Source organism: Hypanus sabinus, chromosome 1, assembly GCF_030144855.1.
Source record: "Hypanus sabinus isolate sHypSab1 chromosome 1, sHypSab1.hap1, whole genome shotgun sequence".
Classification (NCBI taxonomy): domain Eukaryota; kingdom Metazoa; phylum Chordata; class Chondrichthyes; order Myliobatiformes; family Dasyatidae; genus Hypanus; species Hypanus sabinus.
The window spans coordinates 25,588,971-25,733,149 of NC_082706.1; the positions used below are offsets into that span (position 1 = coordinate 25,588,971).

The following is a 144,179-nucleotide window of genomic DNA, read 5'->3' on the forward strand; positions in this document are numbered from 1 at the left end:
CCAACAGCAGACAACTTGGTGTTTGGGATTATCCGAAGAACACGTTGTAGAAAGTTAAAGCTGTTTAATTATTATTTGGAACAGCCGCACAGTCAAATAGGCACATCACTTTTTTTTAAAACTTTTAAGGCAGAAATTGGGACGAAACCAAATGCAGAACTGGGGGGAATGCCTGACTGCAGAGGACTGTTTGGCCTGCGCTTGTAAAGTCTCTTTTTTTCTGGATAGATTCTTTCGGTGCAGGAACGGAGAAATTGTCCTTTTAACTGAGAAAGCCTCTTGCTCACTCCCGGAGCCAATCAGTGCGGCGTTTCTGCGGGACTGAATGTGTAATGAGAAGGGGTGGGGAAGTAGCTGGGCAGTGGTGAACCTGTCGGGCAGCCCGTGTGTCTGCGCAGGGCTGGCTTGTGTCCCCAGGAGATGGAAATCTCAGAGAGCAGGGAGCGAGGCAGACAGAGCGTCGGCAAACGCAGTTCAAGTGAGACGGGTAAAAGAACAACTTTACCTCACTGTGACAAGATGTTCACCAAAAGTAACAATGGAAGATGACGCGAGAGGTCTAATTCTGAACAAGGTGCGACAGGGTGAAGGGATCCGTGTGGTGCATTGGAAGAATTCGGCAAATTTTACACTTGGAGAAGGGGTTAACTACTAGGGGGCTGTGGAAAAAAAGGTAGGACAATCTACGCTAAGTGTTGCTGTCGCGCTCTGCACGCCCAGAGGTGCTGGGATAGAATATCCAAATCCTTATCTCAGCTGCACAAGGAATGCGCTGAGAATTTTGCAAGTGGGTGTATTCTTGGTGAAAAAGTTGAGAATTATGTTTATGTCTGTGAACAGCAGGGAAGAAAATGTGAGTGATAGCTTCGGAACCCGCTGCCTATTGGTGCGGGAGAAAGGATGGCTTTCTAAAGGGGAGGCAAGGGAAATCGAGACCAGCAGTGAAACGGCACAGTGGTCCAGTATGGATTCGCTGGGTAGAATGGACTCCTGCGCTGTAACAAAAGTTTGTGATTTTATTCTTTAATGCACAGCTGAACAGCTTTTCTCCCCTCTGCTTGGTTTGACACTATCGTGTTATTCTTGTTGTGTGCTGTTACAGCGGGGCTGGTGTGTTTGTGTCGGGTGCCTGCTCCGGCTTTTGCACCCGTCACTCATTCACTTTGTTTGACTTTGGATCAGTATACTTTTAGTGGTTTAACTAGAGCTCTCTGTTGCAAAACTTGGTAAATAGCACGTAGCTTTAAAATGTCAATTCATTCCCAAACATTGACAGATAACTTTTGTTTTTAAGCTTATTTGCTAGTAAAATATCTTAAATTTAAGTGCCTAATGGAAAGGTGAGAATGAATGAAATACACTAAGTTAGTATTTAGTTTCATTCGAACCAAACTGCAATCAGCCAGAAAATGAAGATCAGATAGAATATGATGACATATATCTACTTGGATAATAAATCTACTTTGAACTTTGAAAATTATAGTGGTGACGCATTTGCAAAAGCAGTTCTTTGCTCTCTATACCTGGTTTGGGATTTCTTTGCCCTTCTATGGAGAGATTTTAGTCAGATTTTACAATTGCATACAGCTTCCCTATAACAGAGGGCATTTCAAATTTGTTCATGTACTCCTGATATGTCAGTTGTGGGTCAGATGCATTGCGAGAAATCTATTCCAATTCAGCATTGCCCAGACAAAGGAGTACCTGCATGCAGCCTTTTCATTTTCAGCTGCCGAAGTGGTTCACACTACCATGCAGGAGCAGGCTTGAGAAGAATCTGAATTTAGGTGGATAATACAGGCCTGGCTGAAGTCAAGTCAAAGGCAGTTGTTGGAATCTTGCCCTATCTAACTCTTCCCTTTTCAAATAGCGCTTGCTGTAATCTCAGAATTCAAGGAACCAAAAAGAAACCTATGGTACAGGTAAATGTGCTACATTCAAAATATCATTGACTGTGTTGTTCATGTATCAGCTGGAGAGGGACCTTTGAATAAATGAGACTCGTGCTGTGTTCCATGTGAGTGCATCAGTTTGTATACTCCCAGGTACTGTGTTTGCAGCAAAGAAATTATGGGAGAGTTCATTTCCCCTTGAATGCAGATGAAAAGAATCTTGTCTCTCAGAAGTCCCCTAACTGTCGAGGTCAGAGAGAACAGGTTCCGGAGCTGGAAGCCACCGTGTCCCTATTGAGCATCCTTCCTTATCAATACCAACCCCATTTATCAGCACTTGGTCTGCAGTCTTTTGTCTTGTTAATTCAAGCTCTCAGCCACTATCCAGCAGGCACCCAATTCCACAGTCCACTCAGGCAGTGCGTGCCAGATTCTAAACACTCAGGGAAACGTTACTTCACATTCCCTCTGAACCTTTTGTCCCAAACTGATGTAAGTTTACTACTTACCTCCCCCACCTCCCAACCCCATGCCTTTTTTTGCATGCATCTCTTCGAGCAGGTGTTCCCAACCTGGGATCCATATACCCCTCTGTTAATGGTGAGGCTCCATGGCATTAAAAATGTTGGGAACCCCTGTGTGCTTCCTGCCTTCTATGCACCTCAGTTTTGTACTCTTCCATCAGTCTGCCCCTTTGCCTCTTCCAAACACAGTCTCTCCTCAAGCAAAATGCTCCATTTCAGGCAACTAGTTGGTGAATCTCCTCTGTACACTCTCTAGTGGAGTCCTGTCCTTTCTATAGCATGGTGACCAGAACTGCATACAATAATACACTTCTGGCTATAACTATCATTCTATAAAAGGATAGTCTCCTTGCTCTTACATTATTGTCTGACTAATGAAGTCGACCAGCCCAAACACCACCTTCACTACCTGATGGCCACCTTCAAGGTTCCTTGGAATTCCCAGTTCCTCAGTGCACCTTAGGGCCTACCATTCATTGTGTGGAATCCATTCAAATTACTTGGGAACCGAAGGTATGCCTGGAGAATGGCAACTTAGGCAAACTGTCATTTTTGGAATGTCCATGGTTACAACATCATTGAAGCTTTGCAGTTCTTATGCAAAAGGAATTCAATGTTCTTTAAAGTAAATAAAATGGGACTAGAGAGGAAAGGCAAAATAAAATCAGAACGTATTCGGCACGGACTAGGAGGGCCGAGATGGTCTGTTTCCGTGCTGTGATTGTTATATGGTTGTTATATGGTCATATTGTTGGCAATAGGGTCAGATACATAATTAATTGCAAAACTAATTTTTTGCTCCATAAACATTTGATGTCTCAATTAACATTAATGGAAAGATTGCACAACCATTTCAGCCCAGTGTCAGCCAGAGGTTGTAGGTTTAGAACCTGTAACCAGAGGTCAGAAGAAAACATTGGCCAATATATCGTTCCTAAAGAGAGGTGCAGCATTGTAACATCAATGTGCTCTTGGATCATGGACTGTAGGAAAGTTTGAGCATAGAGCAGCTGATCAATACATTCTGTCTGAATAACTAGATATGTAGAATCCAATGATAATGCAAGCAAAGAAGAATTTTCAAGAATACCAAAGACTTGTAGCTGGCATAGCATGTGTTGATAAGGTCAATGGACAAATGGTAGGACATAAGGCAGAAGGTCCAACAGTGAACAACATTGGTTGTTAAAGCTGTCACTATGATGGGAATCAAGTGTCAGTCCAGGACAGTTAAAATGCACTCATTGTAACAAGGTCAGTTTGTGAGTTTGAAGTGAAGATTGTAAACCAGAGTAGAGTCAGTCAAGCAGTTTCTCTAGTAAAAACTCAAAAAGGGAAGTTTGTATAATAAAATGTTTGAGGAATACAAGGATCACAGTAAAATTGCACCCGTCTAGCCAATGTGGCATGAGTAGAATGTTTAAGGTAATGCTAACAACCAAGTTGATGTTGTGACTACTTATTGACACAGTGCAATTGCAAATGTGTTTTGGATGAATTTTTAAGACATTAAGACTAAGGGAATGAGTTGTCTTCCACATTAAGTGGTGGCCAAGCTATCAATTGTAGTAACTGATTGCATAAGCAAACAAACTTTTGCTCAGAAGGGATTTGCAGATAGATTAGGGGAAAAAAAATCTGTAGAAACACTTTAGAAGAGATTAGATGCTTTGGGATTTGCATGCCGATAGTGAGGGGCACAGAACCTCATGTACATCAAAGTGAATAAACGGAAACCTAGAGCAGAAAGTGGGTGAAGCTACAGGTGGACAAAAGCCAAAAGAAATCATAAGTTGCTGGGAAAAGCATAAAAATTGATTGGGTGACACTTTCTCTGATGCCCACAGAAGACAGAGCAGTACAACCTTATGGACATTACATTGGCTTCATCTGGGCTGTGGACGATATGTACCCTGATCCTCGAGCTACTTTATCATGTGGGGTCAAAATGTTAAATGCAGCAGTGGCTCATTCACATACAGCAAGCGTAGGTAAAGATAGCCAAAGCTAACAATGATCAACTACCATGCTGGTTTGTATTGTGGCCCAGACTATCTTATGGTGTAGCCATCAGCAGAAATATTACAGGCAACTGTGGTAAGAGTCCAGCATGATGCCTGTACTTGGGCTGATTTTCCGATTGCAGAGAAATAAATTCTTTGCAACTTAAGAGTAGCCTAATCTAAGGCAAAGCAAAACATGGCTGATATTCAAAATGCAAAATAAAACCCTACCGGAAATAATCAGCAAACACGAAGAAACCTGCAGATGCTGGAAATTCAAACAAAATACACAAAATGCTGGTGGAACACAGCAGGCCAGGCAGCATCTATAGGAAGAAGCGCTGGCGACATTTTGGGCCGAGACCCTTCGTCAGGACTAACCGAAAGGAAAGATACTCAGAGATTTGAAAGTAGTGGGGGGAGGGGAAATGCGAAATGATAGGAGAAGACCAGAGGTGGTGGGATGAAGCTAAGAGCTGGAAAGGTGATTGGCGAAAGTGATACAGAGCTGGAGAAGGGAAAGGATCATGGGATGGGAGGCCTCAGGAGAAAGAAAGGAGGGAGGGGGAACACCAGAGGGAGATGGAGAACAGGCAAACAACTAAATATGTCAGGGATGGGGTAAGGGGAGGAGGGGCATTAACGGAAGTTGGTGAAGTCAATGTTCATGCCATCAGGTTGGAGGCTACCCAGCCGGTATATAAGGTGTTGTTCCTCCAACCTGAGTTTGGATCCATTTTGAAGTAGAGGAGGCCATGGATAGACATATCAGAATGGGAATGGGACGTGGAATTAAAATGTGTGGCCACTGGGAGATCGAGTGTAGGTGTTCAGTGAAACGGTCTCCCAGTCTGCGTCGGGTCTCACCAATATTTAAAAGGCCACACCGGGAGCACCAGACGCAGTATACCACACCAGCCGACTCACAGGTGAAGTGTCGCCTCACCTGGAAGGACTGTCTGGGGCCCTGAATGGTGGTGAGGGAGGAAGTGTAAGGGCAGGTGTAGCACTTGTTCCGCTTACAAGGATAAGTGGCAGGAGGGAGATCGGTGGGAAGGGATGGGGGTGACGAGTGGACAAGGGAGTCGCATAGGGAGCGACATAATCAGATTAGGCAGCATCTGTGTACAGGTCAGTGCTTTCATGCTTTTGGTCAAATGTCCTTGCATCAGAAGTAGGATAAATTCAAAATCTATCATTAAGATAAAGAAAATTGGGAGGAGAGGAGAGATCAATGGGAACATTATAAGTGGTAGTGCTGCCTTCTGAGGGAGGTCATTGGTACTGGTTGGCATGCTGAAGGAGAGAGATGCAAACAGAAAGATGCGAAGAACAAAAAAAAAACCAAGTCTGATTTCACAGCTGTAGACTCACTTCTGGGGACTCTGCATGCAGCTCATGTTCTATGTATCATATATTTACATTTTTAAAAAACTATTTACACAATTTGTCCTCTTTTGCACATTAGATGTTTGTCAGTCTTTCTGTGTGGCTTTTCATGGACTCAATTGCGTTTCTTTGCTTTAAATCTAATATGGTATATATATCATATATAAGTATATATGAAAATATATTTAGTTGAAAATAAATTTGAACTTTGAACATTAGAATATTAAAAATTCAGACAGCATTTGTGGAGATAAACTGAGTTAATGTTTCATGGCTTTTGTCAGAAATTTGTTTTGATCCAAAATATTAGATGCTCCCCTCTTCACAGATGCTGCCCGACCTGCTGTGCACTTCCAGCACCTTTCACTTTGGAAATGCGAAGTTTTTGTTCAGTAAAAGTGATCTACTTGAACTTGAAAGTCAATTTGCATCATCTGCAGTCAGTTATGAGCAAAGTCAGAAAATAGGAAAATACTCTGGAGCCTTGATTTGTTCCAGGAAAGATCTGGTCCAAGTGAGGTTTTTTTTGCTGGAGGTCATGATGGTATCAATATCACTTCAATTCTGAAAGGATGGGCTACAGCAAAGGAGGATAACCAGCGAACAGGGCAAGGGAAAAATGTGCAATTGTTGGGAAATTCCAACACCAATTGTATGCTATAACTGACCTTCAACAGTGGAGCTGCAGCTATGAAATGTCATGGACATTGAGAAGCCCACTGCTTGGGCATATCACGCAAACCACAGGTGAATGGATACTGAAGTCAGTGGCTATATTTGGAGTTGTAAAGTTTCACTGGTTCCTGTTAGGGTGGCCATTCAAAAGTCCACGATCAGTTACAGTTGGCCACTCTTGGGCTTGGCAATCTCAGGAACGTGGAGATGAGCAATCAGTATGATTGCAATGAATATAATAAACACAAGGTAAACACCACAGGGGATGCTTTTCCAATCTGCTTTTGCAGAAAGCTCAGTGGGGAAGGCGAAAGGTCAAAGTGCACAGCAAAAGACAGCTCAAGAAACAAGTTAGTAAAGAACAAGTGTTGACATGAAATACTTGGAGCATTTGAGCTACAAAACACTCAGATGGAATTGCTGATATACAGAAGATTTTAGTGTGTTGGGTTCAGTCCAACGGGAGGCACAGGTGCAAGAGAGGCTGTTGACACAAACTCAGGGTTACGATGTGCCATAAAATCGGTTTAGAACATAGAATAGTACAGCACAGTACAGGCCCTTCGGCCCACAATGTTGTACTGACCCTTAAACCCTGCCTCACATATAACCCCCCACCTTAAATTCCTCCATATATCTGTCTGGTAGTCTCTTAAATTTCACTAGTGTATCTGCCTCCACCACTGACTCAGGCAGTGCATTCCATGCACAAACCACTCTCTGACTGAAAATCCTTCTTCTAATATCCCCCTTGAACTTCCCACCCCTTACCTTAAAGCCATGTCCTCTTGTGTTGAGCAGTGTTGCCCTGGGGAAGAAATGCTAGCTGTCCACTCTATCTATTCCTCTTAATATCTTCTATACCTCTATCATGTCTCCTCTCATCCTCTTTCTCTCCAAAGAGTAAAGCCCTATCTCCCTTAATCTCTGATCATAATCCATACTCTCTAAACCAGGCAGCATCCTGGTAAGTCTCCTCTGTACCCTTTCCAATGCTTCCACATCCTTCCTATAGTGAGGCAACCAGAACTGGACACAGTACTCCAAGTGTGGCCTAACCAGAGATTTATAGTGCTGCATCATTACCTCATGACTCTGTCCCTCGACTTATGAAAGCTAACACCCCATAAGCTTTCTTAACTTCCCTATCTACCTGTGAGACAACTTTCAGGGATCTGTGGTCATGTGCCCCCAGATCCTTCTGCTCCTCCACACTACCAAGAATTCTGCCATTCACTTTGTACTCTGCCTTGGAATTTGTCCTTCCAAAGTGTACCACCTCACACTTCTCTGGGTTAAACTCCATCTGCCACTTCTCAGCCCACTTCTGCATCCTATCAATATCTCTCTGCAATCTTCGACAATCCTCTACACTATCCACCAACCTTTGTGTCGTCTGCAAACTTAATAACCCACCCTTCTACCCCCACATCCAGGTTGTTAATAAAAATCAGGAAAAGTAGAGGTCCCAGAACCGATCCTTGTGGGACACCATTAGTCACAACCCTCCAATCCAAATGTACTCCCTCAACCAAGACCCTCTGCTTTCTGGAGGCAAGCCGATTCTGAATCCACCTGTCCAAACTTCCCTGAATCCCATGCCTTCTGACTTTCTGAATAAGCCTACCATGTGGAACCGTGTGGTTTCATCAAGAAGTTTCTGTACAAAGACCTCCATGCAGATCGGAGATCAGAAAGTTGGATATTGAAGCAATTGTGGACATCAGGATTTAGCAAACAGAAAAATTGGCAAAGATTCAAATAGGCTCATGTAGTTTCCTAGATCCCAGCACAAGATGCCCAAAGCAAAGAAGAGAATGTTGCTCTTGCAATTATTATGTCCAAAGGACAAAGAAGAGCCAGGGCAACATGAGTCTAAAGAAGTCACAATTCTGGCAATTTCCCTCAAAGTTCAGTTCAGTAAAGGTTGTCAGTGCAGTTAGAATGGTGGATGCTTTGATAAAACTTATACAATCTGTATCAGTTTTTGTATCAAATTCCTCCAGTATTTTGTGTTTTCCTTTAGGCTCCCATCATCTGCAGAACCTCATGTTTAAAACTTGTCAATTTTTTTCCTTCTTTTACAAGGCACAGGCACTACATGGCCACGAGAAGCTATTATATCACCTATGTATTTTGCATGTAAATACATACTTAGAAAACTCTTTCAGATAACCTCAGTCACCCCATCACTGAACTGTTCCCGCATCCTGTGGACTTGCTTTCAAGGACTATTTATATTCTTAATATTTATCGCTTTTTGTTTGGATTTGTATCATTTGTTGTCTTTTGCACATTTTTGCCCAATTGGGGGTGGTCTTAAATTGATTCCATTATGTTTCTTGTACTTACTGTGAATGCCTGCAAGAAAATGAATCTCAGGGTAGTACATGATTACATGCACGTACTTTGATAGTAAATTTACTTTGAAAGCAACAGGTTTGAGCTGTTGGCCCCTCAGTCTGCACACAACACTGTACAGCACTACAATAGAAACAGTTGGAGGACAAGCCTTATCTTCTATTTGTATCATTCCTTTCATAACTAGGACCACAACACAATGCACATCTGAAGTGAAGTCTCTGTTACACAAACAAAATTGATCAGCAGTTAAGATAAAACTGGGTAGATAAAAAGGAGAACAAGTCATAAGGAGAGATTGGAAATACCGGTTCTGTTTTTGTCCTGGAGTGAAAGAGATATACAAAGGTAGATCATCAGATTTGTTTTCCTGTGGTAAAGACATCAAAAACAAGAGGGCATGCTGTAGGTTTAACAGGAGATAAACAAGTTTTGAAAGATAAATATATAATTAAAAGGTGGTTTTCTGAAATGTCCTGCCAGAGCTGGTGGTAGAATCAAATCCAATCACTATGTTTAAAATATGTTTAGATAGATGATTAAGTAAGCAAGGTGCAGGAGGATACAGACCTGATGCAGTGTTCAAAAAGATCTGCACTGATGTGATGTGCTTTAAGGCCCATTTTCATGTTGTGTAACTCCATAACGACTTGTGCTGAGGCAAAAAGCTCAGTCCCTTGTAAAGTGTCAGGCCTGATGCATGACTCAATTCCAGAAACCCCAAGGTTTGGGTATAGTCAGGATTACTCTAGGCTTGGAGTGGATTTGTTACTTGCCTCACTGGCATTGTTGGTGCTTTGGCCTCTGATGAATTCACTGCCTGTGGTTCACCACAGCTTTGGGTCAAGTTCCTACTGGAAACATTCCCGCTTTATGCAGTTGTTCAAGCTGAACTCGAGCTGTCTGAAGTCAACAACCCTTGTACTGCCCGGGTCCCACATTAAGGGTGAACCACTGCTCATGTTGGCGAGCTCTGAGCCTTGTGGTAGCCCAGGATGAAGATCTCACTGCTAGGTGGAAGTGATGTCCAATGTCACCTTTCCACCTGTAATGTTTGTGGGACGGCAGATCTCACATGTAGATTCTCAGTACCCGACCATCACAAGTGTAGCCAAACTCTTGATACATGTGACAATAATAAACCAATACCAAATACAGTGAAAAGCTGGTCCTGGATACTGTTCATACTCTTGGCACCTGTTAAAGCATCAGCGTTACTACTGAATAACCCTGGTAATTTTCTACCCCAGAGGGTTGTGGAGGCAACATTGCTACAGGCAAGCACATTTTTGGATTTTAGGGTCATTGGGAATTGCAGAATCTACTCCTAGGGTAGATTAGCCGTGACCATAATTGAATGCAAGTGGAAGTTCTGAGTAGTTAGTCCTGTTTTTAAATAAACATCAGGGTGAATCCAGCCTTGAGAAACACAGCTACTTACAAGGACCTCTACAGTGAGAAACCCATGGCCATTTTACTCTGGATGCAGCTCAGCATCAGAAATGTGTACAGTTTAGGACATCGTCCAAGCTCCACCCAACCTCCGTCATCCACTCGAGTTGTGCCATTACCCTGAACATGAGAAAGAAGACATACAAAGAAAGCAGGTACTCTGGCCAAAGGTACAGACGACTCTACATAACTTATTAGTCAGTTCTCAAACAAAGGAACTATCAAAGTTCAAAGCTCAAATTACGTTTATTATCAAAGTATGCACATGTCATCATATACGATTCTGTGATTAATTTTTGCAGGCATTCACAGTAGAACAGAATGAATGAAGAGAAATACAAACACTGAACAATGATCAATGTGCAAAAGTCTAACCGTACAAATATAAATAATATTGAAAGTGAGTCTATAGGTTGTGAGGTGTTGTGGTGAGTGAAGTTATCCAGACTGGTTCAAGAGCCTGATGGTTGAAGAGTAATTACCGTTCCTGAACCTGTACATGTCTAGCTGAAATCTCGAACATATCCTCGTGCTCTCCACAGGTCCTGCATAACCTGATGAGTGTACAAGTACTCTCTAATTTTAACTAGTTGGACCTTCTGCTGGTTCAGACAAGACAAGCAGGAGTTCTACTTGAACTTTATTAGATCAAACTTCATTGATTTACATGGCTACATGGGAGTGAGAGAAAAGAACATTGCTTCACACATTAGATACTCAGTTCAAAGGGCGGAGGTAGCTGGTAAGTTTGACTGAGTTGCAAAAAAAATCTGACTGAGCCAGCCAGAGTTACAGCTGGGCTGTCCACTTGACGTTTATTTCAGGACATCAGAAAAAAAAAGAGAATTGGTTCCAGCTTGTGTTTCAGTGTTTCAGCAGCTGCCTGCAGAAGTCAGCGATGATACCCAACACCACAGGGTGTTGGCTATGGGTCACATAGTCCCAGACAGATTCTGGGCAGAAACTGTTTGAAATTCCGTGGGCCAGCAATGTGTTAATGGTGCAGTGAGCAGTGGGTGAGGTGGGGTGGGGTGGGGGAATATTTGTTCCAGTCCCATTGCTGTAGGATCCGACAGCGTGGGAGGACCAAGGAGATGTATTCTACTGAACAAGCTGGTCTGCAAAGCTCAAGGAGGGAAATAGCCAAGTCATGGGTGTGGTAGTCAGTGGGTAAGGGGCCAGGACATCAGCTGGAGTCCAAGGAGTGTGGGGCAGGTAAGAAAATAGAAATGGGAGGAGGAGTAGGCTTGCAGTGAGTGGGAGGGATGTGGTGGGGCATGTGCAGGTTATCCTAAAGAACAGTAAAGGAGATGTACTACCTTCAGATCGTGGGGTGACTGATGGAGGAAGGGTTGTTATGGCAGGCTGTTTACAAGGACTAAATATTTCCCTGAGAACATTCCTTCATGTTCAAATTCTATCGGACAGCACAAGGACAGTCTCCTTCAAGTGGCAGTGAAACCCATGAGCTCTGCAAAGGGTCCTTTCTCCAGGAATACAACTCAGTCAGCTGCAAGACCTTTTACTATTTCTGGAGAGTGAAAAGAAAAAAGTCATCTCATTTTTCTATTCAAATATACAAATGTACAAACCAACAAAAACATAAAAATGCAATTGTGACTCTTAAGTCATTTGGAGTAACACAGAAAATACTGGAGGAACTCAGCAGATCAGGCAGCGTCTATGGGAATGAATATATAGTCAATGTTTCAGGCTAAAACCATTCTTCAAGACTTAGAAAGAAGGGGGAAGATGCCAGAATAAAAAGGGTGTGTGTGTGTGTGTGTGTGTGTGTGTGTGTGAGAGAGAGAGAGAGAGAGAGAGAGAGAGTGGACCATAGGAGAATGGGAAGGAGGAGGGGACACAAAGGGTAGGCAAGTGAGAAGAAGTAAAAGGTCAGAGTGGGGAATAGAGCGGGGGACTTGTTTAATCATTGGTTCAGATTTTATTCAGGATTTTCAGGAATACAAGAAAAATCCTTAAATTTTCCCAATTGGTGGTTGGAATTTGACGATTACCTTGAGGAAGAGCAGCATGTGAACTTTTGAGGGTCTCTCCCACACTTTCCAGAAGCAACTCACTGAGATAGCTTACACCAGACTCAAAATAACTCTGGAGTGTAACACGACAGTCCAGAATCAAGGTTAAAGTTTACAACATTCAAGAGCCACAATAGAAGACTGAAATAGCTCAACCACATGGCAGGAGCAGAGCCAAATATCACTTCTGTTACAAATATGTTGGCAATCCACCGGCAAGTTATTCAGTGTACAGGCAACGTTAACCAACAGGTCAGAGAGTACACTCTTCATAACGTTTGATTTCAAAGTATTCCATTGGACCAACTTATTCCATATTCCTTTTGAAGATGGTGATGGAATTCAAAGTGAATGGACTTCAAAGGTTAGACTCAGTCACAAAGAGAAGGGAGTTCTTGAGGGGCACTGATATATGTCCATCAATGACAATAACTTTAACGTGGTAAAATGTTCAAAATCTTATCTGGAAATTACAGAATATTTCAAAGCAAATAATCCCAGAACTTCAGCCAACGAGGAAGATTTCAAGGAAGGGGAGGGGACAGGGTTCACAACCACTGATGGTAGAGGGATTAAAATCCAGGGATGTGCAAAAGAACCAAACTGGAACGTGGGGATCTCAGGCTCTAGGGCTGAAGTAGTGGGAGGGGGCCTTGAACTTGGACTTGAGATCACCAGACCCCTTAGTGTGGTGGAGAGCAGCTCCACTGGCTGCTAGCAGTGCAAGACATTCACAGGTAACAGTGAACTTAAACCTCCATGGAGACCTTCAGCCAAAGGCTTGATGTTCCAACAGTATAAAATATCAGTAAACGGAGATGACCGACACCACCTTGATACATGTCAGATGAAGATTTGCCAATGAAAGATGTCCAAGAATATGATAAATTCTGAACTCACTTCACTCTGACATCAATTGAAGAAATAAAAATGATCACTTTGGGGGTAAACTAGTCAGTGGGAGTTAGAAAAACCAGAATTTAACAGATTGCAGAAGGGCTGAAGAGCAGTGAAGGATTTTAACTTTCCCAATATTGACTGGTGTGGCTTTAGTGTAAGGAGCTTAGGATGGGTGGAATTTGTAAAATGCATACTGTGGTTTTTTGTAAAAGCAGCACATAGCAAGCCCTTCAAGGGAGGGGTCTGCACATGACATTATCTTAGTGAATGAGAGTGGGCAAGTGTTAGAAATGACTGTGCAGAACCCATGTGGGAACAGTGACAATAATTTAGTCAGCTTTGAGGTATTCATGGGAAAAAGACATGGTGGTCCCTTCAGATGGGGCTCTAACTGGGGGGGGGGGGGAATGTGAATTTCAATAGTACAAAATGGACCTGGAAGTAGATTGGGAGCAGATGATAGAGGGAAAAATACACCCCCCCCCCCCCCGAAAAAATAAATAAGGAGGCAGTCAAGGATAGATTGCATGATTTTGGAGTTAACATGTTGCTGTAAGGGAGCAAAGGTGATAAGACTTGACAACTTTGATTAACAAAGGATAGCAAAAGTTCGATCAGAGAAATGTACATGTCAGCTAATGAAATGGGTATTGAATGAGTCCTTTGAGCTTTTCGAGGTTACAAGAGATAGCTGAAAATTAGGGCAAAAAAGTGACCTTCCTCAAAGCAGTAATCAGGCAATATGCCAAGAACCAATGTCATGAACATTGAATTCAGACAATCCAGACCCCGAGTTCCTTTCTTCCTCCTCTTGATCCACCCAGGTTCTCCAACACAAACATCTCCTCTTTACATACCAGACCCCATTTGTTTCTAAGCCACTCCCTTCCCTATCTGGTCTGGCTATCACCTGTGCATTCTACCCACTCACCCATCCATCCACTTTGCCTGCCCCCCCCCCCCCGCAGTTCCCTTTCCAACCACTCCTCCCTAATTTGATTCCACAACACCTTCCTTACCAGACTCCATAATCTGCAGCCCTGTCTCCACACATCAGCTCCATCCTGCCCTGCCCCACTCTTCCATCTACCCTTCAACTCCCTCCTCACCGGGATTACCTGTCACTTGCCAGCTCCTGCCTCACCTCTTTGCACTGGGTATCTTCCTCTTTAAACTCTGTCCTGATGCAGGGTTTTAACCTGGAACATTGACCATCCCTCTGTATCTACAGGTGCGCTGAGTTCCTCCAGCAGATTATTTCTGTCAGCATCTTGGTGAATATCTTCAGCACCCTCTTTACACCTTCCTGTAATACAGTGGCCTGAATTGCACCTAGATGGGTCAAACTAAAATTTTAAACAGCTACAGCACCATTTTCCCACATTTTTCCCCATATGATGCCCTGAATTGTATGTTTTTACAACTTGAGTTGCTACTATCATGGAGCTAAGGACTTAAACCACAAGATCCCTCTGTACGTTAATGTCTTCAATTATTGTTTGACCACTACCATTTACTGTACACCAGCTCGGCAATAATAGGTGCACAGAGGGGTGGGGGGACTGAATTCAAACAGCCCTCCATTATACACAATGTCCCTTCAGTACCTAGGCAGAGTAGGCTTATAGCGTTCCACTGCTGCCTTCTCTACATCTTGGCTGTACAGCAGGATGAAATAATGTGCAAATAGACTGTATAAAGATAGACAATTGGATGCCAGCCAACAGATCCAGTTCTTTGGAAAGTGGGAGGGAGGCAGATGAGTCTGTGTTGGCAAATCCCAACTTCAGTTCCATGGTAGCTTAGTGGTTAGCACATGCCTTTACAGTGCAGGCAACCCGGGTTCAGTTCCCATCGCTGCCTGTAATGAGTGTGCACGTTTTCCCTGTGACTGCATGGGTTTCCTCCAAGTGCTTCAGTTTCCTCCCACAGTACGAAGACCTGTTGGTTGGTAGGTTAATTGGTCATTGTGAATTGTCCTGTGATTAGGCTAGAATTAAACTGGGGGGTGCTGGGCTGTGTGTCTCGGAGGGCCTATTCCATGCTGTATCTCCATAAATAAATAACCCTTCCTTGCCTATGCCCTGACCCAGCTGTGGATTCATCTACCCAACCAACACAACACATAAAATGCTGGAGGAACTCAGCAGGCCAGGCAACATCGATGGAAAAATTGTACAGTTGACGTTTCAGGCTGAGTCCTGCTGAAGGGTCGTGGTCTGAAACGTAGACTGTACTTGTTTCCAAAGATGCTGCCTGGCCTGCTGAGATCCCCCAGCATTTTGTGTGTTGCAAAAAAAAAGTCATTTTTGGTGAAGGCACTCAGCCTGAAGTGTCAACTGTTTACCCCTCTTCATAGATACTGCCTGAGTTCATCTCGGATTTTGTGATTGCTGCTCTGGATTTCCAGCCCTTGCCTTTAAATGTAATCAAGCACTTTACTAGTCAGTATTTGTGGGAGAAACTTTTCAAGTTTTCACTTCCTGCTTTGCATTTCTGGAGTCACTCGCAAACAGCTCGTCTCACAACTTAGCCTGCCAATCCGAGCCATTCTATTTACTGTCCAATAACAGGCAGCTGCTCAGACCATTATACTTGAGAAGAGCTCATTGAATGAGTTATCCTTTTGGAATTAAAGCTCTTTGGGAGGTGTTAAAGGCTCTGGAACAAGTGTGTCCCTCGTTTACCGGGAATAGACGCCTATTGCATTCAGCCTGTCTTCAACAGCCTATGACATCAAACATTCCATCGGAAACAAGTTTGCTTCCAACTTCCACCCACACGCTTGGAACGTGGTCTGATTTGGTGCCCTCATTGTATTTTTTTTATTCACAAGACCAAAAGGTAGGATGTTCACATGAAGAAGTGAAGAAGAGGCTTGGTTCTACTATATACAAAAACTTCCAAGAAAAGAATACAATCTGTGTGGGAGTAATTCAAATACCACCTACAGTATATAATTTACATTCAGCCTGTTTTTCTTATGTGGATTTCAACACAATTTCAGAGAGGAGATAATCCTGGGGCCCATTTAAAACAATGCGGTGTTGGGAACAGTTTATGCTTTTCATGAATTCTGCCTTTCAATAATTGATCAAAACATGTGTCCACTTGAAAAACTATTTACGAGACAGATCAGAGGAAGTGTGTTTACCTGAAAAGCAAAGTTTAAAATCACCAACAATGTTGCCTCATGGACAAAAATCTTTTGGCAGGTGACAGACAGAATTCCATCGTGGACGTTCACAAGGGACTAGCTTTCGTCCATTGCAATTCAAGCCAGACTTTCAACCTATGTATCTTTTGACTGGTCCACTGCTTTCGAGTCTGGCAACAGTCCTTCATCAGGACTGCTGCTAAGACCAAAACTTCATAAGTGATGCAACATTTAATTAGCAAATCCTGTCTGCTTTTACCCTTGTTAAATTCAGTGCCATCGGTAGGACAGAGCTAATGGGCTAAGTGACTCTTGGAAGTAATTGGATTGAGTTAGACTTGTCTGAAAGATATTGGCCAATTAATTCAGCTCGGACAGCTGTGCCTCTAATAGCTGAAGACATGACAGTTCCAAAGATTTCTGGCTGCTCTCCCTCCCTTCACTTTCTTTATTATGAGCTCATTCAGACCTCCCCTACGCATGCCCAAACATGCAATTGTTCATTCGCTCATCCACCAATTATGCCCAATGCTCCACGCTCATTCCTGATTTAGCAAAGCCTCATCTCAAACTGCTCATCCTTGTAATTAAATCCCTCCATGGCTACTCCCTTCTCAATCCCCACATCCTCCTCCTTTCATGGAACCCCTGAAGTCTCTTTGTTGATCCAGTATTCATCCTCTGATCATCACTGAATTTAATTGCTCCATTATTGGCGGCCATGCCTTCAGTTGAACAAACACTGAAACTCCTCCCCTGAACCTCCTCAACTCCCTTTCCTCCTTCAGGTCCATCACTTCAAGCAAGGGTTGTCACCCTAATGTCTCATTATTTGTTCACCACCCCCTTTCTCCCATTGGTCCACTGTCCTCTCCTACTCTCCAATCACATTCTGTCTTCTTCACCCCCTTACCTCTTCCACCTATCACCACCAAGCTTCTCACTTCATAAATATAGAAGACCAACAGCTGATGTGCAGGAGAAAGGCACAAACAATTGAAGTGATTGTCAACAATCTGAACCCTGGAGTAGGCTGCAAGCCTTGGTTATCAATTCATATTAGCAGGCCTGGAACACAGCAGCTGGGGTAGTCTTATAGCCTTAGCACCATAGAGAGAGGAATATCCATCGTGGAGAGTGAGTGAAATTGGTTCTCGCCTTGGATCCTGACATCCTGTCTTTTCAGTCTGTTTGGGCCTCCCTCTCACCTAATTTCACCTATCACCTCTAGCTTTGTGCTGCCTACCTGCTTCTTACTCTGGATTCTTCCCCCTGCCTTTCTAGTCCTGGTGATGCGCCTTGGCCCGAAATGTTGACTGTTTATTCCTCTTCATAGATGCTGCCTGACCTGCTGAGTTCCTCCAGCATTTTGAGAGTGTTGCCTCTTTATCTGGCCTGGGGTCAAGTTCTTCCTAAAGATGGTATGTGCCATGCTAGCCTTTATCAGTCAGGTTGTTGAGCGCAGGAACTGGGATGTTATATTACGACTGTATCCGATGTTGTTAAGGCCGCATTTGAAGTACAGCATACAGTTCTGTTCACCTTCCTATAGAAAGTGTTCTGTTTTGTAACTTCAAAACATTGAACTAATTCAAAAGAAAACAAAAGAGGTGAGTAGTGGTTCATGTTTACTTTAAGTGAGCCCCATGATGTACGCATTCATGTATTTTTGTTTATAACGCAGTGGATTATTTAAATGAGCAAGAATATGGAATCAAACAATATATTTACAATATTACTGAAATATTAAATATACAACAGGAAGGAGGTAATTAAACTGGAGGTATAAAACAGATTTATGAGGATGTTATCAGGACTAGAATGTTTAGGTTATAAAGAGGGGCTGTTTAGGATAAGGCTTTTTTCCCCTGAAGCATAGGAGGTCATAGAGTTTATAAAAGTGTGAGGGGTATAGATAAAGTGAATGATTACAGTCCTTTTTCTCTCCCTGCCTCCCCCCCCCCCCCCCCGGGTAGGGGTGTCTAAAACTAACATGATAGGTTTCAAGTAAGAGGGGAGAATTTTAAAAAGGTACTTGAGAGACAATATTTTCAGACAGAGAGTTGTATATAGAGGTGGGTACAATTCCAGCATTTGTGTAGTTACATAGATAAACAGATGTGACCCAGATGCCAGGAAAGGGGACGAGTTCAGCTAGACAACTTGGATGGGTTGGGCTGAAGGGCTTATTTCTCTGCTGCATAGCTCCTAAGCATGGGTCATTTTTCCACATTGGGCATGGTGCATGAATGGACTGGGTCAGTGGGAAGATAGGATTACTATGGGGTCAGAGCAGAGAATGACCCCGGTTGCCAAAGCAGTGAGCAGAGGGAAGCGTGTGGCAGGGTTATTCTGATGATGCGAGATGACCATCAAGAGTCACGGAAACTTGTTCTTCAGCCTCTTGAGTCTGCAGCAGTCACCAAGCATCTGTTTTATTTTCTCCTCATTCCTATCAATTCCTCGCAGATTCTACCACGATCACGACTGAGGAATACTTTTATTTGACAAGTGATCAGGGTTGTGCTACCTGGAAGGATGGTAAAAGAGAATTCTATAGGAGTTACCAAAGGAGAGCAGGATAAGCACTTTAAGGTTGAGGAACTATTGAGTATAGATTGGAGGGGGTTTGTTGAAAGAGCTAGCACAGCATTCTGGGCTGAATGGCCACCTTCTGTCATGTTAAAACTCTGAAAGCCATGTTCCAGCTGCCAGGAGGGCAGCCCAGTTCTCGGATGACTTACAGGGGACCATGTGCCCAGCAACCCCGAGAGGCTCAGCCCTTCTAAGCCGCCTTTCTATGGGCCAAGTCCTCAGTTTCTGCCCACCGTTCCCTTTCAGGAGTAAATGCAAATGAGTATAATGAGGGATAAGAGAAAATCTGCAGATGCTAGAAATCTGAGCAACACTCACAAAATGCTGGAGGAACTCAGCAGGCCAGGCAGCATCTATGGAAGAGAGTACAGACAGTGTTTCGAACCGAAACCCTTCAGCAAAAAAAAAAGATGAGGAGTATATTTTAAAGGTGGGGGAGGGGAGGGAGAAATATGCCCCGCTCTTTCTCTTCACCATTCCTCATCCTCTTTTCCCCCTCTCATCTTATCGCCTCCCTCTGGCGCTCCCCCTTCATTTATTTTTCTTCCATGGCCTCCTGACCTCTTCTATCAGACTGTACCTTCTCCACTTCTCTAGCCCTGTATCTCTTTCACCAATCAACTTCCCAGCTCCCCCTCCTGGTTTCACCTATCACCTGTTGTTTCTCTCTCACCTCCCCCAACCTTTTAAATCTACTCCTCATCATTTTTTCCTCCGGTCCTGCTGAAGGGTCTCCGCCCGAAACGTCGACTGTACTCTTTTCCATCGATGCTGCCTGGCCTGCTGAGTTCCTCCAGCTTTTTGTGTGTGTTGGGTAGCAATGAGGGCCTGCCTTCCCCATTGGAGAATTAGTAGGAATGGACTTGGCAGTAAAACAAAAACCCTTGCAAATGCAGCCAAAGCAATCTTCCTGTTTTGCAACAGAAATAAAGATGCACCCCCTGTGCCAGGGGTTCCCAACTTTTATTATGCAATGGACTGCTAGTATTAGAGGAGATTTACAAGGCTGTTGCCTGGATTGGAGAGCATGCTTTATGAGAATGGCCTTTTCTACTTAGAGTGACAGAGGATGAGATGTGACCTGATAGAGGTGTATAAGATGATGAGGGGCATTGATCATGTGGATAGCCAGGGGCTTTTTCCCAAGGCTGAAATGGCTAACATTAGGGGGCATAGTTTAAAGGTGCTTGGAAATAGGTACCAAGGGGATGTCAGGGGTAAGTTTTTCACACAGTGGTGGGTGCATTGAATGCACTGCCAGCGAAGTGGTGGAGGCAGATACAATAGGGTCTTTTAAGAGACTCTTAGATAGGGACATGGAGCTTAGAAAAATAGAGGGCTATGCGATTGGGAAATTCTAGGCAGTTTCCAGAGGAGGTTACACGGTTGGCACAACATAGTAGGCCAAAGGGCCTGTAATGCGCTGTATGTCTATGTTATTAACCGATGTAACCATGGACCTCAGGTTGGGAACCTCTACTCTAGTTGGTGCACAGCAAAACCCAAAATTTCAGATGAACTGAGACTTTTGATTACTTGTTTGTGATGTGGCCTGTGAGATGTTTTGCCCGTTCCTGTTTGGAAGGTGAAGCTTGAACCACCGCAGCCCTCGTGAATGTGCTTCTGTGTTACTGCTGGCAGAGCCTGCCAGGCCAGTGAAATACTTCCAAGTCAGAATGGTGTGAGGCTTAGATGAAACAGTCTGTTTTCTCTGCCTGTTCAAGGTGCAACACCTCTCTGCTTCATTCCGTCTGTGCAATGAAATCTTCCATTAAGATCTTTACTCTCATCTGAAAGATGGGACCTTTGAAAAGGTAGCATTGGTTGTCTGTCATATCCAACGATAAGAGGAGACCTGTGCGGGAGAGTTTTAAAGTGGAAAGTTTTAAGTTGCAGTGGGGCAATGCATTTCTCTCGACCTCAGAAGTCTGGGCCCTATGGCATGGTTGGTCGTCACAAACTGGGGTCCTCCTTGGTTGCAGTGGAGGACCATGACATCTTCTGTGCCTTGTCGTGCCCTTCGCCGTCCACGAAACACTGCAGAACCGTCTTCCAGCCCATTGGATCTCATTGCAGATCTCATCTGCCCAGTCCACCAGAGTTGACTTTGCGTTCTAGGGCAGGCACGTCCCTATCTGACTGGGGTACGAGGCCTGTCAGCTACCCTCACTCTGGGACTTCCCATACACCTTTGAAATGATAGTAATCGCTCAGAATTCTGCACTTATCCTGTGGTGGGACATTTTGTCTTGCATGAGGAAGAATTGCTGACAATTATCTGATTTATGGTAGTCCACATTTGTCCTTACAGCACTGAGAAAAGAATAGCTGGTCATTTTCGCCTTGCTGTTGTGGATTCTGACTTGTCACTGAGTTCTCTGTTCATCTGGAGGATTTGCTGCCAGCTACTGAATGGGCAGCGATTTACCAGAATTGGCTGAAGGACTAGGGGCAGTGATCTGGAACAGGGTGGTGAAAGAAGCTTTAGCCACATCTTTCAAAGGGGTGAGCTAAACGTAAACACAAATTGGCTGTAGAATATGAGCAGAGGTGTGGATCTGGTTGGAGGGTTCTCAAAAAAACTGACATCAGCCTGTTTTGCCAAATCACTCATTCGGTACTCGATCATTCTCTCTGAATGCATCAGGTGTGTGCCTTTACCCTTCCTGTTTCTGCAGGGCAGCGAAACTCCTGGCTGAACATTCTCAGCTTTTCTTGCTGGAGGTTCACGTCCCCACATCCTGTAGTGCTGAGACAAATCGCTGCTGTATGAATCTAATGGGGCATGGTAGTCAAATTTCAACACATACTGTGATTCTCAGCACAGTGTGCGTTATGTTTGTTCTTGATGAAAGACAAACTTAGTATGGGTAGAACTAACACGTTTTTTTACAGAAATGGCTTCAGCTTGACACGAGCGTGTGCAACCAGCTCACCAACATCACTTCCCGTTTCCCCTGGACTGCCCCATTACACACTGGGAACTGAAGTTCTTTATTATGTATGCACGTAACAACACATCACATGTGTATGTCTAGTAATTCAGTGTCTTTTCAATCAAACTACTGTACATCTTGAATAGGGATTATACTCAAAGGGCTCCCACAGTTTTCAATGTAATTATTTTATTTAGGTAACCAAATTGTTTGTGTACTGTTGCCATAACAACAGTGGGACCTGTAAAAGTGTTGGGAGATTTGCAGCTTACACATACAATCAACTGGATAGCTGAGCAGTGGATATTTGTGACATTATTGTGCACAAAAATTCTGCTGTGTACCAACATATCTACATATTTTTGTTGTACTGTTTCACTGGTGAAATTGCTCCCACAGTGCTATTCTGGAGCAAGTTAGATCTAACAACAATATAGGCAGTAACTATGAACTCTCCAAATTCCATTATTAGGTCATGCCAGGTTGTTTTATTCCACACCCCGCCCCACCCTGCTTTATGCAGGGATCTGTGATTCCCTTGTCCATTTGTCCCTCCACACTGATCTCCCTCCCGGTGGTCATCCCTCCAAGCAGCCAAAATGCTGCACCTCTCCATTCACCCTGTCCCTCACCCCTATTCAGGACCCCAAACAGTCCTCCCATGTGAGGCAACACTTCGCCTGTGAAGCTACTGGGTCGTCTACCGTGTCCGGTGCTCCCGATGCAGCCTGCTCCACATTGGTGAGACCCTTCGTAAATCAGGGGACCACTTCGTCGAGCACCTCTGCACCGTCTGCCAAAATCGGAACTTCCCGGTGGCCAGACATTTTAAATTTGATTCTCATTCCTGTTCTGACAAGTCGGTCCATGGCGTCCTCTTGTGCCAAGATGAGGCCAGCGTCAGGGTAGAGGAGCAACACCTGACATTCTGTATGGGTAGCCTCCAACTTGATGGCATGAATATCAATTTTTGCGCCCTAGTTTTAAAAAAAAAAAATCCCTTTCCCTCCCCTCTTCTATTCTCCATTCTGGCCCTTTACCTTTTCTCACCTGCCTATCACCTGCGCCCTCTTTTCCCTTTCTCCCATGGACCACTCTCCGCTCCTATCAGGTTCCTTCTTCTCCAGCTCTTTACCTTTCCTACCCACCTGGCATCGCCTATCACCTTCCAGCTACCCTCCTTCCCCTCCCCCCACCGTATTAATCCGCTGTCTTCCCCCATTTTTCACCGGTGTCTCAAATGCTCGGCCAGAGAAGCATGTCAGTTTCCCCAGAGCCTGGGGAAGTCCCAACCCATCACAGAAAGATGAGCAGTGCATTTCTTTAGTTTTGGGCATTTTGCTTTGGATGTGGCTGAGTGTGTTGTACAGAAATCCATCAACAGGTAAATACATCCGTTAAAATCTGATGGAAATAATTTCAGTGTGAAACCCCTCCGGAATTCATTCATCCATATTGAAACTGATCCTATCTTCACTTTCGGCAATTTTGGTTGGAAAAAGTACACGAGTTCCCAATAGGTTCATCCGACCTAATTGTATCTTTTGATCTCTACTGGCAGCTCTAATTCAGAGTTCAAAGGTGTCTTGGAAATTTATAGCAAATTTAAGCTACAGGTCTATGGATGAAGTGCAGGGAGGTGGGTTTGGTGTGATGTTTATGCCAGCATGGGCATGGTGGGTCAAATGGCCTCACTATTGGGCCATTTGACCCACCATGCCCATGCTGGCATAAACATCACACCAACCCCCACCTTCCTCCACTTCATAGACCTGTAACTTAAAGCTCTGTGGAAATTCAGATATTTTATAAATGTAATGAGGTCCCCATCACCATTTGTTCGATGAAATATCTCTTTGCTCAATTCCACTCTCCTCCTCCTACCGATTGAGCTTAATTTGTGACCCCTCATTACTAATTTCTCTGTAAGGGAAATAGACCCTTTCTATTTGACAGGCTGAGACCTCCCACTGCTTTATACGCTTCTATTAAAATGTTTCCTGTCCATCCTTACCCATCAGGTGCTTTCAAATGAATGAAGGGCTTCCAAACTTTTAGTTCCTGAACTGCAATAACAGCATCCAAAAGTCGATGAATCCCAATGGAATTCTGAGGTGAACATTTAATTATATCTGGCATAATTCTCTCTGACATCTTAGACTTTGGGGAAAGGTGGGGAGAAATCTGTTCCAGGGCTTTTCATGGTGCAGTTGTGCAGCAGTGAATGACTCAGGTTGAACCTGGGCCTTTGGTACTGACTGTGTGGAGTTTGCACAGTTTTCCTGTGTGATTACGTGAATTCTATTCCACCCCACCACCCTCGCAGTCCTAGAGCATGCCGTAGGCTAACTGACCACTGCAGATTGTCCCTGGTCCAACCAGGTAGGAGAGTTGGGCTCATGGGTATGTGATAGGTGTTCTGCATGAATCAAGTCAAGTTTATTGTCTCATGTGCAAGTACAGTGAGTTACAGGTACAATGAACCACTTACTTGAAGTGGCATTACAGGCACAGAGGGACAGCCAACATACAGAAAATAATAACATATAAAATCTGTGAAAATATACCATACCATGAGATAAGGACTGTAAGATCTTAGTGCAAAAATAAGATACAATCAAAGACAAGTCTATTGTAGTACAAAAGGTGAGCAGGCTGTTCAGTTGCTGAGCTGGTGATTTGGGTTGTGCTGGTTGGTTCAAGAACCTGATGAAAGAAAATGAATTGTTCTTGAACCTGATGGTGTGTGGGCCTTCTGGTTTCTGTCCTGTCTTGACGGGAGCCGTGAGAAGAGGGCATGACCTGGATGACGGTAATTCTTGATCATAAGGCCATAAGGTAAAGCAGCCGGATTGGGCCATTTGGTCCTTTGATTCTGTTGCATTTTTCAATCATGGCTGATGCTCTTTTCAACCCCATTCTCCCCCCTTCTCCCAGTAACACATGACCAAGAGCCTATTGACCTCAGACAATTGGTATTGGGTCACAGAAAATAAGCGGGGGAATGGGACTGATGAGAATCTCCTGCGAGCTGCCGTAGAGTCTACACACCAATTGGCTTCCTACGGCATAAGCAACTACAAAATATATAATCAGAGTACAAAAACACATCACAACAGTGAATGGCTGGCAAGTTCCCCACTTTGAACAATTTACTCCAAATTGTGCAAATTTTTTGTCAGTCAGGATAAACCAAAATGAATTGGCTTTGATGAAAGTTTGGACTCACAGCTCAATGCTGTTGTATGAGCTGCCCACCAAGAGAGTCAGGGCTTAGATCTTAACCATAATGGTAGAACTAATTAATTAAGCAGGTTATTTATTGATTGATAGATACAGAGTGGAACAGGTCCTACCAACCCAATGTGCTGCACCGTCCGGTGACCCACTGACTTATCACAGGACAATTAACAATGATCAATTAACCTACTAACTGGTATGTTTTTGGACTGTGGGAGGAACACTGAGCACCCAGAGGAAACCCATCTGGTCATGGGAAAAACATTCAAACTCCTCGTAGACGACGCTGGAATTGAACTCCAAACTCAGATGCTACGTTACTGTTGAGGTTGATTCTGGTGCAGGATGTTTTATTCAGTCTTTCCACCCAGGAGATCAGGAGGAGATGCCAAATGCTGCAGGAGTGACCGGGTAAGAACAGGGAAGGGAGTGTGGGCCTGTGTAAGTCAGAGACGCTCCTGCATTCTGTAATGCCGCATGTTAGAAAGAGAAGGTTTCTCGGTAGCTGGGGCGTTCTGGGTCTGGCTGTCAGGATATTGTTCTGCCTGTCCCACAGTGGGCACAGTTCCTGGCAGTGTTACTGGGATGGGCACCAACATTGTCAGCTGACACAGGGCAGGTGACTGAAAGTTCAAGTTCAAGTTTAATTATCAGTCAACCATACCCATGAATACAGCTAAACGAAACAGCGTTCCTCCAGGGCCAAGGTACAAAACACAGTGCCAACAGTCACACATAGCACAAGGAACATATAGCACATATAACTTAGCAGGAAGTGACCAATGCCACGATTAGCTCACAGTTGAAATGTCTGCATGGAGGAGTTTGTGACATCTGGGCATTTGGTCCTATAATCACCAAGTCCTCTAAACTTTTAAAAGTTAAGGAAGATTTGATTTCTCAGACTGATGCCATGCCTTCAGCTGCCCTACCCAAGATTTGGAAATACCCCCCTCAATCTCTCTGGCCATTTCTCCACCTGTAAATCCTTGCTCCTTGACTCAATTTGTAGTCACTAGTTTAAGTACCATTTTATATTGCTCTTACAGTGTCCTTACATGGTTAAAAGTGCAAATTATTGGATTGATACATTTTAATCTTTAATCTCTGTTGTTAATTTTATCATTCAATCATGAGAGGAAAATATGAGTAACTTCAACAAACTCCCCCCCTCCCCCCCAGCAATTTTTCTTTTAGAAATGCAAATAATTGATTTTTTTTTAATGCCTAATATAGATTTTACTGCTGAAAAGATAGTAAAACAAAGAAAATTCACAACACAGAAGCCATTTGTTGCATCCCATGAACCTTAGCTGTTCCTTTTCCACAGTGCGGTGTTCCTGTCCGTCCACACACATCCTGTGCAAACCAACATCTAATCCTCAACTTTGACACAGTTTTATTCACCATTTCTGATTACCATTCTGCAGATTCCCAGCCCTCTGGGAAGTTAAACCTCCTGCTCTCAATCCTAAATCACTTTTTCAGTTTTTTTTGCCCTTCCCTCCCCCCAGTAAGGTTCTCCTGGGGAGAGATTGTTTTAATCGACAAACAGCACCATCGTTATGGCATCAGTGTATCCAGGAAATTAAGTAGACTGCACGTGGTCAGACAGTAAGATTTAGCTGAAGCGTTGTAGCTCTGGGGAAAAGCATAAAAGAGTTTCAGACCTTTGAAAACTACAAAGGACAACTCAGTGGATTAAATTCATCCCACTAATCTGCAATATGTATCACAGTATGGGTTAAGAGTGAACCAGGTGGCTCAGGCTGAACACTGGCAGTCAGGCTGTTTCGTTGGCAAGGTTGCAAAGTAGATTAGCAGAGCAACTTCACATTTGAAAATGTTCATAGGTGTGAGAGTTTGTGTTGGCAACAGTTCGGCCTATTGTCGTGGGTGCAGGTAGATATCTGAGCCTCGAATGAGGAAAGAGATGCACATTGGTGAACTTTGAACTCCAGCACAGAATCATTTCATTCTGCTTAACACTTCCCCTCTCTCCTCCCGCCACTGCCTCATTACACTGACTCAACCTGTAATCCCTTACCCCTCGGCTTCCCCTTACAAGCACCCAGATAGATCATGTCAACCACTCCCTGGGATTCTACACTACGTTTATGGTAGAACATGGAGGGAATTGATAGGAAAATGGGAGAATAAATTGGGATTCATGTTGACTGGTGCATGGTAGTCAGCAAGAACTCAGTGGGCTGAAGAGCCTGTTTCCATACTGTGCGAATTCTCATTCTTGTACCTTCCCCCCAGGCAGGCACGCTCTCGCCTTGGGTCCTTGGTATTATTGATACACCCGGGTGTCCAGAGTGTATTTAAGACAGATCTTGTTTGGTTCTTGAGTGGTAAGGGGGTTAAGTGTTGCAGGCTAGAGTTAAAATAAATGTGGTATTGTTGCATGGCTGGGCTGACTAGAAGGGAAGAGTGACCTACGAGGGTGATTGATAAGTTTGTGGCCTAAGGTAGAAGGAATAACTCATTTCCTTCTACCTTAGACCACGAACTTATCAATCACCCCTGCTCTGGACTCTTTCTAGAGGTCCAAGATCTGTATCTCCACGGCCACTGGACGAAGTGTGTAAATGTAGGAGGGGATGATGTTGAAAAATAAAGGTGCTAGGTTTTCTAAAATTGACTCCGTCTACCTTAGGCCATGAACTTATCAATCACCCTCGCACTTCTGCTCCAGTACTTCTAGAAGCTCATCCTGTACTCTTCTGGTCTTAGCTCAACTTACTTTCACAGGGGCCAGAAAGAAAAGATGGATGCAGGAGAAAGTCTATTCTATATTTAAAAACTTCACCTCAAAATACACTGCAGACGGTAGGAAGACAATTCTTGCACATAATACAGCACTGCCTTTTATAAATATCCTAAGGGTTTCAAGCGATTACTGCCGGGAGCACTATTAGCTTTCTGCAAAACATTTGAACTCAACTCAGGGTTAAACTCACAACCTGAAATACTATTTCAGACAACAAAATACACTATATCCTTGCACTAAGGGAGGTTTTAATCTAGTAATTGAAGTGAGTGATGTGAGCACTTTACTCCCAGCGTCTGAGTGTAATTACTGGATTGGGGGTTTGACAAGAAAAGGAGAAATTGTTGACAGCCCAGGTGAAAGTGATTCCTTCTCCATATAGTAACTTCTGAGTTTGTTTTATCAAGTCAGATAATTTCTTTCCAAATTATGCTGTCTTTTTTTTCCCCAAGATCCAGATCTCTTAGAACCAGCAGGTATTTACTTGTCTCATATCTGCTGACTGACTTATTTCTCCCTGGTGGCAAGGTGGAAGGTAACTTGGAACCTCGTACCCCTGGAAGAGCAACACTCTGTGGGCACACCGCCTTGTACTCCCTGCTTCAGCAACCTTGAGCAAAGGGTCATGACCTTAAACTTAGTTGGTCAGGACTAATGCTAGGAGATACTCTACCACAAGTGGCTGCGTAAATAGTTAGTCCTCTTTCCCCCCTGATGTCTCTAAATCAGATTGGAGATTAGTACGTTTCATTGGCTGAAGTCATGAGGATGTCAGGTAAGATGAAAGAACATAAGATTGTTATGATCCAGCTGAACAGCAGAATGAGTTTAAGAACTTGAACTGTTGTTAAATATTTAGTGTTCTTCCAACCTGCACCTCATATCTTACTAATGTTGCAGAGTTTTTGACCAATGCTTTGAGTGTCTGCTCTTCTGGAGCAGAATTCATTCTTGTTGGATCCTCTGAGCAGCTAGGTGGAGAGTCATTCAGCCCAGCCAACCTTTGTAGCAGCCCTGAACTTTCCAGCACACCTTTCTCATCCTGTTTTCTTTTGAAGGCCCCTCTTGTATCTGCTCCCACTGCCCTCTCAGACAGTACACTCGACGTCACACCCGTGCTGAGTGAAGATCTGTTCCTGCATTCTTCCTTTCATGAAATGCGCTGGGATTTTTTTCCAGTGTCCACAGCCCGATAATCAAATATGAAGAAACACCGAATCCTTCAAACCTAGATTGACAGATGCAAAGTGTCAGGGAAACTCAGCAGGTCAGGCAGCATCTATGGAAGGGAATAAACAGTTGATGCTTCTGACAGAGACCCTTTATCAGGACTGGAAAGGAAAGCAGAAGAAGCCAGAATAAGAAGTTGGGGGAAGGAGAGGAGTACAAGCTGACGGGCGATGGGTAAGTTGAGGGGGAGGAGGAGAGGGATGAAGTAGGAAGCTGGGATATGATTGGTGGAAGAGGTAAAAGGCTAAAGAGAAGGAATCTCATAGGAGAGGATAGTGAAGCATAAAAGAAAGGGACGGAAGAGGGGAACTAGGAGGGGAATGGCAAAAGGGGGCTGGGGGGGGGGGAAGAAATTATAGAGAGTTAGAGAAATCGATGTTCATGCCATCAGGTGGGATGCTACTCAGATTATGAGTTGGAGCTCCTGCAACTTGTGTTTGGTCTCATCATGGCAGTAGAGGAGGCCTAGCACAGACACATCAGAATGGAAATTGCAAGTCAGATTGAAATGGGTTGCCATGGGGAGATCCTGCCTTTTGCAGTGGACAGAGTGGAGGTGCTCAACAAAACGGTGCCCCAATCTGCGTCAGGTCTCACCAGTGCTAATCCAGCTTGTGTCTGTTATTGGATGGAAGTAGCAGTCAGGAAAGCAGGCACAGACTGGCTCCATGAATGCATTTTGTGACACAGTTGCTTGATGCAGCAGCAAAGCTGGGAACTTTAATTAAACTGGATCCGTCTCGGTGCTCACATTAGGCCACCCACTCTAACTTATGGGGGGGTGGAGGGAAGAGCTTGGGTTTAAAATTGTGAAACAGGAAATATGGAACCTTGGCTAAACAGAATCCGAGTTCCTGGAACAGCAGAATCAGAATCAGGTTTATTATCACCAGCATGTGACGTGAAATTTGATAACTTCGCAGCAGCAGCTGTTCAATACAATGCATAATCTAACAGAGAGAATTGTTTTTTAAAATGAATAATAATAAAGAACAAGTAAATCAAATGCAGTATACATATATTGAATAGATTTTAGAAAACATGCAAAAATAGAAATACTGTATATTTTTTTTAAAAGTGAGGTAGTGTCCAAAGATTCAACGTCCATTTAGGAATCGGATGGCAGAGGGGAAGAAGCTGTTTCTGAATTGCTGAGTGTGTACCTTCAGGCTTCTGTACCTCCTACCTGATGGTAACATTGAGAAAAGGGCATGCCCTGGGTGCTAGAGGTCCTTAATAATGGTTGCTGCCTTTGTGAGACATCACTCCCTGAAAATGTCGTGGGTACTTTGTAGGCTCTTGCCCAAGATGGAGCCGACTAGATTTACAACCTTCTGCAGCTTCTTTTGGTCCTGCGCAGTAGCTCCGCCATACCAGACGGTGATGCAGCCTGTCAGAATACTCTCCATGGTATAACTATAGAGGTTTTTGAGGTAGAAACCACTGTGATCCAACTCACCAAGTCCACCCTACTATTGATATTGCCTTTAGAAAATACCCACTGCACTCGCCCTTTTCAATTTATGAAGAAAGCAAATTTTCTCCCTCTGCCTGGCTACTTATTCACTTATCTTTGGTGTCTGTTCCCCAGGTCTCACTTAATATTAAGTAACAATGAGTGAGCCTACTAGATTCAAGTCTTCAGTCAGTTCTGAGCATAGAATTGCAGATTCTATAATTGTTCTTTAAATCTATTACAAAAGGTACTTGAGAAACTGTTTTATATTGCACAGATTAAATGCGAGTGCTTAAGGCTCCAACTCCAGAGGGTAACTACTTCCAGCACGCTGAGCGTGAGTCTTTTTCACTGAGTACATTGACTTTCTCTTCCTGATTGTTATTACTTGGTGATGTCATTTAAACAGCAAATTAAATGCTGCTTGTTGCATTTGAGAACCCTGCAGTCTCTTAGAAGAAAATTCTTTCAGGATTTCATTATGGGGCTTTAGCCACTTGACTGCAACAAATCTTAAAAGCTGATCTGCGGGCTCATTATACCAGCCAGCCTTTACTGGGATTTGTGAATGAGTGCGAATCACTTTCTAATCCTAATTGTTGATTTTTGGAACATCTCAATTTGTCACACTTCATTTGATAAATCCAGAGATTCTCTAGCACCAGTATAATGCCCTGTCGAAGAAAACACCTTTCAGATGACCAGAAACAGCTGGTGTAAAGGATTCCATCCGACTGTCCTGTTTCTAAGAAGCTGGAGAATTCTCCTGGGAAGAATATTTATTCTTTCATATTTGTTAGAGTTCACTGTGCATAAATCTGCCTCTAATTTCCCACAAATGGTAGAGTTGACTTACTATGTTCATTGATGAACTGAGGTGTTTTCTCTGGAGTTTTCACATTTAGCACATGCGAGTGCGTGCGCGCGTGTTTGTGTGTGTTTCCTTTTTCTCCAGGTGTCACGCAATATAGAAACAGACCCTTCAGCCTAACTGTCTCTTATAGCTACCCCCCCTTAGAGCTAATACTCCCTCACCCAGACAATATCCAGGTGAACCTCTCCTGCATCTGCTCCAAAGCCTTGACATCCTTCCTGTAATGTAGCGACCAAAACTGCACACTATCTTTCAAGCATAGTCTGATCAAAGTTTGATGCAGCTGTAACATGACATCCCTACCTTTAAACTCAATGCACCGCCCAATATTTGGGTATATTTAAAATGGAGGTTGATAGGTTATTGATTAGGAAGGGGGTCAAAGGTTATGGGGAGAAGGCAGGAGAACAGTGTTAAGAGGGATAATAAATCAGCCATGATGGAATAGTGGAGCAGGCTTGATGGGCTGAATGGCCTAATTCTGCTCCTGTGTCTTGTGTTCCAAGCTGACCATCAATAATGATCCCATTAGCCATTAGTAGTTAACAAAAAAGATGCATTTCGCTGTATGTTTCAATGTACATGAATCTGAATCTGTTCGTGGGCCATAGCTTTCATTGCCCTGGTGACATAGTGCTCATCAAGATATTCCTTAAAGATTGTTACAGTCTCTGCCTCTGGGTGAATTTTTCCCTGTTTAATTCTCCTCTAAACCTCTTGCTTCTTACCGTAAGCGTATGCTTATAGATATTTTTGCTAATGGGAAAATACAACAACTTCCTACCTTATCTCTGCTGTTCATTACTTTGTAACCTCTGTCAGGCAACCCCTCGGCCTTTTCCACTCCAAGGAAAGCAAAGCCCAGCCTGTCTAGTCTCCCTACAAACTGAAACACTCCATCCCAGGTAAATCAGCTTTGTAGCTTTTTCAGCAAATCTTATCCTACCTGTTGCATGATATTCAGACCTGCACACAATATCCCAGATGTGGTCTTGTGGTTTATTAAGCTGTACCATAGTGATTCCCTGTTGTTCTGCTTGATGCTCTGACTAATGACTCGAGGGTTCCATATACATCTTCTTTACTTATCTGTTATCATTTAGGTTATTTGGACTTGCATACTGAGATTCCTCTGTTCTTCAGTACTCCATATTGTCCTATCATTCCTTGTGTCATTCCTAAAGTCCATGACTTTACACTTATCAAGATTAAATTCTATCTGCCCTTGCTCTACCCAGCTAACCAAATGGTGCATATCTTTCAGTAGCCTGAACCCATCCTTCTTAATATCCACAACAGACACACTTTTTTGTGTTATCTGATGTGCAAAATGTAAAATCACAAACACAAGAGATTTTGCAGGTGCTGGAAATGCAGAGCAACACACCCACAGTGCCGGAGGAACTCAGCAGGTCAAGCAGCATCTATGGAGAGCAATAGGATTTCAGGCCAAGGCCCTTCATCAGGACTGGAATGGGAGGTGGAAAAAGCTACAATGAGAAGGTGGGGCAAATGGAAGCAGTACAAGCTGGCAGGCGATAGGCGAAAGGAGGTGAAGGGGAAGGTGGATGGGTGGGGGAGAGGGGATGAAGAGAGAAGCTGGAATATGATCGATGGAGGAGATAAAGGACTGAAGAAGAAATCTGATAGGATAGGACAGTGGACCTTGGGTGAAATAGAAAGAGGAGGGACACCAGAGGGAGGTGAGGAGAAGAGAAGGGGCAAGAGGGGAATCAGTATGGGGAACGGAAAAAGAGGGTAAAAAATTACCAGAAGTTACAGAAGTCGATGTACATGCCATCAAGATAGAGGTTACCCAGACGGATTATGAAGTGTTGCTCCTCCAATCTGAAAGTGGCCTGATTGTGACCATAAGGTAGGCCATGGACCGACATGTCGGAATAGAAATGAATGGGTAGCCATGGGAAATCCCAGCTTTAGTCACTCCTTACATTAACATCTAATTTGTTAATGTACATAACAAGCAGTAAGTGCTCCATTACTGGACACGGGCTTTCAATCACAAAAATAACCCTCCACTGTCACCCTTATATATGCTTAAGACCTGAATTGAGAGGCAAGGGTGTTTCCAATGGACATCGTACAAAAGGTGGATAGTGCATCACAGTCAGAACACTCTCATCTACTTCCTTTGTCACTTGGACATAAATTGTAGAACACACAGAACAGTAAAGCACAGTACAGGCCCTCGGGCCTACCATGTTTGCACTCCTTTAAACCTACTCCACAATCAACCCAAACCTTCCATCCTACATAGCCCATAGCCATTTTTCTTTCATCCAACTAAGAGCCTCTCAAATGTTCCTAATGTATCTGCCTTTACCAGCAGCACCAGCAGTCTGTTCCAGCCACCTACTGCTCTGTGTACAAAGAAAAACCTACCTCGGGCAGCTTCCCTAACCTTTCCACACTGAGCTTAAAAGCATTCCCTCTGGTATCAGTCATTGCCACCCTGGGAGAAAGGTGCTGGCCTCTACTCTATCTATGCCACTTCCAATCTTGTGCATCACTCAAGTCACCTCTCATCCTCCTTTGCTCCAAAGAGAAAAGCCCTAGCCCCAGTTGGGTGACTTTTGGGCGTAATGGGAATCTGACACAAGACATTACAATTGAGTGAGTCAGAATGAATGGATAAAGAGCTCCCTTGCTGTCTATTATTGCTGGATGTTCCTAATGGTCTTGGCCTTGGAGGCCAAGTTACCTTCCAAAAAGCAGCTATAGAGCACAGCGCCAAAGCTGTGCTGGCACAATGGTTGGTTAGTGAATTATCCATTAGTGATGTCTAATGGCAGTAAAAAAAAGAATAGATGGGTATGTGTAAGAGAGGATAGTTTGAGGGGTGATAGTGGTATAGGGTGAGTGGAATGTATCTGATGGTATTGCTTGGCAAGGAGCTGGCATTGCCCCATTGGGTCGTTGTGCCAGTATCGTAGTAAATAAAGTAGATACGTTGGGTTTGTGGGGATGGGGTGGTTTGCGGATGGGGATAAAAGGGAAAGGATGGGGGGAGAAGAGAGTTGGGCACCATGACAGAAGGAACGCAGGCAACCACTTTCTTCCAGAAATCTAACCCCAAACTAGTGAGTCAGTGTGATAATGGACAACACAGGTAGTCAGATCGCCAGGCTGCAGAGGTAAGCAAGACACCGACCTTGTGCTGAGTAACGAGAAATGTAAAATATGTATTAGCTTCCACAGTTGGTAAAGTATTAGCCTTTTATACTGGAGGATTGCACAGGACTGTAATGGGGGAAGGAAAGAGGGAGAAAAAAGGGAATTGAAGTCCAGTTAGCATGACACCTGCTCTCTGGAAGTTGCTGAAGTGTATAATTAAGGATAGAGTAACTGACACCTTGAAATGTTTCAGCCGATTAGACAGAGCACAGCGAGGGGTTATAACCTAAGGTTTCAGATTGTGGTTTGAGCAATAGTTGATGCATTGTTTTTAATTTTCCAAAATTCCCCGATTAGCAGAAAGCTCCATTAGATTAGGAGATAGTAAATGTAATTCGATTATTTAAATAGCAAGAGAAAAAGCTGGGAGCTATAGATTAATTAGTTAAACTTCTGGTATTGGGAAGATATTAGAAACCATTATTAAGTTATTGTGGAGCACCGGAAAAATTGAAGGTAATGATGCAGTCAGTGAGGTTCATGAAAGGGATGTAAACTGCTTCACCATTTGTTGCAGTTCTTCAAAGAAGTGTGATATTTTGATCTCCAGAAAGCATTAACTATGTTGAGTTATCACGGTGTGTGAAATAACACACTGAAACGGCTGGCAAACGGGAGGCATCATTTTCTGGTTGAGAAGATGTCAAGGGTGCTGTGACACAGAGTCTGGCACAGCCACACATTGACGGATGTCAACTTTGCTCGTGACACAAAGATAGGTAAAAAGCAAGCCATGAAGAGGACATGAGATTGTAATGAGATGTGGATCGCTGAAGCGAATGGGTAAAGATTTGGCCAGTGTGTTATAATGTGAGAAATTGGAAAATTATCCATTTTGGCAGGAAAGTAAAAGCTTATTATCTGAACAATAATTTTCTCTCAAAACTCTTGAGGCTCCCAGTTCATGATCCTTAAGAAGCAGATGTGCAAGAGTGGCCAGTAATTAGGTAAGCTAACAATGAGGAAAAACTTCTTCACACAGAGAGTGGTGAATCTGTGGAATTCTCTGCCGCAGGAAACAGTTGAGGCCGGTTCATTGGCTATACTTAAGAGGAAGTTAGATATGGCCCTTGGGGCTAAAGGGATCGGGGGTATGGAGAGAAAGCAGGTACAGGGTTCTGAGTTGGATGATCAGCCATGATCATACTGAATGGCAGTGCAGGCTCGAAGGGCTGAATGGCCTACTCCTGCACCTATTTTCTATGTTTCTATGTTATCATATTTTGCAAAGGAAATTGAATGTTGAAGTAGGGAAGTTGTGCTTGGTCATGGGCACTGGTGTACCCACATCTGGAGTGCCCTGTAATGTATTCTTCCCTTAATACCCCTTATTAATGATGGATGATAACAGTTGAGAGAAGATTTACCGTGCTAAAGCCTTTAATGGACAGTTTGTTCCGGGAGGAAAGATTAGACAGGACAGGGTGCTATCTATAGGAGTTTGAGACTGTGAGAGTGAGTGAGAGAAAGAGAGGGAGATAGAAGACTTGATTAAAATGCATAAGATTGGGGGGAGGGGTTTGGCAAGGGGGATGAGGTAAGGACGTCCCGTGAGAACTTTTAGTACTAGGAGTCATCGTTTAAATATCCGAGGTTCTCCTTTAAGGCAAATGATTTTCCCTCAGTGGTGTTTGCCTTTGGAACTTGAAAGAAAGTGGCAGTCGATTTTTTAATAAATATATATCAGGTTGATCCATTCTTGAAAAGTAAGGTTTGAAAGGTTACGGAGGGTGTGGTGGTGGTGGGGATTGGTCGGGATGTAGAGTAAAGACTTCATGCAGATCGTACATGAACATTACATGGTGGAACAAAATACAGACTGCTCTCAGATTGTGCTTTCCTCAGATTTTATTTATTGAAGTGGTGACTCATCCTGTGATAGGGGAATGCCCTTTGATATTAATTAGAAGATACCCGATGCAGTTCCATAAGAGAGACTATGGGATAAACTTCAAGTGTAAGTTTGGTGTGCATCCTTGGGAACAGCCCATAGATCGGAGATCCTCGGTACAGAGCTGCTTGAAATGAACACCAGCGAGGACCCTCACGTCCTTTCCCAGACCTTCTTTGCAAATGTGCAGTCCCACAAAGAGGTGGGTGATCGCCTCATCCTTGTTGCTGCTCTCACGAGGGTACTGACTGTTTGGAGTGAGATTCCGAACAAGCAGGAAAGACCTCACAGAGGCCTCCTTTTACTCCCAGACCAGTGGGCTCTTGGTGAGTTCTGGTGATGGGCCATTCCACTAGATGGTTTTGACATCTGCTCAGTGACTCATCCTCCTGGATCCATTATGTCCTTCTCCTGCAGAGCCTGTGGGTCATTCCATGCTGACCACTGCCTGACAGATGTGGTCAAAGGTGTTTTCAGAGGTACAATTTAATGTCAGATATGTATACAATATACATCCTGAAATGCTTTTACTTCACAGCCATCCACAAAAACAGATGAGGGTCCCAAGAATGAATGACAGTTAAATGTTAGAACCCCAAAGGGCCCCTCCAACTCCCCTCCCTCCCATACATAAGCGGCAGCGAGCAACAATTCCCCCCTCCCCTCACTGGCAAAAGTAAAGCGCACCCGCTACCAGCACTCAAGCACGAGCAAAGCAATAGCAAAGACATAGACATGCAGTTACCCCAAAGACTATATTGTTCACCGGATAATTTGACATGCTGCAGGCCCTCTCTCCTAATAAGGGAGAAAGAGGTGATTCCATTTTCCAACGAGCGGGGAGGCATAACAAACAACTCGTTGGTTTACGATGTTAAAAGTCTGTTACATTGCTTTTTTCGAGCTCTGTGCCTGATCAAAGATCCCAGGTCCCCAGGCACACAGCAGATGGTCTGACTCCCGCAGTGACACACAGGTCTTCTGTGGTGACGCCGACCCTTGATCCGCCTGTCTCCAGTTCCTCGAGATCCCAGGCTTCTAAATCCGTGCCGAAATCTTGGGCTGAGACTTTGGCATGCTAAATGGCGGCCGATTGTGGAACCCTAAGAGCGGGTCCCATTCCCGCAAAGACCTGTAGTTAGTGTGTAACTCCAGGTCAGGGTCTTCAAAAGAACCCTGAAAGGGAAAAATAGAGATAATAAAGATGGAAATAGGATTGTTTTCGAAGATGCGAGCCAAGGAGTCGCCGTTGGGCGCTATAACTACTTGGCTCTCTGAATGAACATCTCCATTAAGGACAGGTGGTGAGATAATATCTAACCACATGGAAATTGTGTGACAATGAGGCTAGACCCATCCTTCATAATGTGGGAGACAGGTAAAACCTTGGCTTGGAGTGATACTTTGTGCTCGTGCACATTAGTTCTATGCACAGCTTGATGCAGCCATATGCAATGGTGGCCATCAGGGAAAGGACAATGCTGGGAATGCTTCTCTGGAGTCTTAGACATTGCAAACCATGCAAATATATTCTGTCTTGGATGTCCGGGTGAAACGGAAGATTGTTTGGATGATTGTCACAGCACAGGAGTGGGATAGGGACCATACCTGGGTCACATATAGCAAGAACATATTGCTGCTGGTGAGCAGGCTCTTGCCTGCCATCAAAGGGGAGATTACAGCCCACTGTTTGGTGGAACTTGCTTACACCCTCCTGCCATTTTCAACCCTCCCAACCCTCCTCAGCTACTTCTCCATCTTGAGTGATTGCGGGTCAAGTAGTCCCAGGATTTGTAGAAATCTCCAGGAAATCTTACAACTCAAAGCTGGGAACCTTTGTTAATGCCACTGAGCACATTTGTTAGCCCATAGACAAATATTTTCTTTGCTGAAAATTCAGTGAAAATCATCTGTTGGAATCATCTATGACCATAAGACATAGCAGAAATTAGGCCATTTGGGCCATCGAGTCTGCTCCACCATTCAATCATGGCTGTTCCTTTTTCCACTGCTCAGCTCCACTCCCCAGCTTTCTCCCTGTAACCTTTGATGCCATGTCCAATCAAGAACCAATCAAGCTCTGCCTTAAATACACACAATGACCTGCTCTCCACTGCTGCCTGTGGTAATAAGGCCTCTAGCTAAAGAAGTTCTTCCGCATCTCTGTTTTAAACAGGCGCCCCGCTATCCTGAGGTTGTGCCCTCTTGTGCTAAACTCCCTCACTATGGGGAAACATCCTTTCAACATCTACACTGTCTAGACCTTTGAACATTCGAAATATTTCAACAAGATCCCACTAAACTTCTAAGTTCCAGCACATGACCATGCATTTTCCAAAATTTTATTTCATTTACCACTCCCTTGCCCATTCTCCTAATCTGCCTAAATCCTTCAGCAGCCTACCTGCTTCCTCAACACTTTCTGCCCCTCCACCAATCTTCCTATCATCTGCAAACTTTGCAACAAAACCATCTATACCATCATCTAAATCACTTATATGCAGCATAAAAAGAAATCTCAAAACTGATCGCTGTGGAACACCACTAGTCACTGGCAGCCAACCAGAAAAGGATTGTTTTATTCCCAATTGATGCCTCCTACCAATCAGCCAATGCTCTAACTATTTTAGTAGCTTTCCTGTAATACCATGGGCTCTTAACTTGGCAAGCAGTCTCATGTGCAGCTCCTCATCAAAGGCCTTCTGAAGGTCCAAATATACAACATCTACTGCATCCCCTTTATCTATCCTAGGTGTAAGAATTCCAACAGGTTTGTCAGGTGAGACTTTCCCTTAAGGAAACCATGATGACTTTGTACTATCTTGCCCTGTATCACCAAGTACTCCATAACCTCATGCTTAACAATTGGCTTCAGCATCTTCCCAACCTCTGAGGTCAGGCTAGCTGGTCTATAATTTCCTTTCTGCTGCCTTCCTCTTTTATAGAGCGGAGTGACATTTGCAATTTTCCAATCCTCTGGTACCAATGCCGGAGTCCAATGATTTTTGAAATATCATTTCTAATGTCACCACAATCTCTACTGTTATCTCTTTCAGAACCTTCTGCAGTTCATCTGGCCTGGGTGACTTGTGTATTTTAGGTCTTTCAGCTTTTAGATAATCTTCTCTCTTGTAATAGTAACTGCACTCACTTCTCTTCTCTCTCACCCTTCAACATCTGGCACACTGCTAGTGTCTTCCGCAGTGAAAACTGATGCAGAGTACTCATTTAGTTCATCTGCCACCTCCTTGGCCCCTGTTATTATTTCTCCTACCTCATTTTCTAGTGGTCTTATATCCACTCTCATCTCTGTTTTATTTTTACATACTTGAAAAAGCTTTTACTATCCACTTTGATATTGTTTGCTAGCTTGCTTTCATATTTCTAATGATTCTTTTAGTTGCTCTCCGTACGGTTTCAAATCTTTCCAATCCTCTGTATCCCACTAATTTTTGCTTTGTTGTATGTCCTCTTTTTTGCTTTTACATTAGCTTTAACTTGCCTCATCAGCCGCGGTTGTACTATTTTACCATTTGAATATTCCTTTGTTTTTGGAATACATCTATCCTTCACCTTCCTCAATTTCCTAGAAACTCACTCCATTGCTGCTCTGCTGTCATCCTTGCCAGCAGCTCCTTCCAATTTACTTTGGCCAGCTTTGGCCAACATTTTCCAATAGGAGTGAATGCAGGAAATTTAAGCCAATTCTGCCTCTCTTTACAAGCTGCCTGTTGTATATTCAAAAATATTCATTTTCAATGAGGCCACATGGAGAGGGCCATTGTCCCCAAGAGTACAGATGTGAGTCCTGTGATGTCCTGCTACAATTACAAGGCAAATTCATTCTTTGTGCAGGAGAGGCAGGGCTGGGTCCCAATTCCCCTTCATTTGCATTCCAATAACATTAGCAGGACTGTATGCATCACTGGGTGCATTTTAAATTAAGCTGAAGAAACATTTGGTTTAAGTGTGCTTGCTATTCACCAAATGTCACACAGATTGAATTAAACAGCATAGTCTATTCAAAGAAGGCTGGTTAAAATTTTCATCCTGATTAAGTACCAGCTTACACCTTCCACTTTAAATGAAAATTAACTTATGGAGTACCCCAATTGTTTTAATTTAATTAAGCTTGCCTTTATTTTACTCTATGGAGACACGATCTGCTGCTATCAAATTGCTGGTCGTCATTCAGACCAGTTGCAGAAGTCGATAAAATGTTCCAAATTATCGGGCAAAAGTACTTTTGATTTAGCTTAATGTTATACTTACAGTGAATAGAATTGAAAGGTTTTCATTTGTGTTTCGTTTTCAAGTGTAATTAATTAAGTTTGATTTCATAGACAAAGAAGTCAACCACTCAGATGATTATGGTTTTGCTGGTTCCTTACCAAAGTGGTCGGAATAATCACATTTCCCACAGGAGGAATGGTGCAGGTGTGGCTCACAATAGAACTAAGTATGGTATGATGGTATGAACTAAGGAAAAGATATTTTAATATAACATGAGTACCCTTTATCCCAAATGCATGGGGCTGGAAGTGTTTCAGATTTTGGAATATATAATGAAATAGTTTGGGATTGTCATAATTTCCTTCTCTGAATTTACATGCTACTGGTAAGCAGTTTTTGTCTTACACTTGTTCATCACACATATATACTTAACAGTAAGAATTATGATTAATATGATGTGTGCAGCATAACAAAAGGAGCACAGACACATCAGGAGGGCATCTGAATCAGCTGTCGAACAACAACAGCATGCTTTCTGTCTCCACCTACACGCTGTGTTTTGATTAAAAAGATAGAGTACCTTGTATTTGGATTTTAATTTTTTTTAAAGTTTTATGCAAGGTATAAAAACAATCAGCATTATAAACTTGTTCTGGTGGTGGATTTTCATCTGTGATATTCTTGGCAAAGTCATCAATGAATTTTTCTTTTTTAAACCTTTAAACATTTAATGCCATGCCTTTTCTTAAATTACGTAACCACCCTGCTGAATATTGACAATTACCTTCAATTATCAGTTCATTATAATAGATCTTTGCTTGTTTTATGATCAGTATATTGTTAGGTGGCGTATGTTTATTCCAATGCTGACAATCCACTCTTTCAATCATAATCAAGATCTTCATTTTCCGCTTTATAGTGTTTTTCTGTTTTTTATTAACTTCTGTTCATTCCATGTGTGAGGTCACTTTGCAGAACTGTCTGTGGTGTGCAGAGACCTGATAACCTTCCAAGTACCTTGCGGAATTTTCCATTTGTGACGTCATTTCAGTGCTCGAAAAAAAATTTTGGGTTTTGGATTTTTGGATAAGAGGTACTCAACCTGTACCTTTTCAATCATAATGTTGTCAGAAGGCATTATACGTCTGAGATAAGGGAAGTGTTCAGAATTCAGAAGAGGAGGGCCAGGACATTAATCAGGTAAAACATGAAAGTATTTTAACAAGAGGCATAGAAGCGGATTGCAAAGTAGTCTGCATTGTAAAGAAAGATTAGCCATAATTTAATGGGGATTCTTATATTAGGTTATGAGGACACTCAGTCCTCGTTTATTGTCATTTACTAATGCATGCATTAAGAAATGATACAATGTTCCTCCAGTATGATATCACAGAAACACAAGACAGACCGAGACGAACTGACACACAAAAACCACATAATTATAACATATAGTTACAACAGTGCAAAGCAATACCATAATTTGATAAAAGCAGACCATGGGCACGGTAAAAAAAAGTCTCAAAGTCCCCGACAGCTCATCATCTCACGCAGACGGTAGAAGGAAGAAAAACTCTTCCTGCCATGAACCTCCAGCGCTGCAAAGCTTCCGGATGCAGCCTCTGGAAGCATCTGACCACAGCCAACTCTGAGGCCGTCCGAAAAACTTTGAGCCTCCGACCAACCTTCGGACACCGAGCACCGAGCACCATCTCTGCCAAGTGCCTTAACCCCGGCCCTGGACGCCAAGCAACAGGCAAAACCGAGGATTCGGGGCCTTCCTCTCTGGAAATTTTCGATCGCACAGTAGCAGGGGCAGTGAAACGGGCATGTCAGAAGTTTCACCAGATGTTCCTCCGTGCTTCTCACGTCCGTCCCCATCAAATCAGGATTGTGGACGGCATCCTACTTGACAGATATGACAGATGTTTATCCTGGAGAGATATTCATCCTGCCCTCGCACCGCCATCTTCTCCGACATCATAATAAGACAGGAGAAATTCCATATGGGACCTTGGACTTGGGCAGTTCCTCAGGATTAAAACTTAGAGTACCTTTCAGGTTCTTTGGCTTACGGGGTGACTGGAGAGAAATGTGGGGTTTACACACACTCTTCCACAGACTGGTGAGGTGGGGTATTTGTGAAGTGGTGCACTTCTCCCCCAGTTACTAAATAAAATCAAGGTCCTGATTTCCAGCCCAAATGCAGCTTCCCTACGGTGACTGATCGTGGGTCAGTGGATGCCGCATTTTCTCAAGGAGGCTTTGAGAACATTGATGAAGCTCTGTCCTATTGCTAATCTGTTCTTGTGGTGGATCACGGCTCTACTCTTGTACCTCAGTCACACAGACACTTTGAGATTGACATCATCCTGACTGAAGTGTGACGGATCAGGACTGAGGTGCGGGTAAACCAGCTTCAGGAGGGGAGAACTAGAAGGCGAAAACCATATTCTGTGAGCGGGCATCCTTTTCTAGAAGGAGCTTGTCCGTCATCTCAACTAGATCTCCCTGTGGAATTAATCAATTGCCTCGTGTCCCTTTGGCGCGCTCTCACACAACTCAACAAACGTATGTCACTGTAAATTTCTCAACCCTGGAAGCTACTGATCAGTCCAAGGGTAACAACAACATGGAAAGGTTCCCGGTGCACATCCCATACAGAGATGAGCAGATCCAAGTGGGTGATTTCACTTGGAGGAAGGAAAAGGGAATATTAATTCCTTTAGGATCCTTCTCCTGACAAAATACTTGCAGCACGATGTTGCCGCTGGCTGGTACAGAGGCCCCAGTGCACAGGTTTGCAAGAGCTTGCAGACTCAGCCAGCAAAACTCTTCTGCCACCAAGGACATCTTCAGGAACGTGTAGACATTTACCATCCGGACGTGCCTTATTCTCATTAATATCTTCAGGGAGGAGGTACAAGACCCTGAAAACTCAAACTCAGTGATTCAATAACAGATTTTGGCCCCTCCTCCATGAACCCACAAACTCGCCCTTGTTATTCCTTTTGTTCACTTTACTTATTGTAATTTAACGTCTTTTACACCGTACTGCAGTCACGAAGAAACATATTTCACATCTTATCAGTAAATGGTAATAAATTTGATTCTGGCCAACACTCTTGTTTGGTCAGAGAGTCAAGCATGTGGCAACAACCACTGTCCAATTTTATATCAGAGATAGGTCACAAGCTGAGTGACAAACCGCAGGGGTATCAGAACCTACCTCAGGGATATCAGCACCTACCTCAGCGTGACAGATGCTGGTTTCTACAGATTACATTGAGAGGTCAGACGGACAAGCTGAATGAATGGTCAGGCTTGGTTCAAAGTACATTTATTATCGAAGTCAGTACACAAATACATATGAGGTGAATGGTTAGAACCATTCTGGCAGATTGTCTACTTCTCTCATTGGTGTTGCCGTAGGTTATCACCGTAGAATAAACCCCCGCTGATCTCTCAATTAGATAGAAGATCTCAAGCAATGAACAATCTGCTGGACGAACTCTGCATCAGTGGGTGGGGGTGGGGGGGGATTGGTTTAGCTTCCATCTCTTGTGTGTCACGTGAGCAGTGAACACAAAATAACAAGTAGGGAAGGCAGTTTATCTATAGGAGGACTTTCTTCTCCTTCTGTTAACTCCTTCGTTGGATATGTCCTCCCCCGGCACCCTCTGTCCTTGTCTGTAGTTTCAGTAAATTTGAACGCTTCTGTTACTACTACAACTCATACACTTTTTGCTCATATCAGAAGAAATATGTGATACTCCAACTGAAGTCTTATTCATTCCTGGTTGAAGTCTCCCACTGGCGAATGCAGGCAGGAGGCGACCTGCTGCCGAGCCCAGTGGAAGCATGAAATCAGAATCCAAAGTAACATGCCTGATAATTTTCCAATTAGTGGGGCACATGCCTGACCATCTGCTTAAGGACTCCGGTTGCGTCCGCTGAAGCAAAAGCGATTCTGCAAGCGATGAGGCTGCTCTTGCCTTTGAGTGTTTGATTTGAGTATCTGCGTATTTCAGCTCACTGCAAGAAACATCCTTTGCTCTTTCCTTATGGATGTGTCGTGTTTAAAAGCCAGGTATTCATTAAGATCTTAGTTGATTTATCACCATGGTGCCCTTTCCTGTATTAAACAGACACTGTTCATTTAATACTCAAAAATCTCTTTATAAATGTACACAGTAGCTGACCCCTCAGGCCTCCTGGGCAGAGAATTCCAAAGATTCTCTGTCCACTGCCACTGGATGAAGTTACTCCCAATCTGAAACCAAAATGGTTGACACCTTGTTTTGCTTTCAGCCAGTGCAGCCAACGAAACATTACCCCTGTGTTGACTCTGCCAAGTAGTTTGGATTTTTAAAAATGTTTCAATAAGATCATCTCCTCTTCTTCTAAATTTAAAAAAGTAAAGTCTCACTGCTTCATATTTTGCCATAGGGCAATCTGTTGAAAGTTTCTGCATTCACTGGATTGATTCTGGTGAACTTGTGGCTCCAGTCCCTCATTTACAAGTATATCCTGCGCAGGCAGTCCCAAGTGTGGACTTACCAAGGCACTATGTAAAACTAGTTGGACATTTCTTGTGCAGTCTGTCCGTAGTTTATGAATGATAGACACCCGCACGTAAAACAAATTCACTCCCTCTCCCTCTCCCCCTCCCCCATTTCCATACCCCCCACCCTCTCCCTTCTCCCTCTCCCCTCCCCTCCCCTTTCACAAATACTTTAATAGTTCAGCGGGTCCATTTAATATCAGGGAATGTATACAATACACAACCTGAAATTCTTGTTCTTTGCAGACATCCATAAAATCAGAAGAGTGCCCCAAAGAATGAACGACAGTAAAAAAAATTAGAATCCCAAAGCCCCCCACTCCCCCTCCCATGCAGAAGCAGCAGCAAAACAATAATCCCCTCTCCCCCACTTACTTCAACAAAAAAAGGGCATCATCACCCCATCAAATAGGCAATAGCAAAGTCCCCAAGATCGGTACCACAAAGGCGAATCGTTCACCTCACAATTCGACATACCGCAGGCTCTCTCCCTCCCTGATAAAGGGACAGAGAGGTTTCTCTCTTTCACAGTGAGGGGGGAGACCAACAAAAACAAAAACTCGCTGATTACAGTTTTAAAGCGGAAATTGTGCAAATAGAAAAAGTACTGAGAGCAGGAGTTGTAAAGATTCCTTGAAAGCGAGTCTGTATGTTGTAGAATCAATTCAGAGTAGTGTTCGTAGTTATCCATACCAGTTCAGAAGTCTGATGGTTGAAGGGTATTAACTGTTCTTGAACCAGACCATAGTTATAATACAGGGGCATCACAGCTTGGTAAGGAAACTAACAAATAACAACACCTAGGAGTGGAAAAGGCTACAGAAGGTGGCAGATACAGGCAACACCCTCCCCAACATTGAGCACACTTACTTCTCCCCCCACGTGCTGAAAATTGGCTGGCTGGCAGGTGATTTGGCACTGTAAGTTACTTCTAGTGTAAGTGGGCGGTCAGGATGCTGCTGATGGGCATGTGAGAGAGGAAGGGTTACAGGCAGTCTGTGGGGGAATGGGATTCCTGGGATTGTCCTGACAGCACAGGTTTAATTGGCTGAACGCTGACAAATGACCCTCACACCACTGCTGCCCTTCACTGGTCCAGGGGGTGCCTCCCCACCTGAGGCAATCCTTTCCGAAGCTCGGGTGCTGGATTAGAGAGTTCTGTAAACTTGCACGTACTGCTTCTTGACAAGATCACAACGTGCGGACTGTGGGAGAACTGGTTCTGTGAAGCAGGGGGATTTAAAACTGCACTGGTGGAAAGAGTGATCTCTCCTCTGATGGTGGGCTGTGAGACTTCATTCTGTGGGTTCTGAGATAGCAGATGAAGAATATATGGGACTCACTGACTCTCTGCAGCTGGGATATGGAAGGCGGTAGGATAATTTTGGAGGGCCAATCCTCTCTTGCTGTTTACACCGGGCTTGTGTATTCCCAACAAATGGACTCAAGGTTCCCAATGCCTTCCCAAATGCTCCTTTCCCATCCTGAGCGATCATTTCCGGAAGTCAGCAGGGGATACATTCCCTAAAGGAGGCTTCTCTGTATCTGTATCGTGGCACTCTATTTTGAAATCTGTCCTGTCGTACTACCTCCAACTACTTATGTTTAGAATGGCACACCAAACTAAGTTTTTCCACCGTAGCTTGGTACATGTGCCAGTAGTGAGCCGCTTACCAGTTACCACTTTGCTCTCACAACCTGAGACCTCTTGTTGGTACAGAGTTTAGAGAGGCCTTAGGGAGTTTGCTGTCGGGTGTGTGAACCACGTTGTTAATGGATAAAAGTGGCAGAGGCACTGTCTCTGAGTTATAGCAAATCTGTGAACTTTGCTGAGAAGAAACCGTCTTTATGTAATCAGGATTATGTGCCTTTACTTCTAGGATATCTCTAGTTGTGCTTTCCAAAACCCTTCAAGGTGCGCATGTCCCACACAAAAAAATGAGTGTAGCTCTGGCTGCTTTCGTAGTTATCCCAGATAGAAACGCATTCTGAGAATGGTAGCGAACGGCAGGTTGGTTCCTGACTGGCATCTGTCCTGGAGATGTACAGAGCTCAGCCACTGTGTTATGTGGCTGCGTCAGAAGGTAGGTGGGACGGCCACCAAAGTGCCAAGGACCTTACCTGGATAAGGAGCAAGCTACAGCAATGGCTAACACCAGAGATGGCCCACCCCTTGCGTTAAATTGTGATCCATAAGTTTCAGTTCATAGTGGACTTATGAGATTGTTGCCACGACTCGAAGTTATAGGGAAAATTTAGGCAGGCTAGGACTGTGTTCATTGGAGCCTAGGAATCTGAGGGGTGAAGTTATGGAGTCGTATGAAATCATGGCAGACATAGACAGGGTGAAATTAACACTGTCTACTTCCTGGAGGAATGAAATCAAAAACTGGAGGATGCAGGTTTAAGGTCAGCTGGGAGAGATTTAAAAGTGACCCAACTTCTTTCATACAGAGGGTGATGAACATCTGGTTTGAGCAGCCAGGCAAAGTGGTAGAGGTGGGTACATTAACAACATTCAAGAGATTTAGACAGGTATGTAGGTAGGAGCTATTCAGGGGGTCATATACGGGTACCGTGGGTAGACTGGCAGTTAGCCTTACTCCTTATAGCACCAGTGACTGGAAGATCGGGGCTCAATTCCCACTGCTGTCTGCAAGGAGTTGGTAAGTTCTCTCTGTGACTACAAGGGTATCCTCCAGGTGCTCTGCTTTCCTCAGATACTCCAAGAGGCCGTATGGTTAGGGTTAGCAGAGGGCATGCCTCGTCAGCACCGGAAGTAAGGTGACACTTCTGGGCTGCTCACCCAGACCCAGGTCGCTGGTTGAAGCAACCAAAACATTTCATTGTATGTTTCTATGTATGTAAGACAAATAATACTAATATATTTTTTTAAATCTTTTAACTTCATAGAACATAGAGCAGTACAGCACAGTACAGGCCCTTCGGCCCACAATGTTGTGCCGACCCTCAAACCCTGCCTCCCATATAAACCCCTACCTTAAATTCTTCCACTTAACTTCCTTAAATGGGACTAGCTTGTGTGGTCAGCTTGGACAAGTTGGACCGAAGGGCCTGTTTATTAGCTGTCAGGCTCTAGGTGGGATTGAACAAAAGGCTGGCTGGAGTCTTATGACAAAATGACCCCCCTCCTATGCTCCATTGTCCTGTCCTGTCACTGTCCTGTGCAGGCTGCCTGTGATGGATGTAAATCATGTCCGACGATGACAGGAAACCTGTGTGTGAGAATTTTTAAAGTGGTAGAGCCATTGCAGGGGGACCAGTTCCACTCTCTCCAACTTAGAAGTCCAGGCCCAGTGGCGCAGAGAAGTGTCACAAACTGGGGTCTTCCTTGGTTGCAGTGGATGTCCGTGCCTTGTCCTGCCCTTCGCTCTCCACAAAATGTTGCAGAACTGCCTTCCTGGCCATCAGATCTCACTGTAGATCACATCCGCCCACTCCACCGGAGCTGACCTCACAGACTGGTCCCTATTTCACTGGAGTATGAGGCACCCCGGCTCCTCTCATCTGCTTTAGCCCGCTTGTCAAAGCAGTGTACTGGGCTGTGGCCGCTGTCACATGCCAACAGCTACTGGGAGCCACAGGTGAGAGGTGAGTGTCCGGTGGAACTGTCTCAGAATGGGTATGACAAGCCCTTTCACCAGAGGTGCTCCCCCTCTCCCCGGACACCCCTTGCATCCCTATATGGAGGCTGCCCTGTACAGGAAGAGCAATTAAGTTTCTTTCTCTCACATTCTTCAGGGACTTTACTGCTGTGGCGTAAAGTTCACATAGAGTGTGAACATGACCACTCCTTCACCACTGAGAAGTAATAACTAACAACAAGAAGACTTGTGCTGAGACAAGAGACTGCAGATGCTGGGAATCTGGAGCAACACACTCGGGGATTGTTCGTGAAGAGAAATGGTCAGTTGATGTTTTGGGTTGAGACCTTGCACCTGAACTGGAAAGAAAGAGGGGAGGTAGCCAGTGCAAGAGTGGAGGGAAGGGGTGGAGTAAGAGTTGGCAGGTGATGGGTGGATCCCAGTGAAGGGGGATGATAGGCAGTGACGGGGAGGAGAGTGGGAATGATGTAAGCTTCTGGGAGGTGAAAGGTGGAAGTGGTGAAGGGCTGAAGTCTTGGTAAGGGAGGAGAGGAGACCATAGCATAAAGGGGTGGAGCTGAGGAGGAGAACCAGAGGGAGGAATGTATGAGTGAGGGACAGGAAGAGGGAGGGGAAAGACTTGTTCTGAGTGGTTTTAGTTCACTCTCTGTGAACTCAGCCATCGGTGGGAAATTGAGGATGGCTCAGAGCCAATGTTAGCAAGATGAAGAGGCCCTTTTGGTGGCAAGTCTGCTCTGAACACCACCGTCTTCCTTTGTCCCTTGCAACAAAATGTGCTACCCTCGGTGTAATCCCAGAGTGACTGTATTCAACAAACTTCCGGCTATGATATGTCAGCTGATAAACCATGAGACAATAAAATTAATGCTCAACCAAAAAGCTGACAGCGACACAGGGAATGCAGAGCTGGTGATATTAATGAGTAGCAGAGCAATCAACGTGAAAAAGGTTATAATTATTACTGATCTTGTTATATATCTTGTTTTGGGCAATAAAAATGGATAAGTTATATAGAGTACATTGATGTTGGTGCAGATGCTTGGGTAAGGCAGGCTGTCTGTACTAACAGTGTGTTTCTCTCCATGCTGAATCACAGTGAAGGGCTTACATATATCACTAGCATGTCACCAAAAACACATTCACAAATGTGCCATTTGTGGCACAAATGTACAGATGTACCATGGAGAGCATTCTAACTGGCTGCGTCACCCTCTGTTAAGGGGGGAGGGGAGTGATGGCTACTGCACAGGATCAAAGTAAGCTGCAAAGAGTTATAAAATTAATCAGCTCCATCGTGGGCTCTAGAGTTTACTGGTATCCAGGACAACTTCAGGGAGTGGTGCCTCTAAAAGGTGGCGTCCATCATTAAGATCTCCCATCATCCAGGACGTGTCCTCTTAATGCAGCAAATCAGGAAGGAGGAAAAGGAGCCTGAAGGCACACAATCAATGATTCAGGAACAGCTTCTTCCCCTCTGCCATCTGATTTCTGAATTAAAATTAAACTCACAAACACGACCTCACTACTTTTTTTTTGCACTACTTATTTAATTTTAACTATTTAATATTTTATTCATATATATTTTCACACTGTAATACATTTTTTTCTCTATTATTATGTATTGCATTGTACTGCTGTTGCAAAGTTAACAAATTTCACAATGTGTGCCAACGATATTAAACCCAATTCTGATTCTCTGCACACTTGGTATCCCTGCCAGAAATGGTCCACATTATAATGACCCACTTGCATAAGATACAGTGGAGATTAGTCACATATACATTGAAAGATACAGTAAAATGCATCGTTTGTGTCAGATCAAACCAGCGAGGATTGCGTTGGGCAGCCCGGAGGTGTCACCATACTTCTGGCAAGTCCACAACTCTCTAACCCCAATGTACACCTTTGGAATGTGGAGGAAGCTGGAATACGTGGAGAAAGCCACATGGTCATGGGGAGAATGTAAAACTCCTTACAGACAGCTGCAGCGGTTGAACCCCAATCTTACAGCTGGCCACTACACAGCTGTGTTGCCCAGTCACTAGAGAACAGATTGTCAGACTGGGGAAAGATGACTTTAGGATGGATGTGATCACCAAGGAATAAGCTTTAAGAGTGAAGGCAAGGTCGCTGAAGTAAATTAAACGTCACAGTTTTGAAGGATTACTCAACGACAAACAATCTGCTGGGAGAACTCAGTGGATCAAGCAGCTTCTGTGGGAGAAAAGGAATTGCCGATGTCTCGGGTCAAGATCCTGCGTTAGGTCTGGAATGGAGTGGTATCAGTTACCATGCATGGTCTTTGAGACCCGATGAAGGGTCTCGACCCAAAATGTCGATTGTCCACTCCCCTCCAGAGATGATGCCTGAAGGACTGAGTTCCTCCAGCAGATTCCTTGTTTCATTCCGTCGTCTGCAGTCTGTTATGTCTCTGTGAAGGATTTTACAATTGTCTTGGGTGGATGTATAGGGGTAAGCTGAGCAGCTCCAAAACTGGATTATTTTCTGAACCTCTGGGCTACAAACCCTGTTGGCTCCATTTTAATCTCATTTCTCATATCAAGTGATCTTTTTTAACACCTTGAAGACAAATTGAATTAAAACCTGGCTAGACAGGACTGTGAAATGTTGGAATTTGTCACAGATAACCTGACCCTGGGAGTTGTTGACTGCCTTCACTTGGACTACACCGCTCCTGCTCTAAGTTGGGAAGGTGGCATTTCCCACTGAACTCCATGGGGAATCGCAGCCACCCAGCATCAGGCAGTTGGCAGCACAGCGGAAGAGGCCACAGTCAGCTTAAGCTTGAGACGTCGGCAGGGAAACATGGGCCAGCCTGACAATGTGCCAGGTCCCTTGACAGATAATATGTCCTGTTGCAGCTTCTTGCCTCCGAGCTAATTCTCTTAATTATACTGACAAGCTCAGTCCTGTGGTCTGTATTTCTTTCACATTACAGTCAGGTGCAGCTGAGAGGTATGATGTAAGTATGTTTTGTACAGAATCTGAAAGTAGGGATCTGATTGGGAATGTAAGTGCAGGGGAGAAGCTGAGGGGAGGGGAGGGAAGGGTCTAAATTAGAGCTGAGAAGAGGTGAGTAATTTATATGTTCTTGAGGGTGTGGGAAGAGCAGTACAGTGTTGTTGGGTGCCTGCACGTGTGGGTGTATCGGGTAATGAAAGGACAGATGATAAAACAAACAGGCACCTACTAATTCAGAGGTGGATATTATAGTTCATATAGGAAAGTATGAAGCCATATCTTGTATTAGGTTGGCTGGGAATAGAAAATGGCAGAAATTGTGGGACAGGGAGGTGGTATTGCAATTTGATTCCATCAGTTCAGGGGAGGAATATGAGGGGAGATGTGTGGTTGGCGAGATTGAGGTCTTTTACGCTTATTTTTCATCTTGAATGTGATTCTGGAACTGAAGGAGCCTGTGATTTGCAGTGTGGGTGTTTCAGCACGATGCAGTCTCCGAGGGGATTCTGGGAGGGAGAAGCAACGTGCGCGAACCTTGTGGCGAGAAGACACGAGCTGATGTTTGACTCCATTTCGCTGGCTAAAGCTTCCATTTTTTGCCGATTAATGCGACGAGGGTGATTGAGACATCGAGACGAATGCGGAGGGTGAGCGCCGGCTGCCAGGATTTTGAACAGTTCTGAGGTCACTCAGCTGGCAGAGAAGGGAGACTGCCTTTTGATCACTTTACTACTGGAGAGGGGAGGCTGCCTTTTGATTGCTGGTGAGATCGCTCTGCTGCTGGAAAGGGAAGGGGCTGTCGCTGTGCCCAGAGAATGTTACCCAGGTTTTCTGCATTTTGAATACGGACTTGGACAATAGACCTCTCCTCAGACTTTCTTCAGTGTAGGGAGGCAGGATTTGGGGGTTGATGATAATGCAGCTGTTCTTTTCTTTCTTGGTTTCATGGCTGTCTAAAGAAGAAGAATTTCAGTGTTGTATATTTTAATAATAAACAAACCTTTGATGACCAAGAGACATGGTACAATAAGAGCCAATAACTGATATGGAATAAGGCAGATGAACTTGCAGCACAGTTGCAGGTTGGCAGGTCTGATGTTGTAGGCATCACTGTATCATGGCTGAAAGATTATAGCTGGGAGCTTAAAGTCCAAGGATACACATTGTATTAAAAAGATAGCAGGAAAGCAGAGGGGCAGCGTTGCTTTGTTGATAAACAATGGAATCAAATCATTAGGAAAAGGTGACGCAGGGCCAGAAGGTGTTGAATCATTGTTGGTAGAGCTAAGGAACTGCAAGGATGAAAAGACCCTGATGGGAGTTTCATACAGGTCCTCAAACAGTAGTAAGGATGTGGCCTACAAATTACAACTGGAGATAGAAAATGCATGTCAAAAGGATAATGTTACAATAGTCATGCAGGACTTCAATATGCAGGTGGATTGGGAAAATCAGGTTGGTGCTGGATTACAGGAAGGGGAGTTTTTTAGAGCAGCTCATGGTTGAGCACACTATTTTGGATTGGGTGTTGAACACTGACAAGGTGACAGCAGAGCAGCAATAGCTGGAATTTCTGGAAGCAATTCGGAAGGCACAAGATAGATACATCCCAAAGAGGAAGAAGTATGCTGAAGGAAAATGACAGAACCAAAGCTAACAAGAGAAGTCAAAGCCAACATAAAAGCCAAAGAGAGGGCATATAATAGAGCAGAAATTGATGGGAAGTTAGAGGATTGGACTGGGAAGCTTTTAAAAAACCAAATAAAAAAACTAAAAAAGTTCATTAAGGCGGTAAGGATGGAATCCAAAAGTAAGGTAGCAAGTAATATTAAAGAGGATACCAGAAGTTTCTTCAGATATATAATGTGCAAAGGAGAAGCGAGAGTGGATATTAGACCTCTGGAAAACGATGCTGGAGAGGTAGTGATGGTAGGCAATGAAATAGCAGACAAACTGAGTAAGCATTTTGCATCAGTCTTCACTGTGGAAGACACTTGCAGTATGGTGGAAGATCCAGGTGTCAAGGGTCATGAAGAGTGTGAAGTTACCATGACTGGAGAGAAGGTTCTTGGGAAACTGAAAGGTCTGAGGTAGGTAAGTCACCTGGACCAGGTGGTGTTCTCAAAGTTCTAAAAGCAGTGGCTGAAGAGATTGTGGAGTTATTATGGGGCGGGGGGGGGGGGGGTTGACATAATTGAATGGCCTTGATAGAGTGGATGTAGAGAGGATGTTTCCTATGGTGGGAGAGTCCAAACCAGAGGACACAGCCGCAGAGTAGATGGTGTCCTTTTAGAACGGAGTTGAGGAGGAATTTCTTTAGGCAGAGAGTGGTGAATCTGTGGAGTTCTTTGTCACAGGCAGCTGTGGAGGCCGTTCTTATGTGTATTTAAGGCAGAGGTTGATAGATTCTTAATTGGTCAGGGCATGAATGGATATAGGGAGAAAGCAGGCGGTTGGGGCTGAGAGGAAAAATCAGCTATGATAAAATGATGGAGCAGACTTAATGGGCCAAATGGTCTAATTCTGCTCCTATATCTTATGGTCTTATAATATAAGCCTAAAACAATACATATCTGCATTTAATCTTACAATTATGGTACTTACAGAGTAGCCCATTCTGACACCTTACGCCACACAGCCCAGCAATCCCCCCATTTATTCCTAGCCTAATCATGGGACAATTTACAAAGACCAATTAACCTTCCAACCAGTACGTCTTTGGACTGTGGAGGAAGCTGGAGCACCCAGAAGAAATCCACGCGGTCACGGGGAGAACATACAAACTCCTTACGGACAGCGGCGAGAAATGAACCCGGGTTGCCTGTACTGTAAAGCGTTGTGCTAGACACTACACTGTCGTGACACTCCGTAATATGTCCCATTAAGAATCCAAATGCTTTCAGGTGAAACGAGTCATTTAATTTTGAGTTGGATTGAGAAATGACGCATTGCAGTCAGTGTATGAGAAGAATTCCATTTCTGTGAGCAAATAGGTATTATTCATTTCATCAGATAAGTACTAATTCTTGTTAGGGTTCATATTTAAGGGGTGATGTAGGAATTTTATTTGCCTTTAACCGCACCCCTATCTCTGGCAGGTTTTCTGAAGTTGACGTTGTTTCATGTCTGTTTAATTAACCTGACACACCAATGTAACACAAACTGTGCATTCCTGTTGTTGCTGGTAATGTATTCAGTATTAGCCTAGAGAATGCAGCCCTTTTATTTCACCGTGAGTCCACTTAATCCCTCATAACACATACTCCTTAAGCAAAGTTTGTGTTGCTGTAGTTCATGCAGCCCCTCAGATCTAGCCTCTGCCGTTAATTTTGTGATCAAAAAGCTTAAGATCATCGGCATTTGTCAGAGTTTTTTTTTAAACCATGACTGTGGCAATAAATCTGCAAGAACAAAATCCGGGGTCCTTTCTGTCTTTGAGATGATTTGACAAGCAGAATCCTAAAGCACACACAAGTCACAGAACTTGTTCTGGGGTAACTGAAGCCAGTCAGAAAAGCAGAGTAAATATCTAATGTATCTAACTTTCCTTCTGAAAATTCTCTGCTGTGCACACCCATGTACAAAGTTAGTGATGAAAGTGAACATTTCACTAAGCATTTACAAAGTGTCTGCATTAAAGCTGCATTTAGGATCTATCATCCGAATGTACTTGTGGCCAAACACAAGGTAAAGGAGACATTAGCCTTTCAAGTCTTTGTAAGAGCGAGACAATTAATCTCATTGCCCCCAGCAGTATTATGAGTTGCTTATACCTTGCACAATTTTCCATTTGAAGGATTTATTGACTTCTCCTTTGAAATTTCTCTTGAAGTGGCTTCCTCAGAAAGGTGTTGATTCCAGATCATTGCCAAGGAAAAATATCCCTTAATTTTCTTGACTTTTTGCCAATTATCTTAAGATGGCGCCGGTGAAGCACAGCGATAACTTGCTGGGAGCAGAAACAGCTATTAATTAATTTCTTAATCACACTTTTTCTTGAAAACAATCAATAGCCTGTAACTTCCCTTTCAGAGTCGAGCTTTGGAGCTGTCTGAATGTTACATGCGCTGTGAATTGAAATCGAAGGTGCGGGATGGTTGTGCACGTTGCATGTGCGGGTCGAATCGAGGTGGCGGGGCCCAGGCTCGGGCCGAGAGCAGGGAATGAACCAATGTTTGGCTTCTGGAGCAGATGTGGAGGCCACTGAAAGCGACAGAGGTGAGGTGGCAGGGCCTGTGCCCAAGAGCAGGGAGCAAGTGGACTGATTTAAGCTCCAGGCCGAATTGGAAAGGTCGAGTATAGGCTGAATCGAGACAGCGGGCCCCGGGCCCGAGAATGTATCAAAGTGGCAAGTTGGGGTCTGAGAGCGAGGATCGGCACATTTTTTGGTCAATTTAAGTGCCGGGCCAGATTGAAAAAGTCAAGGTGTCAGGTCAGGAACATTAGTGTAATCCTAGCCGGATCTAGAGTGTTTGCATATTTCCAGCTTCTTTTAACTCATAGGATTCAGAATCAGAATCAGATTTAATATCAGTGGCATATACTGTAAAATTTGTTAACTTTACAGCAGCAGTACAATTAAATATATGATAAAAATATAAAGAGAAAATGTATATAAGACTATTAAAATAGTTGAGTTAAAAATAAATAGTACAAAATAACAGAAATAAAAAAGTAGTCAGGTAGTGTTCATAGGTTCAATATACATTTAGGAATCTGATAGCAGAGGGGAAGAAGCTGTTCCTGAATCGCTGAGTGTGTACCTTCAGGCTTGTGTACCTCCTTCCTGATGGTAACATGTTCTGGGTGGTGGGGGGTCCTTAATGATGGACACTGCCTCCCTCAGGCACCGCTCCTTGAAAATGTCTTGGATGCTACGAAGGCTGTTACCCATGTTAGAACTTAGTAATTTTACAAGTTTCTGCAACTTATATTGATCTTGTGCAGTAGCCCTCCTGCCCCCGCCCCCCGCCAAATCCCAGACGGTAATGCAGTCAGTCAAAATGCTCTCCACGGTACATTTGTTGAACTTCTGGAGTGTTTTAGTTGACAAACCAAATCCCCTCAGACGCCTGATGAAATATAGTTGCTGTCTTGCCTTCTTTATAGGTGCGTCGATATGTTGTATCCAGGTTAGGTCCTCAGAGATATTGACACCCATTGGATTCACTGGAATATTTTAAAATTACAAGAGATTCTGCAAATGTTGGACATCTTGAGGAACACACTCGTTCTCCTGGATGTGTTAATGAGAGCAACATCTACTGGTCTGGCACCAAAGTCCCAAGGATGTTGGATTATTGCAGCTTTAGTACATTGTAAATCACCCTCCTTGTTACAGAACCACCAATGTCGGGGGGTGGTAATTACATCACAATATGTCTTCATCGACCATTTCAATAGATTCTGGAATAAGTATGGAGTAAGGGATGTAGGACAAAGTGCATTGACTTTAAAATTCTTCACATGGGACACACACAAAATGCTGGAGGAACTCAGCAGACCAGGCAGCATCTATGGAAAAGAGCACATTCCTGCTGAAGGGTCTTGGGAAACGTTGACGGTGCTCTTTTCCATTGATGCTGCCTGGCCTGCTGAGTTCCTCCAGCATTTTGTGTGTGTTGCTCTGGATTTCCAGCATCTGCAGATTTTCTCTTGATTGCGATTCCTCATATGGGTCCTGGTCAAATTGCTGCCTACCCTATAACTCACTCCAGCAGAAGGGAATTCTTGTTCTGAGTGTGCTGGTAGAATGACACTGGAGGGAGGTTGGCATATTTTGTGTCACCAGCCTCTGGATTGAATGCTTTCTCTGGGAGAATGTACCAAGGCATCCGCCTTTCTTGGCATGACAGCAGCTACACTAATAAAAATGTAGAAACAAACTGGGTGGTCCCTTGTTTCAAAAACTCTGAAATCACAGGAATATTCAAGGAATTACGGTGTGATTAATACTGCGACCCATCAGCATTTTGTCCCTGCAGTATCTGAAGCAGTTTAGAATAAATGGACTTTGGGGGTCTTTTATCAGTTGATTGATAACTTTCATTTCGTTTTATTTTCACTTTTTGGGCTGTGAGCATCGTAGGCGAGGCATTTATCATCCTTAGCTGAGTGATCTTGGCAATTCGGAACTGAGTCACTTCCTTGAACTGCTGCAGCCTGTATGGTGAAGATCTTCCCACCTGACTGTTGGGTAGGAATGTTCCAAGAGGTAGATCCAGTGACAATGAAGGATCAGTGACAGATTTCCAAATAAGGATATCACAAGAGGGAATTTGTTGAAGATTCCACATGCCTACTGCCCTTGAGCTTTTTAGTGGAAAAAGATGGAGTTTGAAAAGTGTTAACCAATAAATCATCCAAAGTTGTAGCAATACTCTCCTCTGAAGCACAGGGGAACGAGGGGAAATTCTGTAGAAGGTCTGTATACTACAAACCCCATTTCCAGAAAAGTTGGGATATTTTCCAAAATGCAATAAAACAAAAATCTGTGATACGTTAATTCACATGAACCTTTATTTAACTGACAAAAGTACAAAGGAAAGATTTTCAATAGTTTTACTGACCAACTTAATTGTGTTTTGTAAATATACACAAATTTAGAATTTGATGGCTACAACACACTCAACAAAAGTTGGGACAGAGGCATGTTTACCATTGTGTTACATCACCTTTCCTTTTAATAACACTTTTTAATTGTTTTAGAACTGAGAATACCAATTGTAGTAGATTTGCAATTGAAAATTTTGTCCATTCTTGCTTGATATAAGACTTCAGCTGCTCAACAGTCCGTGGTCTCCATTGTCTGATTCTCCTCTTCATGATGGACCATACATTTTCAATAGGAGATAGATCTGGACTGGCAGCAGGCCAGTCAAGCACACACACTCTGTGTCTACAAAGCCATGCTGTTGTAGCCCATGCAGAATGTGGTTGGGCATTGTGCTGAAATAAGCATGGACGTCCCGGGAAGAGATGTCGCCTTGATGGCAACATATGTCTTTCTAAAATCCTAATATATGCCTTTGAGTCAATGGTACCTTCACATACATGCAACTCACTCATGCCGTGGGCACTGATGCACCCCCATACCATCACAGATGCTGGCTTTTGCACCTTTCGTTGATAACAATCAGGATGGTCGTTTTCATCTTTGGCACAGAGAACTCGACGCCCGTTTTTTCCAAAAACTAGCTGAAATGTGGACTCATCTGACCACAGCACACTGTTATGTACCCTGTAACTGGGTGTCAGACCAGCAAAGACAGAAGTATCCACTGGAGTCTGGTGATACTATATTCAAAAGTGTTTATTAGTAAAATAAGCAAAACAATACCAATAATGCAAATATACATTTAACACAAGTTAGCAGTAATAAACCTAAAAGTGTAGGAATAATAATAAGCGATAGTAAACAAGCTCTATCGATGTCTAGGGGTAAATGAACTGTTAATGGAAAGTATAAAGTTCAGTTCAGTTCATGCGTGCTGAGGTAATTATGGTTGTTGGGTTGTAATCGTTGGAGAGAGAGAGAGAGATATTAAGCAGCTGCAGTCAGCAAACCTTCCTGTTACCTTTTGATTCCGTTGCACCGTTGTTGTGGTCGTCATTCAGCTCTGACCCCCCCTTCAGCTAGACCGTTCTTCTGTGGAGGGCTCGTCACTCTGGCGTGAGTGGACACACACACACAAGTCCCCACCGGCCCTGTTGTAACACTGTGAGTTTTACTGACCAATCTCCTGGTTCGGTCTCTGAAGCCCCACACCTTTCCTGTGGGTTCCAGCACTCAATCACTGTCCACTGGTGTGTCTGAAGAGTGTCTCTCCAGACCTGTCTTTTTATCTCCATTCACGGGGTTTCAGCTATCCATCAACTCTGAATGACTGTGTCCATCAAATCAGGCCACTCCTGCTATCTCCTGAGGAATGTTAACGAGCAAAATAGTAGAAAGTAAATAATCCTTGTAGAAGTCATAATACAGTAAATCAACAGTCTCTCTCCCCCTCTTATCTGTAACAAATGTTCTTGCCTGGGCTTTATCTCTCTCTCTCTCTCTCTCAATAGTAGCATAACAACAGCAATAGTTTGTAGTTCTCAGGAGGGGGAGTTGGGAATGGTTAACTCTGCACCCCATTGTCCATCAGGTCTGTTCATCACTCATAACAACACGGTTCCGCAGACTTTCGGTTCATCTGAGATGAGCTTGGGCCCAGAGAACTCGCCGGCGTTTCTGCATAGAGTTGATGTATGGCTTCCTCCTTGCATAATACAGTTTCAAGTTGCATTTCTGGATGCAGCGACGGACTGTGTTAAGTGACAATGGTTTTCCGAAGTACTCCCGAGCTCAGGTGCCTATAATTGTCACAGTAGCATGATGGTTTCTTAGGCAGTGCCGCCTGAGGGCTTGAAGATCACGCGCATTCAACAGTGGTTTCTGACCTTGCCCTTTATGCACTGTGATGTCTCTTAATTTCTCTGAATCTTTTCACAATATTATGTACTGTAGATGCTGAAAGACCTAAATTCTCTGCAATCTTGCGTTGGGAAATGTTCCTTTTTAACTGACTAACAATTCTCTCATGAATTTTGGCACAAATTGATGAGCCACGACCCATCCTTGCTTGCAAAGACTGAGCCTTTGATGGATGCTACTGTTATACCCAGTCATGATACCTCACCTGCTACCAATTAGCCTGCTTAATGTGGAGTCTTCCAAACCGGTGTTAATTGAATATTCTGTGCACTCTTCAATCTTATTTTAACTCTGTCCCAACTTTTTTTTTTGAGTGTGTTGTACCCATCAAGTTCTAAATTTGTGTATATTTATAAAATACAATTAAGTTGGTCAGAAAAACTATTGAAAATCTTTCCTTTGTACTTCTGTCAGTAAAATAAAGGTTCATGTGAATTAACATATCACAGATTTTTGTTTTTATTGCATTTTGGAAAATATCCCAACTTTTCTGGAAATGGGGTTTGTAAATAATGAGGGGTAAGAGGTAATGTGAATGTATGCAAGCTTTTTCCATTTAGGGTGGGTGAGACTCGAACATGAGGTCATAGGTTTAGGACGAAAGGTGAAATATTTAAGGGGAATCTGAGGGGGAACTACTTCAATCAGAGGGGTGGTGTGAGTGTGGAACGAGCAGTTAGTGGAAGTGGTAGATGTGATTAAATCGTAACACTTGAGAGAAATTTGGATAGGTACATGTGCTTGTGTGAGGACTCATGGTGTATTCTGAGCAGTTTTGGCCCCCTTAGAAGGGATGTGTTGACACTGAAGAGGGTTCAAAGGAAGTTCACAAAAATGATTCCAGGATTGAATGGCTTGTCATATGAATAGCATTTGATGGCTCTGGGACTGTATTCACTAGAATTCAAAATTAATGAGGGATGACCTCATTGAAACCTATTGAATGGTGAAAGGCCTTGATAGAGTGGATGTGGAGAGAATGTTTCCTGTGGTGGGAGAGTCTAAGACCAGAGGACACTGCCTTAGAATAGAGGGGCATCCTTTTAGAATGGAAATGAGGAGCAACTTCTTTAGCCAGAGAGTGGTGAATCTGTGGAATTCTTTGCCACAGGCAGCTGTGGAGGCTAAGTGTTTACATATATTTAAGGCAGAGGTTGATAGATTCCTTAATTGGTCAGGGCATGAAGGGATACAGGGAGAAGGCAGGAGATTGGGTCTGAGAGGCAAACTGGATCAGCCATGATGAAATGACTGACTCAATGGGCCAAATGGCCTAATACTGTTCCTATACCTTAAGGTCTTATGGTACATGGATGAGAGAGGTTTGGAGGGCTGTGGTACAGGGGAAAGTAGAAGGGATTAGGCAGAAAACCAGGCCGGCATAGACTAGATAGGCCAAAGGTTCGATGGGAAGTGCTCTATGACTTTAGGATTCTAGTTTAAGTTCAAGATTATTATACCTATACACAATCAAAGCACTCAACGTTTCTCCAGACCACATTGTACCTCCAATGCATATATCACACACAGCACATAAAACAAAATATTATGATAAATAAGTTAATGGAATATAATTGAAAATGCACGTGAAGTGTGCAGCACAGGAAAACTGTAAACAGCTCACTGTCCTAGTGACAAGACCATGGTGATGGCAAGGTGTACATTGTCCAACCATCTGGGAGAAGTAGCTTTTACCCTGTCTGGCAGCCCTAGTCCTGATAATGCTGTACCTCCTTCCCGATGATAGTGGGTCAAAGAGATTGTGGAATTGGTGGTAGGATGTCGTAACAATGCTTCAGGTCCTTCATATACAATGCTCCTGATAAATTTCACAAACGGGGAGGAGGGAGGCCCCAGCGGGTGTTACTATCCTCTGTAGGGTCTTGCAGTTTCCATACCACACAATGATGCAAGTAGACAGGACACTCTTGATGGTGCTCCTGTAGAAAGTTGGTAAAATAGGGATGAGGAATGTTACTGATGCACCATCAATAACTCTTGGAGACGGGAGGCTAACGATAGGCTTTTATTAGCTGCAAGAGACCACGATTAGCAGCAAGAGACCATCACACAACATCCTGGAGACTGAGGGAGGAGTAGTGCCTCCAATCGCCTTTATACCGGGGTCTGTGGGAGGAGCCACAGGAGCAGTCAGCAGGGGGGGTGTGTCCAGACAGGTATATGTAGTTCACCACAGTTACACACCTGAACCTCCTCAGAGTGTAGATCGTACTCTACTGGAGGACGGGGCAGTGAATATTTAGGCAAGTGAATGTGTGTCAGTGAAGCAGGCTATGTACTCACGATGTTGCCGAGTTTCTTCTGTTTTCAATTCATTAGATTCCTTTTGTTTCCTGGTAGGGTCAATGGATTCAACATGTTGAGTTGGAGTTCATTCAGCAGTTGAGGATGCCTGGGACATCCGACCCAAACCTTGCTCTCAGGAGAATAAACTCAGGTTACCCCCACATCCGGTACTTTACCCAGCCAAGGGCATCATGGGAAGCGTGAGCAGTCTCATACCAGGCGGCAACTTTCACGACAAACACTGTAGGGTGTTCGAGTCCAGGAGCAGGAAACCTTCTCACCTCCAGAAGTTTGTTCGGCAACAGGACGGGCTGCTGAAGTTCAGTGGTGGCCATGAGCCTTTCGGCAACAGGTCCAGGTGTGAGAAAGCTGAGGACTTCTTCTACATCAGCATTAGCCAAGGGAACAGACTGGCGACCACAGGCAAGCGTAAGAACCGTGCTTCCAGCCTGTCACCTCCAAAAGACGTAATGGATATCAAAGGGCCTCCGCCTGTCCTGGTGCCCTTCTCTGGCCAGCTGGAGAAGGTGAGTCTCCTCTTCCACCAGGTGCCCCACATCTCAACCCTGACTGTGGCCCAAAGCTACTTCATTGGCTGTGGAGTTCTTCATTATGTTCTGGTTGTAGGAAAAGCAAATCCCTGTCTATTTCATTATGGGAGAAAAGCTTTACCAATAGCAACTAGCCCCTCAAAGAGATTAACGGATGGTTTAGCAGTAGAGTTTCAGATCTAGTAGTTCAGATTATGGGCAATTGGACTGATGGCCAGGGAATGCCTTTTAAAACAAGCAAGAACATACTGCAGACAAGAGATGGCTCGATGAGTGGGAAATCAGGAAGACTCCCTTCCCCCACAGTCAGCAAAGTATAAATAATCAGAAGCAGCAAGAGTGGCAAGAAGGCGCGTGATACGTTTACTAGCTGAGGATTGAGTTAAAGTGTTGGGAAGTTATGCTGCAGCTTCATAAAATTCTAGTTAGGCTGCACGTGGGCATTGCGACATACAAAATGCTGGAGGAACTCAGCAGGTCAGGTAGCATCTATGGAGGGGAATAAACATTGCCGTTTTGGGCCGAGACCCTTCATCAGGAATGGAGAGGAAGGGAGAAGCCAGAATATAAAGGTTGGGGGGGGGGGCGAAGGAGTACAAGCTGGCAGGTGAGACCAGGTGAGGGAGAAGGTGGTGGGTGGTGGAAGGGGTTGGTGTGAGAAGCAGGGAGGTGATAGGTGAGACCAGGTGAGAAGGGAAGGTGAGTAGGTGGGAAAGGGGGTTGATGTGAGGAGCTGGTAGGTGATCAGTGAGACCAGGTGAGGGGGAGGATGGTGGGTGACGGAGGGGGAGATCATGTGATCAGCTGGGAGATGATAGATGGAAAAGGTAAATAGCTGAAGAAGATGCAATCTGATAGGAGAGGAGAATGGACCATGGGGGAAAAGGAAGGAGGAAGGAACTGGGGGAGGTGATAGGTAAGTGAGAAGAAGGAGAGAGGTAAGTGAAGTATTGCATTTTGTACTGGTCATCCCATTGTAGAAAGGATGTAGAGAAGGTGCTGAAGAAATTTATCAGACTGTTGCTTGTATTGGACAATAATTTGGAATGGCAGATGCTGAGGGGAGGCCTACAGAGGGTTGTAAGATTTTAGACTGCGTAGAGAGAATAGACAGCTAGTATTTTTTCTCCAGGATTGAAAATGTCTAATACAAGAGGGCATGCATTTACTGTGAGGGGGGTAAGATCAAAGATCTGCAGGGCAATTCTTTTTAACAGAGAGTGGCTGGTGCCTGGGATACTGCCAGGGCTGGTAACTAGGATAGAGGTTCTTAAGAATATGAATGTACAGAAAATAGAGGGATATGGAACTTGTGTAGGCAGAAGGGATTTGTTTAGTTAGGCATTTAATTACTAGTTTAATCACTTTGGTACAACAGGAAGGCCTAAGGTGTGAAGGGGCTTTTTCCTGTGACCATAAGACCACAAGAAATATGAGCTGAATTAGGCTATTGACTCTGCTCCGCCCATCGAGTCTGCTCCGCCATTCTATCATGGCTGATCTTGGATCCCACTCTCACCTGCCTTCTCACCGTATCCTTTGATCAGGAAACTACCACCTTAAATATACCCATGGGCTTGGCCGCCACCGCAGTCTGTAGCAGAGCATTCCACAAACTCACTACTCTCTGGCTAAAAGAAGTCATCCTCCTTACCTCTGTTCTAAAAGGTTGCCCCTCAATTTTGAAGTTGTGCCCTCTAGTTCTGGATACTCCCTCCATAGGAAACGTCCCCTCCACATCCACCCTATCTAGTCCTTTCAGCATTTGGTAGGTTTCAATAAGATCCCCCAAAGTACAGGCCCTAAGTTGCCAAATGCTCCACATATGTTAACCCCTTCATTTCTGGAATCATCCTTGTGAACTTCCTCTAGACTCTTTCCAGTGACAATACATCCTTTCTGAGATAAAACTGTCCTGTTGAGTGTACTGTGAGCAGCTGAAAAATTCCACTGACGAAAATCACACAGTTGTCTCTCAGCAGAGAGTGAACCCTTCCAACTGCCCACTCCCAAGCAGAGCTCATATTGGACGTCAGCGATTCAGAAGATAGTTATAGATGTTGAAGACCATGCTACCCCTCAGTTCATCTAGACAACGTTCAGGCTTGTATGTGAATAATAAACAGCCCATTAGGCTGTTATGCTTCACCTGGACATCCTTTCATCCACTCCATGGACCCTGGTCATCAGGTTCATGATTCAAGTTTGTTTATGAAAGCTCTAAAGCCCTATAATTTCGCCTTGTTTCTCTATTGATTTACCAATGGACCCCATGTTGACTATTTTCAAGGCAGGCAAGTGTGACAGCCAAGTTTACTTACACTTTGTGAGCTTTTGAAATAGTGGTAGAAACATAGAAAATAGGTGCAGGAGTAGGCCATTCGGCCCCTCGAGCCTGCACCGCCATTCAGTATGATTATGGCTGATCATCCAACTCAGAACCCTGTACCTGTAGAGTTGCTGACTGGGGGAATATTGATCAGGATGATGAGTGTCACCGTGGATCTTTCTGTATCAGGCTGTTCAAAGGTTTCAAAGGTCCATTTAATGACAGAGAAATGTATACAATATACATCTTGAAATTCTTTTTCTTCGCTGCCATCCATGAAAACAGAGGAGTGCCCCAGAGAATGAATGACAGTTAAATGTTAGAACCCCGAAGCCCCCCCCAGCTCCTCCCCCCCCCCACGTGTAAGCAGCAGCAAAGCAACGATCCTCCCCCTCCCCCAGCAGCAAAAAAAAGCATCAGGGCCCTCCGCTGAGCGCAGCAAAGCATCAATAAAGGCACGGACTTGCAGTACCCCAAAGACTCACTGAAGGGCTCATTCAGATTTCCCTTTAAAAGGTAGATATTTTATAGGGGTTTGTCAGACTCTGTTGTAACTGAAAATCAGTGGGGTGGGTGTCACTACAGGTAAACTCAGCAAGCCTTCACAGAAACCCTTCACCTAGATCCTCTGCAGGATTGATCCACTCCTGTATCAGGTCAAGGTCCAAGCCTCTGGGCTGAGAACATCCCTCACTGAGCCGAGCTAGAACTTAAAGGGAGATCTACCCCCTTTATGCTGAAGTAGAATGTCTACTGGAAATCTGAAATAAAAGCAGAATACTCTGCAATGAGGCAGACTTTCACCAGAACATGTTTCCGAGCCGCAGTACTCACAGTCAATGTTAAGTTTAATCACAGCTGTGATGGTGGAAAAATTTGACAGCAGAAATTGTTGTGTACTGCAAGGTCTCGGAAACAGCAATTTGACACTGAATAGCTAATCTGCTGATTTAATGGGTAATTATCAGCTAAAATGCTGAGAATAATGAAGAGCCTCTGGCAAAATAGTGCCTTGGGATTCTTTACAATGCCATTGAAGAGCGCAGATGGGACCTCTGAATAATGCTTTATTTGAAATGCTGTTCTCTGATAGACAGTAGACTAAGAAGTGGAAATATAGAAAAGGTATAATATTACTCAGACTAACTGAGCCATTTTTTTTTCAGGGCAGTGAAATGAGTGTCGTCAGGCCAACGGCTTTTAAGGCCGTGGTGCCTCGGAACGGCACCAATCTCAATGGTCCCTTGGGTTCGCAGATGAGTGTGAAGCTTACGTTCCAGGGAAATGCTCTGAAACCAGGAAACCATTCGGAAAATCAGCAGGGTCCAGACCAGCAGCACACAAGCTGTTCAGGAACATTGTCCGACTCAGGTAGAAATTCCATGTCCAGCCTGCCTACACACAGCACAGGATGCAGCCATGGAACAGAGCACACTGGAGCTCCCACCAGCCTTCGCAAGAAGTTCGGAGGCTCGGTTCAACATGTTGGAGGCATCTTGAGAAATATAAGCAACACATCCGCCTCTGATGGGGGTCACTGCCCTGCCAGCCAAGACTCAAGTTCTTGCATCCACCCATTGTGCTCCGTCGGCCAACCTGAAGTTCCGGGATGTGAAGAGAAATCTGCAGGGAAACGAGGAGAATCTCAGGGACTCCAGCAAGCCCTGTGCAAGGGGAAGGCAGGCAGCAGCCCCACCTGCAGTGAAAATCCAAAACACTGTGTGCAGGGGACAGGCAGCCCAGAGTGGAGGCATGGCGCTGATTCAGTTCGGGCCTCTGACCAGCAGTTCCTCCAGCTCCAAGTCAGCCAACTCCAACAGGAGAAGCAGCAGCTGAAGGGCAACTTTGCTCAACTTCTGCAGGAGTGCAACAGCCTCAAAGCCAAATGCAAAACCTATGAAAGAGAACAAAATGAACTCGGCCCAAAGCTTGAGGAAATTAAATGGGAGGTAGGAACACCGCTGTTCATTCGGAGAGAAAATAATATCACCAACCTTAGCCTACAGTGTTGAATTGTGAGGAGAATAAGTCTGCAAATCCAGCCACATTTAATTTTTCTTTTCTTTCATGAAATTTTGTGCAGTTGGTCCCTGAATGAATAAAAGAGTTAGTGTTTCTGGTTGATAATCTTTCAGAATAAGAATCAAGTTTATTATCACTGACTGTGTCTTGAAATGTGTTGTTTCCTGGTGGCAGTACAGTTCAAAACATAAAATATTCTATAAATTACAATAAGAAATATATATATTCCCCTGCTGGGCTGTGCTCTGTTCACAACTTTTTGCAATTCTTCCAGTCCAGGACAAGTTATAATTGGTTTTAGCACAATTGTGATGGGAAAGTCCTGTCAAATACTGTGCTTGGAAGGAAACTTCTGTTTAGCACAGCTTTCTGTAATGTGATGTGGGCATAGCCCTGGGTGATGGGGGTCTTTAACAATGGAGGCCGCCTTTTTGAGGCATCGTCTTTTGAAGATGTTCTCAATGCTGGGGAAGCGAGTGGCCATGATGGAGCTGGCTGAGTTTACAATGCTCTGCAGCTTTTTCTGATCTTACCCATTGGTGTCTGAATACCAGACAGTGCTGCAACCAGCCAGCAGAGCTATAGGCTATTTGGCAGAGGGTGATGAATCTCTGAAACCCAAAGGCTTGTTCAGATGAGATTGCTAGAACTATTTAAAGTGGAGATAGGTATATTTCTGAAGGATCAGGACATTGAGATCTGGCCCAGGGAACAAACAGAGCTCTGTGATAGATCAGCTAGTATTGTATTGGATGGTGAGGCACGCTTGAGGGCCAGGTAGCTGACAACCGCTCTGATGTTGCAATTGGTACCAGATAAGTGCACTGGAAGCAAATTCAAAAGAGCTTCAGAGCTTCAACACCGTCTGGGTAGCCTCCAACTTCATGGCATGAATATCAATTTCTCCTTCCAATAAATTAATTCCACCCCCCCCCCCACTTCCTCTGTTCCCCACCTCTTCTCATCTGCCTATTAGTTCCCCCTGGGTCCCCTCATCATTTCTTTCTTCTATAGGCCACTTTTCTCTCCTATCAGATTCCTTCCTCTCCAGCTCTTGACTTTTCTCACTCACCTGGCTTCACCTATTACGGGGGTCGGCAACCCGCGGCTCCAGAGCCGCATGTGGCTCTTTTACGTCAGTGCTGCGGCTCCCTGTTGCTTTGGGAAATAATTGGTTGTAGCGACCCTTTTCCTGGCACATCCGAACCGACTCACAATTAGATAGCCTACGGGGGTTTGCGAGCACAGAGCTTTGGAGCCTCTGCGCCAAGGGGGGCAGGTTGAGGGAGGCTTAAAAGTGAGGCTGAAGATTTCGAATAATGTTTTTTCCTTCGACTGCAGTTACCGACTCCGTGTCGTAATTTTAGCGCTGCGTGTAGCACACCGCTACATGGTCAGTATTTAATTAAAATGTATTTTATGTTAGTTTGTTAGTTTTTGAAATGTAAATCTAAATTTGAAGATTATGGTGATCTTGTACAATCTAAATAAGACTTTGTGGCGAACCATTTCCTGACACATCCGAACCGGCTCACAATTAGCCAGCGTTCAGGATAAGGGAGATAGCCTACGGGGGTTTGTGAGTACGTGTCTTTTGCAGCATCCGCGCCCATGGGGGGCGGGTTGAGGGAGGCTTAAAAGCAAGGCTGTTTAGTTCGAATAAATCTATCTTTGACTGCAGTTTACTGACTGCGTGTAGCACACCGCTACAACGTGTTTTTATCGCTGGCTGTCCAGAGGGGAGGTGCTGAAACGCTTTGTCGCGTGTCTGGAAGAAGTGAAAACTTTCCTGGGCAGCAAAGGGCTCACCTTTCCTGAGCTGGAACAGCCAGAGTGGCTGGAAAAGCTACACTTCATGGTAGACATGACAGCGGACCTGAACACGCTGAACACAGCTCTTCAACGGGGTAAGGACGTACAGCCCTGCACATGTTGGAGGATGTTTTGGCATTCGAGCGCAAGTTGACGTTGCTTGCCAGAGATTTACAGAAAGGCACATTGTCTCACTTCCCCAATTTGAGAGAGTTCAAAAAGGTCACGACATGATAAATTCAGAGTATTTACATTCTGCAATCATCGCAATGCAAACATCGTTTGGGAAACGCTTCTGTGAGTTCAGAGAGGAAAAAAACACATTATCCTTCCTGGTCACTCCCCTAAGCTTCAATCCATCCCTACTGAATACGACTGCATTGTCAGGTGTGAGTCAACCTGAACAAGGATGATAAATATTTTAATTGCCTATTATTTTACGTATATTCATATGTTTTCATTGTTCAGTGAAATAGTCCTTTTATTTTTCAGGTTGACAGCTGGCTGACGTCATTTTTGGTTTGCTGCTGGCGGCAAATTTAAGTTTGGCGTTTTTCATAAATACAAGGAGGACTCAAATAGACGTTGAGTATTTTACTTAAAAGTAACCTTCAACCCAACGTCTTTTTTTCGGAGGTCAAAATGTTTTTGTTGCATGCAGAAATGTAACTTCGTTTTCTCTGCAGGAGTTCATCAATTTCATAAATGCAACACATTATAGTTTGTTTATACATAGCATAGAGGCAAAACAAAACGTTGTATGCAGTGTTATTTTATTTTAAATGTCAAATGGTTTTTGCGGCTCCCAGTGTTTTCTTTTCTGTGGGAAACGGGTCCAAGTGGCTCTTTCAGTGGTAAAGGTTGCTGACCCCTGACCTATTAGCTTCTAGCTATCCTCCTTCCCCTTCCCCCGTCCACTTTTTTATTCTGGCATTTTCTCCCTTCCCCTTCAGTCCTGAAGAAAGGTTTTGGCCCAAACACTGACGATCTATTCATTTCAATAGATGCTGAGTTCCCCTAGTGTTCGGTGTGCGTTGCTTTGGATTTCCAGCATCTGCAGACTTTCTTGTGTTAGTGAAATATATTTCTGTACAGGTAGTCCTGCTGAAATGCATGTTCCTATAACACAAAATGGTTATGATGTGATGGCATTAGGGAGGACTATCTGCATTCTGTGGGTGGGATTGAATTGAATTGGTTTATTCTTGTCACAGGTACTGAGACACAGTCAAAACTTTGTTTTGCACACCATCCATACTGATCATTTCAAAACATGGATGTTTAAAGTTGGTACAGGGGAAAAGTAGTGTCAGAATGCAGAATATATTGTTAGTTACAGAAAAAGGTCCAGTCTGGTACAATCAGGTACACCAGACTTGATGAGGTAGTTTGTGAGGTCAAGAGTACATCTTTAATTTGTAAAAGGTCTGTTCAAGAGTCTATTGCTTCAACCAGGTTTTCAAGCTTTTGTATCTTCTGCCCGATGGTGGGAAGGTGGGAGAGGGTGAAAAGAGAGAATTGTTGGGGCAAGAGTGGTCATTACTTTCTGCAATTTCTTAAAGTCCAGGACAGCACGCAAGTGGTTATAGCACACTAGCAATCAGGGAAAAAACCTGTCAAAAGTTGTGCTTTGAAGGAAACTTCTGCTATAATGTGAGATTTCTTGGGAATGGAATTGTCACGTTATAGCAGAACCACCTATATCTGGATTAAACCAGTGAAAGTGAGATGATAGAAACTTTCAAACAGCCATTAAGACATTTGATATTTATAGAAAATGTGTCTCTCAGAAATGGATCTGATATGATCACGTAATAAGATAAGATGGGAGGGGATAATGTGACTGACCCTAAGGTGGCACTGATAAGTGGTGATGGGAATCTTCAGATATTCCCGTCTTGGACTATTACAGTCACAGCCATGGGGAATGCAGTAAGCAACATTATTTTAACCTATTAATCCTCAGAATCTAATTTTTGCTCTAGTTTTGCACTGCTTATTTAATTTGATTTTTAAAAATACTTTTCTCATTGTAATTTATAGGTTTATTAGTACAATGCACTGCAATGTACTGCTGCTGCAAAACAACAAATTTCACGACATGCCAGAGATATTAAACTTGATTCTGATTCTGGTCTCGTTGGCGTTCAATTCCCATTTGGACCATAGAACCATTTCCAAACAATTTTATCATTTAGACAGGGTAACATGGCTGACTCTGTGCTCCTGCATGATCCTGGATGCAGTGGCTACAACCTTCAGGTTTCCACTTGGCTGTCCCTCCATGGCAGGCTGGATGTAGAGCTCCAGCAGACCATAGATCCCTTTCTTTGTAATCTTCTCCAAGGTCCATGTCATTTTAACTGCAGTCTCCTGATCTTCCCTGGATTTAATATACACTGACAGCTCAGGCTTTTGAACATGTCTTGGGCACATATATACAGCTATGGTGCCTGAAACACTTGAACAGTACTGTAGTAATTGCACTGTACTGCTGCCACAAAAGAAGTCATGACATATGTGAGTGATGATAAACCTGATTCTGATATGGGTCTCTGTTGTGGAATGAGAGTGGGAAGGGGGCAGGGAGAGGGGAATCATGGTTGGGAAAAGGAGAAGGGAGAGCGGAGGGAAACACCAGAGAAATATTCTGTAATGATCAATGAACCAATTGCTTGGAAACAAGTGACCTTGCCTGGTGACACTGGCCCGGCACTCCTTCTCTGCCACACCTCTTCTGCAGCACTCCACCCTCGCCATTCCCAACATCCTTTGCTCCCACAATAATTACAAACTCACTTTCCACACCACCTTGACAAATACAGTACTGTGCAAATGTCTTCAGCACCTCAGATATATATATGTACCTAAGACTTTTGTACAGGACTGTAGAATGTACAACATTATAGGCCCTTTTGGTTCACAATGTTATGCTGAACTTTTAACTTTAAGATCATTCTAACTCTCTCCAATGTAACCTTCTATTTTTCTATTTTCCATGCACCTATCTAGGCGTCTCTTAAATGTCTCTAATGTGTCTGCCTGTACCAACAATGCATTGCATGCATCCACCACTCTGCAGAAAAAGCTTGCCTCTGGCATACCCCTTTTATTTTCCTGCAATCATCATAAAATTATGCCTCTTCATTTCTGCCCTGGGAAAATGACTCTTGACTTTTCGTTCACTCTATTATCATGTCTATCAAGTTTCTCCTCAGCCTCGTTCACTCCATAGAGAAAAGCCCCAGTCCGTTTAACTTATCCTCATAAGACATATTCTCCAATCCTGCAGCATCCTGGTAAATCTCCTCGGTATCCTCTCTGAAACTTCAACATCCTTCCTTTCATGAGGCAACCTGGACTAAGCACAATATTCTAAGTATCATCTAACCAGGGTTTTATAGAGCTGTACATTATGTTGCTGTTCAAGGAATTTCAGGAAGTACCTCCTTTCTCTGTTAGAAAATCTTGCTCTGATCAAGCTTTGATTGGTGTTAAACCCAATTTGAAAACACAGTTGTGTAGCAGTGTTAAAAGTGCTGTATTGTTGCAAATTGCTGTCCATGTGTATATATTTACAGACAATGCATCATTTCTGTTTCAGGTCTGTCAGAAGTCTGGGGTGATCTCCCTTCTAAAACAGCAGCTGAAGGACTCACAGACGGAGCTGACACACAAGACCAATGAGGTCTTGACCTTCAGGAACCAGCTGAGGGAAGCCAAAGGAAAGCTGTCTTCTCGAGAGCAGCAGGTCGAGGAGCTGGAGAACTCAGTCCAGACCAAGGCAAGAGAATTGGAGGTTTGCGAGAACGAGCTGCAGCGCATGAAAAATGCGGCTGACCTGCTGAGGGAGAAGGTCAGCCTGCTCCAGTGCAGGATCCTTGATTCCAAGCAGAACTCGTCGAGCTGGAGAGGACAAGACTGTGGAGACGAAAATGACATTTCTCCCAACTGCTCCCAGCTTGAACCGGCATCAGCACCACAGCGGACTCAGCAAACCTCTTCAACACTGCAGGGACAAGTGAACAAATTGAAAGCCCAGCTGGAGCAGGAAAAGCAAAAGAACCAGGCGCTTATGCTGGATTTTCAAAAGGAGCGGCTGCTGTGGTGTGCGGAGAAGGAGAGGGTGATTCAGTACCAGAAGCAGCTTCAGCAAAACTACCTTCACGTGCACCGTCAGAACCACAGCCTGGAGAGGACCGTCCGGCAGCTCTCAGTCCAGCTAGGACCCAGAGCTTCTGTGGAGAGGGTGGGACAAGTTGTCGACACTTTTGAGGAGATCGCCGCCACTGCGATATAACAAAAGCAAAACTCATTTCAGCGAGAAAGACAATTGTTGATAACCCCACATCAGGCAATGAGTTCAAAGGTGGGGAAGTGGTGAGAGGGCTTGTGAAAACAGAGTTAATTTACTCAGAAAACAAGGTATATTTAACCAGCTAAGGAAACAAATTACCACAGTCTTTTTCCTGCGATCACTCGGGTTGGGCGTGACGTCCTCCTAAGAAGTTGTCTATTGGTAGGTCCTCATGTGGCTGCAGAGGCTGATACAGGATTCACATATTCTGGTACATAATGGAGAAGACCTGTTTGCAACTTTTTTTTATCATGGGGAGGCTGATGTATGGACACTACAACATTGTTCTTGTCTGATCAGGGTCAGGGACCTGGCCTGGAAGCAAGAAGACTGAGGACCCTTTACTGCTGCAGCCTTCCTCCGCCTTCGCTGGTGTGTCATCATCTTCTGCCAGCTCCACCACTGAGGTCTTGATCGGACTGCTCTTTGCCTGGAACCTCCCCCTTGACCTTACTCCCAGACGCTCCAGTTAAGCTCCAGACGGCATCTCAGGAACTCACAAGCCTTCCCACCACGACAAGGTGACGATCCTCGGAGAAGACTACCGATTAAAAGGGAAACTTCTCCAAGAAAATAAAGGGTAGTTTCTTGCAAATGACCTATGTAAAAATCAGTCTAAATGGTTTAGAGTAATGTTATCACCAAGGCTAATTGACAAAGAAATTGCCTGTTCACCTCCTGGTTAAAGTGTTGTAGTTATATACAGCGTAGTTATATTCAGTGAAGCCCAGTGTTGACAATGGGGCTGTTTGTGGCGAGGGGAGTGCACCCTCGATCTGCTGATGGCATTTTTGAACTACAAGCGAATCAAGGTGTTCGGCATTTTGCTTCTCCTGGAATTAAGTTTCAAGTTGATTTGTTTGCCTTTTAATCACATTGCGCCGCTGTTGCTAAATGTTTACTGCTACTGCTGTTAAGGTAAAAGCAGCATGAGTTGAGAATTATAACCGTTAATGTTTACATGCTTGTCTGCTTCAAGCAGAACTAAGCCATTTACACTACAAGCCCACCTGATAAAGGCAGGGTTCAGGGAGAACAGAAACACATTTGTAAGCACATGGCATTGTACCCCATGCCAAAGAGCATTGCTTGCACTAGCATGACTGTAGCACCAGTTGTTAATAGTACTTTCAAAGGTTCTGTCTAGACATGAGCCCACAGCACATTGAGTTTAGGTCTTCAGGGACCTGGAAGACTGCTGAGTGAAAGGATTGCTGAAAAGCAAAGGTACTGAAAGCAAAAACATCTGGAACAGCTGGCTCATTGAGAGCTGGTGTTGGATGGGAGGAGTGGGGGAGAATTTTTGTTTAATTTTTAATCATTTAAATGGCCCCAATCCTTCTGTTAATCTGACTGGCTTATCCCATGCTGGCTGGTATCAGCTACCTTCAGTTCAAACATAAGATACTCGAGTACCTGCGGTGATAAAGGTGCAGCTGGAAACCATAAACACAAGAGATTCTGCAGATGCTGGAAATTCAGAGTAACACACACAAAATGCTGGAGGAACTCAATGGGTCAGGCAGCATCTATGGAGAGGATTGAAGAGTCAACACTGGCCTTCTGCAGATATGGTCATTGCTGATACAAGTCCTGCAGTCGGCGAAAAGAAAATCATCTTTTGTTTCCATGCTAATTTATCCCAATAAACAGATTTTATTTCATGCTCTTATTTATAGGTTTAACGCTGAACAGCGAAGGAAATTTAATTGTTAACACTAGCTGCATCCAGAAGCCAGAAACATCAAAAGGACAGGGCAGAAATCCTCCGGACAAGGAATATGCTGCATATTAATTTGATCATCACTTCTCTGTCCTCTGTCTATTCTTTAATGAGCTTCCAAACAAACAATCTTTCAACTTCAATTCCATTCTGTGAGAATAAAAGTTGCTCCACTGTTGTTTGTATGTGCGAAGACTTCCTGATATCAGCCATCTCTTTACTTTCACCTTTTGGATCCCAGAAACAATTCCCCTTTATATTTCCTAATTTGGGGTGCCACTGTTGTGAAACAGTTGGCATGACACTGTTATAGCTCGGGGCATTCAAGAGTTCGGAGTTCAATTGTGTCACTGTCCGTAAGGAGTTTGTACTTCCTCCATGTGATGTGTGGGTTTCCTCCTGGTGCTCTGGTTTCCTCCCACAGGCCAAAGATAAACCAGTTAGTAGGTTAATTGGTCTTTGTAAATTGTCCTGTAATTAGGCTAGTGGGCTGCTTGTTGCGTCAGAAGGGTCAGTTCATGCTGTATCTCTAAATAAAATAAATAATTAAGTTACCCTGTCACTTTTCAATACACAAATAAATAAAGGTGACAAACTCATGATTTAACTTTTAATTATCCACCTGGCTTTTCTGGCACTCTCTCCTAGGATGGAATGCACTTACCTGAGATTTAAACTCAGACAAGGCCAAGCTGGCTCTTCATGAAAACTGTATGTTACACGGGCACATCAATTGGCAGGTGTCTACAGGAGCTTACTGCTTGCACCCCTATTCATGGTAATAAGGTGCCCAGCACTGATGCCACCTTGATAAAGGGACAGCATCCTGTCCCGTTTGCCGTGGAACAGAAAGAAGATTAAATAACTTAGCTGCTTTGTTCCCTTTTTCATTGGGATGTCTTTTCTCACCACCACCCCCTCCTGCAAGATTTTACATTTAATTCCTCAATGTTCCATCGAAGTGAAAGAGAAGGAGGGCATCAGTTTTAGCTAAGCTGTATTTAACTAATGAAGGTGAAGCTGCAGCAAGGGAAGTTCTCCATGATCTGTTAATCAGAAACACAGATGTATCCCACTTCCTTGAGCACTGTGATATAAAAATCAGTTTTTCCACATCAGGCTCCTTCCTGAGTCTATTCCCATGTTACAACGCAGTTACATCATGCATTGGAATGATGCCTTCCCTGGAGGCCACATCCTCCGTTAACAAAGGCTAACAATAGCAGAGAGCGTTGTGTAACTTTCCAAATGACAGGTTCTCTAAGTGCAGGTGCAGACCGCATTTTGCTCCTGGTTTCGCTGCAGCTTATGTGCCCTCCCCATCACTTGGTGTGCAACTGGTGCAAGACACAGAGTTTTCCTTTCAATGTTACGCTGCACTGCAAAAAGGGTATAAGCTTTATAAGCGCAAAGCAAAATGACCCCTAGCCCTTTAGGTATCTGTAAGAGCTATCAATCCCACTTGCACTGAGCTGGATTTAATTACAGACTTCACTACGGACGTGCTGAAGAAGTACTTTGGAGGCTTCCTCAGGTTAGCCTCCTCCTATAATGTTACTGAACCATGGAATCCAGAATCAGTCTGTGGCCTATCACATGCTTCTGTGCTCCGACACTGACACAGCCTGAGGGCACCAACAAGTCTGTGAAGTCCGACATCAATGATCTGACCCCTAATCTTGTTGAGGCTGGAGGACAAGTCATCTTCCAGACTGGCAACAGTCAAAGTAGTCAGCAGGCTCTCTGGCCAACCCTGCCGAGGAAGGCGGAGGAACAGACTGGGTTTGTTTCATGCAGCTTGGAAGACCACAGCAGCACACTGGTCTTTGAATGCTGCACTGACTGTTGTATGCCTTGTAATGAAGTCTGCCGTTCCATGTTCAGAACACAAGGTGAAATAGATTATAATAACTGAGAATGGATGGGTGGTAGCCATCCAGGGGTATCTACTCTCGCGACCCAAGGACAAAGACCTTAAGATGTAGGAGCAGAATTGGGCCATTTAGCCCATCGAGTCTGCTCTGCCATTTCATCATGGCTGATCCATTTTCCTCTCAGCCCTAATCCCTTGCCTCACTAACCCCCCATCCCCGTATCCCTTCATGCCCTGACCAATCAAGAATATCAACCTCTGCCTTAAATATACATGAAGACTTGGTCTCCACAGCTGCCTGTGGCAAGAAGTTCTATAGATTCACCACTGTCTGGACAAAACTGTAGACTACAGACCATTGAAAAGTGTGAAATGCTGCCTTTAGCTGAGATGTTGAGCCAAGATCCCTTCGTTCCTCTCAGGTGAATGTAAATCTCTTAGGTTCCTTACATCTCTTACATTCCTCTCAGGTGAATGTAAATCTCTTAGATTCCTTACATCTCTTACATTCCTCTCAGGTGAATGTAAATCAAGAAACATGACACATTCAGGGACAAAGCACATCTTTGGTTAGGTAACTCATTCACTACACTACGTATTGGTTCTCTCCGCCTCCAATGTATAGCATACACTATCTACAAAGTACAGTGCACCTGCTCACCTTTGGTACTGGACAGCACCTGAATGTATACCGCACACTACTGTAGGCAACAAGCACTTCTGAAACACCAGCATATTCCCTTACCAGTCACACAGCATTGCTGCTGGGTCTAAATATTGGTAAGTCTGTCCCAAAAGCTCCCTTGGTCTACTTCCACAAGAAGATCAGACCCCAAAGAGTTGAATCAGTAAAAAAGATGCTGCAGTATTTCAAAGCATCCTATCCCAATACTTATGAGTGACCGGAGGTACGAGTTGTTAGCCTCGAGCACAGGCGATAGATATTGTCGATGAGGCTCATCATCTGCCATCTGCCCTTAGCAGGATCGGTATTCAACCTCAGAAGTCAGAGTAGGATTGGCATGCTCCATCCAAGATCTGAAAGGAAAATCCCCACCAATATTTTCTTTTGTGAGTCAAAGCTAATGTGAGGAGTAATTGAATGGCTGCACTCTCCCAATAAGGAGGGAGGCATACCTGGAGTATTGGCACTAAGGTAGTCAAACCTATTCTTGGCTCGTACAACATTACCTCCTTATGGGAATGGTGCTCAGTGAAAATTATCCAGCTGCTTCTGTGGTGCCAAACTTTAATACTAAATAGATGTAGTATTATTGCAAAATAAATACCAGATTTGCAAGTATTATGCTGTTAGCTTTGCATTAGGCTTGACTAAATGTAGTGCATGGTAGCATAGTGGTTAGCACAACGCTTTACAGTATCGACGACCTGGGTTCAATTCCAGCTGCTGCCTGAAAAGATGGGAGCTTGTGGGCTTCCGCTGGGTTCCTTCCACAGTCCAAAGGCCCACTGCTTAGTGGGTTAATTGGTCATTGTCAATTGTCCTGTGATTAGGCTGATTTGGACCATTAGTTATATCTTGAGCAGAGCTGATCTAAACCAATCGAACCAGGAGACAGGAGACCACTGAAAACAGGGCTTCAATATTGTACAAACCAGCCTGAGAATTTTTATTTAATGTATCTATTCTTCTAGTTCTCCCATTTATTAAGGAAGTGATTCACGCCCAAAAGTACATAGTCCACCAGCACTGAGGATCTAATTGCCTCGGCTCGGTTCATTATTTTTGTTATAAGGCAGAGCATCAGGCACTGTGAAGCATAAGACGCTGGGAATGGGCGGGTTATACCCAAATTAAGGGAGAAAAAGCAAAAAGTTGCACCTTCATAGAAACTATTCATTCTTCAGTTGCATTTTCTTTCCATCAATAGGTATGGGCTGAATGCAGGTAACTGGGGACTAGCAGGGAAGATGCTGTGGACAGCATGGACGACGTGAGCCGAAGAGCTTGTTTCCATGCTCTATTACTCTATGACTTAACTAATGTCAAGTTAGCCTTGTGTATTTACTGTATTGGTGTTATTCTATTGAACAACATGGGTGTGTGTAATAAAGCATTGGTGCTTAAGGAACCAGCACTTGAAAAACAGGTCAAGTTTTCTTCTTTGCTTCGAGTTTTATTGCCATAATCCCACAGGGATGTGTTACATGCTGCAACACTCAATTAGACTCAGAGGACTGTTTAGGTGAAATAAGCTAATGTTTTGGGAGGTAACTATGCTTCCAACTGAATTTGTTTCTGTTTTTTTTCAAAAACTGTTGGAACTATCTGAAAGCATTCTGAAGTACTATACTGAAAGGCTGATCCAGTGGCGTGAAATCTTGGGTGATTCACAATGTGTAAGAGTCTTTTAAAATAAACTGGTTAATAAAACCTGTCCAGTTGTTCATTTTGTTGCTCATTTTATCTCACTGTCAGCTCCGCAAGAGAATATCCACAGATAATGCCCTGTGATGTAGGACCTGCTGCACTTCTTCCCAGATCTAATGAAGGGTCGCAGACGCGGACTGTTGACGATTTCTCTTTCTAGAGGATGCAGCCTAATCAGCTACATTTTTTTTTTCAGTTTTTATTTCAGATTTCCAACATTTAAAGTTCCTTTAATCCCTTTGGGAACTGATTCTTCCTCCTTTTAATACCTGGTTTCCTATTTCACCGTACCAGATTCAGACCGTTTATAACTTATCATTTAAGGGATGGAATTGTCCCAATGTAGCTGGTCTAAATCATTGTTGATAGTCATACCGTCTATGTAATTAGCACACTGATCCAATGGTGTGAAATTCAAATTAATTGTTTCTTCAAATTACTTTTCTCCTAGCCTATGAGGCACCCTCAGAGCTGCATCTTTCTGTGGAAGTATTGTTGAAGAAAACCTAACATCCAAATTTCTTTCCTTTCGCTGTTGACTAGCAGCCGTCTTCTGTGGCGACACTTCCCTGGTATGTTTTAATTAACCCGCTAATTAATTAACTGAAACAAAAGGCAATCACAACATTTCAATTGCAATACATAGACTGACACAATGGCACTTAGAGTCTTCAAGAAAATCTACTCGCACGGGGAAGATATATTGCACTTGCATTGTTGTATGCCTCTTGGCACTGACTACTGTGCTCTTGGTAGAATAGTGGGAGAGACAAATAGAAAAACTATTGGATGGATGAATGAAGATGTCCTTCCTCATCCATAACTAACAGCTAGCCTAAGGAGCACCTGCAAGTGTAAATGTTCCCACTGACAACCAATCACATAATGAACAAATAACTATACTATCTATGTCATTGGAATGCTGACATGCTCAGGCAAGTTTTCACCAATGTTTGAATACCTTCAAAGTCCCATCTCTTTTTCTCACTCTCTCTGTAAATGTGACAAAGCTCAGGCATTTTTTTTCTTTCAGAAGTGCTTTACATCGGTGCCCATGACCTCAGTTGCTCAGATCCTAAGCTGTGGAATCCCAATCTTAAAGTTCATGCCCGTCAAGAAGCTCTTAAAATCTTCCTCAGTCCTCAGGCTTTTGATCATCTCCTTGTGTGCACCTTACTTAATATGCTTTTGTGGAGCATACTGGATAGTTATTTCATTAAAGATGCTCCAGAATAATACAAACGAGGTGGCACAGACTTGGTTCCCTTTATGTTATTGGTACAGGCGCACTTACTGCTTAGAGTAGCATAGCAGTTACTGTGACACTTTTACAGGGCCAGCGTTCCGGGTTCAACTCCCGCCCCTGTCTGAAAAGAGTCTTTACGTTTTCCATGGGACAGCGTGGGTTCCCTCATGGTCCTCCGGTTTCCTCCCACATTCCAAAGATGTAGGGATTTGTAGATTCAGCGATCACACGGGTGCAGCTGGGCCGTGTGGGGTCATTGGGCCGGACGAGCCTGTTACCGTGATGTTTCTCTAAATTAAATTAAATAGCAAGGCCTCTGAAGAGAATGCGAAAACTGATAGAATAGCAGCAGGTCTGGAGGACATTTTTTTCTTTATTCTTCCTTTCCTGCAGAATTAACCCCTTGCTGAGGTGGCCGTCAAGACTTTATTCTGTTCTACAGCTTAACACGGCGGGAGTTGATTGCCCGCTCAATGTCCTGCCACATGCCCTTTATTCTTTGGCAGCTTTTAATGGCAGATGAATCTGACCCAAGGAAGGCAGAGAGACGTGTGCACACACTTTCAACAATCAAGAGCAGTAAATATGCTTGGTTTTTGCTTCCCCTGACTAGGGGGATTGAAACACATTACAGAGTTTCAGCTGCGCTGCGTTAATTTCAACTGGAAGTACCGAGGATTGTTAGATTTCCTGTCACTGACCATGTACCCCAAGCAGCTGAAGAGCCGCATTTTGCACAGTGTGTCATTTGTGTAAAAGTGCCGCAATGCTGTATTTAAAATGCCTTCTTTATTATCAGCGTTTTGCACCCATTAATTTGGGTGCTCCCGAGCCAGCAGGAGCACAGCCAGGAACCAGCTGCCAGCAGCGGCGCTTTAATAACCTGCACTTCGCTCGCAAGCCTTAATTACCTCGCCATAACGAGGATTTTCCTTATGGTTACAAGCCAGTCATGCTTAGCTGTCCAGTTTCAGCTTGGCACAGTACACACAAAGAACAATTTCATTTCTTTTAAAAAGATGAACGTTTCACCCTGGTTTCTGTTTCTGTACCGTTTCCTTTCGCGCTGCTTCAGATTTCTTTGTGCTGTCCAGTTGTTTTGCCTTATCGTCGCATTTATTGTTCAAGTCATACCAAATTCAGTTGATTGTCATGTGCGGTGAGGTATATGAACAATGAAAGACTTGCACCAGCATGTCAGGCACATAGTTTCAGACAACAACACATAGAACATTATACATCACAATTATAAGTTATTGTTATCATGTCTACTATTTACTCTTCATGCAGACAAGGAATTTCATTGCACTGTGTAAATGACAATAAGCTAAAAGGACTAGGCTATACTTAAGTGACACCTAACTAACTAATATGCTGGTGAGTAACTAACAAGATCATGGCTTTCTGTCTGTATCTATACAAGTAGAAAACGCCCTTATTGAGATCAAGTCAAGTTTATTGTCATTTCGACCATAAACTGCTGGTACAGTACACAGTAAATACAAAACAACGTTTCTCCAGGACCCTGGTGCTACATGAAACAACTCAAAACTACACTAGACTATGTGAGACAGCACAAAGCTTCACAATGAAAGACAAATGAGATATTTGTCATGAAAGCGACACCAGGATGTCATTTTGCCTCCAATGTGCCAGGGTCATGGTTGTCTCGGTCAGAGTCTACACCATTCTAAAGGGGGGGGGGGGGTGAGCAGCTAGAAGTTGTGGCACCAATGACATAGGTAGGAAATTGAGTGAGGTGGAAAGCTGAAAAGCAGGGTAGTAATCTCTGGATTGCCGCCTGAGCCATACACCAGTGAGGGTAAGACTAGGAAGATCTGGCAGATGAATGCATGGCACAGTAATTGGTGCAGGGGGCAGGGGTTCAGGTTTCGGGGGATCATTGGCATCTCTTCTGGGGAAGGTATGACCTATACAAAAAAGATGGGTTACGCCTGAACAGGAGGGAGGCCAATATCCTTGTGGGCATGTTTGCTGGAAGTGTTGTGGAGCGGTTTAAACTAAGTTTGCAGGAGGACGGAAACCGGAATTATAGGGCTGAGGACGGGGCAGCTGGAATACAAGCAGAATCATTCTGCAGTGAGACTGTGATGAAGGACAGGTAGATGACAGGGCAAAATTGCAGTCAGTGGGATAAGCTGAAGTGTAACATGAGGACAAAATTGAAAAGGGTGATGACTACAGGACTGAAGGTGTATATATTTGAATACACACAGAATGCCAAATAAGGTAGATGATACTGTAGCGCAATTGGAGTTTGTCAGGTATGACATTTTGGACATCAATAAGTCGTGGCTGAAAGAAGATCATAATTGGGAGTTTAACATCCAAGGATATACATTATATCAAAAGACAAGCAGATAGGCAGAGGGGCTGTTGTTAAAAAATGAAATCAAGTCCTTAGAAATAGTTAACATAGGATGGGAGATGTAGAATCCTTGTGGATAGAGGTTAAGAAACTGCAAGGGTGAAAAGACTATGAAGCAAGTTATATACAGGCCTCCAAACAGTGGCCAGGATGTGGGATACAAATTATAACAGGAGATCGAAAAGCCATGTAAAAGGGCAATGTTACGATAATCATGGGGATTTCAATAAACAGGTAGACTGGGAAAATCAGGTTAGTTTTGGATCCCAAGAGAGGGGATTTGTAGAATGCCCATATGAAGGCTTTTTAGAGCAGCTTCTGTTTGAGCCCACCTGGGGAATGTCAAGTCTGAATTGGGCATTGTGTAATGCACCAAATTTGATTAGGCATTTAAGGTAAAGGAACCTTTATAAAGCAGTGATCATTTAATGATAGAATTCCTCCTGTAGTTTGAGAGGGAGAGGATAAAGTCAGATGTATCAGTATTACAGTGCAGTAAAGAGAATTGCAGAGGCATGAGAGAGGAGCTGGTCAAAGTTGATTGGAGGGGGACACAAGCAGGGATGCTGGCAGAGAAACAATGGCTGGAGTTCTTGGGGCCAATTTGGAAGGTGCGGGATGGATATATTCCAAACATAAAGAAGTATTCTAAAAGGAGAATGAGGCAATTGTGGCTTACAAGGGAAGTCAAGGACAGCATAAAAGCAAAAGAAAGGGCAAAAATTAGTAGGAAGTTAGATGATTGGGAAGCTCTGAGAAACCAACAGAATGCATCTAAAAAAGAAAGTAAGCTGGCCAATAATATAAAAGAGGATACCAGTTTTTTTTTCAAATAGGAGAGGTACCACAGGAAAATGATGCTGGAGAGGTAATAAAGGAAGACAAAGGCTGATGAACATTAAGTTATTCAGTGTCAGTCTTCACTGTGGAAGACACCAGAAGTATGCCAGAAATTCGGGAGTCCCGGGGGCAGAAGTGAGTGTTGTTGCTATTACTAAGGAGAAGGTACTTGGAAAGCTGAAAAGTAGATCTTGGACCAGATCGACTACACCCCAGGGTTCTAAAAGAGGTAGCTGAAGAGATTGTGGAGGCATTAGATCCTTGAAGAATCACTAGATTGGGGAATGGTTCTGGAGGACTGGAATATTGCAAATGTAACTCCACTCTTCAAGAAGGGGGAGAGGCAGACAAAAGGAAATTACACGCCAGTTAGCTTGACATCAGTGGCTGGGAAAGTGTTGCAGTCCGTTCTTCAGGAGATTTGGAGGCACATGATAAAATAGACCAAAGGCAGCATGGAATCCATAAGAACATAAGATATAGGAGCAGGAGTAGGCCATCTGGCCCATTGAGCCTGCTCCACCATTCAATAAGATCACAGCTGATCTGAAAATGGTCTCATCTCCACTTACGTGCCTTTTTCCCTACTATGCAAATTTCTATCCAACCTTGTCTTAAATATATATATACTGAGATAGCCTCCACTGCTTCATTGGGCAGAGAATTCCACAGATTCACACTCTCTGGGAAAGGCAGTTCCTCCTCATCTCCATCCTAAATCTACTCCCCAAGATTTTAAGGCTATGTCCCCTAGTTCTAGTCTCACCTATCAGTGGAAACAACTTTCCTGCCTTTATCTTGTCTATCCCTTTTATAATTTTATATGTTTCTGTAAGATCTCCTCTTATTCTTCTGAATTCTGGCGAATTCCGAATTCCTTAAGGGAAAATATTGCCTGACAAATTTTTCTAAATGGGGAGAATATTCTAAAATCAAAGGTGAAAAGGGACTTGGGGGTCCTTGTGCTCGATTTCCTGAAGTTTAACTTGCATATTAAGTCGGTGGTAAGGAAGGCAAATGCAATGGTAAGCCATCAGTTTGAGAGGATTGGAATATAAGAGCAACAATGTAATACTGAGGCATTGGTCAGTCCGCACTTGGGAGAATTGTGAGCAGTTTTGGGCCCATTATCTGAGAAAAGATGTGCTGGCCTTGGAAAGGGTCCAGAGAAGGTTCACGAGAATGATTCTGGGAATGAAAGGATTAACACATGATGTGCCTTTGATGACTCTGGACTTGTACTCACTGGAGTACAGCCGAATCTGAGGGATGGGTGTCTCATTGAAAAGTACCGAATATTGAATAGTCTGGATAGAGAGAAAGTGAGGGAGATATTCCCTATAGTGGGGAGTCTCGGACCAGAGGGCACAGCCTCAAACTAGAGGGAACTCCAGTTAGAACAGAGATAAGGAGAAATTTCTTAAGCCCGAAGGTAGAGAATCTGTCATGGGTGGCTGTGGAGGCCAAGTCATTGAGTATATTTAAAGTGGAGGTTGATAGGTTCTTGGTTAGGGCATCAAAGGTGACAGGGAGAAGACAGGAGAATAGGGTTGAGAGGGATAGTAAATCGGCCATGATGGGACAGTTAGGCCCAATGGCCTATTCTGCTCCTATGTCATATAGTCTTCAACGCAAGTGGGACATTGAAGGGTTAACCCTCTCTGGTACGCAGCTTAGGCAGCGCACACAAAATGTGTCGCCTTGGATTTCCAGCATCTGCAGACTTTCTCGTGTTTCTGGTTCACAGCATTCCCAGCTTTCAACACACCACTAATATCGGATTTCCAAAGTACTTAAAAGGCTGATAAAATTAAATACTCCCTGGCCAATCCCAGGTGCAAGACACTGCAAGCGTATGCAGCTCCTTCTGTACAGCCCTATTTTTAAATGCAAATGCCATAATTTAGCAGCAAGACCTATAACTGAGGTGAAAGCAGAAGCTCTCCCTCTGCTTTGTTCTGTCCTTAGAGGAAGCTCGTTAGGCACATCGGCCATCTGTTAGTGCCTGCGTCGCGTTCTGCAACGCGCAAGACTTAATCCATTCGGTTTGCAGCCCTTTGAAGGTAAAGTCATCATGCATCTGGGGTTTTCCTCAACTAATGAGGCCCCAAATTCAATGTCCCTGTCAGATCTGGCACATTCGCTTTTGCTGAAGGGCTTTGAGGATTCTCTAACACAATGCCCCCGTCTATAAGTTGCGCAAACAGCACACTGACACTCAGCCAACCATGCAGAGATGAAACTTATTCTACTGCTTGTTTAACATACACTGATTTTACAGAGAGAGAGAGAGAAAAGACCAACACTTGTACAGGCAGTTCTCAAACCCATTGCTTCAGAATAATGAATTACTAACGTGTCTTCAGTGCTGAAAGATTTTCCTGCCCGATTTTTTTTTTGTTAAAATGTCCGTTTACAACATGAAATAATCCCGTGGAGGAGCACCTTCCTGGGTCTAACTTCCAATTAAACAATAGCAAGAATGGCTGGGAAGTCTTTTTTGTGGAGTTTGTATGTGTTTAATCTTCCTTCTTCCAGATCTCTCTTCACAATGTAATACATGAACATTTTCCATAAATTGAAAGTGAGATGTATGATCACCAGCCTGCTGGTTACTGGAGATAAGTGGCTGGAGCAATCATAATCTCTTAAGCTTTGTAGGTGTTTAATTATAAGCTGTGTGGGGCTTGGAACCAAAAATGGTTCAAGATATTTTCAGCGTTCATCTTTCTGCAATGGCTTCACTTTATAGTTTTCTTTTCAGAGCTGGAAGATATTTTAAAATCAGGAGTACTTAGTGACCTCACTCCAATATGCCTGCGCGACATTCTTGTACAATTTTATTACGTAATATATCACTACTTCACAGGAGTGATATCGATCAAGATTGATTGAATAGTGCCGTCAAGCAAGAAGGCACAATAGTCAGCGCAGCTAAGTCAATGTTGCCCTGAACTCAACAATAGGAAAAGTAGCAAACACCCTTGTTGACATACTGTCTATTCTCCACTTGACACTACACATCAAATCTTCAATGCAAGTGGCGTCTGTTATTAGCAGTGGATGCGGCTGAAACCAGGTAGGCTTATGACTGGGTGCAGAAACCCTGGTTCTCCTACGCTGTGTTCTTCACCTCAATTTGCCTCACGACGTTAAAGAAAGTAAAACATTTCTGTAATGATCAATGAAGGGCAGACACATTTCAAGGTTCTATTGATTTATGACTTCACAGATAGAGTAGGGCGGACACTATTGACAGCTGGAGAATTTACAATCTCTGAATATAGATGATAAATATCAATGGTTGTTTCTTTAATAACTGGCTGACTGACACAAATGATAATTAGTAATTATAAGCAGTTTGATTCAAAATGCAATATTTTCTTCTTTAAAAAAAACAACCTCAAATTACTGTTTGGAAAACACTTATCTATCAGCTGAGCAGTACTTTTAATTTCATAGAATAGACAAAACTCATAACAGGTATTAAGCATGAATCTGATCTCTGGGACCTCACACCCACACAAATCATCCATAAAAACACTGCTCTATTTAAGCTGAACAAAGCAATTCTTTACCCAGCTGAAAGATACATGGTACGGTCATAACTCATTAGGGAACAAGGTAATTAAAAATAATATACAAATAAATATGTTAAGTATTTATTGGAGTGATTAAAACTTTGAAGAATAAGAAATTATTGATGATGAGGGATATATTGTCCCATATTGATTTTGAGAGAGATTGATCTTTTCTTATAGACCTCCAGTGGCCACTTTATTAGGTCCACCTTTACATTAATGCAAATATCTAGCCAATCACGTGGCAGCAATTCAATGCATTAGAACATGCAGACGTGATCAAGTGGTGCAGTTGTTGTTCAGATCAAACATCAGGATGGGGAAAAAATGTGATCCAAGTGACTTTGACCAGACAGGACCCTTGAGTATCTCAGAAACTGCTGATCTCCTGGGGTTTCATGCAGAATAGTCTCTAGGGTTTCCAGTGATTGGTGCGAGAAACAAAAAACAATCCAGTGAGCATCTGTGGATGACATCACCTTTTTAACGAGAGAGGTCAGAGGAAAACAGCCAGACTGGTTCAAGCAGACAGCATAGCTAAAGTAACTCAAATAACCATACATTACCATAGTGGTACAAGAGCCACCCAATAAAGTGGCCACTGAGAGTATATGTTTTGGTGCCATTGCCAGTAACAGTGATCTCAAAGGAGGAATGGTATTTAAGGTCAGGCTTGCTCAACGAAGCATTCTCACTAAACCCTAGTATTCTAGATGAACTGCAACATCTCAGTTTCTTCAACATCCAAACTTGTGATGATGGCAAGCTCAAGAAAGCACCAGAACCTCCAGACTCCCTGAATTGCCACCATTATAAACTTTATAGGCCACATCTCGAGCATTGCATACAGTTCTTGTTTGCCCCACTATAGGAAGGATGTTGAAGCTTTGGAGAGGGTGCAGAAGATGTTTACCAGAATGCTGCCTGGTTTAGAGGGCATGTACTATCATGAGAGACTGGATAAATTTGGATTGTTTTCTCTAGAGTGGCAGAGGCTGAGGAGAGGTCTGATAGAGGTTTACAAAATTAGAAGAGGCATAGATAAAGAGTACACAGGGAATATCTGTTTCTCAGGGTTGAAATGTCTAATACCAGAGGGCAGCATTGAAGGTGAAAGGGGAATGTGAGGGGTAGGTTTTTTACTCAGAGTGGTAGATGACTGGAATGTAATGCCTGGTGTAGTGGTAAAGGCAAATGCATTAGCTGTTTTTAAGAGCCATTTGAATAAGGTACGTGGATATAATAAGGAAGATGGAAGGATATGGATATTGTGTGAATGGCCCGTCCATGGTTTATATTATTCTGACAGCACCTTCCAAGTTTATGATCTCCACAGCCAAGAAGGAGCCTTGGGAGAACAACCCCCCGCAAGTTCCCCTCCCAATATGCACATGATCCTGATGAGGAAGTACTCTGTTCATCCTTGTTCCTCATCATGCTGGGTCCAGACCCTGGAAAGCCCCAGCTCAAGACCACAATGGGGGGGGGGGCAGCTTCACACTACGGCTGACACTAGTCCTCCAACACTTTCTCAATAAGGGGCAATAAATACTGTGGTCTTACTGGCAAAATGTACAATGCATGAATGTTTTTAAAATAATTCAATTCCTGTTTTAAATACATGATCTCCAGTGCCACTTCAGTGCAGTAACAAACAAGTGCTGCACTGAGAGAGATGCCATCCTTCAAGAAATTAAACCAAGGCTATGGTTGCCCTTTCCAGCAGAAAACAATGGATATCGTGGCATTATTTTAAAGAGCAAGGACTTTGCAAAGCACATGTTAGTTAGCATACTTTACAAGAGCAACTTCACTTCAAAGGTGGCTCATTAACAACCTCTAAAGGATGCCCCCGACGTTGGGAAATCTCAAAATGTGAACCAGAGAATAAACCTACCACAGCTTTAAGCAGACCTAATGTCATCACATGATTCTCCCCAGCTCAGTTCAGTGCGTTGTGCATTTACATTGAGGGTCTTGTATATAAAATAATTGATGGCTTTGTGTTTCACTGGTTCACACTCAATCTCTCTCAAAATCAATTTAGGCCATTGTGTACCTTTTCACGTATCTTACATTTTTCCCTATAGTCTGCAATAATACCAAAACATTAATCATTCCCTGGCAGCTGGTTTTATAACCAAAAAATATTAGCAATATTACATTTCTGAGAGAGGCATAATCAAATGCACATCCTTCATGCAGAGAGAGAGAAAGGAGGAGTGCACACACTGTACCCCAGGAGCTACATAATCTTTCAAAGGCCAGGCACTGGGAGAAATGGACTGTTTAATTATGCTATCAGTAACTCTTTCAGCACTGTGCTATTGCATCTCTACAGATTGTTCCCTTATAAATCCTCGGCTCGACTGAACAAGAACATCTGTCATCATTCTTTTTATTTAGCTGAACTAAAGACAAGTCACTCAAACCACAAGTTCCAGTGATTAATGGGAAAAAATAGATTCCAATTGTGCAGTGCACACCATTATATATAAAACGAACATGTGAATAGCTTTAACTGAGGATTCAAGATACGTAATAAACCATGTTAGGGGGTCACATTATTTGCATCCGTCAATTGTATTCATAATGACTTGTGCTTCACCTTATATTCTACCATAATTTAAGTGGATTCTATATCATTGGATACCCCTCCACACTGTTAGTTTAACATGTTTGGAGAGATGGTCATCAGTTCTCAATTACCAGCATATAAAAAATAGCCACCTTCTCTCATCTGTAGTCTGAGGGATTATGCACTGGCTGCAATATTTCCTCCATCTTGCAATGACCAGTGTGCCTAAAAATCTTGTGCTGTGCAATTTTTTGCCCAGTGGCAACAACATGTGTGCACTCAATTTTATATAGAGAGGTATTCATTTTAACAGCTATCAAAACACTGTCCATAAGAACTTTGATCTCCTCTGGGTTTTATAGTTTTCGCTCTTGTTCATCTGCACTCTCACAAAGCATACATAGCAGGTCATGAAGGATTTTCTTTCCGGAGCTTTTGCACGCCGTCCGTATGTGATTTTCTCGCTAAATGACTCCTTAAAAAGTCAAATTTCAAAATATCACACCACTTCTTCACATTTGCAAATTCTCCAGCAACCTTTGCATCATGACAATACACGCAGGTAACACCAGTTTCTGAACTGTACATAAATATTTCTCACAGCTGCACTTTTCTGACCTCGTGAGCTTTTAGTGTAGCAGTTTCTACTGTTTAATTAAACCATTCTGCTTTAAATAAACAAGCAGTTTTTTTGCGTTTCATGTCCTTTGCTTCTTTGGAGTTTTGACATAGTGTATCAGTAATTTCTTCAATAAAAAATGGATTAATAATCCAGTTCTAACAGTCTGCAGAGAAATCATCACAAACTGCACATTGTCAACGCTGCCCACATCAAATACTGAAAAAGGAAGTGTGATTGCATATGATCGTGAAATATACCTAACATGCGACTAAGTTAGAGGGTGTCAACCTTTTGTGCACAGTTTAAATTCCTTTGTGCTCTGGTAGCAAAAGATGTGCGTGTGCACACACCTCAGAGGGAACATCGACTGGATGCCATATTTGCAATGGCCATCATGCTAAGTTTAATGAACATCAGCAACTGCTCTACAAAACTAATTTGTCGTGTATTTAATATTCGAGTAATATTTGAGTAATCTGGTTACTATATGGTTACTATATGGTTGATTAAGCATTCTTGTTTGTTTAAATAATTAATTGAGTTATATGTATAAATACATGAATTGCATATGTCATCATGTGGTACATACACGCCTTGCTTAATGTAAACTTGAAGTCAGACCCACATCCCGAGACTCCCGTGTATTCCTTTGAATTCGTTCAATGTTTTGAAGTTACAGAACATAACATTATTCACTGTATCTTGGGATATGAAATAGATTTAAATTACATGAAGATAAAAAAGATCAGCTTTGTTTGTAACATGTACATCCAAACATACAGTGAAATGCACTGTTTGCACCAAATCAAATCAGTGAGAACCATGCTGGGCAACTGTCACCACGCTTCTGGTGCCGATATAGCATGCCCACAACTCCCTAACCCTGCCATATGTCTTCGAAATGTGTGTGGAACTGGAGCACCCAGAGGAAATCCAAGCAGTCATGGGGAGAACATACATACTTCTTATAGACAGTGGCGGGATTCGAATCAACAGTGGTAATGGTTAGCGCTTTTTTAAAGTGATGCATTAACTGCTATACTGCCTTGCGGCCCCATTATACCTGAGCAAATTCTTTGTTTTTCCATTACTAAGTAAGCAGTTTTTAAAATCAAGAATCCATATTGTTTTTAATGAGTTAAAATGATCAGGAATATCGGTAATAGGAAATGGAAGTTTACAAAATCCAGTATCGACCACTTGCAACCAAATGGAGATTCAGAAATAATTTTCCCTTTTTCCATTCCAGTCAAGGTTTTCAGATCTCTTAGGCAGACTCTGTGACACTTCTTACTCAGAAAAAGACATGGATGGCCTCTCCCCTCAACATAGTCCCTGCTCGGGTCAATCATGTGTACAAAGGGTCTAGGGCACACAAAAGTGAACTGACACCATCTAACATCACTTTTCAACCAACCAATGCAAGTAACTTCCATCCAGCAGGCAATCGCACCACCAAGATGATGACTCAAAGCATCACTGTTGTCTTTGGAATCATCTCGAATCATGTTTCTTCTGCAGCTAAGGACTCCAACCATGCTGAGCTTGGCAGATTTCTGTTCAGCTAAGCCAAAGATAAGTTGCCAACAAGGCTCATTTTTATCTGGTATAACTAATAGCTGACAGAAAATTTTATTTATCTACCTGTTTATTTATTTAGAGATACAGTGCAGAATAGGCCCTTCAAGCCATGCTGCTCAGTGAACCCCAGACATCTCCGGTTTAATCCTAACCTAATTACAGGTCAATTAACCTACTAACTGGTACATAAGACCATAAGACATAGGAACAGAATTAAGCCACTTGGCCCATCCACCATTCAATCATAGCTGATTCTTCCACCCCCCCCCCACCCCCACCCCGTCAGCCCTACTCCCTGTAGCCTTTGATGCTGTGGCTAATCAATAACCTCTCAAGGTCTGCCTTAAATACACCCAGCAACCTGGCCTTCACAGCTGCCTCTGGTAATAAATTCCACAAATTCACCACCCTCTGGCTAAAGAAATCTCTGTGCACTGTTTAAATGGATGCTCCTCTATCCTGAGGCTGTACTCTTTTGTAATAGACTCCCCCACAATGGGAAACATCCATTTCACATCTACTCTCTCTGGGTCTTTCAATGTTTGAAAGAGTACAATGAGATCTCTCCTTCTCCTATGAGAACTCTTTATTCCCAGAATTATCCTTGTGAACCTCCTCTGAACCCTCTCCAACGCCAGCATATCTTTTCAGAGATGAGGAGCCCAAAGCTGTTCAAAATACTCAAGGTTAGGTTTCACCAGTGCCTTTCAAAGCCTCAGCATCACCTCCCTGCTCTTGTATTCTAGACCTTTTGAAATTAATGCTGACATTGAATTTGCCTTCTTCACCACCGACTCAACCTGCAAGTTAACCTTTAGGGTGTTCTGCACGAGGACTCTCAAGTCCCTTAGTATCTCAGAGTTTCGGATTTTCTACCCATTTAGAAAATAGTCTGCACATTTATTTCTACTACCAAAGTGCATGACCATGTGTTTCAAAAAATTTTATTCATTTACCACTCTCTTACCCATTCTGCTAATCTGTGTAAGTCCTTCTGCAGCCTTCCTGTGTCCTCAACACTACCTGCCCCTCCACCAATCCTCGTATTATTTGCAATCTTTGGACTGTGGGAGGAAAGTGGAGCACCTGGAGAAAACTCGCTCATTCCACACGGAGAATGTACGAACTCCTTCAAGTAGACGCAGGAATTGCACTCTGAACTCTGACACCCCGCAATGTAATAGCATTGCACTATCTGCTATGGTGCCCGATCTGTGTTCCTCTTAATTTGCAAATAGCTGACATGAATGGGAACAAATTGTGAGTCAAGGGAAGATGTTTCATCAGGTGTAGAGCCAGAGAGCAAGACTTAGTTGGTTGTTGCATTATCCAGTCTATCAGTGCCTCCTTCTGAACCAGTTACTGCAATAACCACTTACACATCCAGACACCACATTACCATAAACACAATGTAGAAATACTCCAACTATTGCATCATTGCTGTAAAGAAATATTTTAATATTGTAAAACCATGGCAGACCTTGTTACTTAATTAGATTTGTCAAGCCAGGTAATGGCATCACTTGATGTAATCACTATACCCAAGACTTTACCAGGTTCAAGTTACAGCTGAATTAATAGAAATTCTGATTAAGTGCTTCACCCACAGCATCAGCAGGATGTTCAGCCCAGCAATAATAAAGCAAGAATGTTGTATGACAAACTGGAGAAAATCGTTCTCTGTGCCATTGCCTGTGGCAAGATTCATTGCATAAAATAAAATAGGCCTCCAACCTAATAGCATATCATGATGAGGCCAACCTCAGGGGAAGGAGCAACAACTTATATTCCATCTGGGTAGCCTCCAAACTGATGGTATGGATATCAATTTCTCCTTCCACTAAAAAAAATCCACCACCCCTTCTTTCCCGATTCTGGCCTCTTCTATCTTCTCTATCTGCCTATAACCTCCCCAGGTGCCCCTCCTCCTATGGTTCACTTTCCTCTCCTATCAGATTCCTTCACCTTTCCCACTCACCTGGTTTCACTTACCACCTTCCAGCTAAGCTCCTTCCCCTCGCCCCAGCTCTTCCCCCTTCTTTTTCAGCCCTGAAGAAAGGTCTTGGCCTGTACCATCAACTGATCATTTTCACGGTGGTTGCCTGACCTGTTGAGTTCCTCTAGCATTGTGTGCATTTCTTCAGGGGAGCCCACAGGATGCCAAAAAGTAAGGGCCAATTAAAATCTGTTCGATCTCTCCATAAACTGATTGAAGCCCATATTGATCATTTAAACTCTAGTCTTTGCATATGTGCATGAAAAGCTATGTTGCTTGAAGATCTCAATCTACAGAACTTGATACATAATTTATTTTAAAATTTCAGTTAATTAGGAGCATGTTCACAGATGTTTATTAGCTATGTTTTAAACTCTATAAACTTGGCCCTTGTGTTCAAGTGAGCAGTTGATATAAATTAAGGCTTTAATATAAACTAATGCTTCATCTCAAAGTCTCAGTATCTGCAACCGAGACATCATACACCCTCAAACAAAGGTTTAAACATGTTAGCTTTTGTGATATATGTAAAAGCAGAACCTCTTTAAGGACATTACCAGCAGCCTTTGGGATCATATTAACTGTGGCCCAAGTCATTTACTCCCCTTTTTACAGCCTGAGATTTCACAGTGGCAGACATGGACAATAGAGTCAAAATGTGTATTAATTGTGGATAGACTCTTAAATCTTTTCAGTGATGCAGATCTGAGCGTCACGCATCTGAATTGAGACCTTTTAAAATCTGACAGCAGGCCTCATCCATTCCATCAAGTTTAACATATGGACCATGCACACAACCCAAATGAGTTTACATAATGCTCACTCTGCTAATTAGCAGGTTTTCCACACTGCTTTATATTATTGGTGAAGTCACTGTTCAAGCTGGTGCATGAACTATCAAGTAAGAAGTCAAGTTATTGGCCATCTCTGTTACCGATTATCACTAATTCAAATTGCCTGATAGAATAGCCTACAACAGCCATGTTGTAATGAAATGCTTGCCTCTAACATGATGAGCAACAATAAACATGTTATCAGATTATTCTGGGAAAAGTCTAGCAATTGATGGTAGCTGAAATGTTAAGAGAGGCTACAATTCAGTGGGGGTTATGGAAATCTGGTTGACTTGTTTTCTGCCTGGTTTATTAAAATAATGTCTGGTACATTGTACATTAAAATAGAACAATAACGTACAAAATATTAATTCCAGGATCATCAGAAAAATAATTGGAGAATGCATCCCTGTAATAGATAATCTGGGTCATCTCATCTCAACTGACAGTCTCATCTCAACTATGAGATGGTTTGTCACGAGGAATCATCCTTGCATTTATATAAAATACATGAAAAGGAATTTTCTCTGCTGGAAAATCACCTCATTTTTCATATTTATTAAATTGAGATTTTACAACATTTGGGCAGAAGTTTGGAGAAAAGACTCTGAATGCTACTCACATAATTTAATCACAACACACAGATTCGCAAACAACTCTAATCCAATTCAAAATTACATACAAGATTGAACTGTTCCAATTATGCAAGAAATGATGATGATGATGATTTGCATTTATATTATGCCTCAAGACATCCTGAAACAAATTACAGCCAAGGAAAAATATCAGAAAAGTAGGTACTGTTGTAGGAAGTCAAGCTGTGCATCAAAGGTTCACATTTACTGATTTTAATGATGTTGATTAATAGAAGAAATATTGGGCACGATACCATGGCAAACTCTTCTATGTTTCTGAGGACATAAGGTGCTGCTTAGAATCTCATCCTAGAATGGTTCCACGCACCAGAAGTACATCAGGATCTACTCTCAAATAGACACGGACAACATGCAGGCGGAACTCCAGCAGGTCAGGCAGCATCCGTGGAAACGAGCAGTCAACGTTTCGGGCCGAGACCCTTCATCAGGACACAAACAGTATTAGTACTCTCCAACAGAGTAGGATCTCGTCCGTACCAGATTGGAACGTCAGTCAAGGTATTTGAGCTTAAGTGGAACCTGAACCCAAATCCCAGAGTCACAATGGCTCCAAAGTAAATGACACTCAGGACACGGTCATTCCAATAGCTCAGAGGTAATGAAACTAACAATATTTTAGCCAAATAAGTAATAAATAACATGGCAAAGAACTTAATTCTTACAACTCAGCATATCTGAAACTATCTAAATATTAAGTTGGACTGTAGCAAGCTTTCATTTTTGATTCTTAGATTTGCAAGCAGTGTGACATAAATTATTGCGCTCAGCCCAACTTCTATATATTAATAAGATTGTAACAATTTGAAGAACATTAAGGGCTTAGTCATCAGGCTAGAGCTGACAGGGTAGTTAATCAAATATGCTAGTTAATGAAGAAACAGCCCTGGTTGATGCAGGCTCCCTGTTGCTACAGCTCTACTCATGAAAGGCTAGTTAGTAATTCTGCTTGATTGCAAAGCTCCGGTCAGCCCCTTCATGTCAGAACGTAGTTGTGTTATGCTGCCATCTAGTGGAGTGATATTTCCCCTTGTTTCAGCCTCCATGCAGGGTAAGAAAAGAATGCAGGAATCCTGCCATGTATCCAGTGACAAGAATGGGAAGGGAGTGCCTATTCTTGAGCCTATTCTGCCATTTAGTTAGGTCTTGGCTGAACACTGACATAATTCCATACACTTTACCTTTCCCCCATATTCCCCAAGATAAAAATCAATCACCCTCCAATCTAAAACTACCAGGCCTAGCATGGATTTCGATTTGAGGACAAAAGCTCCAAACTGTCACCATCTTTTCCAGGCACAAGCTGAAATTTCAAAGGGACATCATGAAAATGGTAGCGTGTATTTGGAATGAGCTGCAAGATACCGTGGTTGAGGCAAACTCAGCATCAACATTCAGAAGCCATCTAGGACATGGACAGGAGAGCTTTAGAAGGCCAAATGTGGGCAGATGGGTCTGGCTCACTGAACAACAGTCAGCATGGAGCAAGAAAAAAATGGGCTGAAAGGACTGTTTCCATGTTTATGACCAAGTGTTTGATAGCTCTGTCTCAAAATGACTACTGTCTGCAAGTTATAAGGCCTCTTGAGCAAATCATACTCAAGAGAACACGCATCTTCTGTCCTCCTTTATTTCTGGTCTAATTGCCTTGTTAAAAATAAATACATAATGTATTAATATTTTGTTTTAACTGTTTGGTCTAATTGAAGAGTATTGGAAGTCACTGCTATGTTATCAGATAGAGGTGCACTAATGCATTTCAGGACATTTCAGACCGGTTTTGCTGAAAAATCACATTAACCATGAATCGTATCCCTCAATCCATCCCTCTAAACTTTCCAGTACAGTGGTCGAAATTTATCAATATTCTATCAAACATACCTATACGATCCTTTGCATTATTCTGTGATTTTCTCTCCTTTTGATGAAACTAAATATCAGGTATAATTTGAAAGTGAATAGAAGATTTTCAAAAATGCAGCTTCATTAGTTATGTTTCAATGGCAGTGCTCTTCCCACATTATGCTGGGCTGTAAGGTTAGATCACACGGTTAGCCAGCAAATTGGAGCTCTCTGAGTGGCCGAGCTTTTTCGATATTTCCTGGTGGACTGGAAGGTTTGCACCTTCAGGATGCAGCCTTGTGGACGATCCAATTCCTTGTCAGTTTCACCAACTGAAGCGTCGTGGGAGAGTGGAACATTGAGGCATCCAACCCGGCTGTCGGAGGTCTCTGCACTTGAGTCGGGGGAACTCAAAATAAAGTGACTCTGCAGACTGTAACACTGAAACAATGAGCTGTTGGTCTCCCCTCTTCCTATGGGAAGAGAGATATCTCTCTCTCCCTTGTTTGTGAGTGATCCTGTGAGATGTCGAACTGTTGGAATCAACAGGGGATTTGCTATTACTTGCATGGGGAGGGGTGGTGGGGGGAAGGTTGATACTTTACTGCTGCTTGTGTGTGGGAGGGGGACTGGGGTTCTAACATTTCTCTATCATTCATTCTTTGGGGTTTTTCTTCTGTTTTCTGGATGTCTGAAAAGAGTAAGAATTTCAGGTTGGATGCTGTATAAAATTTCTAATATTACAGAACCCTTGATCCATGCCTAGTTTCCAGACCTTCAGTTTAAGTTTTGGTGAATCCTCTAGTTGCATTTTGTTTTCTCCTCTCCCTCCCCGTATTATACAATTTCCGTTTCAAGATTGGGTCTCCTCAAGGATCAATATGTGGAGCCACAAGAGATGGCTTAGGTCTTAAATGAATTGTTCTCATTTGTATTTAGCATGAAAAGTTTGTAGAAGCTAGAAGATTAAATACTGACATCATGAAACATATCCATATGACAAAACAGGTGCAGTCTAAAAGAATATGAATATGGTTAAATCTCCAGGGCCTGATCAGGTGTATTCTAATAAATTCTGAGAAGCCAGTGAAGAAATTATTGGAACCCTGCGCAACATTTGTACCATCATTAGCACAGGAGATGTATCAATTGACTGGAGGGTGGTTAAAGTTGTGCCTTTATTTAAGATGGGTGACAAGGAAAAGAAAGGAAACTTTTCTAATGAGCCTATTAGCTGTAGTGGAAAAGTTATTGGAGGCTATTTTGAGAGATAAGACTTATCTGCATTTGGAAAGACAAGGACTGGTAAGGGATAGGCAGCATGGCTTTGTGTGGGATATTGTGTCACATAATTTCAGAATCAGAACCAGTTTTACTATCACCAGTTTTACTTACATTGTGAAATTTGTTATCTTTACATCAGCAATACCATGTAACACATAATAACAGAAAAAAATCTGAATTTCAGTATATATGCTCACATATTTAAATAGTTACATTAAATAAGTAATGCAAAGATTTTTAAAAAGTAGTAAGATAGTGAAGAAGACACTTGACACATTTGCCCTAACCAGTTAGGGCAGTGAGTACTAGGGCTGGGGCATCATATAATAGCTGTGCAGAACATTGGTGAGAGCACATTTGGTGCATTGTGTGCACTTCTGGTCACCCAGATACAGGAAGAATGTCCTTAAGCTCGAAAGAATGCAGAAAAGATTCACAAGGAGGTTGGCAGGACTAGATAATTTGAGTTAAAATGAGACTGGATAGGCTGGGGCTTTCTTTTTAAACTCCCAACATCTCTCTTATCTTGTGGAAGGGAGAATCTTACAGGGGGATATAAAATCATGAGGGGCATAGAAAAGGTGAGTTATCTGTCTTTTCCCCAGGAAAGGTAAGTCACAAAGCTAGAGGGCATTGGTTTAAGTTGAGAAGGGAAATATTTAAAGGGGATCTGAGAGGCAAGTTTTTTCAGAGGGTTTCAGATATTTGGAACAAATTGTCAAAGGAAGTGATAGAGGTAGGTGCAATACCATATAGTTCAACAAATGTACGGATAGGAAATATTTACAGAGATGTGAGCAACAGGCTACTAGGTCAGCATGGATACGTTATGCCAAAGGGCCTGTTTCTCGTGATATAATTCTTAGACAACTTGACCTTTTGTTAATTTTGAAATGCAGTTCCAAAGATAGCACCTGCAGTGATTGAATGTGGTATCACCACCAGCCTTCCACTTGGTTCAATTCCTTCCTGGAATGGATGCCTTTCATTCTTTCTCTCACTAAACTTCACTAAGGGCACTATATAAAATTAATTTGCAACCGCAGTCTTGAAACTGATCTCCAAAGTGTATCTTTGATCCGGCATATTCTATCTACCGTTTTCCAAATCTGCATGTCTAGGTTCAAAACAGTACGTGAACCTCTGGGGCAATGACTTCGATAAAAGCTATTTGGAGTCAGGTGTTCCAATCAGTGAATTGAGATTGGAGGTGTGGGTTGTAGAGGTGTCCTGCCCTATAAAAAAGACAAAGTCAGGTTACTGACAGAGCATGTTCTTCTCAAGAAAGATCTGGTTATGTGCACCATTCCTTGATCAAAACAACTTTCAAAGGATCTTAGAATTGTAGAAATGCATGAAGCTGAGTATTAATCAGTCCACAGTAAGATAAATTGTTTACAAATGAAGGAAATACAGTACTGCTGCTAATCTCCCTGCAAAGATTACACCAAGAGCAAAACATGCAGTGCTGAAGGATGTGAAGTAGAACCCAAGGGTAACAGCAAAAGACCTGCAGAAAGCTCTAGAGCTTGCTAAAATCGCTGTTTACGTGTCCACTACAAGAAAAACACTGAACAAGAATGGTGTTCATAGGACACCATGGAGGAAACAACTGCCCTACAAAACATAGCTGCACATCTCAAATTTGCAAAAGGCCACCAGGGACACTGTTTCTGGGACAATGATCTGTGGACAGATGAGACAAAAGTTGAACTTTTTTGGCAGAAATACACACTGCTACGTTTGGAGGAGAAAGGACACTGCACACCAACAGAAAACCTCATCCCACCTTTAAAGCATGGTGGAAAGAGCATCACAGTTTGGGGCTGCTTTCTGCCTCATGGCCTGGACAGATTGCAATCGTTGAGAGAACAATGAATTCAAAATTGTATCAAGACATTTTACAGGAAAATGTCAGGTTAGAGGTCCGCCACAGCTTAATAGAAGTTGGATGATGTAACAAGACAATGATCCGAAACACAAGAGTAAATCAACAACAGAATGGTTTAAAAAGAAGATTCGTGTTTTGGAAAGGCCAAGTCAGAGTCCAGACCTTAACCCAATTGAGATATTGTGGCATGACTGAAGAGGATTGTTTGTGCAAGGTATCTCAGAAATATTGATCAACTAGAAAAGTTTTGTACAGAGCAATGGTCTAAAATTCCTCCTTGCTGTTTTGCAAGTCTGATCAGCAGCTACAGGAAATGTTTGGTGACGGTTATTGCTGCTAAAAATAGGTTCTACCAGCTATTAAATACTAGGGTTCACATACTTTTTCCAGACAGGACTGTGAATGATTAAACAATGTGTTCAATAAAGATATAAAAAGTACACTTGTTAGTGTGTTATTAGTTTAAGCAGACTGTGTATGACTTAGATGAAGATAAGAGCACATTTTATGAGTAATTAATGCAGAAAACCAGACAATTGCAAAAGGTTCACAAACTTTTTCTTGCAACTGTAGAAGAGATATAAAAAAATTGGCAGTTGCTGGAATCTCAAGCAAAAAAACAAAATGCTTAAGGAATTCAGCAAGTCCAGACAGCACCTGTGCAATGAAATGGATGATTGATATTTTGGGCTGAGACTTATCATCTGGACTAGAATAGTTTTAAAATTTAGAATATTTGATAAACAGATAAGCAGCCCACTCTCATGTACTTGAGCAGGGTTCTCCAGAAATGGACCAGATGACTTATTTTGACTAATCCCCAAGCAACTCTGAAAACGTCCTGGTCTGGTTTTCAGGCCTGCTGCACTGCTTAACTGTAGTAAATATGATTCCTTATTTAAAAGCAAGAAAGACTCACCTCTGTGAGGGTACATGGTCTTCAAATTTTGATTGGAAGTCACTGATTATCACACTTCCTTTAACAAGCTCCTTAAAATCAAGTTTTCTTGAACACAAACTTTTGGGGCTCAAGCACCAAATGTTGTTTTGTGTTGCAGAAAGTATTAAAAGTGCTGTTACAAATGAAATATTTTACACATTACAGTAATTACGTCTTCCACATTGCTGCTGTTAACAATCTGTAGTAAAGTGTATTTTGAGTAAGCAGGCAAGCTCTTTATAATTATACCATCTTCACACAATACGATTTCTCCCAACTTTAGTTGCCTTCACTGAGTCACAAGATAAAAAAGATTGCATCTCAATACATGCTGAATAGCAACATTCAGTCTGCTGTTTTTTTGTGTACAAGTGGGTTTGTTTTACATGCTGAGCAGAATTTATCCAAGCCACTCTGCCCCACCATTCTGATGGCCCCAGGCCTCAACTCCTATGAAAGTCACCATAGCCGTCAATTCTGCATTTTAAAATTATTTGCTACCTCTTTCAAAGTCAAGATCAAAGTACATTTATTATCAAAGTATACCAATGGAACCCATTAAAAAACTGCCAAACACACATACAGAAAAAAAAATTAAACCATACAAACAAAAGCAAACAACTGAAGTTCATGAAAGTGAGTCCATGGCCATGAAGCCGTTATCACTGTAGTCTTTATTCAGTGCAGAGTCTGGTAAACCTCTGGGAGCAGTGAGCTGAGCTCAGCTGGCCCGTTTCTTGCCTCTGGCCCCGACACCAATGCTTATCTTTCACAATGTCCAGGCTGGAGAGTTTGATGCTCACTACTTGGTCTGAGAAATTGCTACCCTCCTTAGTTAGACTGCCCCTCATCTTACAACTGTACCCACACAACAAAGACTCACTCACCAGTGAGACCACCAACTGTGTCATGCCCCCTTAAGATGATCCATTTTAACGAGATTGCCCAATTCTTCTGAACTCCTAAAAATACACCCACTCAGCTGCTTCAGCCACTTACAGTACCACCCTCTCATCTGAGACTTTGCCTAGTGATCTACAAATGTTTGTACCTAGGCTGTCTCGAATGCTAGGATACCCTTTAAATAAGGTGTTGAAAACTCCAGTTGGGGCCTCAGTGCAATTTGTAACATTTCTCTATATTTCTAAATGCCAACCCCCAGCAATAAATGCCAATGAACCACTTGCCTTCCTTGCTGCATCTACCTGCTAAATACAGTCAGCCCCCCTTATCTGTGGGTTCAACCAACCGTGAATTGGGAAAACCCGTAAGTTCTCTCTCCAGCACTCGTTGTTTGAACATTTACAGACTATTTTTTCTTGTCATTATATCCTAAACAATACAGTATAACAACTATTTACATAGCATTTACATTGTATTAGGTAATATAAGTAATCTAGAGATGATTTAAAAGTACAGGTAGTCCCCGGGTTATGAACGAGTTCCGTTCCTGAGTAAGTCTTTAAGTTGGATTTGAAGTCGGAACAGGTACACCTGGTATTATTTAGCGTCAGTTAGTCAAACGTTTGTCTTATTATATAGTATATATTTTACCTTTCTATGCATATAAAACGCTAAAGAAACATGCATTTCAATAATTAAACTACGGCTTTGCTTAGAAATAATTGTAGCTTTCATTGGGGCAGGCCTTTCACATGCTCCATTAAAATTGATCCGAGCGTTGACTGACTGTAGCCTAACGCTTTTCCAGTTACCAATGGTGTTTCACCTCCTTCTGATTGCTTTATTACTTCCACTTTATTTTCAATCATGATCGTGATTATATTCATGAACAGAAACACTGCGGATTCAGAGCTGTGCCGGGTCCTAAAGACCACCGCACTAAGCATCTGCGTTTTTTTGGGATCCATGCGGGGGGTCCCGGAACCAATCCCCCACGGATAAGGAGGGCCGACTGTCCCTAATTTATTCGCAGGAACACCAAAATGGTTACAGACCACAAGGGCACATGACAGCCTAAAACACGCTACCAAGTGAACATCTTGACTTCTCAAGTTGCCTCAAAATAAAAGAGCAGGCAGAAGTTGCAATTTGGAAATGCAGATGATCCAAACTCCAGTCTTCTCAAACTGTAAAAGTAGAGGTGCAAATAGATGCAATATACCAAACAACACACACAAAATGCTGGTGGAACACAGCAGGCCAGGCAGCATCTATAAGGAGAAGCACTGTCGACGTTTCCGGCTGAGACCCTTTGTCAGGACTAACTGAAAGGAAAGATAGTAAGAGATTTGAAAGTAGTTGGGGAAGGGGGAGATGCGAAATGATAGGAGAAGACCAGAGGGGGTGGGATGAAGCTAAGAGCTGGAAAGGTGATTGGTGACAGTGATAGAGATGGAGAAGGGAAAGGATCATGGGACGGGAGGCTTCGGGAGAAAGAAATGGGGGGGGGGGGGGGAGAAGCACCAGAGGGAGATGGAGAACAGGCAGAGTGATGGGCAGAGAGAGAAAAAAAACAAATACTTCAGGGATGGGGTAAGGAGGGGCAATAACGGAAGTTGGTGAAGTCAATGTTCATGCCATCAGGTTGGAGGCTACCCAGCCGGTATATAAGGTGTTGTTCCTCCAACTTGAGTTTGGATTCATTTTGACAGTAGAGGCGGCCATAGATAGACATATCAGAATGGGAATGGGATGTGGAATTAAAATGTGTGGCCACTGGGAGATCCTGCTTTCTCTGGCGGACTGAGTGTAGGTGTTCAGCGAAACGGTCTCCCAGTCTGCGTTGGGGCTCACCAACATATAAAAGGCCACACCGGGAGCACCAGACACAGTATACCACACCAGCCGACTCACAGGTGAAGTGTCGGCTCACCTGTAAGAACTGGCTGGGGCCCTGAATGGTGGTGAGGGAGGAAGTGTAAGGGCAGGTGTAGCACTTGTTCTGCTTACAAGGATAAGTGCCAGGAGGGAGATCGGTGGGAAGGGATGGGGGGCCGAGTGGAAAAGGGAGTCGCATATGGAGCGATCCCTGCTGAAAGCAGAAAGTGGGGGGGGGGGGGGGGGGGAGGGAAAGATGTGCTTGGTAGTGGGATCCCGTTGGAGGTGGCGGAAGTTACGGAGAATTATACGTTGGACCTGGAGGCTGGTGGGGTGGTAGGTGAGGACAAGGGGAACTCTATCCCGGAGTGGGGTGGCAGGCGGATGTTCAGGAAATGGGAGAGATGCAGTTGAGAGCAGAGTTGATGGTGGAAGAAGCCCCTTTGTTTAAAAAAGGAAGACATCTCCTTCGTCCTGGAATGAAAAGCCTCATCCTGAGAGCAGATGTGGCGGAGATGGAGGAATTGTGAAAAGGGGATAGCATTTTTGCAAGAGACAGGGTGGGAAGAGGAATACTCCAGGTAGCTGTGAGAGTCAGTTCAACGAGAGTTCAGTGAAACCCTCCCTCGCTGCTCCCCAAATATAATTCCTAAGGCCCTTCAACTTGACTACTCGGGATCTCCCTCCTGCCACTTATCCTTGTAAGCGGAACAAGTGCTACACCTGCCCTTACACTTCCTCCCTCACCACCACTCAGGGCCCCAGACAGTCCTTCCGGGTGAGGTGACACTTCACCTGTGAGTCAGCTGGTGTGGTATACTGCGTCCGGTGCTCCCAATGTGGCCTTTTATATATTGGTGAGACCCGATGCAGACTGGGAGACCGTTTCGCTGAACACCTACACTCGGTCCGCCAGAGAAAGCAGGATCTCCCAGTGGCCACACATTTTAATTCCACATCCCATTCCCATTCTGATATGTCTATCCATGGCCTCCTCTACTGTCAAAATGAATCCAAACTCAGGTTGGAGGAACAACACCTTATATACCAGCTAGGTAGCCTCCAACCTGATGGCATGAACATTAACTTCTCTAACTTCCTCCTCCCCTTCTTACCCCATCCCTGATGTATTTAGTTGTTTTTTTCCCTCTCTCTCTCTCTGCCTGTTCTCCATCTCCCTCTGGTGCTTCCTTCCCCCCCGCTTTCTTTCTCTCGAGGCCTCCCGTCCCATGATCCTTTCCCTTCTCCAGCTCTGTATCACTTTCGCCAATCACATTTCCAGCTCTTAGCTTCATCCCACCCCCTCTGGTCTTCTATCATTTCACATTTCCCCCTCCCCCTCCTACTTTGAAATCTCTTAGTATCTCTCCTTTCAATTAGTCCTGACAGAGTCTCGGCCCAAAACATCCACAGTGCTTCTCCTTATAGATGCTGCCTGGCCTGCTGTGGTCCACCAGCATTTTATGTGTGTTGTTTGAATTTCCAGCATCTGCAGATTTCCTCGTGATTGCTCTTTAAATGCAATATACCAATTTTTTAATACAAAAAGACAATTAAGCTTCACCAGACTGATTTCTGTTTATGGAGGAACTGTCAAAAGTAGAAATTAAGCAGATTGGGCCTATACTCTCCAAAGGTTAACAAAAGCAAAAACCCCTGACTGGGTTATTCAGAACCAGGGATTATGAGCTCAAGATAAGGAGTTGGCCTTTCAGAATTGATAAGAAAGTTCTGCACTCAGGACTCAGAATGCTATGGAGGACAAACACCAAGAATGTCTGAGACAAATGGATAGGCCAACCAGCAATGGTGATAGTAGATTGAAAAGAAAAGTTGAACTTTTTTTCCCCATATTACACAAAGAGCAGAAACATACAGACCCAATAACACAAATGTCTCCATCAATGCTGAAGGAATTATTTGGTCACTTTGCAATTTAACAATCATGCATGGATACACCAATTCCGAGGTTGATCACTTCAAATGTAAACTCGATTACTTTCTGCAGTCTGGTAAGGTTAGGACCAGGGAACATTATTTAGAACACGAGCCAGGCCTTTCTGAAGCAAAGCCAGCAAACATTTCTGCCCATCAAGGCAGGTAAAAGCTTGGAAATTTCTCCAGATACAGATGATGCTGAATGAACTGCCTTTATATCTGAAGATTTGGTAACATAGTAGCAAATATGGGGAAAAACGCACATCAGATTACTAATCGGACGATCTTGGCTTGCTAGTGTACAGAGCCTCTTGAGTTTCTGTCCCCAGTAATGGATTCAACAAGAACAGTTTACAGTCAGAAATGCATTGGGCCCCTTATCTAAGAAAGGATGTGTTAGCATTGGAGGTTCACAGGAGTGATCCCGGTAATGGAAGTGCTATGGGGGATGGGGCAGAACTAAATGAAACAGATTCAGAATACAAGGATTTCCCTTTAGAAAGGAGTTGAAGAGTAATCTCTTTAGCCCAAGGGTGATGAATCCATGGAGGACATAAGCAGGTATATTTAAAACGGAGGTTAACAGGTTATTGATTAGTAAGGTTGATAAAGATTATGGGGAGAAGACAGAATAATGGGTTTGAGAAGGATAATCAATCAGCTACGATGGAATGGTGGAGCATACTTGATGGACCAAATGCCAAATTTTGCTCCAATGGTCTAAATTTTTTTACTTATTAACATAAAGAGTGGAATAGGCCCTTTTGGCGCTTAAAGCCACACCGCCCATTAATTCCCCAATTTAACCACAGCCGAACCACGGGACAATTTACAATGATCAATTAACCTGCCAACCGGTACATCTTTGGACTATGGGAGGAAAGCAGGGCACCCAGAGGAATCTCATGTGGTCACCAGGAGAACTGACAAACTCCTAATAGGCAGTAAAGGGAATTGAACTTGGGTCACCTGGACTGCAAAGCTGTCGTGCCAACTGCTATGCTACTGTGCCCTGCACTCAAGAGTACAGAATTTTAGATTCCATGCAGCTGCTCATTGAGAATCGAACCTCGTGCCAACTGGAGATGTTGGTAAGCTCATGGCATTACACTTTTTTGGGCAGATCTTCGCTTCCATTCTGGTTCTGTAGTTACGATTAGGGCAGCAACATAGCAAATACTGTTTCTTTGCATTAGGCCCCAATATCAACAGTTTTATCCTTGGGTTCTGAAAGTATGTAGTTCCACTTGTTGTCACACAAGTATTATTCACCAGAGGACAATGAAACTAAGTCACCAGCAATTGGCAGATATTTGGGATTCATCTGAGATCAATATACACAAAAACATGAAGAAAGCAACTGATCCAATCCTTTTCATACAAAAACACTTATTTAATATTCTTTAATTAGTTGTCCAAGTACAAATTCCAAGCTATTCACTAATGTAAATAAGTGGGCTTTATAAAGTTAGCTGCAAATCCTTTTCCACTGCATGACAGGAAGATTCAATGCTGTAAGTTCGCGCCATCTTTGTAGAGTCATCTCCGCTAATTCAGAAACGGTGATGTCTTCACTATACCCTTTCTAATGCTTCTAACATGATAATGCTGTTTCCTCTAATCACCTAGTGAAGAGAATTCAAAGACAAATATTAAAACTCACTGAAAAGATAGACCCAAGTTACTGCTGGAATGTGCACTGTGGAAGAAAGATGCTGGAATCGTGATCAAAATATTTTGGGCCAGATTTGCTAATCATGTTACAGAGAGCCTCAGACTGGAAATGCATCGAGCATAAAAAAGACGCTTCTTCACAGATATATGGGAACGTTGAAAGACAATTTCATTACTCTGACTACAGACATACCTGTATTAAATGAGAAAGGGGAGAAATAGGGTTTTGATATCACAAGTTATTTGAAAACAGAAGAGCTGCCATTTGATATCTTTTTTTTAACAATGTAATTTTAGTTCACGTTAAAGTGAGTTAGAAAAATCTAAAATAAAATAAAAGAGGAACAGCCCCAGCATACACATTCCATTATAGCAGATATGGTATACAACCTAGAACTAATTTAGTGCCAAACTAATTTAGCTAAAGATGCTTAATTAAACCAATTCCTTCTGCTTGCACATGACCCATATCCCAGCATTCATGCATCTATCTGAGAAACTCATTGTTTCCAGCTCCCCCACCATCCAAGGCATGCATTTTAGGCAACCATAAGAACATTATGCAATAACTGGTCCTGCACATCTCCTCTAGAATTCCCCCCCTCCAACTTAAAAGGATGCCATCTAGAATTAGACATTTTGACCCAAGAAAAGATACTGGCTGCTTGCTCTACAACTCATAATTTTATGAATTTCCAACAGGTACAGCCAAAGATTTCTCTCTGTCTGAGGGGAACTCCCAATTAGCAGATAGCAAACCATCTAGTAAAGTGGCAATCAATACTATCACTTCCCAGCAGAAACATCACCGGAAACACTAGTGCCAAGTGGAGTCTCAATTGATCGTGGGTTAAAAATTTACCTCACATCATAAGACCATAAGCCATAGGAGCAGAATTAGGTCATTCCATCATGGCTGATTAATTATTCTTCTCAAACCTATCCTTCTGCTTTTTTCCCATAACCTCTGACACCCTAACCAACCAAGAACCTATCAACCTCTGCCTTAAATATACTCAATGCCTTTGACTCCATAGTCCATGGTAATAAATTCCACAGATTTACCACCCTCTGGCTAAAGAAATTCCTTCTCATCTCTGTTCTAAATGGATGTCCTTTTACTGAGGTTGTTCCCGCTGATCCTGGAACTACCAAGAACTGCTGATACAAGTATCACAAATGTTCTAAATGCACAGTTTTTGGTCATTAGAATTACAAAATGTTATAGACAATAGGTGCAGAAGTAGACCATTTGGCTTTTTGAGCCTGCACCGCCATTCTGAGATCATGGCTGATCATCTACTATCAATACCCGGTTCCTGCCTTGTCCCCATATCCCTTGATTCCCCTATCCATAAGGTACCTATCTAGCTCCTTCTTGAAAGCATCCAGAGAATTGGCCTCCACTGCCTTCTGAGACAGTGCATTCCAGACCCCCACAACTCTCTGGGAGAAGAAGTTTTTCCTTAACTTTGTCCTAAATGACCTACCCCTTATTCTCAAACCATGCCCTCTAGTACTGAACTCTCCCAGCATCTGGAACATATTTCCTGCCTCTATCTTGTCCAATCCCTTAATAATCTTATATGTTACAATCAGATCCACTCTCAATCTCCTTAATTCCAGCATGTACAAGCCCAGTCTCTCTAACCTCTCTGCATAAGACAGTCCGGACATCCCAGGAATTAACCTTGTGAATCTGCGCTGCACTTCCTCCTACAGCCAGGATGTAATTCCTTAACCCTGGAGACCAAAACTGTACACAATACTCCAGGTGTGGTCTCATCAGGGCCCTGTACAAATGCAAAAGGATTTCCTTGCTCTTGTACTCAAATCCCTTTGTAATAAAGGCCAACATTCCACTAGCCTTCTTCACTGCCTGCTGCACTTGCTCATTCACCTTCAGTGACTGATGAACAAGGACTCCTAGATCTCTTTGTATTTCTGCCTTACCTAACTCTACACCGTTCAGATAATAATCTGCCTTCCTGTTCTTACTCCCAAAGTGGATAACCTCACACTTATTCACATTAAACGTCATCTGCCAAGTATCTGCCCACTCACTCAGCCTATCCAAGTCACCCTGCCACCCAGCTTAGTATCATCAGCAAACTTGTTGATGTTATTCTCAATGCCTTCATCTAAATTGCTGATGTAAATCGTAAACAGCTGTGGTCCCAATACCAAGCCCTGTGGCACCCCACTAGTCACCACCTGCCATTCCGAGAAACACCCATTCACCGTTACCCTTTGCATTCTATCTGCCAACCAGTTTTCTATCCATGTCAATATCTTCCCCCCAATGCCATGAGCTCTGATTTTACCCACCAATCTCCTATGTGGGACCTTATCAAACGCCTTCTGAAAATCGAGGTACACTACATCCACTGGATCTCCCTTGTCTAACTTCCTGGTTACATCCTCGAAAAACTCTAATAGATTAGTCAAGCATAATTTGCCCTTGGTAAATCCAAGCTGGCTCGGCCCAATCCTATCACTGCTATCTAGATATGCCACTATTTCATCTTTAATAATGGACTCTAGCATCTTCCCCACTATTGATGTTAGGCTGACAGGACGATAGTTCTCTGTTTTCTCCCTCCCTCCTTTCTTAAAAAGTGGGATAACATTAGTCATTCTCCAATCCTTAGGAACTGATCCTGAATCTAAGGAACATTGGAAAATGATTACAATGCATCCGCAATTTCCAGGGCCACCTCCTTTAGTACCCTAGGATGCAGACCATCTGGACCTGGGGATTTGTCAGCCTTCAGTCCCATCAGTCTACGCATCACCGTTTCCTTCCTAATGTCAATCTGTTTCATTTCCTCTGTTACCCTATGTCCTTGGCCCATCCATACATCTGAGAGATTGCTTGTGTCTTCCCTAGTGAAGACAGATCTAAAGTACTCATTAAATTCTTCTGTCATTTCTCTGTTTCCCATAACAATTTCACCCAATTCATCCTTCAAGGGCCCAACATTGTTCTTAACTATCTTCTTCCTCTTCACATACCTAAAAAAGCTTTTGCTATCCTACTTTATATTCCTGGCTAGCTTGCGTTCGTACCTCATTTTCTCTCCCCGTGTCGCCTTTTTAGTTAAGTTCTGTTGTTCCTTAAAAATTTCCCAATCATCTGTCCTCCCACTCACCTTAGCTCTGTCATACTTCCTTTTTTTTTAAAGCTATGCAATCACTGACTTCCTTTGTCAACCACTGTGGCCCCTTTCCCCCCTTTGAATCCTTCCTTCTCCGGGGGATGAACTGATTTTGCACCTTGTGCATTATTCCCAAGAATACCTGCCTTTGCTGTTCCACTGTCTTTTCTGCTAAGATATCTGTCAGTTAACTTTGGCCAGCTCCTCCCTCATGGCTCCATAGTCTCCTTTGTTCAACTGCAACACTGACACCTCCGATCTGCCCTTATCCTTCTCAAATTGCAGATAAAAACATCATATTTTGGTCACTACCTCCTAATGGCTCCTTTAATTCAAGATCGCTTATCAAATCCTGTTCATTACACAACACTAAATCCAGAATAGTCTTGTCCCTGGTCGGCTCTCGTACAAACTGCTCCAAGATTGCATACAGATTACTGAGGAGGAATTGTTTGCTATCTTGAGGCAAATTAGGGTAGATAAGTTCCCAAGACCTGACAAGGGGCTCCCTCAGACCCTGTGGGAGGCAAGTGTAGTAATTACAGGGGCTTTGTCAGAGAGATTTAAATCATCCTTAGTGACAGGTGAGGTACCAGAGGATTGAAAGATAGCTAATGTTGCCCCACTGTTTATGAAAGGCTTGAAGAATAAACTAGGAAATTACAGGCTGCTGAGGCTGCCATCAGTAGTGAAAAAGTTATTGGAAGGTAGTCTAAGGGACCAGATACATGAGTATTTGGACAGACAGGGACTGATTAGAGCTAGTCAGTGTGGCTTTGTGTGTGCTAGGTTGTGCCTAACCAATCCTATAGTTTGGCATGGAAATTACCAGGAAAGTTGATGACAACAAGGCTGCGGATGTCGCCTACACAGGCTTTAGCAAGACATTTGACGAGGTCCCACATGGGAGGTTGGTCAAGAAGGTTCAGACACTCGACATTCAAGACGGTAGTAAATTGGATTAGAAATTAGCTCTATGCGAGAAGCCAGAGAGTGGTAGTAGGTGGTTGCTTCTGACAGAAGGCCCGTAACTAGTGGAGTGACACAGGGAACAGTGCAAGGTCCATTGTTGTCATCTATATCAATGGTCTGGATAATAATGTGGTTAACTGGACCAGCAAATTTGTCGATGAGACCAAGATTGGGAGTGTATTAAACATTGAGGAAGACTATCAAGGCTTGCAGCAGGATCTGGACCAGCTGGAAAAACGGCTGATGGAATTTAAGGCTGACAAGTAAAAGGTGTAACACCTAGTTAGGAGGAAACAGGGTAGATCTCACACAGTGAACGGTAGGGCACTGAGGAATGTGATAGAACAAAGGGCTCTGGGAATACAGGTATATAATTCATTGAAAGTGGAGACACAGGTACATAGGGTTGTAAAGAAATCTTCTGACCTTCTTAAATTAAAGTATTGAGTACAGGAGATGGAATGTTATGTGTAAGTTGTATAAGATGTTGGTGAGGCCTAATTTGAGTACTGTGCGCAGTTTTGGTCACCCACCTACTGGAAAGATGTACAGAGGTTGAAAGAGTACAGAGATAATTTACAAGGATGTTTACAAGGGACTGGAGGACTCGAGTTATAAGGAAAGATTGAATAGGTTTATTCCCTGGAACATAGATAATTGAGGGGAGATTTGATAGTGATGTACGAAATTATGAAGAGTATCGATAGGGTAAATGATAGCATGCATTTTCCACTGAGGTTGGGTGGAACTACGACTAAAGGTCATGGGTGAAAGGTGAAATGTTTCAGGGGAACATGAGAGGTAATTTCTTCACTCAGTGTTACTTCAGTGTGGAACGAGATGGCAGCACAAGAGATGTCAATGTTTAAGAGAAATTTGGATAGGTACATGGATGGGAGGGGTATGAAGGGTCATGGCCTGAAGGGCTTGCTTCCATGTTGCACTTTTCAATGACTCGAAGTAACTTACCACCATGCCAATGTTATTCTGCTGGCCACCGGGTGCCATCTCCACAGATTCATCCACCACAAGATTCATGAAGGGGTCAAAACCACGTAGAATTCCTTGCACGTGCCTTCCACCATTCAGCTTTACTGAATAACAGAACAAAAGCTCTTAGAAACCTGCATCAAAATCTCTTACTTTTGTAGTAAGCTTCAACTGATGTGGGATGAATCACTGATAGAAGGTGGGCTTTTAATGCAGGACCCCATCACAAGAAACAAATAGCCAACGATCCTAAGATCAGATCACATTTCTTACGATTTCAATTTATCAAGTATGAGGCAAAGCACTTTCTGAACAGTAATTTGCAGATTTTCAAAAAGAATAAAGGGACCAAGAATAACATTTACAGATGGACAAAAAAAAGTATCACCGTCTTCCTGACTTCACAGAAGTCCAGATATCCAAGCCTTCCCTCCAGAACAGAACAATCTAACTCTTGCTACCATGCTGCAGAGCACACAATGATGCAAGTTTAGTGCCAACACAGTGCAACGGTGGGTGACATGAATTATGTTTGCAAATTCTTGTTGTTATATCTTTACAGGTTTGCAGGATTTTTAATTTAAAAGGATTACTTAATTGTCATATCCATTAAATTCAAATTAACTGACAACCTGGTAGGCAGAAAATTTTACTAGAGGCTCAGTCATCTAAAATATTTTGTGGGATGCAAAATACCCATTCTGAAAAATGTCACCACTCCAGATGCATCCAATTTGAACCTGCAGTAGGTCAAAATTCAATCCTGATTTACCACAAAAAATGGCAACATTAATTCATCTAGCATGGCTTATTCAAAATAGACTTTACTGTGTGTTTTCCCAGTTTTGACAGTTCTGCATTGCTCTACAGAGTTCTGGTTTTGTATATAATAATTCTCCTCCATGAAGCACTTCACAGTTCCTTGCATGCAAATGTAGTGCAAAACTCACGTGATAGCTTCTTGTCCATGAACCTAGAAAAGCAGAGACGTTGAGGTTAAAAATATGCTCAAACTAAATAAAGCATTAATTCAAGACTTCTTAAATCAATATCAACTCTAAAACCCAAGAATCTCCAGTAACACACAGCTATTGGAAGGAAAAGTGCAAAATGAATACATAATATTTTTTTAAATGTATGCTGTTCACTCCTAATGTAAATGTTCACAGAAGAAGCTTAATTGTCTATCTACTTGTATTGCCTCAAGAAAGCAATATCCAAAGATCCCGACTACACACACTGTGCATTTTTCTCACAGCCACCATCAGGCTGAAGCTACAGACATCTTTAGTCCCACACTACCAAGTCCAAGGACAGCTACTTCCCTTCAACTATGTAGTTTTTCAACTGGCAAAATCCCAAATTACCAGAGTTTAGCAACACCATGACCTTCTGAATTAAAATGGACTTTTTCTTTATTCTACTTGCGCTCATTCTTGTAAATATTGTTTAACTTATGCATCTCTTGTGAATGCAGCTTTGTGCTGTGCTGCTACTGCAGGTCAGTATTTATAGCAACTTTGTATACATGGACTTTGTGCCGATAACAAATTTAACTTTGATTGTCAACGTACCATTTAACATTTAAAGTAGTGGATGGACATGGCCCAATCCACCACTGATTACATCTACACGCAGTGTTGTTGCAGGAAAGCAGCATCCATCAACAGGGACCCCCACCACTTAGGTCATGCATTCTTTCACTGCTGCCACCAGGAAGTTGGTACAGGAACCTTAGGACTCACTCTACCAGGTTTAGAAACAGTTACGACTATCAGGCTCTTGAACCAGTGGGGATAACTTACTGTAAACAGACAATGTTTCAGAATGAGACCTTTCATCAGAATTTCAATTACATTGTTCTGATGAAGGTTCTTAGCCCAAAACATCGATTGTTTACTCTTTTCCATAGACACTGCATGGCCTGCTGAGTTCCTCCAGCATTTTGTGTGTGTTGCTTGGATTTCCAGCATCTCCAGAATTTCTCTTGTTCATTCTTGATATTTATTGTTAATTTATTATTATCTCTCTTTTTGTATTTTTACGGTTTGATGTGTCTTGTAGACTGTTTGTCCAGACTTCCATTAATTCTATTATGGTTACTAGATCTGTTGAGTATGCCCACCGGAAAATGAATTGCAGGGTTGTATATGGAAACATGTATGTACTTGGTTTGATTAGAAGTTAAAATGATGTCCAGGGCTACGAGGTAAAAAATAAAATCTGAAACCAAATGTAAATTGATAGGTCTAATAGCACCTATAATTAACAAATATCTGCTTCATCTATCCTAATGAAGAGTCTTAGCTGAGACGTCAACTATTTCCCTCCATAGACGCTGCCTGACCTGCTAAGTTCCTCCAGCACTGGTGTGTTTTGCACAAGATTTCCAGCAAATAGAGTCATCTTCTGTTTGTGATAATAATTTGCTTTTCTCGGAACAATGGTGACTGATCCATTTCACGCCTGTGCTTACAAAGTGCATGCCACTTCCAAAACCGGAGAGCTTGGAGAGTCTTCCCCAAATGCACGGGTTAAGCTGCTTTGCAGGTTATTTCCTCAACTCTCTTTCCCGGGGGGGGGGGGGCGGGGGTGGCGCTCAGGAAGAAGCCAGCCGGTGGAGGGACCAGGTGTTGCTAGAGTGCGGACGTGGATCAGAAGCACAAGTGAAGATTAGGAAGCTGCCAGCGGCGGACTCAAAGGCCTACGGTACAGCCATTCGGATGCCGGCCACCCTGAAGGAATTCCCTTTCTCCCCACCTCCCATCCGTCCAGCTCACATGGTGAGACGTACAAGCCCCTGAGTAACCCCCTCCCCTCAAACCGCAGGCCCCCACATGTATGGGCCTACAAGCCGAAACCGCCTCCGTGCCCCACAGGCGGGAGCCGCGCCTCCAGTGAACGCTAGAGCTGAGCAGAGACTCAGTGAGGGCCCCAGCTATTACTTCCTTCCTTCCTCCCTCCCTCCCCTCCGTATCCTCTCAATCCCGCTCCCCCAGACTCACTTCTTCAACTCGGGCGGGTGCGCTTTACTCATTTTCCCCTCGTTACTCGCGCTTCGATCCTTCACTGACGGTCGCGCTCTAACTCACGTCACTCGGCGCAGACTCTCTTCGTCAGTGACGAACAGCCGGAGCCCGGCAACCCTGTCCAATCGGTTGGCAGCATTACTCACCGCCCAACCAATAGACTTTCAGTGCAGAACCACCGGTCATCCAATGAAATGAAGGACATTCCACCACAAAATATTAACTCCTATAAATGCTATCTGACATATTGAATATTTTCTCCTGTTTGTTGTTGTATTTCAGTTTGCTATAATCTATAGGTTTTATTTTAATTCGTCCAACAGATTGCTTTTCATTTCAACATTTCAGAGCCAACATTTCCAACCAATCAGTTCGATGCGCTTCCCCAGCGTGTCCAATCATCTCACAGGATTTGTGCCCGTCCTTCCAATCAACTGTAAGCATCGGCTGCATCTAGCAATCAGCTGCCACCGTTGCCGGGGAGATGCTGTGCTCTATGGATGCCAGGATCTGTACAAAATCCAAACAATTGGAGGCACTTAGGGGTCAGACAGGCTTTGTGGAGTATTTGGGATGGTCGATTCTCCACAGATGTTGAAAGAGTTCCTCCAACCTCTCACTGATACGGTCAGAAATTCCCATTTGCTTCTAAAGGGCAACAATTATACCAGTGCCCAAGAAGAGTAACTCTCTTTATCGTCCAGTTGCACTCATATCGACGGTGAATGCTTTGAAAGTTGGTCATCGCTCAGCAAGGACCTGGTCGCATTGCAATTTGCCTATCACCACTATAGGTGTGCGGTGGACACAGCCTCAATGGTTCTTCATACAGCCATCGATCACCTGGACAAATTAAATGCTATGTTAGGATGCAGTTCATTGACTATAGCTCAGCATTTAACACCATCATTCCCACAGTCCCAATCAAAAAGCTATAGAACCTGGGCCACTGTACCTCCCTCTGCAATTGGATCCTCGACTTCCTCACCAGAAGATCACAATCTGTGTGAATTGGTACTATCTCCTACTCACTGATGATCAATACTGGCCTACCGCAGGGAAGTGTGCTTAACCCACCACTCTACTCTCTCTATACCCACGATTGTATGGCTAGGTATAACTCAAATGCCAGGTATAAAATTTGCTGATGATACAACCATTTTTAGCAGAATCTCAGAAGGAGACGAGAGGGTGTACAGGAGTGAGATATAACAGCTAGATGAGCGGTGTCACAGCAACAACCTTGCACTTATCGTCCAGAAGAACAAAGAGCTGATTGCGGACTTTGTTGAAGTAAGATGAGGGAACAATAACCAATCTTCAGAGGGGTCAGAAGTGGAGAGAGAGAGCAATTCGAAGCTCCTGGGTATCAATATTTCTGAGGATCTAATCTCGTCCCAACATATCGATGCAGCTATAAAAAAAGGCAAGACAGTGGCTATATTTTATTAGATGTTTGAGGAGATTCGGCTTGTCACCTAAAACACACAAATTTCTATATATGTACTGTGGAGCATTCTGACAGGCTGCATCACTGGTATGTGGGGTAGGGGGTGGTGCTGCACAGGATCAAAAGAAGCTACAGAAAGTTGTAAAATTAGTTAGCTCCGTCTTGGGTACTGGCCTCCATAGTATCCAAGACATCTTCAAGGAGCGGTGTCTCAGAAAGGAATCCCCTATCACTCAGGACATACCGTCTTGTTATTATTACCATAAGGAATGCCCTTTTCTCACTGTCACCATCAGATAGGAGGTACAGAAGCCTGAAGGTACACACTCAGCAATTCAGGATTAGCTTCTTCCCCTCTGCCATCTCATTGCTAAATTGACATTGAATCCATGAACTCTACCTCACTTTTTTATATTTCTGTTTTTGCACTATTTTTAATTTAACTATTTAATATACACATATACTTACTGTAATTTAAATTTTTTTCAATATTATTATATATTGCATGGGACTGCTGCCTCTAAATTAACAATTTTCATGGCATAGGCTGGTGATATTAAACCTGATTCTAATGATTGATGGTGTCTAATTGGGTGGTTTGAGTATCACAAAGTTGCCGATCTGGGAATTTCATGGACAACAGAGTTTACAGATAATGGTGCAAAAACAAAAAACATCCAGTGAGCAGCAGTTCTGGGCAAAAGCACCTTGTTAATGAGTGATGCCGATGGAGAATGGCCGGATTGGTTGAAGCTGACAGGAAGGTGGCTGTAACTCAAATGACCATGTACTATAACAGTAGTGTGCAGAACATTTCTGAATGCACTACACGTCGAACCAGCAGAAGACCACACTGGGTTTCACATCTGTACCTTACGAAACAGCCACTGAGTACATGTCTGCAGCTTACTGCACTATTATATAAAGGCCCAATGAAAGCTAAAGGAACGGCACCTCATCTTCTTCCTGGGCAAACTTCTGAACTCAGTGTTGAACTCCACAACTCAGGCTACTCAGTTTATCTGCTGCATCAGAACTTATCCATCATCTGTGACAGAGTCTGAGTGTTATTTTTCTTCCACCTTCTTTATCAGAGTCTGAAATAGCTTTGTATTCAAAGGGATGAAGCTACATCAGTGTTTGCAGTTACTCACCCTAAACAAGCCAAGAATTTATTTTGGGAACATTGGGAAGTATGGTTCATCTCGACAGCTGACTCAATTTATCAAAAGCAAAGTGATGCAAAGTGTTTCCAGGAGAAATGATGAGGGTTACGGCTACTGACAGCTTCTGAAAGAAATTTATTGCAAAAGAATTGGAACCAGAGCAGATTTACAATGTGCATGAAACTTGAAATGTTTACTGACAAGGACTTTCGCAATCCAGGCCAAATGACTTGGGAAAAGGGAGGAGGATACAAGTGCAAATGATTCTCAAGAACTCAAACACTGTGCAAGTGGCAAAGTGCTTGGTTAAAGGAACTGAAAGTATTATTTAATTTCTTTTTACTGAGATACAGTCCTTTAAGCCAGACCATCCAGCAGTCCTGATTTGAGACCCGACGCAGACTGGGAGACCATTTTGCTGAACACCTATGCTCTGTCCACCATAGAAAGCAGGAACTCCCAGTGGCCACACATTGTAATTCCATGTCCCATTCCCATTCTGATATGTCTATCCATGGCCTCCTCTATTGTCATGATGAAGCCACATTCAGGTTGGAGGAACAACACCTTATATACCGTTTAGGTAGCCTCCAACCTGACGGCATGAACATTGACTTCTCTAACTTCCGTTAATGCCCCTCCTCCCCTTCATAACCCATCCTGATTTATTTGTTCCCCCCCCCTCTTTTTTTCCTCTCTCTGCCCATCACTCTTTGCCTGTTCTCCATCTCTCTCTGGTGCTCCCCTCCCCCATTCTTCCTCCCTAGGCTTCCCATCCCATGATTCTTTCCCTTCTCCAGCTCTGTATCCCTTTTGCCAATCACCTTTCCAGCTCTTGGATTCCCCCTCCCCCTCCTACTTTCAAATCTCTGAGTATATTTTCTTTCAGTTAGTCCTGACGAAGGGTCTCGGCCTGAAATATCGACAGTGCTTCTCCCTATAGATGCTGCCTGGCCCGCTGAGTTCCACCAGCATTTTGTGTGAGACCTGAATTAATCCTAGCCTAATCACGGGACAATTTACAATGACCAATTAACCCACAGACCTGTACGTCTTTGGACTGTGAGAAGAAACCAGAGCACCCAGAGGAAACCCATGCGGTCACAAGGAGTGCGTACAAACTCCTTGCAAGCAGCGGTGGGAATTGAACCCAGGTCACCGTGCTGCCCCATATTAATATGCTGGGGGAATATTTCATCTAGATGCAAGCATGGGCGAGCTTGCTACTTGCTCTTTCGATGGTGGTGCAACAGTGGTTGATATGTGTTTTAATAAACTAACAACAAGAATTAAAAGTAATGCTCCTGATGCGTCCTGCATTAATCATGGATACACTCCCTCCTAATGCCTAATGTAATCAGAAGTCAGCTGCATTCAGCTGCCACTTTAAGTGCATCCAACCACTCATCTTACTTTATATAGCCTTTACATAAGGCAAGCAAAAGACATTGAAATCTTTATTAGCTCTGTTTGTCACAAGTATATTGAAACATCAGAACTTACAGTGAAATGCATCATTTGCATCAACAACCAACACAGTTCAAGGAGGTGCTGGAGCAGCCTGTGACTGTTGCCATATTTCTAGCACCAATGTAGCACGCTAACGACTGACTACCCCTAACTAGTACGGCTCTTGGACAGTGGGAGGAAACTGAAGCACCCGAAGGAAACCCAAATGGTCACAGCAAGAGCGTACAAGCACAAAATACTCTGCAGATGCTGGGGTCAAAGCAACAGGCTGGAGCAACTCAGCAGGTCGGGCAGCATCCGTGGAAACGAGCAGTCAACATTTCGGGCTGAGACCCTTTGTCAGGACAGAAGAGGGAGGGGGGGCAGGGGCTCTTTAAAGAAGGTGGGGGGAGGGTGGGAAGGAGAAGGCTGGTAGGTGCCAGCTGAAAAACCAGGAAGGGGAAAGATCAAGGGGGGGGGGAGGTGAAGCAGGGAGGGGATAGGGAGCAGAGGTGAAAAAGGAATGTAAGGGGAAAGCACTATGGGTAGTAGAAGGAGGCAGAACCATGAGGGAGGTGATAGGCAGCTGGAGGAGGAGGCAGAGTGAAATGGGGATGGAAGAAGGGAGGGGGAGGGAATTACCGGAAGTTGGAGAATTCAATGTTCATGCCAAAGGGCTGGAGACTACCCATACTGTATCTGAGGTGTTGCAAACTCTTTGCAGACAGCGATGGGAATTGAACCCTGATCTTCCCGTTGCTGAGATTCATCAGCCTGTAACTTTAATCCATTTATCACTACCTGCAAAAATAGCTGAACCTGGTGACTGCTCACAGCATTTTGTCTTTCTGTTAATGGGCTTCTAATTACTGCAGTTGGGGAGGAGGTACAGGATCTTGAAGACCTGCACAAGGAATAGAGTGGCACGGTAGTGTAGCAGTTAACACAACGCTTTACAGTACCAGTGACCAGGGTTCAATTCCCGCCACTGCCGGTCACAAGTTTGTATACTCTCCCCGTGGGTTTGCTCCGGGTTCCTCCCACGGTCCAAAGACGTACCTGTTGACAGGTTAATTGGTCATTGTAAATTGTCCCGTGATTAGGCTAGGATTAAATCGGGGGACTGCTCCATGGCATGGATTGAATTCTGTGCTGTATCTCAATAAATAACTAAATTTAGGAACAGCTTCTTCCCCCAGTCAGATTTCTGAAAGGCTCTCCTTTACTTTGCACAATATATTTATTTTGTCATTAATAGTAATTTTTATGTCTTTGCACTATACTGCTGCTGCAAATCAACAAAGTACATGACACAAGTGAGAGATTCTCCCTTGGATGATTAAAAAGTTTGCCAACAGGGATAATTCAGCAATTATGACTATTTTAGTAACAAAATAATCCTGAAGGTAGGCTTGCAATGTGAACATCAGGAGCTTATAGAATGGACACATATTTTTGTTATTTAAAAAAAAAGCACCAAGACAAATAAAATGGCACCAAAATCATGAAAACAATATTAAAAAAAACCAACTAAAATGCTGGAAATACTCTGCAGTTCAGGCAGCAGCTACGGAGTGAAAAAAAAGTTAATGGTTTATTTTGATAGCTTTCCTCAAGATAGTGTGGAAAAGCCATCTGCTTGAAATGTTATCTTCTGTTTCTCACACCAGATGCTGCCTGAACTGCTGAGTATTTCCAGTACCTGTTTCTATACAAAGGCACCTGTAGCTGCTAAAATCCCAAGGAGTTGGAGACGGTAGAAAGAAATAACTATCGTCCTGATTCCTATAGACCCATTCACAAACTCCAAGCATTCATCATTAATGAAGTGATTATTGCCTTTTGTCATGATGAAACAGCAGCAGCCAATTTATGCAAATCTGTTTCATTGATGTTGAATATTGACTATGGGAAGACGCTCCTTTTTCGAGTTTTTTTTTTAAAACAGAATTAATCCCCCTCCAAACAGAGTTTTTCTCAGTTTTATATCACACCCAAGAATGACTCAGTGCAGGCAAAAAGTTCAAATTCATTATGTTGACAAGATCCAGATAATCAAAGGTGTAATACAATTCAACCCAGCCATCTACAAAGGACAAACTAGTAAGATGGACGAGCACTATGGACAAAATGTCTGTTGTATTGGTGCTCTTCGCCCTTCTCACCTTCTGGAATCCAGCTGCACACCAGTTGCTTTACCCACACGGTAATGTAGCCGGTAGTATGGTAGCATAGTTGTCAGTGTAACGATTAACAGCACCAGCAAACACTCATCGGGGTTCAATTCCTGCTGTTGCCTATAAGGAGCTTGTACATTCTCCCCGTGACTGTGCAGGTTTCCTCTGGAAGCTCTCGTTTCCTCCCACATTCCAAAGATGTACTGGACAGGTCAGGGTTAGAGAGTTGTGGGCATGCTATGTTGATGCCGGAAGCACGGTGACACTTGTGGGCACAATCCTTGCTGATTGGATTTGATGGAATCCATAAGACACAGGTGCAGAATTAGGCCATTTGGCCCATCAACCCATTTCACTGTATGTATTGATGTTTTGTCAAATAAAACTAATCTTCTCTTTACTTGCTAAGTCAAACATAAACACAAACTCCCACATTGTTGTCTCTTAACACTACAGTCCCCTACAAGCTCTTCCTAAGTTTCCTGTCCTGCTATCTGTCTCTTCAAGATCCTCCTTGACTGACTCCCATGACTTCATTCCAGTGCACTGTCAGCAGTCCCCTCATTATATTCTTTACATGGAGCAACAAGATCAAACCGTGGTTGTGGCCTGTGTGGGGAAAAAGGTTTTCTATTTAATCTGGTACATTGCATGCAGGAGTGCCCACATGCTGATGATACGCTGTTGCAAGTTATCTTAATTTCCTCCGTTAGCAAAACCCATGCACCCAGCTCTGAGTAATGTGCTTTCCTCTGAACAAGTCGTACCGTAGGGTAGGCTAAAGTTGTGGAGAAGAAACGAGCACAGGCATCTAAATACATTAACAGAGTGAATATTTCTTCCAATATTTCAAAAATGGGCAAAATACCATTGAAAAGAGCAAAAAAGAATTAATGTGGACCAGCAGAGACACCATTACTGACATAATCACTTGGATCAATTACAGAGTCAGAGTCATACAGCCCTTCAGCCCATGATGTCCAAACTAACAAGTACCCATCCAAACTAATCCTATATGCCAGTACTCAGCCTGTGACCTTCTAGGCCTTGACAATTCAGGCGTTCAACAAGGTACTTTTTAAGATGTTGTGAGTACCTGCCTGCACCACCAGATTACAGATTGCAACCAACATCTGGCTAAAAGAAATTCTCCCTCAGATCACCTCTACCGATCTTATTCCTCACTTTACACCCATGTCCTCCAGCTATAAATGTCTCCGTTATGGGGAGATATTTCTCACTATCCACGTTTATGCTCTCCTAAGTTTGTCCATCTCAGTCAGGTCTCACTCCTGCTCCAAGAACAACAAACCCAGCTCCACACTTGATATTACAGAGGGGATCTAGAGGCACAGAACTCCAGGGATGACAGCAAGGATGACGGCAGAAGTTCTAAGCAGCAGGAAATTCTGGACAGGCTGAAAATCTTTTTGGACAGGGAGGAAAAATTTTTAGAGTTTTGGGATTAAGAAGAATTGACGAGGAGAAGGATATTTCTTTCATGAGGGAAGTTTGAGACTAGACAGGAAATCAATAGTCTATCCAGTACGGATTTCTGGAGAAACTTTGTCTAGATAGGGTTGATAAAGCAGAAGTTCCTCCCACAGGTGAGTCTAGGACTAGAGGGCACAGCCTCAGAAAAAAAGGCTGCTTTAGAAAAGATCAGGAATTTCTTTAGCCAGATGGTAGTTAATCTGTGGGATTCAATGCCATAGGCAGATGTGGAGACCAAGTCATTGGGTATATTTAAAGTGGAGATTGATAGGCTCTTGATTAGTAAAGACATTTATGAGGCAAAGGAAGGGGAATGGAGTTGGGTGGAAAAATAAATCAGGTATGATCAAATGGCAGAATGGACTTGATGGATTGTATTGCCTAACTCTGCTCCTATGTCTTATGGTCTCCACAGGGACTGAGCAGCATTAATGAGGGCAAGAGGTTTGTTCAGAGTGCCAACACCTGCACAGGCCAAAGGGCAGTGCAGGCTTTTCCAGTGCTGTGACTTTCAGTGTAATTCAGTGCAAACGCAACCCATTTCTTTAGGTGAAAGCAAACATCCAGTACAGAAAACTTCTCAGAGCCTAGCAGCTTTTCAGGTCAGCTCTGATCAGAGTTCGACCTTAACTTGTCGTGACACTTCTTGGTCAATCTTGTCCAGCTGCCTGAACCAGCGGTGGTGGGCGAGTAGGGCGCCATTCTTGGCAGCAATGGCCATCATCTCGAGGGTGCTGGCTGCCCATTCAATGGCATTGAGGTGGTAAATCTGGTCGTGGAGGATGAAGGGCGGCATCCGTTCATCTGGGCTGTAGCGTGGGTGGGCAAGCCACTGGGCCTCGCGCACAGCAGCCCAGGATGGGAAGAGGTGCCTTAGCAGCTTCTTGCCCAGGGGCTCGGGCGACAGCACCTTCCAGACCCGGGCAGGGGATGGCCCCACTTTGATGGGTGTTGAGACACTGGCACCCAGGATGAAGTTGCCCGAGTGCACGGTGGTGCCGATGGTGGTGGGACGGAAGGGCCCAGCCCCATGGTAGCTGAAGAAAGAAGCGTTTAAGTGTCCCTCCACCAGCGTGACAAACTTCTCTTGGTAGCGACCCCGAGCTACATCGATCGGCTGGGAGAAAGCCCGGAAATGGATTTCTGGATCAGAGCTGTGCAAGGGGACTGCAACAATGACAATATCGTACGTCCCATAGCCAGTGCTGGGGCCATCCAGGTAGTTCACTTCATAAATAGTAACCTCATCACCTGAAATTAAAGGAGAAATCACTAAATCACAATAGAACACACTTTTTTGTCCACCACCGTCCCTTTTCTCTTCTTTCATTCCCCACTCTGCTTCCCTTCTCACTCCTTCTCTTCTCCTTCCTTGCTCTCGTGTTCTGCTCATCACCTCCCTCTGGTTCCCCTCCTCCTCCCCTTCATCTCATGGTCCACTATCACCTCCTGTTTGATTTCTTCTTCTCTAGCCTTTCATCTCTTCCACGCATCCCCTCCCAGACTCTTCCAGAATGATCTGCATTAGAAATTATTTGTTGAAGGAACCTAATGGCTAATACACAGGACAACTTCCCTGGAATTCCTCTCAGCTAGTCGAGAGGGCAATTTAACATCTCTTTCACAATCCTGTATACCAATAGTTCAGCACGCACTGAGCAAAGGTACAGAGTGATGACAGGATAAACTTTTTTTTAAATTGGACACAAAGTAACATTGATATTTTGAAATGGATTCAGTGAATGGAAAGGGAAATGGTTAGGCATTTATTTAAATTTTTTTTTAAGCAATACAGCATGGTTACAGGCCCTTCCAGCCCAATAAGAAGATGTCTTTTGATTTACTGTTTCTGCAGGATTGCTGCATAAGGACAATAGATATGCCCTGGTCAACACCGTCTGTACCTGGGGTTTCAAATGCTCCAACCTTCGGTGATGTTGTTGCCCCGTTTTCATGCTAACTTTCATTTGAATCTCCCGGTGGGTACTTCAGGAACCGTGACATAGAGAGACAATAAGGGTTGCCCTTCCAGCCCAATGAGCCCAATTACACCCAATTAATGACCAATTAATCTACTACCCCACAAAATATGTCTTTGGAATGTGGGAGAAAAAAGCAGCACATGGAGGAACCCACATGGTCATGGTGAGAATGTACAAACCCCTTACAGACAGTGATGAAATAGAAGCCAGGTCTCTAGTTCTGCAATAGGATTACGTTAACTGCTACGCTACCTTGCTTCCCCAAACAGGTTTGATAGAGGTTAATCTGTGTGGAAAGAAAGAAAGGAAAGGTTTAAAGTGATAAAGTTGTTCTAATTGGATACTGCATGATCTCTGGGAGCTCAAAAGCCTTGACAATTCTATGGTTGCATATCGGCAAACACAAGCCCGGATTTGAGGCAACAAGGAGTTTTGACAACATAACGATAAAGAGGCAATTAATGAGAATCTATCCTCTGAACACCTTGCTTAGCTCCCAATAACTTTCCTCAGCCACACACATCACTGACCAGCTGCTGGAACAATACTCACCATTGCGATGAGGCCTCTTCTTGGCTTCTACGGAGGTGACCTTGCCTTTGATGAGGTTGACTTTGGCAGAGTAAAGCAAGCCCGAGCAGATGAGCTGGTTCCCGTCTTCCACAGACCACAGATCAGACTCTGTCTCTGACAGTGAGGTCATGCCTGCAGGTGGGACAAATGCAGTGGTTTTTAATTCAACACCATTTATCATCTTTATACCTCCAAAATACAGGCTGAGGATTCAAGCCTCACTACTGAGATGGGAGCGTACATATTTACCCTAATATTGTGGGTACAGCACTGAATTCATGGTGCACTGTCAGACAGGATGTTAAACAAAGAAGGAAAAATCTTAAAGAAAACTGAAATAAAAACTAAAATGTTGGAAACATTTAGTGGATCAAGTAGAGTCCATAAAAGGTCATCAACCTGAAGCATGAATTTTCTTTCTCTTTTCACAAGTGCTGCCTGACCTGCTGACTACTTAAAGCATTCTTCACTTGAACAATTAACTTTTACAACTCGAGTGGTGGGGTAGAGATCCATCTCTACCAAAGGAGGTGTAAGGCACTGCTTCCCACCACTAGCCTGCAGCTCACTCTTGGGCAAGGTATAGCACCTGGTTAGATGCCGACCAGGGCCATGTGAAGTCCATAGGAACAACTGGTGGATGGTCACATGAGCAGCTGGTGCATACCACAATTACTGGCAGACAATCTCCAAACAGTATTGATAATGGCCGGGGTTGCCTGTCCTGTAAGTACTCTGACCAGAAAGCGGCAACGGCAAATTACTTCAGCAGAAAAAGTTTCCAAGAACAAGCATGGTCATCTAAAAGTCCACGACTGCCTACGTCATACGACTAAGCACCTAATGAACAAACAGCTAACCAAATCCCTGCCTGCTCTCTTCAGTGGATGAGAAAAGATCGTAAAGATTCCACTGATGTTTGGGCCAATCTTTTCCTCTCAATCAAAGCTATTAATGAACAGGTTATCTGATCATCACCAGTACCATACTGTGCACAGACAACCTGTCCGTTTCCTCCAACACAGTATTGTGTAATCAGGTATTGACTGCAATGTGCTTCAGGAAATCCCAAGTTGTGCAAGGCATCCTGCTATATTAAACTTCCCTTTCCTTGTTGCTTAAAAGGGAGAGAAAGATCCTGTAATGCTGGTTAGTTATATGCTACCTAATATAGAGCTGTTTGTCTTTCCACACCTTATTCTATTTAATATTCATATAACATATAACCATATAACAATTACAGCATGGAAACAGGCTATTGCGGCCCTTCTAGTCCATGCCAAACGCTTACTCTCACCTAGTCCCACCAACCTGCACTCAGCCCATAACCCTCCATTCCTTTCCTGTTCATATAGCTATCCATTTTTTTTAAATGACAAAATCGAACCTGCCTCTACCACTTCTACTGGAAGCTCATTCCACATAGCTACCACTCTCTGAGTAAAGAAGTTCCCCCTCGTGTTACCCCTAAACTTTTGCCCCTTAACTCTCAACTCATGTCCTCTTGATGGAAAAAGCTCTCAATGGAAAAAGCCTATCCACGTCAACTCTATTTATCCCCCTCATAATTTTCAATATCTCTATCAAGTCCCCCCTCAACCTTCTACACTCCAAAGAATAAAGACCTAACTTGTTCAACCTTTCTCTGTAACTTAGGTGCTGAAACCCAGGTAACATTCTAGTAATTCTCCTTTGTACTCTATTTTGTTAACATCTTTTCAATAATTCAGTGACCAGAACTGTACACAATTCAGAAAGATTATATTTTCAGACTTTCCTTATAAGGTAGACAGAGGCTGATTCAATGCATTAGGTCTTCGCCCATTTATAGGGCTATCCTATTCCCTAACTAATTTTTCCTTTAATCTACTCTCCACCGTCCCTTTTACACCCCCTAGATTCTACCACCCATCTATGCACACACAAAATTAACAGTGGCCAATTAACATAAAAATCTACACATCTTTGGGATCTGACAGAAGCCCCTTGGTAAATGTGCACATAGACAGCCCTCAATCTGAGGGCCACTGGAGCTGTTGCCATGCTCCACCATGCTACCTATACAGAAAGAAAAGTTTTGTACTCCAAAAGCAGTTTGCATCACTGTCTGAAACCCCAGAAAGCTTTACTGTCAATTAGAAGTGTAACTTAGCAGGCAGTTTGGACTTAGTGGATCCCACAACACAGCTTGAGTTGATAATCTATGTGTAACCTAGGTATTCCTGCAGTTAATATTGGCTAGGATACCGAAGAATGTAGGGAAAAAAAAATCAGCACAGCATGGGTCCTTTGGCTCACAAAGTTGTGCTGTCCGATATAAATCTACTCTAGACTCTACAATCAATCCTCCAGTTAGGGAGAACTTCCCTGTTCTTCAAAGCAAAGAGGTTGGATGGGGAGAAACAGAGTTAATTTTTCAGGTGAGAGGTCCCTTGACATAATCTGTGAGGCCTTCAACCCAATACACAAACTCTGCTCCCCTTTCCATAGTTACCATCCGAGTGCTTCTCCCGCATCTTCCGGTTTTAATTCAGGATTGGTTGAGTGGGCTGCAGGTCACTCTGGCTCTAACCTTCATGGTCCATTACAAGCAACGTGCTCTGATATGGCAGGGGACAGGGAGAGCCAAGGCTTACACTGCACCGGCTCTGCATGAGGGCAGGGGGTTTTTGAGAAGATGTCTCCCGATTAACCATTTCTGCAGGATTGCTGCAGAAGGTCAATAAACATGCCCTGGTCAACACTGCCTGTACCTGGGGTTTCAGGTATTTCCAAGTCCGCATAATGATCAACTCTTGGTGATATTGTTGCCCCATTTTCATGTTAACTTTGGACAGAATCCCTCCAGTGGGAACTTCAGGAACTGTGGCAGGGAGGGAGAGTAAGGGTTGGGCAACCTTATTAGTTAAATAGCCATGCTTGGGACAGCTGCCCAAGACGCAGCATCAACCTACAGGAGGTGGTCAAATGGCAGCAAATCAACAACCTCTCATCCACAATACATCTCTACTTGTATCTCAGGAACAACATACAAACACCATGAAATGTCTCTGTACCTATGAATGCATTGACATGGACACCTTCTCCATAGGTGAGCCTGATGATGGGACTGACCATCTCATCAATGAACCTCTGGCTGATGCCAGCCTCCTGCAGGGCTTCGTCAATGGAACACTTGGTCAGCCGTACAAACTTGTCACCGCCGAGCACCTGCAGCATCTTCTCCATGGTGGTGAAGGAGTAGCCCATAGCCTGGTACTGGTAGATTCTGCAAGCAACAAATACGGATGTTTCAGTCTCAGAGGACAGTAAAATTATGAGTTAAATCTCTCTTGCCGAAGCAGCGGCAATTTGCTTTTGCTTCTTTCAGTTTACTTACTGCATTTGTGGCTCTTAAATCTGGTCAGCACAGTAGTGTAGTGGTTCCAGCAATTACTTTCCAACACCAGCAGTTACTGATCAGGGATTGATTCCCACTCTGTTTTTAAGAGGTTTGAACAATGTCCCTGTGTCCCTTTGGGTTTCCTCCTGTTGACCAGATTCTTTCCACATGTCAAAGACATACAGTTAGGGTGAGTTGGCAGGGGAATGCTATGTTGATGCCTCAAGCCTGGCCACACTTGTGAGCTGCCCCCAGAACATCGCAAACAATGCATTTTGCTGCATGTTTTGATTGACGCACATGTGACAAATAAAATTAATCTCTTATCTTTACCTCTCGATGTGATCCCCTCTAGTTTGAGTGAATATTTTAAGACCTCCATCTGCTCCGGTGACCTATTACTCATCTTTCTCTGAACGCTTTGTACTCAGTTTCTTGCATTCCTCCCATGAAGCCTGACGCAAATTTGAGGATTGATGCCTCACCTGATTGGACATGCGGCAGCTTTCTGGACAACAGTGTCATGAAACTGTACAGAGAGAAACAGGCCCTTCAGCCCAATTCATCCATACCAATCATGATGTCAATCTCTAGTAATCCCATCTGTCCATACTCAACTTCTTTCCTGTCCAAACACCTTCTAAATGCTTTAATTTTACCTGTTTACACCACATCTATAGACTCACCACTCTCTGTGTAAAAAGCTTGACCCTCAGATCTCCTTTGAACTTCTCCCCTCTCTCAGTAAACTTATAGGCCTCTTGTTTCAAACCTTCTTCACTTCGGAGAAGGTCTATCCACCCTATCGAGCACACAATTTCAGCATCTCCCTATATTGATCCAGTTCCTGCTTGCTACATTTCCTCTGGACCCAACTTCCTTTGGCCTATTATCACCCTTTTGCATCATGGACTGTAATCACTAATCTCTCTCACTTTCCTGCCCTTCAAAGTTCAAAGTACATTTACTATCAAAGTATGTATACTTGAGATTCATCTCCTAACAGGCAGCCACAAAACAAAGAATCCTAAAAGAACCCATTTTAAAGAAAAACCTTCAAACACCCGATGTGCAGAGAAAAAAGATCACATGTACAATGAACACATGCAAATAGTGTTCTGAACTAAGTCCAAAGAGACTAAGACAACTTAGTCTAGCTCAGCATAGAGCCATGCAGCAAGCTGAACCGGCCCGTTTCTCGCCTCCAGTCCCAACACAAATGAACATTTCAGTCTGGCCCAGCCCCAGGTATGCCCTTTCTCCAAACATTCCCTGTTCTGATGAAAGATCATTAACCTGAAGCACTAACCCTGTTTCTCTCTCCACAGACACAGCCTGGTATGCTGGGTGTCTCCATTCCACCTGCTGGATTTACCCAGATGGGGGTATAATACTGCTCCTGATGACCCCAGTGTAGACTTCTGTCTGTCCTCCTGCTCCTTGAGCCGTCTGTAGACTGGCTGGAGCACACAACTACAATGATCCTGGGAGGCAGCAATTACAAGCACGGTAGCTTCCGAGGAAGGACATTCCTCTCAGAACTGGTAATACCAGGCAAGGAAATCCTGGCCTTATACTCTTCTATGCGGTGTTGGGACCATGTGGTGTTCTTACTGTTGGGGTGCCTTTGCCTTGTGGGCTGCCATGAATTAGCAGACCGGAGCTCCTTTAGGGTGCTGAGGCAATGGTCATAAGGTCTCAGCCGCAACTCTATGGCGAAACCCCACTCACTGTGAGAACATGCCTTGTCCCTCTCACACTCCTACTCCAAACAGTCAGGTTGCAGTGTGAATTTAAAACCATATCTCTTGCATAGTGATCAACTAAACATTGCCAAGCCACCCCTGCTCCAAGAGCCATGAGAATAGGAAGAAACTATTCGGTCCTTTGGGTCTTTACCATAACAGACCTGGATCATGGCTGAATTGGATCCTCTGTTCTAACACTACCTTTGGCTCCGTGACACTTATTCCCAGCCTGCAAATCTCTCCCAATGCCAGATTTAAAATGTACCGCTGACCCCCTGACAATAAATTCCAGCTCCCACACTCTCTGTGTGCAGTGTGCTCCCAGTGATAGCCTTTGGTCCATACCCCACATGTCCCCAGACCATTTCCTTCTGTTCTGTTCTAATTAATGTCTTTAATTAGTCTGCTCAAGGCCACTCTGTGCATCCAAAGTTTCATAATTTAACCCATTCAGCAGTTCTATCGTTCCGGTGGAGTTAAGAGCAGCCCCTCCAAATCCCTTAGATCGGGAGGAAGGGGAAGAGATCTAGTGTTGGCAAAGGAGCCAAAGCAGAAGTGGGTGAATGTGGCAGTTGTCTATGTAAAACTCCGTGCTCTTGGTACTGATGACCCTTACCTCATGAAATTGTGTTGATAGCTTTCCAGCCACATCTTCGCCCGCAGGAAGTCAAAGCCGTATCGCCAGAGCAGCTTGATGAAGTTGACGATGAACCACTCACTCTCTTCGAACACAAACTGCTCCCCATCGTACACCGCCAGCAAGTTGTTAGGATGCTTGCGCTCCTTAAGGCCTTGTGTGTCAGCAAATACAGGGAACTTTGAGATTCTGGGACTGAAACCAATTCACTGTGCAGAAGCAGGCCATTTGGCCCCCACATTTCTGCTGTCCTATCTTCTTCCCCTCCCACACCATCACCACAGCCTTCTATTATATAACGTTGCCAAGCCTTGAGTGCCTGAGTTTCAGTGAGAGATTTGGCAATGGGGGCTTCATTCCTCAAAGCACAGGAGACTGAGGGGTGATGTTATAGGGGGTGTACAAAACCATGAGGGGCTTTGATAGGGTGAATGCACCAAGTCTTTTTCCCCAGGGAAAGGAAGCCCGAAAGAAAAACACTGAAGGTCATAAGTTTAAGGTGAGAAGGGAAAGATTTAAAAAGGGACTGGAGAGGCTTTTTCACCCAGAGAGTGGCACATATATAAAATGAGCTGGTCAAAGCAGGTACAATACACTTAAAAGGAATTTGGGTAAATATATGGATAGGCAAGGTTTAAAAGGGTATGGGCAGAACATGGACAAATAGGTCCAGCTTTAATGGGCACCTTTAATAAGATTGTTGAAAAGCCTATTTCCATGCTGTTTCTCTTTATAACTTTAAGTTTACTCCTCTCTCCTTCCTGTTGTTTATCTAGCTTTCTTTGCTACTTAGGACCCTGATGAAGTATCCCAGCACAAAATGTCGACTGTTTATTCAGCTCCATGGATGTTGCCTGACCTGCTGAGTTCCTCTCACTACAGGGGCCCCTCGGTTAATGGTAAGGCTCCATGGCATTAAAACAAAAGTTTGGGAACCCCACTAGCATTTTTTGTGTGCTTACAATATCCACGTTTGCTGGCATAATAAAGCGAGGTGAAAAGGTAAGGGGTATACAGAGCGTGTGAAGTAGCGCTTGGGCAGGATTTGTGAGTGGGCAGTTGTAAGTGGCATGAGCAATTGTCCAGCTGGCAGAAAGAATGGTAGAAAGTTATTCTCTCGTTGCCATTCTGTACTGTTCCCTGCAACTACTACATTCTACTTTAATCGATCTCCTGACAAGCAGTCAGACTTGGAAGAGTACTGAGTAGAAATGCAGGCAATCACACAACTAACAGATCAGAGTCCAGGTTGGGATCTAGTGTCTAGAAAGATTTGAACATGCGTAGAAGAATTTTAAATTCAGACCAGGAGCCAGAGAGTTCAGCTGGTGATAGTTTTGTGGGTTTTAGTGCTTGTTAACAGTTGGGATAAACGCATCATTTTTATGGAAGATGGAAGCTTGGAGTCTGGTGCAGAAGCTTCAAAATTAAGAATAAAGGATTCAACAGCAACTGGAGAGGCGATGTTATGGAGGTAACAACATGCAGTCTTCATGGTGAAGAGTCATTAGTGTCAGAACATAGGGTAAAAATGTGGTGCAGAGGGGAAGAGAGGAAAGAAGGGAGTGGTAGTGATAGGGGACTCAATGAGGGAACAGACAGGAGATTCTGTGGACATGAATGGGACACCCGGATGGTATGTTGCCTCCCAGATGCCAGGGTCAGGGATGTCTCAGATTGCATCCATAACACTTTGGAGAGGGAGGGAGAGCAGCCAGATGTCTTGGTACATATTGGTACCAATGACATAGGAAGGAAAAGCAAAAAGCCTGAAAAGAGATTCTAGAGAGCTGGATAGAAAGCTGAGAAGCCAGACCTCCAGAGTAGTAATTTCTGGATTGCTGCCTGTGCCACAAGCCAGTGAGGGTAGAAACAGGATGATTTGGCAGATAAATGCGTGGCTGAGAAACTGGTGCAGGGGGCAGGGCTTAATCTCTTCTGGGGGAAGTATGACCTGTTCAAAAGTGATGAGTTGTACTGAACCCAAGGGGGAACAATATTCTCACCGGCAGGTTTGTTAGAGCTGTTGGGGAGGGCTTAAACTAATTTGGCAGTGAGGTGGGAACTGGAGTGATGGGATTCAGGATAGGATGGATAGTAAAAAAGTAAAGATAGCGTGCAGTCAAACTGTCAGGAAGGGCAGGCAGGTGATGGGACTTCACAGGGGTGCCAAGGTGTCTGTACTGAGGTATGGCCATGATAAGTGAGTGGGCAATAATGTGGAAATGTGCAATTTCCCAGTTTGGAGAAAGAAAGAATGGTAGAAAGTTGTCTGTAAGCTGATATAGACTCGAGAGGTCAAATGCCTCCTACATCAAAAGTAGTACACCAAACTGGTTTTAAATCATTTGTTAAAGGCCAGGTTTGTTCTTCGTAAGGCTAGGGAGAGGTTTAAAAGAGATGTTCTAGATTTGGAGAACCACTTTAAAAAGTGGAAATAATTTTCAGGGCTACAGGGAAGCGCAGAGGTGTCAGGATTAAAGGAAGATCTTCTTCAGTCAGACAAGACAAGATTTGGCTGCCTTGTAAAGATCAAAAATCATTGAACAGCAATGCGGCAGAAAAAAAAGTGACATTATAAGGGAAACACAAATCCGATCTCGAGGGGGAGGAGGTTCATCAGGATGTTGCCTGGATTGGAGGACTTTAATTCTGGAGGGACATTAGGTAAGACTTGCAATCCCTAGAGTGAAGGCAGCCACAGCATCGCTTGATAGAAGTGCTTAACGTTAATGGAGCCATAGTTTTCAAAATTTTGTTTGGCAGTCAAAATCTTGTTTCCCATTGTAGAAAAGAAGGAGTTTTAAAAGGAGATCTGAGGGATACATTTTTACACAGAGAATGGTCACTATGTGAAATGTGCTTCCAGAGGAGATAATGGTAGAATGGTACAGTAATTATTAAGAGGCACCTACACAGACTATTAAATAGATAAGGTATAGAAGGGAATGGAGTAAATGCAGTCAGATGGATTTAGTGCAAAGAGATCTGAAGGCCAACAGATCTGTTTCTGTGCTGCATGACTCTAAAAAGCTGTTGAATTCAGAATTGTTTTATGGGTGAGAGTTCCAGCAACTTACCCAGCAGCTGAACAAACTCCTTGATGTGCAGGCTGAGAGGGTGAATGGTTGCCCCTCCTATCTCATGTTCCTGGCCACTGATAGAAGCCTTGGCCAACCGCCCTCCCACTGTCCCGCTCTCGTAAACGTCGATCTGTACGTTCTGTCCAAAATACCGCCTGAGGAAGTGGGCAGCTGATGCTCCGCCGATCCCAGCCCCAATCACAGCTGAAGGAGGCAGGAAAGAGAAAGAAAACTTGAAAGTCTGGTCACTCAAGTAGAGAGATGTCTAATGGATTAAAGACCACACTAGACCTGTTCGACAGGTGCACTCCAACAGCATGAACAGCAGGATCTTACATCACAGGAACAGACCAAACTAATCTATTTTACACAGCTAGCTCTTGGATAGAAATGGTACAGCCGTAAGATTATTGAATAGTTAGCCTTGCTCCCTCATAGCTCCAGCATTCTGGGTTCAACCCTGACCTCCGGTGGAGTTTGCACGCTCTCCCGGTAACTGCCTGCATTTTTCCAGGGTGCTCCATTTTGTTCCCACATCCCAAAGACATGTTGGTCAGTAGGTCAGTTGGCTGTTGTAAATTACCACTGGTGGAGGTGTGCGGCAGGAGGAAGAAGGGGCCGTTGGATATGAGAGAGAACAGCAATTGTGGGAAAATGTGGAAGGGGATTAATGGGACTGCATTAACTCAATGGCCTTACATAGCAGAAGGAAATATGAACCTTAAATATCTCGGAGAGTCTATTCAGTCCATTTTGTATAGGATGTCTGTACAAAATCTCTTTTGTTAATCTCACTTCCACACAGTCCTGAAAATTATTTCCCTTCTGCTATTTATTCACTCCCTCTTCAAGATCCTTTACAATTTCCCTTCTTTACTGTGCGGAGAACAATTACAGGTTCCCTCTACCTGCTGTTTCCTTTCAGCCTGGAAAACTTTTCATTTTTATTTTCTTTAGGAAGTTCCATCGAATCTGCCTCCACCTTCCTTCTCCATTACAGTAACTTGCTGCATTAAGAATGCAGATCTCTTCCAAATGTTAGCCTTGTTGCCAATGAAAATAGCGTCTCTGTTTACTCCACCAAAAAAAAAAATATTTGGTGCTGGCAACAAAATCCATTTCTGTTCACTGTATCCTAAACCCGAGATATTTTCTTCCAGAAATCACAGGATCTGGACTTTGTTTCCTGACTGTCCCTAATTATTATTGAACTGAGCCACTTCAGAGGTTAAGAGCCACTTTCATTGCTTTGGGTCAGGTGTCACATACAAGCAAGATATTGTAGGGAAGGCAGATTTCTTCCTCAATAAACCATTAGTGGACAGCCTGGTTTTGCCCTTTTGCAACTGACTTCAACTCTCACTAAAGGTTTTATGGAACAAGCAGGTTTATTTTGATGCAATGTAGCTTTGGATCATCGATGGTGTGCATGTTCTGTCAGCTTTACCGGCTCAGCTCTTTCTGCATAACCTTGCAAAGTCCATAATCAGCACAACAACTTGTGTTTAGTAACTTGAAAAACAAAATGAATGCAAGATACAGGAGCCTGCAATACGGGTCTACTTAGTTTTACTTTAGTGAGGTGCGCACATATGATGTGGTGGCATAATAACATATGCCATTCACATACTTCTTACATATAACCTGTAGTTATATAAACAAAGAATGTTTAAGCAAACAATGTATTTACAATATTACTGAAATATTATTGAAATATTAAATACACTACAACGATCCAAATGGCATGTTTTAACAGACCAATGCCATCCTTCTAGAAGTAAAAAGGTGCATCCTGCAAACAGGATTTCCACCTTCCACTCCAGTGATTGTCACAGAGAATGAAACAGTCCTTACTGTATTGTCATACAACATTTCCACTCTCAGTGCAGCCAGCATCAAGCACAGTGTTCTCAATTTTTCTTGCTGTACTTTGCTTGTTCCCCTTGTCTCCCTTGTCGTCTTTCTGCTCCATGTCCAGTTCGCCCCCTACTGGAGTGGAGCCTATTGACAGTTCAAGTGGGAAATGCTTCAGCCTCCATCTCCTCCACCCCAGAACTAAGTCCAATCCTACTTTAGTCATCGAGCTGCAGAACAACACTTGTCTATGAATTATCTAAGAAATTTGAGTCTGACTTGTTCACTGAAGCAAATAACTGAAGAGGCATTAGAATTAACGTCCCAGAACTAAGGTCCTCTATCAATCCCAGCAACACCACACAATCCCATACAATAAAGGCCTACAATGAGGACCAGTGGAAGGAGCATCTACCTATATTTTAGATTCACCTTGAGAAAAGTGGACATCGCTCATAAAATTTACTTTCATCTTCAGCGTGTGAGACAGTCATTGGCCACCTGAGGAAAATACCTCAGCCTTCCCACAAAGCTTAGGGTCTACTGCACAGCAGTGATCCAGGTTTTCCTGTAAACTTCTGAGTCACGGGCTTCATGCAGCAGATGCACAAACTCACTGCAGACACCTCAAAAGCACTGGAGAGATATGGCCACCACCATCTTCACAAAGCCCACATGTCAGTCAGGCAAATCTATATCAGCATCATCGCACCAGCCAACATCCCAGGACTGAAGCCTAGGGCAGACACTGTCAGAAGTTACCAGGTGGACAGAGAACACCATTCAAGGGTGTTCTGTGTGTCCCCCTGGTAGTATAACATCTCCATCATGTGGGAATCTCTGGCCACTCATGATGGAAAAGCAGGACCTGTCTCAGCACTGGGAGCAGAGTCCCTTTGCCTGGAGCACAAAGGATCCCAGTATAATAGTGGGCCGAGCACACTATTTCCCAACCTATCTCAGGACATGTTCTCTTATTACAACCGTTAGGAAGGGCTGACACACACACACACACACACACACACACACACACACACACACACACACACACACACACTCTCAACATTTGAGGAATTGCTTCTAGTCCTCCACCATCAGATTTCTAAATGAACGATGAACCAACTCATGAAAACTACAATAGACAGTAGGTGCAGGAGTAGGCCCCTTCTAGCCAGCACCACCATTCACTGTGATCATGGCTGATCATACACAATCAGTACCCCGTTCCTGCCCTCTCCCCATATCCCTTGACCCCACTATCTATAAGAGCTCTATCTAACTCTCTTAAAAGCATCCAGTGACTTGGCCTCCACTGCCTTCTGGGGCAGAGCTTTCTACATATCCACCACTCTCTGGGTGAAAAAGTTTTTTCGCATCTCTGTTCTAAATGGCCTACCCCTTATTCTTAAACTGTGGCCTCTAGTTCTAGACTCACCCATCAGCGGGAACATGCTTCCTGCCTCCAGCGTGTCCAATCCCTTAATAATCTTGTATGTTTCAATCACTACCTTACTGTTGAATTTAAAACTTTACATATCTTTATTGTAATGTATAGTTTTAAAAATGCATTGCACTTTAAGCTGCCACATGTTGAGACAGACAGTATGTCAGTGATTTTAAACCTGATTCTGAGTCTCAATAAAAGGCTAGATTTCAAACTGCCACCCTCACCCAGTCCATCGAACTCCGTTTGCTCCCTGGACTGTGGCTGTGACACACACGCACACACACACACTCACATTCCCCGGATCTGTAGTGACAGTATGTTTTCCCCACCTTCCAGGGATGCCCCTTGGAGAAAACCAGCACCACATCATCCGTGAAGGGGCAAAGCCCCATCCTCACACCCAGAACACATTCTCTCCCGCTGTCTGCCTCTACCACCGCAAGCCTCTACAGCCGGCAAGCTCACAGCCCAGTTGGTTAGTCTCTGCGGTTTGCATCAAGCCAGGATTGAACCTGGTTTGACGAACGGAAGGAAAGTCTATTAGCAAAACTAGATACTGTATACCAGAGAACAAGGCGCCAAGCCAGTGACTAAACAAACGTGTGTAAAGTTGCCGTGGTTAGACAAAAATTATCGGGCCCAGCAACAATACTTCAGACAAAACTGATGGGGTTCATTGGTGATGGTTTGTCCAAAATCCTTCCTCCTGGTGTCTTTTGTGGTAAATTTCCCCTGTATCTAATGTTTTTGCATTTATTTTCAACGATAATCCGGCTGGAGGGCAACTGCCGTATAGACTTTTAAGAAAGCTTTCCAACTTTAACCTCTAGTTAAGAGATCAGTGCCTGGTACAGTGATTACCACCGCGGTTCTGATTGCCCTTTCTCATTGCTCCTTCATCTTTGCCCTGTCTGCTTTATGCGTCCAGTCAGAGACAATAAAATCTGAACAATTAAAATATTTGTCCATCTCTCCACACGGGCCTCGACCAGACGACAGATCCCAGCGCTATTTTTAGTTTCCAATGCAATTCCAGTGTGAATAGGAATGAGAGACAGAGAGAGATTCAACGTCCCAGTCTGCTCACGTCTTTGCGCTGTAATCAGTCCAAAGAACAGATTGTACATGACAAATGATTCGGCAGCGCGCTTTACCCATGCAATAACTGATAGGCCTTTACCTATTCTCTCTGGAGGCGGTGTGTCTGAGTTGGAGGTCTCTGTGCCGGCTTTGCCCAGCCAAACGACGAGATAAAACAGACTCAGCTCTCCAAACTTCACCATTATTAACTTCCTGTGTGTTGAATGATACCAAGTCCAACCCACGGGGTGTAGCCCCTGTGGCTCTTAAAGCTGTAGGCCTCCTGGATAGGGTGTGAACGAGAGACTGAACGGGCTAGGGGCGTTGACCGATCTCTTCCTGCTGACGTTCCGAGTGTTTCAGTCGAACTCTGTTCAAACGTTTGACAGACTGGAAACGTTTCCAGTCGATGAGCGCTAGGACCTTTCGCCGCAGTTGCTGCCGCGCCGTTTGTTAATTGTCTGGTGCTTCCTGAAGGTCACTAAGCCCTCTGACCCAGTCTTGTTTGAGCTGCCCTGCCACACACACACGACTTTAATGTTGTACCATATTGCATTATTTCCTGTTAAACATCTGTCTATGCCAGTGGAATCAAATCACTCGACCGTTCCGGTGTGGGATCTTGCTGAGCGCCCGCTGCGTTTCTTGCATTGCAAAATCGAATACACTCATATCTCTTTGCAAGTACAGCATTCGAGTTCATGACGGCGCTTAGAGCAATCTCTTCAAAACCATTATCCCACTTGTTTCTCTGTGACCTGTTCTCTCCCCCATGACCAGTTCTCCAACACCCACGAAGGGCCGATTTAGAGCAGCTAATTAACCCGCCAATATGTTCAAAGTTCAAAGTACATATGCCTACATTATACAGCCTTGAGATCTGTCTCCTTACAGGCTGCTACAAAGAACCATTAAAAAAGACCATCAAATTCCCAATGGCAAACAAAAAAAAAAACAAATCATGCAAATAGCATTCAGAATTGAAGTTCTATGGGTTGTGGCAGAGAAAATGGAGCAAGTCGGGGAAACCCACGTGGTCAGATGTGAATTCCACGCAGACCCTTTACCTATATCAGTGAAGCAACAACATGATCCCGTGAATCACCGTGCCTCTCCAAAAAATACACAATAAAGTAACTTGGGATGTCCTGGGACCTTAAACAACAGTGAATATAGGTTCCCAATGGTCCTCAGCCAAGCAACAAGAGGTTAGATAATCAAAACTTGAAGAGAATTGAAGCAGGATTAAGCAGAACGAGTGGGGAGTGGATGCAGATATGCCCTCAATTACTTGGCAGTCTCACTGGCTAGAATGGTGACATTCAATCTGTCAATGATTTGATCATTCTGTAATAAAATGCTGGTTTACATTGTTTGGAAATTTCTTCAGTGAGGATTGAGAAAAGTTTGGTAGACTGTCCCCAATCATTGAGCAGAATGGGACTGATAGAAATTAGTAAATTTCTTTATCATTGTTACAAGTATTGAAGTACATCAAAAAGCTTTGTTTTTTCATGTCATAATGAATCGGTTGTTTAATCACATTGGTACATTGAAGTAGTGCAAAGGAATATAATAACAATGCAGAATAAAGTGTTACATTTACATAGAAAGCACAGTGTAGGTAGACAGTAGGATGCATGTCCATACTAAGAAAGATTGTGATGTCTGTTCTGGGGACTGTAAGGTATTGTATTGGGGGACTGTTATAACACCAGGATAGAAGCTATCCTTGAGCCTTGTGCTATTTACTTTGAGGCTTTTGTATCTTCTGCCCAATGGAGGGTGAGTGGGGGAGAAGAGAAAATGCTTGGGGTGTGTGTAGTCTTTAATTATCCTTAATTTGATCTGATTTTGAATTTGGTTTGCTTTACTGAAGCAGAAAGAATGTAGTTGTGGTTCTTAAGGGAGGCTGCTTTCTGTGATGTGTTGAGTTTGTTCACAACTCCGCATTTTCTTGTCGTCTCAGACCGAGTAGTTACTGTACCAAGCCACAATGCGTCTGCAGAAGTTCTCTACAGTGCTTCTATAAAATTTGATGAGGTTCAAAGGGGATATGTCCAGTTTCTTAGCTTCCTGCAGAAGTAGAGGCGCCGACAAGCTTTCTCGGCCATAGCATCAATGTGGGCAAATCAGGACAGGCTATTGGTGATGCTTAGTCCGAGGAACCTGAAACCCTCAACCTGCTTGACCTCAGCACCGTAATATAAACAGGAGCATGAGCACCACCTCCTTTCCTTTAGTCAATGCCTAGCCCTCTTGTTTTGCTGACATGGTTGTCATGACACCATGCCACTAGACTCTTCATCCCTTCATATATTCCAACATCGTTATTTGCGATTTGCCTGACTACATTGTAAACCTGTAGACAGGGTTAGAGCACAATCTGTCTATGCAGTCATGTGTGCATAGGGAGAATTGTAAGGGTCTAAGTATGCAGCCTTGTGGGACACTAGTATTGAGGATAATCACAGTGGAGTGTTGTTGACTGTCCTTACAGACTGCTCTGTTGATCTGAAAGTCAAACCTCCCTTTGCAAAGGGAGGCATTGAGTCTAATCTCTAGGAGTAAGGAAGTGAGTTTGCAAGGAATTATAATACTGAAGGCAGAGCTGTATGATCAATAGTCAAATGTAGATGTTTTTACTGTTCAGCTGCTCCTGAGATGAGTGTAGTGCCAGAAGATAGCATCTTCTCTTTTGGCAGTAGGCAAGTTGCAGTGGGTTGAGGTTGTCTGGGAAGCTGAAGATGATGTGAGCCTTGAAGCACTCCTGATGGTGGATGTTGAGAGTCATTGGGTGGTAGTAATTAAAGCATGTTACTTTGGCTTGAATGATAGTGTACCAGAATGATAGTGGTCTTCATAAAGCAGATAGGCATCTCAGACTGAAGTAGAGAGAGAGAGAGAGAGAGAGAGAGAGAGAGAGAGAGAGAGAGAGAGAGAGAGAGAGAGAGAGAGAGAGAGAGAGAGAGAGAGAGAGAGAGAGAGAGAGAGAGAGAGAGAGAGAGAGAGAGAGAGAGAGAGAGAGAGAGAGAGAGAGCAGAGAGAGAGAGAGATAGAGAGAGATAGAGAGATAGAGAGAGAGAGAGAGAGAGAGAGAGAGAGAGAGAGAGAGAGAGAGAGAGAGAGAGAGAGAGAGAGAGAGAGAGATGAGAGAGAGAGAGAGAGAGAGAGAGAGAGAGAGAGAGGGAGGGAGAGGGAGAGGGAGAGGGAGAGGGAGAGGGAGAGGGAGAGGGAGAGGGAGAGGGAGAGGGAGAGGGAGAGGGAGAGGGAGAGGAGAGAGAGAGAGAGAGAGAGAGAGAGAGAGAGAGAGAGTAAAATTTCTGCAAACACTCTTGCACAGTGTCTGTGGGCATGGCCAGGAATACTATCTGGGCTAGATGCTATCCACAAGTTCACTTTCTAGAAGACTCTTGGACATCTGCAATGGCGGACATGGGTACAGGTGCATTGGAGGATGTTGGGCCAGCAGTGACAATTCATTCCTCTTCTGTTCAGATTGCACAGGGAATATGTTGAGCTCATCAGAAGGGGTGCACTGTTGTTGTTGGGTTCTGAGGGAATCAGAGGGGTTCAGCTGTAAACTTATGGGATGGCAGATCAGTGAAGTGAAGTGAAGCTCCTATTCCTATACCTGAGTTTTAAAATTATTCTTGTATAAAAGAGTATCAGTGAGATATCAGATAAATTATATTTAGTGACAGTTTTCTCTCTCCTTAATCATTAGTTTTTGCAATTTTCATCAAAATCCCATGGGAGTCCCTGAAAAACCAGGTCCAAATTAGCCCCGGATGAGGTGATGTTGGCACATGACAGGGCAAGATCCCATTTTCGAATGGCTAATCACTGACGTGGTACAGGTTGGCTTCACATCATTTTGCAGATGTGGGTTCAACCTTGGTATTTTCTCCTGTTTGTGACTCAACCACTGGATATCTGTTTTAACCCGCTCTCCTTCTGTATGCTCTTTGCAATATCCCTCAAGTTTAAACATAAATCCTGTAACGATC

At 43.4% G+C, this 144,179-nt stretch overlaps 3 protein-coding genes across 13 annotated transcripts; 1 reads left to right on the top strand and 2 right to left on the bottom strand.

The window, feature by feature from the left end:
* Positions 1–362: 362 nt before the first annotated feature.
* On the top strand, positions 363–79,817 carry LOC132392110 (leucine zipper putative tumor suppressor 1-like). 11 transcript variants are annotated; one of them, XM_059965974.1, is made up of 7 exons: positions 363–673; positions 23,945–24,037; positions 52,456–52,634; positions 56,020–56,205; positions 62,825–63,297; positions 66,817–67,599; positions 73,089–75,477. In XM_059965974.1, the coding sequence occupies exons 5-7, from the start codon at positions 62,962–62,964 to the stop codon at positions 73,782–73,784; spliced, it is 1,815 nt and encodes a 604-aa protein (XP_059821957.1). In that variant the 5' UTR covers positions 363–673; positions 23,945–24,037; positions 52,456–52,634; positions 56,020–56,205; positions 62,825–62,961; the 3' UTR covers positions 73,785–75,477. The 11 variants fall into 11 exon arrangements, 10 of the variants coding, with proteins under 10 accessions (XP_059821957.1, XP_059821962.1, XP_059821944.1 ...); XR_009511442.1 differs by lacking the exons at positions 23,945–24,037; positions 52,456–52,634 and adding an exon at positions 79,330–79,817 and having other exon boundaries at positions 73,089–74,362; XM_059965979.1 differs by lacking the exons at positions 23,945–24,037; positions 52,456–52,634; positions 56,020–56,205 and adding an exon at positions 49,142–49,306.
* Positions 79,818–108,196: 28,379 nt separating this feature from the next.
* On the bottom strand, positions 108,197–116,751 carry snrpg (small nuclear ribonucleoprotein polypeptide G). The gene is made up of 4 exons (XM_059966022.1): positions 116,624–116,751; positions 114,569–114,591; positions 113,598–113,722; positions 108,197–108,449 (listed from the first exon to the last, which is right to left on the bottom strand). Exons 1-4 carry the CDS (start codon positions 116,653–116,655, stop codon positions 108,399–108,401), a joined length of 231 nt encoding a protein of 76 aa, XP_059822005.1. The 5' UTR covers positions 116,656–116,751; the 3' UTR covers positions 108,197–108,398.
* Positions 116,752–119,383: 2,632 nt separating this feature from the next.
* LOC132392184 (prenylcysteine oxidase 1-like) lies at positions 119,384–140,949 on the bottom strand. Its single transcript, XM_059966032.1, has 6 exons — positions 140,270–140,949; positions 135,786–135,992; positions 132,685–132,859; positions 129,995–130,206; positions 126,918–127,070; positions 119,384–125,634 (listed from the first exon to the last, which is right to left on the bottom strand). The coding sequence occupies exons 1-6, from the start codon at positions 140,370–140,372 to the stop codon at positions 124,997–124,999; spliced, it is 1,488 nt and encodes a 495-aa protein (XP_059822015.1). The 5' UTR covers positions 140,373–140,949; the 3' UTR covers positions 119,384–124,996.
* Positions 140,950–144,179: the final 3,230 nt, after the last annotated feature.

Coding starts and splice junctions, on each gene's coding strand:
- LOC132392110 (XM_059965974.1), top strand. CDS start 62,962: ATGGGAAGCGTGAGCAGTCTCATACCAGGCGGCAACTTTCACGACAAA. Junction 63,298..66,816: donor TCTCTGGCCAGCTGGAGAAG/GTGAGTCTCCTC, acceptor TTTTTTTTTCAG/GGCAGTGAAATGAGTGTCGT. Junction 67,600..73,088: donor TTGAGGAAATTAAATGGGAG/GTAGGAACACCG, acceptor TTTCTGTTTCAG/GTCTGTCAGAAGTCTGGGGT.
- snrpg (XM_059966022.1), bottom strand. CDS start 116,655: ATGAGTAAAGCGCACCCGCCCGAGTTGAAGAA. Junction 114,592..116,623: donor CACCCGCCCGAGTTGAAGAA/GTGAGTCTGGGG, acceptor CTGCTTTTCTAG/GTTCATGGACAAGAAGCTAT. Junction 113,723..114,568: donor CATGGACAAGAAGCTATCAC/GTGAGTTTTGCA, acceptor TCTGTTATTCAG/TAAAGCTGAATGGTGGAAGG.
- LOC132392184 (XM_059966032.1), bottom strand. CDS start 140,372: ATGGTGAAGTTTGGAGAGCTGAGTCTGTTTTATCTCGTCGTTTGGCTG. Junction 132,860..135,785: donor GGAGTTTGTTCAGCTGCTGG/GTAAGTTGCTGG, acceptor CTGACACACAAG/GCCTTAAGGAGCGCAAGCAT. Junction 130,207..132,684: donor TATCAACACAATTTCATGAG/GTAAGGGTCATC, acceptor TGTTGCTTGCAG/AATCTACCAGTACCAGGCTA.